The 144179-nt window shown below is 39.5% G+C and overlaps 4 protein-coding genes and 2 long non-coding RNA genes across 9 annotated transcripts; 2 read left to right on the top strand and 4 right to left on the bottom strand.

Moving 5' to 3' along the window:
• Nucleotides 1-38113: 38113 nt before the first annotated feature.
• On the bottom strand, nucleotides 38114-46099 carry LOC144034169 (uncharacterized). 3 transcript variants are annotated; one of them, XR_013288171.1, is made up of 8 exons: nucleotides 43623-46099; nucleotides 43383-43531; nucleotides 42918-42980; nucleotides 41784-41837; nucleotides 40713-40766; nucleotides 39687-39752; nucleotides 38424-38477; nucleotides 38114-38319 (listed from the first exon to the last, which is right to left on the bottom strand). It is a non-coding gene; the product is annotated as an uncharacterized LOC144034169 (long non-coding RNA). The 3 variants fall into 3 exon arrangements; XR_013288172.1 differs by lacking the exon at nucleotides 38424-38477 and having other exon boundaries at nucleotides 43623-43766; nucleotides 44372-46099; XR_013288170.1 differs by lacking the exon at nucleotides 38424-38477.
• A 13430-nt stretch (nucleotides 46100-59529) lies between these two features.
• On the bottom strand, nucleotides 59530-62488 carry thap1 (THAP domain containing, apoptosis associated protein 1). The gene is made up of 3 exons (XM_077542293.1): nucleotides 62281-62488; nucleotides 61295-61496; nucleotides 59530-60474 (listed from the first exon to the last, which is right to left on the bottom strand). Exons 1-3 carry the CDS (start codon nucleotides 62349-62351, stop codon nucleotides 60076-60078), a joined length of 672 nt encoding a protein of 223 aa, XP_077398419.1. The 5' UTR covers nucleotides 62352-62488; the 3' UTR covers nucleotides 59530-60075.
• A 678-nt stretch (nucleotides 62489-63166) lies between these two features.
• Nucleotides 63167-67456, bottom strand: ccdc82 (coiled-coil domain containing 82). The gene is made up of 2 exons (XM_077585478.1): nucleotides 66642-67456; nucleotides 63167-65324 (listed from the first exon to the last, which is right to left on the bottom strand). Exons 1-2 carry the CDS (start codon nucleotides 67194-67196, stop codon nucleotides 65178-65180), a joined length of 702 nt encoding a protein of 233 aa, XP_077441604.1. The 5' UTR covers nucleotides 67197-67456; the 3' UTR covers nucleotides 63167-65177.
• A 145-nt stretch (nucleotides 67457-67601) lies between these two features.
• On the bottom strand, nucleotides 67602-99181 carry wdr91 (WD repeat domain 91). 2 transcript variants are annotated; one of them, XM_077585475.1, is made up of 19 exons: nucleotides 99033-99181; nucleotides 97851-97987; nucleotides 97578-97757; nucleotides 97302-97508; nucleotides 96876-96959; nucleotides 93727-93836; nucleotides 92315-92489; nucleotides 91979-92173; nucleotides 91687-91877; nucleotides 88753-88807; nucleotides 88560-88655; nucleotides 88315-88409; nucleotides 87900-88053; nucleotides 83950-84058; nucleotides 82908-83020; nucleotides 82678-82785; nucleotides 70790-70879; nucleotides 70441-70635; nucleotides 67602-69334 (listed from the first exon to the last, which is right to left on the bottom strand). In XM_077585475.1, exons 2-18 carry the CDS (start codon nucleotides 97971-97973, stop codon nucleotides 70471-70473), a joined length of 2250 nt encoding a protein of 749 aa, XP_077441601.1. In that variant the 5' UTR covers nucleotides 97974-97987; nucleotides 99033-99181; the 3' UTR covers nucleotides 67602-69334; nucleotides 70441-70470. The 2 variants fall into 2 exon arrangements, with proteins under 2 accessions (XP_077441601.1, XP_077441600.1); XM_077585474.1 differs by lacking the exon at nucleotides 67602-69334 and having other exon boundaries at nucleotides 70270-70635.
• LOC144063700 (uncharacterized) lies at nucleotides 82704-88119 on the top strand. Its single transcript, XR_013296622.1, has 3 exons — nucleotides 82704-82799; nucleotides 87631-87735; nucleotides 87933-88119. It is a non-coding gene; the product is annotated as an uncharacterized LOC144063700 (long non-coding RNA).
• spag16 (sperm associated antigen 16) lies at nucleotides 97197-125467 on the top strand. The gene is made up of 4 exons (XM_077585476.1): nucleotides 97197-98009; nucleotides 99969-100989; nucleotides 110975-111079; nucleotides 112070-125467. Exons 2-4 carry the CDS (start codon nucleotides 100072-100074, stop codon nucleotides 112715-112717), a joined length of 1671 nt encoding a protein of 556 aa, XP_077441602.1. The 5' UTR covers nucleotides 97197-98009; nucleotides 99969-100071; the 3' UTR covers nucleotides 112718-125467.
• The last annotated feature ends 18712 nt before the right edge of the window (nucleotides 125468-144179 follow it).

Raw genomic sequence — 144179 nt, 5'->3', positions numbered from 1 at the left:
GACGCATGTCAAGATGCTAATTATCTAAGTCATGTAGCTTGGTGCATTTAAGGAGGGCGCTGCTGCTAATATAGTTACATAAAAATGTGGGTTCACACTTATTGTTATATCTACAAAATACCCCAGTTTTTGTGATGCTCGTATCATTCATAAGCATAAGCAAGGCTACTATAGTGACCTCACCATATTAAATGTCTCATATTATTCAACTTTTCAACATACTTAAATAGTTCTCAAATGTGTAAAAGACATGTCTGTGACATGCATTCGTCAAAATTGACTTTGGATCTTAAATTTTTGCTGTTTCTAAATCGCTCAGTTCAAAACAGCCTGTTTTAGGGGTGTGTCAATTTTATGTAAATTAGGCCACACCTAGGCCATAACCATCTCTCTTGAAAGGGCAGTGAAGAAAAATATATATGTCTTTTACACATTGGAGAACTATTTTAATATGTGGTAAAGTGGTATAACGTTTTACCAAAAGAAAAAGTAGCATAACGTTACTGCAGAGACTATGTTGTAGCGTTAGTTTGTGATTGTTTAGGCAATGGTTATTTTGCCGTAATCGGCAAATCTCCCGCGAATATTATTTTGCCGTGAATGCTTGTAGACATTTACAAGCAGTTATGAATAACACAAATGTGCACATTTAGGCCACTGCGCGGTCGCAACGTGCAAGCCGTCTCGTCGAGACCACTTAGCGGCCGGTTAGCACCACAAAGTCATGTCAAATAGGTGGCGAGTTGGCAGTCACGGCAAATTAACCACCGTGGATTGTATCTTGACAAAACAATACACAACCGCTTCATATTATCCAACCACCGTCTGGTTTATCATATGTGACCTCTTGTAACCAAACAACCTCCACACGACAAATGTAGCTTCCACTTAAGGCACTAAAAATACTACAGTAATATGGTAGAAGATGCACATTTCTTGTTAGAAAGGATAGGAAGGAAGGCTAAATCAAAAATGTTAAACTTACATCTTTCCCATTTGGAGTCGTGTCACACTGTTGGGACCGATCCATTATGTTTAAACGTGTTGCAAATCCAGCTCTGAAAGGCTTTCATTAACAAAACAGTCCTTTGAGAAATGATGTCGGTACACGTCCTTCAAAAATAAAATGAATCCACTGTCTTCTCAAAGACTTGGGACGATGAAGCAACCACTTGTTCCTGATAATTTTTTTCCCACTCTCCACGGAGCATTTGCGAGCAGGGAGAGAAAAAGAAAGGTGCAGCCAGCTTCTCGAATTTCAATGGGCGTGACAAACCTTTAGCAGAGGTGGCGCCACTAACCCGAGGGGGCTGGGTCGAGTGCACTTCGGTGTCTTTTTGACGACACTAAGTCACGGAAGTTTAATCTGCCCGTTTGAAGCACACATTTTAGAAAGGAGGAGAAAGCTAAAGAAGTCGCCGGCTGACTTTTTCCATACCTGGTTGGATTGCAGACAGGCTGGGGATGCTTATTATTGATAGAAAACCCCACTAAGGTGCATTTTCTTACTATGTGACCTTTAAAGCGTTGTTGTTACCCTTGTTATGGTGTTTGTGCTGCTAATACAGGTACATAAAAATACATAGTGGATTTGTGTTTGTTGTTGTAGCCATTTATTAAACAGCCGGCAAACAGCCAAATCTGACAAAATAATGTATACTGATTCTAATACAGTTTTAACATAAACCAACATCCATAGTTTGTGCATAAATACCAAAATTAAGTAGTTGGCAGCTATTGTAAACATGTCTTGTAAACCACCCATCCAGGCAAGATAGGCACTGCCTACCCCAGACTGAAATGAAAGTTGAAACCGTTTGGCTTTATCAATTTATTTTAATTATTTCTTTCATTTCAGAAAGCCTACACTACCTACAGGTTTAAAAGTGACAACGTGGTGATTTTCATACCTCAATTAAAAATGATTCATTACCTCGTCTGGCCTGCAGGCAAAAATGCTGCAAAAATTATCCTCCTGAAGGCACACCGCTACTGTGTTTTTCCCAGCCCTGTCCGCGTAGCGATGTGTGTTCGCGCATGCGTAGTTAGTTTCCCAGTAGAAAAGTCATTTACGCAAATAGGCAGATCGCTACGCAACCTTTTTACGTCGCTGTATTATTCCTATGCGAACGTATGTTCGCACAGTGCATTCGTGAATTCAAAACACACACTCAAAGCAAAGCGGTAAGATGACGCCACTCTGGAGAATATAAAACTATTTTCATGCCTTTCTTTTGAGGCAGAACACCATCTTTTGAAGGATGGGAGACCAACGCCTTAGCTTCATCAAAGTAAGGGACAAAGAATTATTCATACTTTTCACAAAGAATGGTACAAAAGGAAAGATTGGCTTTGTGGATGTGCTGTGATTAACTGACTGTTTCACTTTACATGTTGTTTGGCATTGCTATTGCTAGCTTGATTTCGTGGGGAATTAGGCTGTTTTACAGGGAGATATTCACTTTATTACATTCTTTCCGGGCGTCTGGGCGGGTTTGAAATTGTCAGTTTTTTGTTGGGTGGCAAATGGGCGGCAGAGTGCACTGCAGCGTTTACTGTAGCTTGCAGACTGTGCACTGGCTGACGGTGGCCCAGAACTGAGTGGCACGTGTTGAGTTGCTGCACCGGAGGTGATGGGTACGAACCCTGCTTGAAGTAAAAAATAAAACAAAACATTGCGATGCAAAAAATGTAAGACTTCAAAAGAGAGTAATGCTTTTTTGTTTTATTTTCTACCCACACAGGGGAGGCATATGTTAAAATAGTTTGAATGTATGGCTTCTTGTATCTTAGAATCAAGTATCTCGAGGTCAGGCTGAGTGTCGTCTTTTTTTGGAAATGAAAATGTGGTCACTCTAGTATACGTCGTGCACTCGCCTGCCGACACACAAATTTGTAATTGTTGTGTGCGTCTCAATTTGCGACTACCTGCCTACCCAAACCTAGAGCTCACTGCACGTCACTGATAACAACAACAACTTTTAATAATCCAGAAAACAAAACTCGATTTCACAATTGAGCAAATTTTCAACGATTCAATTTTTAAAATGGCAATGTATCTAAATAATTTGATGTATTGCCCAGCCCTAATTTATGGTAATTTGACCCACATACTGTATCTCACCCTGGAATATGTAATTTGTGGACAGTCTCTAAGTCAATATTGAATGTTCGGCAACTTTTACTGGCTGTCTGAGCGGCGGGTCGTCTAAAAAAGCTGTAATGTCACGAAACGTTTGAAAACTGCGACCAATCGTCACTAAAATTCATATGCACATCTATGCTTTTGTTCACTTCACCCTGTAAAAATATAAAAAACATTTAGCACAATATTTCGATTTTGTGGCAGTGGTATTGGCGTTTCCTCCTCAGAGCTGTCATTTAATGTCAATAAAATCCAAAATATTGTGCCAATTAGTTTTAGGTTTTGACAGGTTGAAGAGGACATGAGTAGGGCTGTGCATAAGAATTGTGGTGATAATTGGTCACGGTTTTTGGACACTAGGCCACAACTAGATGCAGACAAAACAATCCAGGAAACTAGACAACGTGCAATTTCTGCAGAAATTGCGTGGGAATGCTGAAAAGCTGAATGCTAATAGCTGAATGATAAGATTTGAATGCATCTGCTTAAATCCTTTTAGTGAAATTATAATAAATTTCCTCATATGATAGTCAGTTGGAATCATACCATCTAATGTACTAAAATATGGTCCAAGAAGGGTTTAAACCCATGTCCTTGGTGGAAGGTCTAAGCACTGAGCTAACTTGACTTCAAATTCATGTCTAATGGTGTATTTATTTTGAAAAGTGTCATCTGATGCTGAAAGCTAGCATGCATTTAATCATTTCAGTGTAATTATAATGCATTTCTTGATATGGTAGCCAATTGGTATACATGTATATTACTTAGCATAATGGCCATGTATATATTTGCAATGTACAGTCAAAGGTGGGATTTGAACCTGTGACCTCCTGGTTACTGGACAACTTACAACTTGCACCACTAAACAGTATCAGTTGTATGTATGGAAGTGGGCGTGGTAAGTGGGACTTGGAAAAATTTAAATGTCTGTCCCAATGAAAATGAATGGGGAATAGTTGATATTTAATGTTAAATTGTGCAATTACTGCAATTAATGTGAAATCAGATGATATATACCCCAGGAGGCGTGAATTTTTTAAGCAAGTTGAAATTTGAATGGTATCGGAAGTATCTTGTGGGAGTTGTTACACGGCAAAAAAGTGTGGATAATAAAAATCACAATAACATATGTGGGAATACTGATGGAGGCTGCTGACGGGTACCGGCTGGCCAAGCGGAATGCGGCTTTGGCGGTCGCTGAGGCAAAAACTCGGACATGGGAGGAGTTCGGTGAGGCCATGGAAAACGACTTCCGGACGGCTTCGAGGAAATTCTGGTCCACCATCCGGCGTCTCAGGAGAGGAAAGCAGTGCACCGTTAACACTGTGTATAGTGGAGACTGGGTGCTGTTGACCGCGACTCGGGACGTCGTGAACCGGTGGGGAGAGTACTTCGAAGACCTCCTCAATTCCACCAACACGCCTTCCTTTGAGGAAGCAGGGTCTGGGGACTCTGAGGTGGGCTCCCCTATCTCTGGGGTCGAAGTCGCCGAGGTGGTTGGAAAGCTTCTCGGTGGCAGGGCCTCGGGGGTGGATGAGATCCGCCCGGAGTTCCTAAAGGCTCTGGATGTTATGGGGCTGTCGTGGTTGACACGTCTCTGCAGCATCGCGTGGACATCGGGGACGGTGCCTCTGGATTGGCAGACCGGGGTGGTGGTTCCCCTTTTTAAGAAGGGGGACCGGAGGGTGTGTTCCAACTTTAGAGGGATCACACTCCTCAGCCTCCCAGGTAAGGTCTATTCAGGGGTGCTGGAGAGGAGGGTCCGTCGGGAGGTCGAATCTCGGATCCAGGAGGAGCAGTGTGGTTTTCGTCCCGACCGTGGAACAGTGGACCAGCTCTACACCCTCAGCAGGGTCCTCGAGGGTGCGTGGGAATTCGCCCAACCAGTCCACATGTGCTTTGTGGACTTGGAGAAGGCGTTTGACCGTGTCCCTTGGGGAGTTCTGTGGGGGGTGCTTCGGGAGTATGGGTTACCGAGCCCCCTGATACGGGCTATCCGGTCCCTGTACGACCGATGTCAGAGTCTGGTCCGCATTGCCGGCAGTAAGTCGAATTTGTTTCCTGTGAGGGTTGGACTCCGCCAAGGTTGCCCTTTGTCACCGATTCTGTTCATAACTTTTATGGACAGAATTTCTAGGCGTAGCCGAGGCGTTGAGGGGGTCCGGTTTGGTGGCCTCAGTATTGCATCTCTGCTTTTTGCAGATGATGTGGTGCTGTTGGCTTCTTCAAGCCGTGACCTCCAGCTCTCACTGGAGCGGTTCACAGCCGAGTGTGAAGCGGTTGGGATGAGGATCAGCACCTCCAAATCCGAGACCATGGTCCTCAGTCGGAAAAGGGTGGAGTGTCCTCTCCAGGTCGGGGAGGAGGTCCTGCCCCAAGTGGAGGAGTTCAAGTATCTTGGGGTCTTGTTCACGAGTGAGGGTAGGTTAGAGCGGGAGATCGACAGGCGGATCGGTGCAGCGTCTGCAGTGATGCGGACGCTGTATCGGTCCGTTGTGGTGAAGAAGGAGCTGAGCCGAAAGGCAAAGCTCTCGATTTACCGGTCGATCTACGTTCCTGCCCTCACCTATGGTCACGAGCTGTGGGTCGTGACCGAAAGAACAAGATCCCGGATACAAGCGGCCGAAATGAGTTTCCTCCGCAGGGTAGCCGGGCTCTCCCTTAGAGATAGGGTGAGAAGCTCGGTCATCCGAGAGGGACTCAGCGTCGAGTCGCTGCTCCTCCACGTTGAGAGGAACCAGTTGAGGTGGCTCGGGCATCTGGTTCGGATGCCTCCTGGACGCCTCCCTGGGGAGGTGTTCCGGGCATGTCCTACCGGCAGGAGGCCCCGGGGACGACCCAGGACATGCTGGAGAGACTATGTCTCTCGGCTGTCCTGGGAACGCCTTGGGGTCCCGTCGGATGAGCTGGCTGTAGTGGCTGGGGAGAGGGAAGTCTGGGCTTCCCTCCTAAAGCTGCTGCCCCCGCGACCCGACCCCGGATAAGCGGAAGAAGACGGACGGACGGACGGACGGGAATACTGATTCCCACACCAATAGAAAGGCTTCCAGTCTCCCTTTCAATGACGAGCAGTAACAAGCAGACCGGTACATAAATAAATAAATGGACGTTACAATTTGTGCTGAAAGTAGTCACCAAAAAACCTTCAGGGCGGTGAATTATACCGCTGACATCATTTTTTCATACAGACCTATTTAATAAGTGCCATTGTTCAGGCCATTCAACACTCCCTTTAAATCCACATTTACAGCATGTGCCATGTAGTGTGTCTAAGGCTGCATTCACACTCAATTCCGATTTTTTCACAAGTATCTTGATTTTTTTCATGCAGTGTGAACAGTACAATTACAATTTTTTCATACTCGACCTGGGCCTCTTTCGTCTGTGGATATAAATCGGATATGTATGTGATGCGTCTGCACTGTGAACGCTCATCCGCACGCATCCAATTCATACGTCATCAAAAGCTTGATAGGCGTTCTGCATGGGCGGGAGAGAGCGCTTGGAATATATATACTATATATATATAATATATATAATATATACTGTAATATATAATATATATATATACAAAGCTGTTTTGATTAACAGTGTTAACTTTTTATTTGTCTTTAATTTAATCACACTTGAAAAATGAAGCATAAAGTTGACATGTGTGGCGAAATTTCATTCCTGCAGATGGTTCATCACGAATGGTGATGACACGATGTCATCTTCGGTAGACTTCTCAATGAAATGAGGAGGTCGAGGAGTGTCCCCTCATTTCCCCCAAATTACCTCTTCCAACCTCATTACTCTGGCGACATGAAATGAAAAAATCAAGTCAGACGGATTTCTGTTGATGTTAGCAAACAGCAGATTCCAAAGTGACGCACGAGGAAGCCGAGGACAGCAGCCAACCAGGAGCGAGCGTGAAACAGTCCACCAACCAGGAGCACGGGCGTTCGCACAGCTGAATTTGCATAATGTGTGCAGACAAAACATATGAATTGAACTCCTAAGACGTCCGCGAAACAAGTCCACCAGACCACCAATCTGTAGCGTGCATTGGCACAGCTAAATTTGCATATGAAACTAATAAAATTCGCTTGCCTCAGTGGCTTGGCTGGCAGGGAAACGTTATTTAAAGTAAACGATATTTAACACTTCAATGTGACGTCGTTGTTTTGGGTGTACGTCACTCGACGTGTGCTCTTTGCGCATGTAAGTCGCATCACGGGCGTGCTGCGTTCACATTAGATGTTGCATTTGTTTTTGTAATGTCAACGGCACATAAAAAGATCGGATTTAACAAAAATCACGCATCATGCCCTGCAGTGTGAACGTAGCCTATGTCACACGCAGCAACCCAAACGCACAATAGAATGCGGCTAACGGATTACAAGTTATTTATATAAGAGTTTAGATTGTACGTGTCGTTGCCAGAGGGGGAGACTCAGCTGACGCAGATTGGCGGGGGTTGGGGGGTGAGTGGGGACTGACATTATCTGTCATGCGAAGAGCCTTGACAATCTTCAGTTGATTGGAGACTGGGTTGGGACCTTGGATACAGGAAACGGATCAGTACGACCAATCTGAGCTCCAATTCTGGACGACACTACAGAAGTGCAGGGGAGCAGCGATGATTGGCCCAGTAGATGTAGGATACTAAAGTCTTGAAACGACTGACTTGAGGAGGACGGCAGCCGACATTTGTCGTTTGTCGACGGGGGAAGGGAGTGCACATGGCAGCCGGTGGCATGTGGCGATTACTATTCATTGGTGGAGGAGAGGGGGGTAGAAGTCTGCCCCAAAATGGACCAACCATACGGGAAACTCCCAAAATTCCTGATGGCCAAACTGCCCCTCTTCAGCCCCCACTCTTACGCCAAACACATGAAAACAAGAGATGTCTGCAAATCATGGCAGTCTGAAACTTTTATACTTGGCAATTTTGACAATTTCATAGTAACCTAAGGAGTGCTGACTAATGCTGCTTTTGAAATCATTTTCAAGTGAAAGCGTCCGCTGGAGTTTTCCTGCAACACGTTAATGACATCCTTGCTGATGATTAGCTCAGTATGACTCACAAGTGAAACTGTGTTTGACCAAGTGTTGACGTGCTACTGCCTCTACTGATGATGATGATTATGATGATGACGATAGTTGTTGCCATGTGTCAAGCATCAGTGCAAAGAATTCCCACTTATCATTGGATTGTGCCGGACTGCACAACCTTCATTAACATGTGAGTTTTAATACTTAAGAAAAGGAGCAGTATATCAAATAACTTATGTAGAAAAAAATTTAATCCTTGCAGCCGGACTTAACAGGTGACAGTTGGAATTTTTGGGGTGGAGTCAAATTGAGTCACTAATGACTATGTTTGACAGGCAATAACCCTTTTAAAACCAGAATATTGCCAATATTCGGGTTTTGTAAGGCCATGTAAACATGCGTAGTAACCTGAAGATGTTCTTATTCGGGCTTTTGAAAACCTGAATAAAAGCCATGGGTTTCTCCTTTCACAACCGTAATTCTCTAAACGCGTTCAGAATACCTCAATCAAAAAAAAAAAAAACCTCAATCGATCGGGGCAATGTTTTTCGCTGTGCACATGCTCACTATTTTCCCCTTCATCTTCTATTCTTCTTCTTCGCTTATTCGATTCGCAAGGAATCTTGGTCTATGTAGTCACGACTTGTATGTGCAGCTCCGTCCAACTTGCTAACGGAGCCTCCCTTGAATGCATTGACTTCTCTACTGCGTCTTCACGTTATTTTGTGTCTCTATGATGAAGCGGGGGCTGTGGGCCGGTGGGGTTCCTGGCGGGCCTGCAGTGCCCCGTCCTGCTGCGTTGGGTTGGGGGCGCGGGCCGCGTTGGGGTGCGCTCCTGCTCCTGGGTTTGCTCTCCGGCCGGTGGCCCCGGGTGTCGTCCTTTGGCGCTGCCGCGGCCTGGGGGGCCCTGAGGTGTTGCGCTTGCTCTGTCCTGGCGGGGGTCGACGGCTCCCCTCTTTGGTGGAGATTTTCATGCACGCCAGATCCACCACACCAGCATCTATCGAAACTCAGACACAATCTTCCTCAGGTCATTGAATCGGTGGAGGCTGGTGTCTGTGGATCTCACTCCGCTTCGTCTGTCGTTCCTTCCTTTCCTCAGTCTCTCCTTTGGTCTCTTGAGGTCTCCCTGATTTGTTGAAATTTAGATGTCTCTGGGGTTGGTGAAGGACTCTGGTTGGTGGCCTGGTGGGTGGTGTCTGGTCGGTGCTGGATTTCACTTTCCTTTCTTTTCTTTGGTCCTTTCTTGGGTTTCCTGACGGCCTCACGACTCTGGCTGAAAGTGTTCGGTTTAGGGAAATGGTATGGGATTTTTTTTTTTATAGGTTTTAGGTGAACTAATGAATGCACGCACGCACGCACATACACATATTCACCCACATACAAAAAAAATAAAAAATACCCCCAAAAAAAAAAATATAAAAAAAATTAAAAAAGGAGAGCAATGATGATGACATGTCAAATCGGTAAAATTACCGAATGATCAATACTGAGCTCTCCAGAAAAAGAAGGAAAAAAAAAAAGAATAAGGGTGTACCCCACTTACTGCCCGAAGCCAGCTGGGATAGGTTCCAGCGCCCTCCGCGACCCTTGTGAGGACAAGCGGTTAAGAAAATGGATGGATGGATGGATGAATAATAATAAATAATAAATAATAAATAATAAATAATAAATAATAAATAATAAATAATAAATAATAAATAATAAATAATAAATAATAAATAATAAATAATAATACTACTAATAATAATAATATTTTAGACCAGAATTCAGTATTTATTTAGTTCTTGTTACTTTTGTCAGTTTCAAGTTACTTCAGTGACCAAAGTGTTTTCTTATTTATTTATTTTTTAATGGAAGGGTATCGACAATGGTGTTCATGTGTGTATGCAGTCAACTTACAACAACAAGAAGTTGTTTTGCAATCTCCAAACTGTATCCAAAATTTGGGAGAGCAGTCAAAATGTTTTTTTGTTCTAACAGTTGGGTTGAGATTGTTTTGCAGTTTTTCCATATTCTGCTCCAGATGGAGTGACCCACTTACTGAAAGCGAGGCTATGTGCCATTTCTGGTGACTAATACCCCCTCCACCCACACCTCAACACACACGCGCACAAATACACACGCGCACGCACACACGCCGGTGCGTAAGCTCAAACAAACAAACACAGAACTTTGGCAATTTTGTCAGTAAAAATAATGACATTTTTGAATAAATGTGTTGACAGTGAACATCAGTGTGTGTTGTTCTTTAATATGTTTGCAGTTAAAAAGCCTTCAGTTAGACACTCACTACTGTGTTGGGGCCCCTAAAAATGGACATCTTAACCCAATAAAATCAAGTTTTTCATTATTATTATTATTGTTGTATGATATGTTAAGGCATTTGTGTGACATAAATAATCACAAAAATAAACGAAAACACCCTTTAAAGCCTGGACATTATTTGAATTCCTTAAAAAAATATAAATAATAATAATAATATAAAAAAAATAATGAAAAACATCTTTTTTTTTAATAAAACCTTTTTTTAAAGTAGTAAAAATAGTTACTTTGCCTGGTAACGAGTTACTTTTATTTTGAAGTAATTCAATTACTAACTCAGTTACTTTTTTAAGCAAGTAATGAGTAACTATAACTAATTACATATTTTTAAAGTAACGTTCCCAACACTGGTTTTCAGCTGAGAAGAAAGCTAAAATCATCATTCAAGCCATGAACCCTGTTTTCTCAATCACTTTGCTTTGGTCAAATGGCATGCAGCTGTATGTGAAATGTGATTTTGGTAGATTTATTTTTCCATTTTGTTAATAACCAACCTTTTAACCTTCACTCTTCACTTACTGCATTTCAGCACACCTATCTTTCCCTCTAATAGCCTATACCGCCCACACACAACAGAAAGTATCTCAGGTTTGGGAGGAGAGGAAGGGCTGAGGGACAATTATGCAAATCTGATTAATTTCAGCCCCTGATCTGCTGCTGACCTCAGGTCAGGTCTCTGGAACACACCAGCGCCGTACTCCCGCACTCTTACCTAAAGGGGAGTCTGCATCTTCCTTCATTCTATCTTTCTGCCACATGAAATATTCATGAGACTCACCTGAGGCGTCACCGAGCCCCCACCCACTGCCACCGCCTAAAGCTGTGATGTCACACTGAGGTGATAGTGGTTATCTTGATGGGAGTTGGTCTCGGGGGAGAAGCGATACAACATGGTGGATGTCAGCGAGGATCTGATGGAAGAGGAGACTTGAGTGTCTGACAGCTGCTGACTGGCAGCAGAGTCACATTCACCTCCTTTGTCAAAGATGATAGAGTCTCCATCCGTCTCCACAACTTCCAATGCACATGCATGAGAGGACACGGCAAAGTTTTACGTTGAGGGGAATTGGGAACAAGATATGTTAATGAAAAAAAAGGGATGTAAGACTGAAGGTATACTGCGTTTATACAGTTGTCACTTCACTCTTGACACTATTATCACTATTGTGATATTTTATGAACAAAAGTATCAGGACAGTATACAAACAAGAAATCCACCTCTCCTTTGCAGATGTAACACAGTGATGGGTAACTGGCAGCCTGTGGGCTGCATGTGCCTCTGACCACGAGTGGCCCCTTGATTAACTAAAAATAACCAAATAAATAAATAAATAAGAAAACATTTTGGGAATATATATATATATATATATATTTTTTTTAACAAACCCAAGAAATTCTTCCAAAAAAGATGCAGATTTGCATGGAAAATGGGGGAAACAAATCTTGGAAAAATCGGAAAATACCCCATACATAAAAAAATTAATACAAATCTTTGGGTGCCAAACTGCGAGTATGCAGGGATCGACTGTAGTTTTAAGTGGTATTATCACTATTCACCACTAGATGGCAGACATAGCTCAGTTGTACTTGCACTGAGTCTTTTTTCTGTACGAAATAATAAATAAATAATGTTTTGCAGATTAGGGAATTATATGCAGGAAAACATTATAAAATTATTGGTAACACAATGATATTATAATTTTGAGTAGAGAAGCTCTATACCACTGTTTTTCAGACCTGCACCAATATGAGTACTTAACTATTGAGTAGTCACCAATACTGATACCAAGTACCGATACCAGTAGTACTTTTGATACATAAAAATACCCCCCCCCCCCCCCCCCAAAAAAAAAAAAAAAACACACAACAACAACAAAACAAAAACAAAACCAATGTCAGATACATTTAAAGAAAGACCTACCGGTATATATATCCCATTATAGCAGTTTTTCTTAAAATTGCATGAAATTAATGGCGATTTTCTGTTCTTCAAATTTTTAGTTCCTGATTGTAAAATGGCCACAAGAAGGCGGCCAATACTGGTATCGTGAATACTAACAACTTGAAATAAGGCCGGTATTCGGCCATCCCTGATTTTGAGTAAGTTGATGTTTGTGAAAAATGCACAAAATGAGTTGGTTTGCTGTTGAGCATTTATATGCCATCCTTGATTGGTACTTTTTATGCTTGGACTGCAATGTGTGTGTGTGTGTGTATGTGTGTGTGTGTGTGTGTGTGTGTGTGGGGGGGGGGGGGTTATGGGCGTATAATCCTTTTTTGTTGGGTTAGTGCTCTCAAAAATGTAGTCTGAAAAATGAAATGCATGAAGTGCACATATTTTCCACGTACGCTTGTTTTGTTCATACTTAAAATGGGATTTTTGGCATACATCTGGATAGGAAGTGTGTGATCCTACTGTATGTATGGAGGACCATATCTGCCCAAAAAATAAATAAATAAACTGATAATGAATTATATTTATTTATGTATTTTTGTATTTAGTTCCACATATATTTTAATATTTATATTTATTTTTTGAATCGTGTTTTGTTGTTGTTTTTTTGTGTCTGCGTGCGTATGTGTGTGTGTGTGTGTGGGGGGGGGGGGACGCTCACGGGGGATGTTGGAGGGAGGGGTGTTTTTTTCTTTTTATTGTACTATGAATGTTTCCATTACTCAGCACTTTGAGTTACATTTTAATGTTTGAAAGGTGCTGCACTCCCTTAGAGATAGGGTGAGAAGCTCGGTCATCCGGGAGGGACTCAGCGTCGAGCCGCTACTCCTCCACGTTGAGAGGAACCAGTTGAGGTGGCTCGGGCATCTGGTTCGGATGCCCCCTGGACGCCTCCCTGGGGAGGTGTTCCGGGCATGTCCTACCGGCGGGAGGCCCAGGGGACGACCCAGGACACGCTGGAGAGACTACGTCTCTCGGCTGGCCTGGGAACGCCTTGGGATCCCGTCGGAGGAGCTGGCTGAAGTGGCTGGGGAGAGGGAAGTCTGGGCTTCCCTGCTAAAGCTGCTGCCCCCGCGACCCGACCCCGGATAAGCGGAAGAAGACGGACGGACGGACGAGGTGCTGTATAAATATTGTTTGATTCGATTTTATTTGGTATTTTTGTATTCATTTATTACTTTTATTTACTTATTTATAAATATGCCTATGCACATTTATACTATTATTTTTTATTTAAAGTTTGAATTATATTATATATTTATTTATTCATTTATATTATTTTTTATTTAAAGTTTGAATTATATTTTATTTATTTAATTATTAATATTATTTTTAATTTATATATTTTTTTAATTTAAAGTTTAAATTATAATATATTTTATTTATTTATTTATTGGCCCTCCAATTATATACCATTAACCCCCCCAAACCCCGAGTAGCACTGATGAAAAATTATGGCCCTCTCCATGGGGTGGCCTCCATGTAACAGATTCTGCTCGAAATAATAATTGAAAACTCATGAATGCTCAAAAAGTCTTACACTTACTATTACGAAGGTCCAAGTGCACGACACTTAATTTCCAGTGGAGATGAGCAGCACAAGCAGTTGTCAGTGTCAGTGCTCAAAGATCTACCAGCAGCATGACAGATGATCGAATGAAACCTGGTCAACCTTTTATCTTTTATCTTCCCGTCACTCTTTCTATGCCTCACTCGTGAGGTTGTTGGCTTACTAAAAGACTGACTGCTTATTGCATAAGCACACACAGAGTAAATGTTTTCAGCTGTGTTTGGATTTGACGTTGCTACGGTGAAGCAAAAAGCAAAGAGACAAAACAGTGACATTGCAATGAAAACAAGCAGGTGTCACAAGGATATAAAGCTGAAAATGTTCTCAAGATGAATTAATTAGTTACTCAAACAGAGATTTATTTTTATATCCACATTTAACAATATTTTATTTGTGGCTCAACAAATGGTTTTAAAATATAGTAACTGTGAAGAAGATGACGGTTTCCTCACTATTCAATAATAATAATATTACACTAGATTATGTGGAGACCACTGAAGTTATGTTTTTAAAACCACACTCCATGCATACTAAAATAAATAAATAAATAAAAAAGACAAAAAAACAACCCTGAAGCACGTTGATGGTCTTCTGAACTTGATGGAGAAATGATGAAGGTGTTCAGGGATGGAGGAATGTTATACTGGCGTGGTAGTTGCTGAAGAGTGACTCAGATGCTCCGCCCACACACGTACTGAGTCATCATAAACTGCCAAGCATTCAGTTGGGGGGTGTGTGTGTGTGTGTGTGTGTGTGTGTGTGTGTGTGTGTGTGTGTGTGCGTGTGTGTGTGCGTGTGCGTGTGCGTGTGTGTGTACCTGATTTAAATGTCAGGAAAGTGAGAATCTGACTCAGTGTTTTTTCTTCTTCTGATTGGATGATTGTAACTTTGAGAGGTTAGAGCAGGAACCCACACTCCAGTCATATTCAACCTAATCGTGAACAAACGTATGTTTAATGGCCGGAACGGTTCAAAGTGTGTCTTTATTATAAAAAACAAAAAATCTTCTCAGACCCTTTGCCGGTTTACTGCTACAGTAAATCTTTATTATTGTTATTACTAAGCATTTGCTCTTGCAAGTAGGATCATAAAATGGTCCTCGGATTGTTTTAGGGTGAAGTACTCATTTAAGTAACTGTGATGTCATAAAACACATTTAGTTACTTCTTTCAGTACATAAAATGTTTTATCAATTGAGGAAAATAATAGTGTGATAAATTAAACATTAAACTCGCGAGTAATCGTTAATTAATCTAGAGCAGTCAAAATTAATTAATTAATCGACAAGTAATCGATTCTCAAAGTAATCGACAACTTTTTTTATTTAATTAAAATAATCGATTAATTGTTTGGAGCATCATTTAATTTAAAATTGTCGAAATCCTCTGATTTCAGTATATCAACACTAATTGTTATGATGACTGATTTCTGTAGTCCTTCATGAAAGGAGAAATGTGTTTAATCAATATAAGACATTTGCAAACATCTGTTTTTACTTTGGAAAACAATGACCCAACCAGTGACATAGTACAACATCAATCCCCCCCCTTTTTTATTTTGAATTACTATACGAATACGAAGCACGAAATAAACACCAATCATTGGTTAATAAACAGTAATCAGGGGGAAAAATGCTTTTGTAATACACTTTAATGCAAAATTAAAATGAATCAGATTAGTGGATTAGTCGATTGACTCAATAAATTAATCAATTTTAAAAATATTATATAATGACAGCACTAAATTAATCCCATATTTTGTATCTGTTCTTGACTCTCCTGGGAACTGAGTTCACCAGAGCTTCACAGGTTGCCGCTTAAATTCTCTTCCACTCCTCCATGATCATGTTGGAATAGTGCCCTACAGCTGCCCAATTAATGCAGAGAGGGCATCATGCTCTGCTTCAGTATGTCACAGTTTATGTTGGCATTAATGGTTCCCTCAATGAACTGGAGATCCCTAATGTCAGCAGCACTCATGCAGCCCCAGACCGTGACACTCCCACCACCACGCTTGACTGTAGACAAAACACATTTTATCTTTGTACTCCTCATCTGGTTGCCGCCACACACACTTGACACAATCTGAATCAAATAAATTTATCTTGGTCTCATCTGACCGCAGTCCTCAGTCTGCTTGTCTTCCACAAACTGCTTCCTCATACATTCTGGGATGATAGCCATGCAGCCCAAGTTGATGCAATGTGCGGCGTCAGTTGTGTCCAAACTATGACCCGGGGGCCATTTGCGGACCGCCATACATTTTCAGTGGCCTGCGGCATATACTAAAAACTACATTTGTATAATTGATGGAGACTACCAATACTACTAATACAGTAAATTAATTTTATTTTCTGTAGAGCTTTTCTATATGAAAAGATACAATTTAAAAATTTACAAGGGATAGCCTTTCTCTTCATAACACTGGGGTGAGCAATGGTTAATTATTTTTTAAAAGCAAAAAAAGTTTCTGTCCTAATTGTGAACCCGCCACATTTATGATCTCCACTCAGCAAATCGGTCAGTGTTAAATTTCCAAATGTTTGATCAAATATGCAGTAAACAGTGTTATTTTAACACTCTCAGGATAAAAAGTTACACTGTCAGAGTACATTTCCTGAATAGCACTACCTTGAGTGTTAAATTGACCACACCCTCATTTTGGTGAAGGAGAAACTTTCCATTTTCCAGCACGCTGTCAACATTTCAATAATAATATAGAGTGGTCGTCTCCCGACCCTGATAGCGTGAGTTTGATCCCTGGCTAGTTGGACTATATTGAAGATTCCTTTAACAAGATACTCAACCCCCAGTTGCTTCTGATGCCGTGTCATCAGTAGTCAAAATATAAAGTGCTTTGAGGGCCTTGTAAGGAGGAAAAACGCTCTATACCAGAGTAAAGTGTAGTTTGAGTTTCATTTTTAACACTGACGCCAGTGCAATACACTCATAAGTGTAAACACCAAAGTTAAGTGCAGATTGGCAAAATTAATGTTTACCACTGGCACTACGCACTAGTGTAGAGTACTTCAACAGTACGCAGTGTTTACAAGTGTTGATTTTTAACACGATACAGTGCTGAAGTAACACTGGTTAAGTGTGAAAAAAGTAACACTTTGAAAAGTGTAAAATTTACATTAATTGGTGTGGACACATATACACTTTTATAGTGTTAGATTTAACACTCTCAGTGTTAATCTAACACTGGTGATTTTGCTGTGCAGGTAACTGTTTTAAAATGGTCAGATTACTACAGATTGCTCTTGTTTTGGCTCATGGTATTCAGATGGGATTCGGCTGCTGTTTAGTGCAGAGGCGGCTCTATTCTAATGGGATACAGGGTTGGGCCACCCCAAATTTCTGGAAAAAAAAATCATGAACTATTTGGCTTATCAGATTTTACAATACAATATTGTTGAAAGTATATGTAATATAAACATAGTATAAAATTGCTTGATTGACAGATTTTGGAGTGTTTAATAAGTTAAAGTCGATACATTTCTAAGTGGCCCTTGCATCCCTCGATTTTTCTGTATGTGGCCCTCGGAGAAAAAAGTCTGGAAATCCCTGACTTATAGGCCATCTTTACGTAGAGCAACAATTCGGATATTCAGAAAGTTCCTTGTTATGTTAAACTTTCAGTGACCAAGAGGAGAGAGTGTGAGAGCTGTAATGCCAAATTTAACACACCTGCTTCCTATTTTCGCCTGAGATATTTGAACATTAAGGAGTCACATGACACTGGGGAGAGAAAATGACTAACTGCGCTCAATTTAGGAATTTTCTTTCATGTGAGACGTGAGTGGATGGGGGATGGTGGACCCAAATGCAAGAGAATAAGACGGCAAAACAGGAATCAAGTGCAACATGTGGCGCTTTAATGAATCATAGGGAAAACGGTGAGCAGACAACCTTGACTTGATGAAACGTGACCGGGCTCGTCGCCATGAATGGACAGAGCATGACCCGGCTGGCCGCCATGACTGGACAGGACATGACTGGACCTGGTTTGACTTGGTTTACTGTGGAGTGGCTATGACTAGGCTGGGGCTACAGCTTGGCTGTGACGAAGACGTCTTTGCAGTGACAAAGACGACTTGACAGTGACGAGGATGACTTGGTTGGTAGTGATTTATGATGTTTTAATTTGTTAAACATCAGACATTTTACAACTTGCCTTAAATACATGTATAAATTATTCCTAATGATGTTTACAGGAGGAAACTTGTTTATATATTTTTTTAAATTAAAGAATTATAACTGTAATTCATCAAAAGATGACTCTTTCAAATCTAATATTGGGGTCTAAGGCACTGAGTGATAAAAGAAAAAGGGGGTCTTCAAAGTCTTATAGTTTATACAATAGTCTGCTCACAAGATGGGAGGAGTAAGATGGCCGCCCTGTCGCTTCAACGGAAACACACAGGAGAAGTGACAATGGCGGGTGATTGAAATACAACATCACACAAAATATTTTGCTGTAAAAGGAGGTTGCGCAAAACGACTATCATTGTTGTTGATAGACTAGTAGTTCACGCGCAGTCACGCGAGAATGGGAGCATACGTCATCAAACTATGACAATGTCTCGTCTTCGAGCTGCGACCACTACGTCATCACTGGAGGAGTATCCAGGATATGGTGTCCACATTGGAATGTGCTTTTTGGAATCTTTCCACTCTGGAGCCCGGTTACAAAAGTGATCGTTTCAAGCTCCGAAATGGCACCACCGTCTGGACAAACTGCCCAAATGGTAAGAAACTTGTGCGGACACATTGAAACGGGCTTTCGAGTGCACGGGGCCTAAATACAACAACACTAAAGGAGATGCACTTGGGGAAGGGAAGACACACTGGTGGACGCGGTTAGACATAACGAGTCAAGGGAAGAAACCAGGAACACAAAACAAAAAACACCAACCACTGACAAAAACAAAAAGAACACCCATCAAATTAAAAACAACACGGAACCAAAACATAACATTTTCACTTACAGGTGTACCAGTACCCACTTTTATTGCCAGGGGTTTAGCTATTGTCTGTATTTTGAGTTATTTAGAGGGAACAATACATTTCCACTTTCATTTTGTCAGTGTCATTTCTCCAGTCTCATTTAAAGTTATAATTAGATATCTGCCGTAATATGAGGGGTGTACTCACTTTTGTGAGAAACTGCATAATGCACATGTCTAAGAGGTTGTTTCCAAAATGCTATTAAACAAACAAAAACACACCAGTGAACAAGACCATGCGCTGCTTTTCGAAGTGTCATGTCTTCATACTGAGACCAAGAAGGAGGTGAGGAGGTTACTTGACTGGAACACTGTTGCCCCAACTCCTCATCTTCAGCTATTCCTTCCTCACTCTGTCTATATGAATCACATCCTGCAGGCATTTCGCTTTAGTTCTTTCTTCCCCAACCAACAACGGCAGCTCGTTCTTTTGTCTGGGAAGCATATTTGTCCGCCGGGACGTCAGCCTGGATTATACTGAGTTGTGGTCCAATCTTGTTTTAGCTCTGACCTCCGGGCACCTGCACGAATCAGACATGCTGCTTCCAAAACGCTGGGCATCCATGTTGGAGAATGTTAGTAGACTTCAGCCTCAGGCAAACATAATTGTCTCTGTCCTCCAATTCTATGAAAAACTAATGAGATATAAAGTGACATTTTATTTCAAGCCACTGCCTCAGAGAATCTCACCTGCAGACAACAAAAAATGACTGGAAAAAAAATGCAGAATTAAGTGCATTTATATATACTAAGGGGGAAATAATTACTTTAAACATGCTCACTTACAAATAAATTAAAGTCTCACTTTTTATGGTTATTGATGATGAGACAACGTATCAGTCAAAATGCATAAAAGCACAACGTAAAATTTATCAAATGTGCATTTTATAAAGTAAAAAGCCTACTTGGTGGAGAACCCCTCTTGGCACTGTTCTCGATCATCCTTCAAGTTTCTTAGCTGCCATTTGTAAGATCAAAATTTCCGATGCCTGCTCAAATTTCTTATTGGGTTGAGGTCTGGAGACTACCAGGCCATTCTATTACCTGGATGTACTTCTTCTTGAGACACTTTTTTGCTCCTCTGTTGTGATAATTTTCACAGTGAAAGACCCATCTGTGACCGTGAGACTTTACGGGACATGCCTCTGTTTTTTGGCCCTTTACCATGGAGAAGTCACCCTTTACATTTTGGGAATAATGAGCCTCAAAACAAACTGTTTCCACCTCTATGCTTGACGGTGGGGATTTATTGGGCCTAAGTCAGATTTTTTTCATCCTACAAAACAAATTCGGTAGTATGATGCTCAAGAGCTCAAGTATTATTTTGCCTGCCCTGACCTTAGCAATTCCTTGTCAGGCGATGGTGGTGGTTGCGGAGCCAAGTGCAGGGAAGCAGGGCGAGGAGTCAGAGGTGTAGTCAAAAGAGGGATTTGATTAAACCAAAATCAAGGAGGTAAACGAGGTACTGTCCAGAAACAAAAACAACAAACTCCAAAAAGGCAAACAATGCAAAACGTGGGTGGAACAACAGGGCAAAAATCCAGCAGCATGACAGGGGGAAACAATGGATCGACGCAGACAGAGGACACACACACGAGACTCTGGGGCAAGACACAACTGGCTGAGGGCACTGATTGGTTGACATGAGGAAAGGCAGGATTACACTTAACACCAAGGGAGACACACAAGGATAAACAGAACACAACCGATCATGACAGAAACATGACCAAATAAAACAGAACCCAAACTAAACCTGAACCATGACAAGAAAAAAGAAAAAAAAATAACCAAGACCTAACCCAAACTATGACAGTACCCCTCCCTCAAGGGACGGCTCCCAGACATCCTAAAAATAAAAGCAGCCCAAAACAAAAGAGTCTAAAAACAGGGCAGGCAGAAGGGGGCACAGAGGCGGGAACCTGATCCACCCAGCAGTCCGGACGCCAGTCAGGAGGGCGTCCAGGAGGCCAGAAGAGAGGGACCCGGCGGGGCGTCCCTGGCACCACACAGTGGCAGAGAGTCTTGCACCACCAGAGGTGGAACCGATGGCACCGCGGGGCTTGCGCCACTGGCGGAGCAAAGGAGCGCCGTGGGTCTTGCGCCGCCGGACCATGGGCTTGAGGCGAAGAAGCTTGGCACGGCAGCGGCAGAGGATCAGGGACTTGAAGCTGCCGTGCAGCAGCGACACGGGGACTTGAGGCTGCCGTGGAGTAGCGGGACGGGGACTTGAGGCTGCCGTGGAGTCGCGGCACGGGGACTTGAGGCTGCCGTGGAGTCGCGGCACGGGGACTTGAGGCTGCCGTGGAGTCGCGGCACGGGGACTTAAGGCTGCTGTGGGCTGCAGCAACACAGGCGAAAGGGCCGGGTGCTGCAGCTTGGCTCTCCGTTGCCTAGTCCTTTGCCTTCTTTGAGCTAGGGGCTTGTGCTTGGCGGTGCTTGGCAGTAGCTTGGTGGATGTGGCTAGCTGTGGCTTGGTTCGACGTGGCTTGTGGTGGCGTGGCTTGCGGTGGCGTGGCTTAGGCAGACTTGGCTTGGCTGAGGTATGCCTTGGGGTGGCGTGGCTGAGCAACAGGGATACTAGAAACCAAGGATACAGAGACTGAAGGAACGTGACAAGAAGAAACGGGATTAGGTAAGGAACCAGGTGAAGTGGCGGTAATGTGGGGCTATGAGGTGCACAAGATGGGACCGGAGTGATGAACATGGCGGGGACCGAAGTGACGGGGGGTGACATGACCCTCAGTTAAAATAATCCGCAAAAGAAAACCGTGATGAAAACATGTAAGGGTCTATGCTGGTGAAAAAATCCAAATCAGTGTCTAAATCGGAACTGGAATCAGTAAGTGCATTAACCAAAAAAGAGCCTTCATCATAATCTGTGTCTATAAAACAATGGGGTGACAAAATGGTGTCATACGGCAGGGACTTAAGTGAACTAAGGAGATCGGGTGAATGGGCAACAGAGGACAAGGTGGAACCAGCCAGAGAAAAAGAACCTACATTGTGGGAATGGGGTTGGGTGGCTAACGGCGCTTTCGAGCCGACCGGCACCGTGCCGGTCGGCGACGGGAGCTTCCCGCTGGGTCCGATTGTGGTCGATCCACTATGTCAGGTGATAGTGGTGGTTGCGGACCCAAGTGCAGCGAAGCACGGCGAGGAGGCAGAGGTGTAGTCAAAAGAGGGAATAAATTAAACCAAAAACAAGGAGGTAAACAAGGTACTGTCTAGAAACAAAAACATCAAACTCCAAGAAGGCAAACAATGCAAAACGTGGGTGGACCAACAGGGCAACACTCTGGCAGCATGACAGGGGAAAACAACAATAGATCGACGCAGACAGAGGGGAGACAGGAGACTAAATACATACACACACTAACGACAAAATGAGACACACCTGGGGCAAGACACAAGTGGCTGAGGGCACTGATTGGTTGACACGAGGAAGGGCAGGATTACATTGAACAAGACCAAGGGAGACACACAAGGAAAAACAGAACACAACAGATCATGACAGAAACTTAAAGAAACATGACAAAATCAAACAGAACCCAAACTAAACCTGAATCTGGACCACGCAGATCTCATATCTGTCTGTACAGGCCTACAGTCCTGTACAACAGTACAGCCATTTTTACTGGTTTTCTGATTTTTATGGTGGTAAATAGTCATATGTTCAATAAACACAAAAGTAGAAACATGGACACAGAAACAGAGAACATGTACTATGACACTATTATTTGAAAGATTGGACATTTTGGTCATGGCACAACATTTTACAGCTTGACAAGTGGAGTCCAAAACACTGCCATTCTATAGCATAAATCATCAGGTTCAAATGACTGCCATATTTTAGCAGGCTGGTGCATTTTGACCTTTTCCTCTGATGGAGAGGTGCCAATAAGATCACACTGCAGGGAAGAATTAACCTCTCTCAGAGGGAATTTATACAGGGTATGCGCATTAGGCGGAGGTCATTTCAATTGCACCCACTCATTATTCCGATTGTAGGAAAGTTTTTTTTGTTTGTTAGTTTTTAATCAAATGTTATTTAAACAACCCAGTTATATGCATAATGTTATGTTCTTGGACTAAGCTAAGCTTTACTCCATAAATGAGTTTCCTGGAGCTAGAAGTCCATGAATCACATCTTTCTGAAACACAGGCCACATTTGCACAGAAAGCAATATTTTCAATATAGATTAGTCTTTGTCAAAAAGAAAATAAAGTCAATGATATCCAATAAGATTACTCTTTGTTTGTCATTAGCCTTCAATAAGTTTTGAAAAAAAAAAAATCATAGGGACACTTTTTTTCCTCGGACTAACACGAAACTCGAGACTCCTTCAAAGTTTTCCTCTCCAGCTCAATGCACTTGTTGTTTCACTCCCACAATTTCTGGAAGGCCCCCTGGAAGTCCTCCAGTGTGAACATGCTCACGTTCCTCATCCTAGCCTCTTTCATCTCCTCAAATAGTCTCAAAATGGCTGCGTCTGAGGTTTTCCTTGAGATTGGGGAACAATCAAAAGTCACAGGGAGCAAGGTCTGGACTTAGGAACTGTCTTGATGACCATCTCAGTCAGAGAGTTGGAAACACAGATGGAGTTGCGGACTAGTGCATTGATAGTTGCTGTGGAAAAAACACCACCCAATTTGAAGAGAACTGGCCTTTTGCAGCAAAATCTCTTTCGGAACATTGACTTCACCAAACTGACTTCAAATTAAACACTTAAAATCTCTATTATTGTCTTTATTGACATAATACATCCATAAAAAGCACAAATTTTACCCACCAGCTTCAGTGTTCTGACTTCCCTCACTCTCATTGTCTCTCACAGACTCTGCCGTCCAAACAAAGGAAGCATTAAAAACAAAAACAGTAGTAGACCAAACTTATGTGAGTTTTTTGTTGTTTGTTTGTTTAAAGAAATTTGTTTCAAATCCATATTGCGCATAAATACTGTTAGTCAGAGGTGTGGAGTCTGGGGGGCTCAGTGGGCATGCACAACCAACAAAGAGGGAAACCATGCTTAAAACATAAATATACATTGCTTTGATGGGTTGCTACATGTAATTTTGTCCCAGAGAAGCTACATATTATGGTGCTAATTGCAGTATCCATCAGTGCTGATGTCACTGAGAGACGTCCGTTTTGCTGGTGAATGACAGGAAACTTAAAAAGAAACTGACGAACAAGTCCCCCCACAAAAAACGAAAAGAAAGAAAAAAAATCACTCAGTAACGCCGCCTGATTTGTTTGAAAATTACTACTCACTACTCTACACAAAATTTGTGAGGCCTGGACCCATACCGAAAAACTGAACAGCAATTCAGCCATTTTGTTTTGAATCAGCGTTTTTAGCCAAATTCCAGTCCTTGTACTTGATGAACTTCAAGTGGATAGTTTGCCCAACTGAGCCCCAAACAAATGTAGCTATTTGTGATAAATGAGTGATGCTCACATTGACCTTCTGAGTCGGTCACTGATGTGATTAACTCTGATGACTGAGGGAAACGTGCCTTTGTCTCACATGTGTTTGTTTTCAGGGGTGAACACACCCGGTTTGATTTTAGTGTTATCTTTGATTGGTTGCCATGACAACAGCAATCTACAATCCGGGATGGTTATGGTTTTCTGTTAAATTTTGGTGAAATGATTTAGTTCGAGAACATTTTGTGAATAAACACTTGCGGTTTGAGCCACGTATGCCCGATGGTGCGATAGCGGCAGACTAAGATTGATCGCTGGACATACGATATGTTATATTTGTTTAGTCAAAGAGATGAGTGTAAATATTGATAATAATGGACGGGCACGATTGTGGTCATCAATACAAGGCGTGGTTCTTGCCCGGATTAAATGCAATGCTTGTGCTGTGAATGCGTAGCACGATCTTGAAGATGATGATGATGATGAGGATGATGAAGAAGTAGTAGTAGAAGAAGAAGAAGAAGCAGAAGAAGAAGAAGAAGATCTGACAGTCCTAAAACAGTGGTGACAATCTGTAATTTAGCGATAACTGAGGCACGGCTAAAATAACAATGACAGATTGACGGAGTGGCGATAATAGATTTGGTCAGCTAGAAATAATGACAAACTGACGATGACGATGCTGCAAGCGAATAATGGACTGGCACATTTGACTGATATGCCCACCTCTGCTGATTACTCGCATGAGGAAAAGAAGGCACCGTTAGTAGAGAAGGCAGCACGCTAGCATCTAACGCAACTGCTAAGTAGCCGGGTAACTCTTACTGATACAACCAACATCAATGTGATGAAAAGAGCAACGTTGTACATTCGTATATTTCATTCACATGATTATTACTTTTAACATGGAAAATTTACACAGAATACAATTTATGGCATAAAATACTGAATTTTAACCATGATAAAAGAGTACTCTCTTTGCCCTTTACTCAAATCCTGCTTGAAAATCCTAACTGGTATCTTGTTGAGGGGGAAATTTGACAGAATTGCGGCGAAACTGGTCACCATCCCAACTGTTGCAATGATGATTGACTAACGCTGCTTTCTGGTCAGATAAAATCAAATCCCTGCAGGAAAACTGAAACTATTTTGAGACTCTCCTGTATGGATATCCAGGGTTTCTATAAGTCTGTCATGAGCATTAGTGTCGGTCTGAGTGCAGCATATTAACTACAGGTTTTACTGCGCTATAATTAATCCTTGTCATGCTCATCTATAATTCATGGAGGTGTTTTTTTCATGGATTTGGAGGAGAGAGGAGCTTATTTGAATTGTACACTATATTAAGGACGTGGTAGTTGCAAGAGGGAGACTCAGTAATTAAACACAAATGTTGAACTTTTTTCTTATCGCAGTATTTTGCATACTGCTGTTCTCTGGCAGAGATTTGCACACAACCATACAATACAAAATAATAAAGACATAAAAAGGCACAAACAACATTGTGCCATTTAGATCTGATTCTGATTAACGTTACAAAACAGCTAAAACTCCTTTCGGGCTTTTTCATTGAGTTTTCATAAATTCTAAACAGCTATGTTTAAAGATATCCACAGCTTTGTTATGAGTTAAATTAGAAAAGCACTTTGTTCCACATAAATCTGATATGTACAAATCTACTATTTCATCTGCAACTACAAAAAATATGTCAATTGAATATTAAGGCTGCTAACTTTTCATATGTAATAGCTTTTCTAAAAAGATAACTCATTTGACCTATGATTTTTTTATTTTTTATTGACTAATTTAACTATATATGTGCATTTCTTTGTTTAAATCTAACGCTGGTCAATTGACAATACAGATCGAGTCATTGGTTAGATGTTCAAATATCTCAATTAGCTTTCTTTCTTACTTTTCTTGTTTGTATACATGATGCATTTTGTAGCAAGCACAACATGCTTTGTGCACACTATAGCAATGGCGTGAGGCCTTTGGAGGGACAAGTGCTCAAAAGTGAAAAGGGTGCACATGGACTTTATTATTATTATTATTATTATTATTATTATTATTATTATTATTATTATTATTATTATTATTATTGTTATTATTATTGTTATTATTATTGTTATTATTATTATTATTATACAAACAATATAAATATAACATGTGCACAAAATGTTGGTTAAGCAAACTGTGAGCTCCTTTTATGGAAATGGTCGGACAATTGATGGAGATCTCCCAGTCAGATTGCATTTTCTTTTAGGCTGGGAATAAGATATAAAAACATAATACATTGCAGGCAAATGATAATGAGACTTGTGTTTGAGGACACTGGTCAGTGCAGTTTCAACAAAGGTCTTCTTCAAAGGTGCAAAGCCTCCAACCGCACTTTCTCTATCCACGGCACAGCTTTGCTTCTCTGCCCTTAATTACTTTGTGATTATGTTTTTGTTTTTTTTAATATATAACATTCCTGATCTTGACTTATTTTCCTTAACCATTCTCATAGGGAAACACAAACAGTGAAGCATAATTCAAGATAATTTAATGCCCAGTGGCTAAAATCAAAAACAAAATCAGTGAAACATTGCTGCCAAAGCTTATTGCACACAAAACATAAAGGAAGAAAGGGTTTTGAACAATTCCTTGACTATAAATCTAAACAGTCCAGATGTTTTGACTTTCATTTCAATGTGAATACTTTCCTGAGTCATCCATGAAAGCAATCAAATTATTGTTATTTTTTAATCAACATGTGTAGTAAGCTAATTCTAATTGCTATACTTTGCTTTAAGTTTTAAATGTTTTTAACACTGTTTGTAAATGCTTTCTGAGCTCCTCCACACTTACGCACCTGCCCGGTGCCTCAGGTCAATAATGGACGCTACCGGAGGTACTAAGCGGAGACTCAGGCGGAATCGAACCTTTTCTGTTGCTGGTTCCAATTTGGAATGGCCTCCCTCTAAATGTTCCATCTTTAAAACTTGTCTTGAAACTAATTTTTATCCTTTGGCTTTTACTCAGCATGAGACTCGGTATTATTTTAGTGTTTTGATTTAGATTGACTGTTTTTATGTTATTTTATTGTCTTAACTATCTTGTTGTATGTTGTTGTATTTTGGCCCCATGTACAGCCGTTGTTTTAAACGTCTCTTTCCGCGAAAAATAGGGGGGAAATGGTGAAAGAATTGTGGAAAAAATGAAAATACCCCCCAAAATATTTAAAATAATTTTGAAAACATTTTTGAAAAGAAAAACATCAGGGAAAACTGTATGTGGGGTCGACTGTACTATAAGGCCACAGCTGGACTTTCACAGAATTTAATTTTTTTTTAAATTTATTTTATTTTTTTTTTTTTTAGTAGGGGGAATGTATCCAGGCACCCTTAAGTATTTGGCCCTTCTTAAAAAAAAAGTTATTTCTTTTTTGGGCAGTTTCTAATGTCTAAGTCAAACAAATGTCAATATCAGACAAAGATAACCAAATTAACATAAAATGCATTTTCGAAAAATGGGGATCTTATTTATTAAGGAATAAAAATCCTCATTCTAAGCTATTGGCCGGAAAAAGTAATTGCTCACCTTGGTAAGCCCACCTAAGGCTGATTACCTCCAGACTGTTCAATGAAGAAATCATTTAAATAGCTGTCTTACAAAACAAAGTTGGCCCAAAGATTAAGCTTCCGCCAGGGTTCGTTCAAGGTTGCAAACGTTCACCAAACATTATCCAGATATAAAAAAAAACATAAATGAATGTGTGAATGAATGATTTTGAGTGGCCAAGTTAAAGTCCAGGCTTGAATCGAAATGTTGTGCCATGAGCCTAAAAAGACCGTTCTTGGTCAAAACCGCTCCATGTTTTTGGAGAATTCAATCATTAATTTAACAACTTAAACCATTAGTTAGCAGATTCTAGGCTATTAAGGCTAATAAAATTTGTCTTTAAGTAATCAAATACAGTAATACTGTATCGAGAGGTCGACCTGAGATTGATTGCCTTTTCCTCCATTATTGTATTTGTATCACCCCCTGCTGATTTGTTTTCTTCCTTAAGGCACTGGGAGCAGATCAGACTTTAATCAGCATGGATGTTTTAAAGAATCACTCTCAGAAACTCTCCAACATCCTCCTGTTCGGCGTTACAGAGCCGTGAGTCACTCCAGTGAAGGAACCCAGTGAGGGATGAAAGCGGTATTAGTGCCGGTTAATTCGTCCTGACAGTTGGAAATGTTAAATCCTGCAGGGGGCTCAGCTTAGCTCGTTCACTCCCTGCCTAAGTAGGTTAAATACAAACCAGTGTGATCAATCTGTAGACACTAACTAAATCCACACAGCGTTGCCAAACACCAGCTGCATGTTCTTGGGAGGAGGCAACAGAAGAAAGTTAAACATGTCAAAGCACCAAGAATACTTTCGAGGGCGTTGGAGCAACTAAGACACACAACGATGCACAGTCAGACAGCTGTAGTGAAATGGGGACGAAGCAGGACACCTGACGACTGGGATTGTCTAAACCAGGGCTGGGCAAATTTAAAAAAAAAAATTTTTGTGAGCTCCTCAAGAGACCAGAGGAAAGAATAAAGGGAGGAAGGATAGATGAAGCAGAATGAGATGGGCAAATTAAATGCTGGTTGGAGGCCACAATTTTCATCAGTGCAACTGAAGGGCCAAATATGACCACGTGCTTCCAAGCCAGATGTATTACAAAAATGCAATTTTTAAGGGCCTATCTCATGCAAAATCAACTTTTTTGAGGTTTTAGCCATATCAAAATGATATTTCCTTACTAAAAACACCGCCAAAGTGGTGCTTTCCTTTATTCACTCATCTCTTGAGAGAGCAATCTTGCACTCTACTAGCTCCTCCCAATCCAAGAAAAAGACTGGATCCTCACTTATCTACTTATCTATGTAGATAGACCCAGCCCTATATATATAGACCCTGCAAACTAAACACATGTCCACTTTCTCCAAGCAGCCTGCAGGACGTCCTACAAGCACATCCAAGAAAGAGGCAATATTAAGGCGGCCACCTCGGCCGAGGCATTGGCCTCCCTAGATGGAGCTCCGCTCTTTCAAATTTGTTCTAAGTCAGGTGGGACGCCCGGGAAGCGTAAACAGGAAAGAGGCACTTTTACACGGCTTACTTGGCGACAGACCATCCAGCAGCTGTTTGTCTGTGATCGTCATTTTTCTGAGGACTGCCTGGTTAACCTTGGCCAGTACCAAAATGGATTGACCGGGAGATTAAACCTTAAAGGGGAAGTCAACCTTAAATATTTCTTGACAATATTATGTGACCTCACTAGTCTGAACATGACATTCTGATTAATATTACATTTGTGGAAAATCCAGCCGTTTTTATTCATCTCAGGGTGCGGCCATCTTGCCACTTGCTGTCGACTGAAGATGACATCACAGTTTGTCAGGGCTCAGGCAACGACCAATCACAGCTCACCTGTTTTCTGAAGCTGAGCTGTGATAGGTTGTTAACTGAGACCTGACCAAATGTGATGTAATTTTCACTCGACGGCAACTTGGCAAAATGGCCGCCTTCTGACATTGATAAAAACTGCTGGATTTTGCTGCTTAACTCATATTCCACTAACTCAATATTAACCAGAATACCAATTTTAGACTAGTGGGGCTACATAGAACATATTACGGTCAATTATTTTTTGGGGTGTTGACTTCCCCTTTAAAACTTGTGCGATTGCAATAATCAAACCTGATGAAGAGGCCAGAGCTGTAAGTAAATCAAACTGCTGACTAAATGATGATATAATACTAGCATAAGCACTAACTTCATTGTCAAGCACGTCAGACAAAATGTGTTTTATAAAAATAAACTTACTTGCTCCACATTACCATATGCATGGATGAATAGTATATCAATGCTTTATAAAGATTGCCACTTGGCTCCACAATATTGTAGCAACCCTTGTGTGTGGTTCACAGGTTCTGTTGTTTCCAATGGTCTAAAGGAACCATGAAGGTAGTAACATGAGACTTTTTCGTAAGCTACGCAAAGTGTGTTGTTGTGGTTACGGCCGACGGTAACTGTTCCAAATTGACATTAAAGAGTTGTTGCTAGCTCACGGCTTGGCCTGATCCTTTCTTAAACACTACAATATGTTCGTCCATATTTACCACTTCATGGGCGGTGCAGGTAGCAGCCGGAAAGGACGACATCATGAACGGTGTGCGGCAACCACACAAGGAGAGGCTGGGTTGCAGTGAACCAGGAGTCTTATTTCCGGGTTAGAAAAATAGCCACCAAAATAACTCATATTTCATAAGAAACTAAATCACCATTGTGCCAAAGGTAAGATATATAGAAGAGTTTCAAATGTTGTGAAACGGACAGAATATCAACAACGTATGTGCATACATGCAAAATACATGCTCTTAATGTATTTCACTTTTAATAAATGTATAAAAGATCCTAACCCAACAGCAAGGTGTTTGAAGCCAACAACAAAATAACCACTTTTGTTTATAGTGCAAAGGGCCGTTTTGCGTAAAAATTACAATTCAAGAACAGCACAAAAGTGCTGAACAACAAACCTGGATATTTTCCCCCACAAAAATTAACTATTTCAAAATTCTAATATTTTTGATAATTTAAGATACTATGTTTGTCCTGCAAATTATTCCAAATGCGCAAAAAAATTATTGGCCTAGGCAAGGGCAATATAAGACATAAGCACAACAAAAACCATGTTTGCAATCTTGTGGTGAATGGTGACATGACAAAAAAAATAAACAAAAAACTACAGTCGACCCCTGGATACTCGTTGCTTGGCACCTGCACCTTTGGATGTTCACAGATTGTTTTGTTTTTTGAAGTAATAAAATATATATATATATTTTGGGTATGTTCTGTTGTTGTTGTTTTTTCAGGAACAAGACTGTTGATATCCACTCTTGATTTCATGCACCAGCAGGACTTGGCATTTGTCCCCACTACCAAAAACTACCAAAATGTGGTTAAAATAACCATTATGCTACTGTGCTTAGTTGGCCAGCAAACTCACCAGACCTGAACACAGAACAAAATCGATGAATTAGAATGGTACAGATTAGTGAAACCAGACCCAGACGAGGTGAAGATCATCATTATCAAGCCAAAAATTTGTATGATAAAGTATAAGCAAATAATCAGCTCTAACGACAGTTAGCATGAATTTATCTGCCACTAACAGCAGTTATTACAAAATAATAATAATAAAATAATGTTCTTGTACGTTTCACTAGACATGCAGTCACTATGGGTGTGGTACTTAAGCTCAATTAAATTGTTTAAATCATTTTTGTCCCTACTGATTATTGAAGTTAGGAAAACAGGATTGTGTTTTTGGCACGCTTCCTTTCAAGTTTGTCCAGTAAGTTAAGTTAGACAATCAAAAGGCAAATGACAGAGGCTTTAGACAGAAAGAAAGCCCTGCCAGTGAAACACTACACTAACGCCGCACTTACGTAGCACAAGCAGAGTGTAGAAGTAACCGTTAAAGAGTCTGTTATTTATTTGAGCAATTCAGTGATGTCAGTTTGGGTTGGCTTAAGCTTCATTTTGGAAACAGCTCATGATGTTGGTCTTGCGACCTGCTCAACTTGGACTGTGAGCATGGTCAGATATTCGGACGGAGCGACGGCGGAAGAAAGCCCCCGCAGCTGCTCTGCTGCATGAAATTACAGAGAAAAGCACGACGAGGAAATTTATGCTGCTGCCTCTTTGCGTTCACGCTGTGCGAGAGCAAGCTGAGCGGAAACTGATCACATCTGATCAGAGTCATGTTCAGGACGAGGCCAGCGGTGCATGACTGTGTGTGTGTGTGTGTGTGTGTGTGTGTGTGTGTGTGTGTGCGTGTGTGTGTGTGTGTGTGTGTGTGTGTGTGTGTGTGTGTGTGTGTGTAGTGGCCCATTCACAGAGCCATGAACTAATTTTATCCAGTTGTGGTCGCAGCTCATTTTTGAATAATGTCTGGCATGTTTTATCATCAGAATCTACAGAAGCTTTTCAGTTTTTAATATTGTTCTCTCAGTTTTTGTCACATTTAATCAAGGAATATCTTTCCTATTTCATTGTATTCTATTTTTACAGTTTATTTTCCCCATTATGTCAATTCACTTAATAAGAGAAGATCACACTGTGACAAAGAAATCTAATGTCATCATATGTCTGCTTGGACTGCTGGGCAGCAATTACTCAGGCCAGGCAGAAAATGGTATTTAGCAAAAACCATCAGGCTAAATGCCCAAAACGACTGGCTGCTCAAATTGATGGAGACATATTAAGGAACTCAAGCAAACTAAAGCGGACCACACAGAAATAGGAGGAATGGTGGTCCTGTGGTTCTTGCTGTTGCTATACGACGACAACGACTAATACTACAAACACACTTCCAATGAAGTTGGGATGTACTTTTAAACATAAACAAGAAGAGAATACAATCATTTGCAAATCATGTTCAACTTATTTTTTAATTAAATACACTACAAAGAGAAGATATCCAATGTTCAAACTGATAAACTTGATTGTTTTTAGCTAATAATCACAAACATAGAATTTTTGGGCTGCAACACATCCCATAAAAGCTGGGACAGGGTCATGTTTACCACTGTGTACATCAACTTTTCTTTTAACAACATTCAATAAACATTTGGGACGTGAGGACACTAATTGTTGAAGCTTTGTAGTTGGAATTCTTTCCCATTTTTGCTTGATGTACATTTTCAGCTATTTAACGGTGCGGCGTCTCCGCTGACATATTTTACGCTTCATAATGTGTCACACATTTTCAATGGGAGACAGGTCTGGACTGCAGGCAGGCCAATCTAGTACCTGTGCTCTTTTACTACGAAGCTGCAAAAACTGAAATCTTAAATAAGATATAATTTATTAAATTTAACCTAAATTTGCTTATTTTGCTCTGACAAGTTATTTTTTACTTAAAATAAGATTGTCAGACAAGATCATTGTGCTTATTTTAAGATTTTCATTTAGTGTTAACAGCCATTATTAATTATTGTGAGGCTTAAAACAAACATTTTCCACATTTGATATGATGAGCCTAGTATTATTTTCTTATTTTTCAAAATCTTGCTGGTAAATTTAAGTAAAATTTTCTTTTTCTGTTGGCAGATAATTTTGTTTATTTGGCGTAATAATTTTCTCAATTTACTATATTTTTTTCTTAAATTTTCAACTGTTGTAACACGTGCTGAATGCGGTTTGGCATTGTCTTTCTGAAACAAGCAGAGGCGTCCATGAAAAACATGTTGCTTGAGTGGCAGCATATATTTCTCCAAAACCTTGTGTGTACCAGCATTAATGGTGGCTTCAAAGATGTGTAAATTACCCATGCCCCATACCATCACAGATGCTGCCTCTTGAACTTTCCGGGTGGTTCTTTTCCCCTTTGGCCTGGTGGACGAGATGTCCACAATTTCCTTTTTTTTCTTCTTTCTTTTTTGGGGGGAGAGAGCTCAGTATTGTTCATTCGGTAATCTTACCGATTCGACATGTCATCATCATTGCTCTCTCTTATTTTTTTTCTTATTTTTTTTGTATGTGCATGTGCGGGTGTGTATGTGTGCATAAGTGCGTGCGTGTGAGTGTGTGCTCATTATTTCACCTAAAACCTATTTAGAATCCCATACTGTTTACCTAAACCGAATACTTCAGAATCCCGCTAGAGTCGTGAAGTTGTCAGGAGACCCGAGGAAGGATCAAAGAAAAGAAAGAAAAGTGAAATCCAGCACCGACCAGACATCACCTACTACCAGAATCTTTCACCAACCCCAGAAACATCTAAATTCCAACCAATTAGAGAGACCTCAAGAGACCAAATAAGAGACTGAGGAAAGGAGTTTGCAGTTAGGGATGTAGCGCCGAATTATACTTACTGACATTGTTTTTCTGAATTGTTCCTGAGCCCATGTGGTTATATCCATTAGATATTGATATCAGTTTTTAATGCAGTGCCACCTGAAGGATCGAAGGTCACGGCAATCAATGTTGGTTTTCGGTCTTTTTGCTGACATGCAGTGATTTCTCCAGATTCTCTGAACCTTTTGACCGTACTATGGACTGTAGATAATGAAATCCATAAATTACTTGCAATTGTCTGTTGAGGAAAACTGTCCTTAAACTGTTAGACCATGTTCTTTCGCACTTGTTCACAAAGAGGTGAACCTCGCCCCATCTTCGCTTGTGAATGACTGAGCAATCATGGCACTCACCTGTTCCCAATTAGCCTGTTCACCTGTGGGATGTTCCAAACAGGTGTTTGATCAGCATTTCTCAACTTTCGCAGTCTTTTTTGCCACCTGTCCCACGTGTTGCAGCCATACAATTCTAAGTTAATGATTATTTGCTAAAAACAAAGTCTGAATCTGAAATATCCTGTTTTTGTAGTATATTCAATTAAATCTAGGTGGAAAATTATTTGTAAATCCTGGTATTCTGTTTACCCAAATTAATTGGAATTGGGTTTATACTACTACTATTACTGATGATGATATAATAATAATAATAATAATAATAATAATAATAATAATAATAATAATAATAATAATAATAATAATAATAATAATAATAATAATAATAATAATAATAATAATAATAATAATAATAATAATAATAGGGCAGCACGGTGGCTGACTGGTTAGCACGTCCGCCTCCCAGTGCAGAGGACGTGAGATCGAGTCCGGGCTTCGGCCTTCCTGGGTGGAGTTTGCATGTTCTCCCCGTGCTTGCGTGGGTTTTCACCGGGTACTCCGGTTTCCTCCCACATTCCAAAAACATGCATGGCAGCTTAATTGAACACTCCAAATTGTCCCTAGGTGTGAATGTGAGTGTGGTTGTTCGTCTCTGTGTGCCCTGCGATTGGCTGGCAACCAGTTCAGGGTGTACCCCGCCTACTGCCCGAAGCCAGCTGGGATAGGCTCCAGCACCCCCGCGACCCTAGTGAGGAAAAGCGGCCAAGAAAATGGATGGATGGATAATAATAATAATAATGATAATAATAATTAATAATGATAGCCCTGACCCAAATTTCAAACTTTTCACTGAGGTAGAAGAGCTTTTTATTTGAATAACACTGGAGAACACAATTTTTTTGTTGAGTTAAGTTTTACAGCTGTTTTTAACTAATCTTTGGGTGCGGGATCCAAAACTGATCTTTAAAAAAAAAAAAAATTTTTAGCTATAGGACCCTCGTTTTCTTAAGATAATATGAAATAAATGTGTATGTATGCAGGGCTGGACTGGCACAAAAAAATTGGCCCAGGCATTTGACTTAAGCCTGCCAGCCCGGCCCAGCCCTTGGCCCTGACTCCTGACCACCCCTGACAAGCTCATAGTTCTGACACTGATATTAACTGATATTGGTTCAGTTTTCTGTCTATATTCGAAATGGATTAATGGATTAGCCCATCTAAATTGTGCATGGGCCAGTCTCTTGGGGTAAAAATGGAGGAAAATAATCATTAAAAAGCACTGCATTTGCCCCAAAAGATGCTGGCCCACCAAGTATCTGCCCGGTATGTCAGATGTCCAGTCCAGCCCTGCATGTATGTAAATAAATTACTAAGATTTGAATAGCACTAATCCTCTTAATTCCAACTAATGTACTATTCTGTTTGCAGATATTGATAGTACGAATTATTGGGAGCTGCACACCTCTCACCATCTCAATTGTGACGGCAGAAACAAATTGCCATGTAGCAGTAGATGAGTCCAATCGTAATCAGCTCTTTTTATTAGTCCTACTACAGAAAATCAGTGGAATTTAGTTTTTCTGGAGGGTAAGTTGTGGAGAAAAAAACTTGCAATTTTTGAATCAGCATGCCAATTTTAATTTTAAATCAACACAAAAATCTACCGGTAACTCAAATTGATCAAATTACTCACCAATATAATTAGCTTGACCAATTATTCTCAATTTAATTATGTACTTCAGCATTTCACTTTACACATATACACAAAAATACTTTAGGTATGACTCAATATAATTGTAGAAATGTTGCAATTTTTGTGAAGTATTAAATTGAATAAAATAAAAAATATGTGTGAGTATGATGATATAATGATTTATAAATAAGTTTGCCGTTCGTGTGTGTGTTTGCACATGTCAAATTGCAGTTGTATATATGAGCAGGTTCATGTTTTCTTTTCTTATATATGATATATATGAGATATATGAATAACATTCTTGTATTAATATGAAACAACTTCAAACATACAAAGAACAAGGGGTAGGACTAGATAAGTTTTTTACTTCCTCCTACTCTCTTTGAATATGTGAACTGAGCCAAATGATGATCATTAACAGTATACGGCTTTTCTTCTTTTACATTTTTCTTACTTCCTTTTACGGTGCATTGTTCTGTGACTTGTTTATATGTTCAGTAAACAAACAAACAACAGTTTACCTGGTGCTATCAGTATGAGGACAACCAAAAACTTTACAACGGAAGGTCATTTTTGTAAATACAATATTAAATGGATACTCATGTAATCCACAAACTGTATTTTGGGCATTCAACTGGTCGAGCTGTACTTTGGTCAAGTTACTGAAGATGCTTTTTGCCAGGCCTTCTGTGGTGTCAGGTAGGACTTGAAGAGATATGAAAGCTACGGTTCACCTCGATGCCGTGGCCTCTTGCCTCCCCTCTACCCGACCCACCTGTCTCCCATTGTTTTAACCACACCACATTCATACTTTTGGAGGGCAGACTGGTACTACTATTTTATGCTGTGAATTTCTGCAAGTGTTAAAAACATATATGACTTTTGGCTTGTTGAGGACCCTTTTCTTAACCAGCTTGCAATCACTACAATCACAACAGACAACTGTACCAGTAGTTTTCAGTCTATTGCGCTTGTATTTTAGTCTCTCATTTCAATGTGACAAATCCAAAACGACAGACTGACTGACATCCATGAGTGTGTGTGATGGTGACATACTCTCAATGTTGATTTGTTCCACTGTCTGTACCTTCAGATTATTATTAGCCAGAAGGCTTACACACACACACACACACACACACACGCAGGTTTGCCTCTGTGTATTATGAGGACATTTTTTCCAAACCTGTTTAATTGTGTATTACGGGGACACCCCTTTCCGCTAATGCCAGAGAGATGGGACTTGCACCCCAAAAATTTTTTGGGGGTCATCCAGGGAAATTTCACTTCAAAACTTTAAAAAACTCAACGCACAAAAAAAAGAAAAACCTGAAAAAACAGTAATTATGAGGACATAGATAATGAGCTAAATAAGCCACGCCCATGGCAAAAATGGTAATTATGAGGACCAACTCACATTACAAGGACAAAGTTTACACAACACACAGCAACCATGTCACTGAAGTGACTTGAAAGTTCTGGCATTCTGACGTTACACAAACTGAAATGACATTGATGTGTAATGACTTACCTGATATAAGGTCGCATTGTTGTGCATAACAATACTGTGAAATGCAAAGTCATACCTGATCCTTGAGCACCATGTTACAACTTTAGGACAGACTGAAACTGGTATGTTAATAAAACAATGCTTCTTATGTGACCAGGTTATCTAGGTCAAGCACATCTTTGTAATGGATAAGCTAGACATGAAACCAGATGCAAAAGAGTGAACATTGAACATTTTATTCTTTAAAACATGACTACCTCTCATCTTAAAGATGAGCAGTTTTCTAATAGCTCATTACTGGAATACCTTCGGATTTCAGAATTTCTGAAAAACAGGTTCAATGTAGGAAGTGTCTGAAGTACTGTGAGAATCTGGAACATATTCCTCTGCTGATGAATCCTCACTTGAACTGGATACATCAGCAACCTAATTTTTTAAACAAAAACAATTATTACATACATACAGACATACATATTGTCGCTGTCCTGTGAAAAACACTTCCACCATATTTTCCAGACTATAAAGCGCACCGTGATACAAGCCGTGCCGCCAAGAAGGATCGCTACCGGAGAGCAGCCCGCGACCTAAAAATGGAAACATGTTTTTCACAGGACAGCAATGATATCCATATATACAGTAGACGCACACATACATGTGCATATATACAGCGGCTCTAAAATTGACACCTGCCGGATGCGGGTTAAAGTTCCTTTTGGCGGGTGGTCATAAATATTTACTAGCTTTACTTCGCTGCTACTTAGTGATGCACTCGAAGTAGAAGCTTGAGACAAGTGTTGAGCGCTCGCGGAAGAAGTAGCTCCCGCCATTGATGGGCTAATGTGCTAAAGTTCATTTACCAAAGATAGGTGGTCTTCATCATCAAGCAGTTTTGCATTTTTTTTTTTTTTTGCAATCAACGGGATATGTGCCAGATGCTGGAGCAAACTAGAAAAGCATTTAGAACCTAAAGTTTGTGCATATACTAAAGATTATTATAAATCTAGTCACCACATTTATTCGAAAGATGAGATGAAGCATTTAACAAGAGGGATAGTTAATATGCTTAATCTATGGCATTGCCCCTAAAACGGGTCTTGTGTGATACAGTCCTTCAGTTACAGTAGACGTTTTCTATTTTACCGAGTCAGACAGTCGTTAAGATTGAGACAATTGCTCAACATTTTGCTGCTTGCAACTAAAGACAGCGGTATAAACATGGGTCATAATTTATCCTCTTGACTAAATTATATTCATTCAATGAAAATGCCTGCACTATTAATCCTGGTTGCGTGAAACAAAGATCCATTGCAGATACAAATAACACACAAGATAAAATACCCATCATGCCAGTCCATTCTAGTGCAGCGAAAGGTCCAAAACATAAAGCACATTTATCCAAGCTTGATACAAGTGAATAAACTACCTGATGTTTACACTTCTGTTTAAAAAAAAAATAAAAAAATTATAGCGAGTTCACCTCTAAAATCCACCATAAATAAATTAATGGGAAAAAAAGATCACTACAGTGCATAATCTAAATCACCAAACTGCCAACAAATCTTGAATTTGAGATATTTTTAATGTTGACTTGTAGAAATTTTAGTCCCATACAAGCGTATTGTTGGATACAGTATTTTTAACGTCTTGGCAATACACATTGCATAAACAATTGTTGTGATTATATTTGTTAGTTATATAGTTTAGCCCTAGCATCTACTCTACACTCTTCACTCCTAACGTCTTGCTTCTGAAAACTGATTTCAACATCAATATTCAAAAAGAAATCTCGTCACCTGGTCAACTTTGTCTGTGACAGCTACGTCTTCAGCTATGTCTTCAGGTTGTGCGTCAGTTCAAACCTGGTACACATGAAGAGAAAAATACATATAAAATTCAATTCTTAGTAACACACAAGACTGTACCTGTGCATGTACACAGTTACAGTACATACAGAACAATGAATAGGTTAAAGTATTGTGAATGCAAACTCATTTTATTTGCCATTACAAAAATAAATAAATAAATCCTTCTGCACTACAGGTTTGTGTACATTGGTGACGTCTATTTTTCACAATGAAACAAAAACAAGAAAATACACAGTCCTCAGAGAATCCATACCTGACCAGAGTATGAATTGTGAGGACTGTATGTGTAACTCCAAGCCCTGAAAACTTATTTTACACTCACAGTGTATAAATACACTGTCCTCAGAGTGTCAGTTATTCACAACTACGACATTGTGAGGACAATGTATCTGCGAGGGCTGCTCAGTATTGACAAAACATGCGACATGGGTGTTTTATACAGTGATGGAGATTATTTAAACATTTAACACATACCTAAAAAAAAAGATCTATCCATATACATATATATATACACATACATATAGATATATATACTGTATACATAGCGAGACGGACAGACAGACATAGCGAGATGGACTGAGCAAGACAGATAGATATAGAAAATAAAGATAGAGATAAAGATAAAGAGATCTTTATAATCCAAAGAAAGAAATGCATGTTAATGCGGAAAAATAAGCATGCTCATTGTGATCTAATCTTATCCAATTAAGTTATTTTTTGTTAGTAATGCCCCTCGATACGGTTCTCTCGTATGGCGATGCGCAATTCAGGTAGTCTCTGATTGGTCAAAGTCAGACTAAAGTATACAATGCAATATTCATTTGTTGCTTGTCTTTGCAATACACATATTGCATGAGCCATTCGTGCGACAAGATATTTTTTTATATATTGTGCCAACGTCTTGCTTCTGAAAAATGTATTTCAACATCAACATTCAAAAACAAATCTAGTCACCTGGTCAACTTGGTCTGTGACAGCTATGTCTTCAGGTTGTGCGTCAGTTGAAACCTGGTACACATGAAGAGAAAAATACATATAAAATTCAATTCTTAGTAACACGACTGTACCTGTGCATTTACACAGTTACAGTACATAAAGAACAATGAATAGGTTAAAGTATTGTGAATGCAAACACATTTTATTTGCCATTACAAAAATAAATAATCCGTCAGCACTAGTGGTTTGTGTAAATTGGTGACGTCTATTTTTCACAATGAAACAATTAATAGAAAATACACAGTCCTCAAAGTGTCCATACCTGACCAGAGTATGAATTGTGAGGACTGTATCTGTAACTCCAAACCCCTGAAAACTTATTTTACATTCGCAGTGTATAAATACACTGTCCTCAGAGTGTCAGTTATTCACAACTACGACATTGTGAGGACTGTGTATCTGCGAGGGCTACACAGTATTGACATGCGACATGGGTGTTTTATACTGTGATGGAGATTAAACATTTAACACGGACCTAAAAAAAAGATCTATACATATACTGTATACATACATACTCTATATATACAGTATATATATATATACACAAATATATATATATATATATATATATATATATATATATACACACACACAAATATATATATATATATATATATATATATATATATACACAAATATACATATATATATAGATAGAGAGACAGATATATAGATATATAGACATAAAGATAAAGATAGAGAGATCTTTATAATCCAAAGAAAGAAATACACGTTAATGCGGAAAAATAATCATGCTTATTGTGATCTAGTCTTATACAAATAAGTTAGTTTTTTTTAGTAATGCCCCTCGATACGGTTCTCTTGTATGGCGATGCGCAATTAAGGTAGTCTCTGATTGGTCAAAGTCAGACTAAAGTATACAATACAATATTCATTTGTTGCATGTCTTTGCAACAGACATATTGCATGAGCCATTCGTGCGACAAGATCTTTTTTTTATATACTGTGCAACGTCTTGCTTCTGAAAAACGTATTTCAACATCAACATTCAAAAAGAAATCTAGTCACCTGGTCAACTTGGTCTGTGACAGCTATGTCTTCAGGTTGTGCGTCAGTTGAAACCTGGTACACATGAAGAGAAAAATACATATAAAATTCAATTCTTAGTAACATGACTGTACCTGTGCATTTACACAGTTACAGTACATACAGAACAATGAATAGGTTAAAGTAATGTGAATGCAAACTCATTTTATTTGCCATTACAAAAATGAATAAATAAATCTGTCTGCACTACAGGTTTGTGTAAATTGCTGACGTCTATTTTTCACAATGACACATAAATAAGAAAATACACAGTCCTCAGAGTGTCCATACCTGACCAGAGTATGAATTGTGAGGACTGTATGTGTAACTCCAAGCCCTCAAAACGTATTTTAAACTCACAGTGTATAAATACACTGTCCTCAGAGTGTCAGTTATTCACAACTACGACATTGTGAGGACTGTGTATCTTGCGAGGGCTGCACAGTATTGACAAAACATGTGACATGGGTGTTTTATACAGTGATGGAGATTATTTTGACATTAAACATGGACCGAATATATATATCTTCATAATCTAATTAAAGAAATACACGTACGTGCGGAAAAATAATCATGCTCATTTTGATCTAGTCTTATCCAAATAAGTTTTTTTTTTGTTAGTAATGCTCCTCGATACAATTCTCTTGTATGGCGATGCGCAATTAAGGTTGTCTCTGATTGGTCAAAATCAGACTCAAGTAGGGCCTGGCAATAAATCAAATTAATTGAATAAATTAAATTCAAATTGAATCGTTGAAAATTTGCTAAATCGTGAAATGTATTTTGTCTTCTGGATTATTAAAAGCTGTTATAATGTTCTGTTACATCCAGATGTTATTGTGAGTTGTAATTTTGCACAAGTGGTGGCAGAATGCTGGATGGTTGGTTTAAAAGACTTTTTATTTTATTTTTTGGCCATATCGCTTAGCCTCAGACTAAAGTATACAAACAATCCAATATTCATTTGTTGCACGTCTTTGCAATACACATATTGCATGAGCCATTCGTGCGCCAAGATATTTTCCACATATTGTGCAGCCCTAGTATCTCCACCCTCCACTAATGTCTTGCTTCTGAAAACTGATTTCAACAACATTCAAAAAGAAATCTAGTCACCTGGTCAACTTTGGCGCAGTCTGTGATAGCGGTGTCTTCATCAGGTTGTGCTTCAGTGGAAACCTGGGGTAGATGAATAGAAAAATACCAATACAATTAAATTCTTACTAAGACTAGACTGCTAAACTGTAATTTCATGTAATCATGAATGTGCGACCAGTAATTCTAGTATGTCACATGTATGAAGCAATATCCAAATGTCATGATAAGCAATCACGATATGATAATCAACATGATATTGTGAGGTTAGCGATACTCACGATAACTGTAAAAGTAAAATAAAAAAATAAGTCACAATATTGTAAAAAAAATGAAATAAAAACAAAAAAAATTATATTGAGAAAAGAATGTACTTTTGCTTTTGAGTTATAATTAATCTTTTATGTTTTGTCAAACCTTGCACGATAACCCCCCCACCCCCAAAAAAAACAAAATTAAGTGTGACAACACACCATATAAACATACCATAGTGTTTTTCCATTGTAGTGAAATTCAAACATGAAAACCTTCTGGGCATCATGATACACTCTCAGCCTGTTTTCACATAACTACTCCTCGATATTCAGTAGGAAAGACTCCCTTCTGAAAGGAGCAGGAACTGAACACTCCTCAACCTTACAAAGAAAAAGGGATACAACGGAAATATTTCATTATAACAGTAATGAAAACTAGGCCCATACTAAAGAATCTTTTACCAATACTCACCTTTGAATGAATTAATATATTTTATGGTGAAGCCATCCTTGTCTTTACCTAAGGATGAAAAATATGCTACCTCTTCTTTGGGTTTAACTTTTGCCCTCTGTGGCCTCATGACTGACATATCTCACTGAAGATAATGATCTAAAGCTATAGAAAAAAATTAGTTTCAATCAGTTTGATAGGTAACTTGGTGCAGATGTTTTGAAGTTGACTTTCTGTGGACCATAATATCCTGTGCAGTGTGCAGTAAATGTGCCAACGAAAATAAAATACAGTGGATAGCACAGCTCTGCTAAATATTTGCATAAATTAAATGTAATGAACACTAACAGACTTTACTTAAATATTTCTATTTAAAGAACAAATTTAAGTAAACACAAATGCAGCAATTTACCAATACTTCATTTATACTGTACTGGTAATACTAAACCATTGTATATTTTCACATCATAAACCAGCCTATCAAACCAGCCTGTTATTGCTTTCCTCTTAAAAATTTCAATTAGCATTTATCTTACTCAACAGACGGTTAGCTCTGCTATGCTAACTGAGCTAACCGTCACTAACAAAAGCGTAGCAATTATAAATAATTTGCTGCAACCATCATAATCAACAGATGGTTAGGTATGCTAACGTTAGCTTAGCTGCACTTACACTGGACTTGCATTATAAATCATTTTCAGCAATGTACACAAGCGACCAACATTAAAATAAACAAGTTTCTGGAGGAAAAATTCAAGCTTCAAACCTACCTCATTAGCACAGCTACACTGCCATCACGTCTCGTGAAGTAATTAGAGCCGGGGCGGTTCTCTATCGGGGCTGCTAGATGACGTCACTTCCGTACTCCGGGCAATATAATAAATCACATTTAAATCAACAAATTGGTTCAGTGTTGGATTATGAACTTTGTTGATAAGAGTGGCTATTGTTCTATGATTTACAGTGTCAATTAAAAAAAAATAGATCACATTTAAAATTAACCCGAAAGGCTCATATACTAAATTAATTACCACAGACGAAAACAAAGGATATTATTGCTAGAATTATAGATAATTTTGTAATCGTTTAATGTGATTTCAGTTTGTTTTTTTAAAAAGTTATTATTATTTTTTTCATTAACGAAAATGTTTTTTTGCTTTAGTAAATAAAATAACCTTGCTGCTGTCACACAGTTGCTGTCCGAGGATGTTTTGGTACTATACTTTAGTAATGGATGCATGTGTTTTTTGGCAAAATTGTGAGCGAGCCCAGTAACTTGGCTTAGAATTAACCCTGCAAATGAATGGTCACATGATGCTTTACTGTTGGCATGAAGCAGGACTGATGGTAGCGCTCACCTTTTCTTCTCCAGACAAGCATTTTTCCGGATGCCCCAAACAGTTGGAAAGGGGGTTAATCAGAGAAAATAACTTTAACTCTTTTTTCCTTATTTTGGTCTGTGTTTATGGAATCCCTTTTTCACTGGTCACACCAGGCCATCCTCCAAAAGTCTTACTCCCTCACCATGGGTGTAGATGGACTCATACCTGCTTACTGCCATTCCTGAGCAAGCTCTACACTGGTGGTGATGTCCTTATCCCCGCAGCTGAATCAACTTTGGGAGATAGTCCTGGCATTTGCTGGATTTTCTTGGGTGCCCTGAAGCCTTCTTCACTTAAAGTTTGTAAGGTCACTAAAGGAAATTACTTTAATTTTCATGGCAAATAGGGACTTTGCAATTCATCTAATCACTATAACATTCTGGAGTACATGTACATGCAAATTGCCATCATAAAAAAACAATAATAAGTCAGCACTGCAGATTTTTAGAAAATCAATGTAATTCTCAAAACATTTGGCCACTGGTGTACAGAAAGATGTTATACTGTAAAGGTAGGGTGGGATGTTAAATGATGAATCAATGTACTGCACTGACAGTTTCTCTGTCTCTGCTGTTAACCATTGTACATTTTTAAATAAACAACCACTGAAATAATTAAATACTGAAATATATAATTAAATGTCATAGGGTATTTCATTATTTAATTATTTACTTAGGAATTGGTGGCTGCAAAAAAAATAAGGCTCTGTGTCTACAGACAAACATTCACAATACACAGCATTTTGAGAAAAAACTGAATTATGGAGACGTGCGTAATTGTGGGGACAGGTGATGGTCAGCCAATCAAATGCTGTGAAATATACACTGGTGTGAATTATTCATGAAGTGGTGCATTACAAGGACCTTCCTACAGGGGGCGCCATCAAATACACAAAAATACACAAATTCACGTAATTGTGCTTTACAAGGACATTGGCTAAAACTTTGGATTTAAGCCTTCTACAGCCCTAGAAGCACTTCTGCATTGAAATAATTATGAGGACATGGGCTGTGTCCTCATAATTCAAAATGTCCTCGCAGCACGGCATGTATTCAGGTGAAATGTCCTCATAATACACAAAGGCAAACACACACACACACACACACACACACACACACACACACACACGCACACACACGCGCACGCACACGCGCACGCACACGCACACGCACACGCACACGCACACATACACACACATGAATAATTCATGAATTTGGTAGGTACAAATTTACATTAATCCTGATATTAGGAGACAGGGGGGAAATACATATGTTAAACTTCACTTTTGGGGGTTCTTGGTGTTTTAACCATTTTAACCATTTCTTGTTTAATAATTGCAAAATGAATGTACGATGGGTTCCCCTTGATTTCAATTATTTTTTGCTGTTTTGAAATTAGGGTACTGATTAAAATGAAAAAGATTTCAATTTTGCTTTTACGCAAATGACCACTTACGTTAATTGGAGCATGACCAAACTAACAGTCTGATGGTCCACAGAGAAAACACAAAATGGTTTCAGTTTTTTTTTTTAAGCAGCTGCAGATACAAAAAAAAATACTTTTGTTTTTATTGTGGTTTTAGAAATGTCTTTATAAAAGTGTACTCCATTATGTTACCAATTTATTCAATGGTGGTTTAAAAAAAAAAGTGTGTGTGTGTATGGTGGTGCTTGAAAAGACTAAACAATGTATCCCATAAGAGACATTAAAAATAACATCCAGAGTAAAATTGTCGAAACCTTAATTAACGGTATAGACAAAAGAAAACTTCAAGCATAAACTGAAATATGTATAATATAACCGGTCTCATCTTATGTTCAATAGCATACAGGGGCGTGCAGAGGGTAGGGCCAATGGGTGGTGGCATGTTTGATCCCAGATTAATGCTTATTTACAATAGGCATCCTGCTGGGAGAGATAAACTTTCATGTGCACATCCATAGAAGAGAGCGAAGATCACTGATTGTCATCCACCAGCACCTTATTTTCATACTCATGGAATCCGCATGCAGATTTATGAAGACTGTTTTGCCAGTTGTTGATCAGAAATGTTGCGCTTCCCTTAGCATTTTAATCTGGTGACACGAGCAGACAAGTAAATTGAAAGCAAATCCAGATCCAGAAAGTATAAACCCTGCCACAGTTTGGCTTTCGCCCCTCGTGCTAACTAGCTAGCTCCCTAGCTGGTAAACAAGCACCAGGGGAGCTAGCTAGCTAGCACTTGGGGCGAAAGCCAAACTGTTGCAGGGTTTTTACTTTCTGGACATGGATTTGCCACCTCTGGTTGAAAGTCCTCTGTAAATTGTCCGATTGAAAGACGAGATGCCAAAAACACGTTATTAGACGTCAATATCAAGAAGTAAAGTCAAGTCATTGACTAATTGTTTCAGACCCTAGCTGATACCCAATTAATGAGTTTGAATGTGTGGTTAATTCGGAACACAGTCACATTCCAAATATAAGAAAGTGTCCACACATTATTTTAGTTGTTTATCTTTACTTCCTTCTTGAAAAAAAAAAGAAATAAATGCAATAGAGGTGTACAGGTTATATAGGTCACATTAATTGAGGAAAACGTTTTTTTGTTTTTTTTTACATCAGAAAAAACAGTAGTTGTACACGGGTGTGTAGACTTTTACAGACATAAAACAGAATGTTTTTTAAAAAAACTTTTGGGGCAGAATTTCCTGAAATTATGCTTGTTTAACAAATTATATGACTGGATGGCTGGATATTCTTCCTTCAGATTAATCACACAGAGTAGTACACAAAAGGGTATGCTTAGAGCTGATTGGATAATCGACAAACAGGAAGTAAGTACAAATAAGGGAAACTATTCAAATATTGAATAACAAAACATAAGCCCAAATAGAACTGCCACATCGTGTTTAATTAACAGTAGCCAAGTAAACAAACTTGCCTCTAAAGGAGTGAATATTTTAATCAACGTATGTCCAAAAGGAAGCTAATATTTTAACTAATCTACAAATTGACATTTGAGATGCAGGCTGTTTGTTTGGTGGCTTGTTCAACAAATAAAGTTGTTTAACAGGAAGCATTTTATTGTTTATGTTAGAAGTGATAGACACTTAGGCTGCTACAATTGGTCTTTTCACATAATGCAGTTTGAAAAATTTAATTATCCAAGTTTGCGGTCAAAACTATGACGGCGTATTAGGGTCACGTATAAATATCTTTTTTTAGAGCGTGGGGGCAATATTCCAAGAAAAAAAACTCGTAAATTTGCGACTTTATTAAGTGGCACACTTGCGACTTTGTAAAGAGGCAGATTGGCGAGAAAAAAAACTCAAACATTTATGAGAAGCGTACTACTCGGATGTTTGTGCCAATACTTTCTGGTCAGGTTTTCAAATAAGGAGATAGTAATTACTTTAGCAGCTATTAACCATATAATGTTAAGTATTCGCTCTTTGAAGCGTTGACTACTGCCAGCACACCACCACCACACTATGAGGATCAAGCATTTAGGTTAACTTATTCACTCCCAGCCATTTTCACTGAAGCAATCCCCTTCACTCCTGTTTTACTGGATTTTGACTGATTTTGCAAGGCCAATAGAATATTGTGTTCTATTGCTATAAAAACATGGAACCTACCAAAAGAAAGATTTGAGTCTCTGCCATCAGAGGGAAAAAAAAGTATATTTCTAAGTTTCATCATTATTCACAAATTTATTTAGGACTGTGAGTAAGTTTTTTTTAACAAGGCCCTGGTTGATCTTTTTTGCTTTGCTGCCACCTGCTGGCCTTTTGTGTAATAACTACAATTTCTTCAACCGTTCTTTGCAGTTGAGAGGCTGCATCAAAGCATCAAAAAAACATTAAAAAACGTATGAATACGTCTTTGGGACACTTAAACATTAAAAATAGAATATATGCATACATTTTCTGAGCAAATTAGTTAATTTGTTAAAATTTACAGGTGCTTGTCAAAAAATTTGAATATCCTCAAAAAGTTGAATAATTTCCGTAATTCCATTCAAAAAGTCAAACTTTCATAGATTATAGATTCAAGGCCCACAACTTTCAAGCATTTATTTGTTTAATTTTACGTTATTTGGGCTTCCAGCACATAAAACCCACTAAAACAGGATGTCAAGAAATTTGAATAATGCAAAGAAATCACCATGTATGCTTCCCAGTGTTTAGCATTAAAAAAAAAAAGATGGATGGATGGTATTTTCAAAACGATGTCAATCTTCATTAGTTGGTTAGATTCCCTTTGCTTTAACAACTTCCTTGATGCGCCATGGCATTTGCCTGGACGTCCTAGAAGCTCAGGCTTTTTTTATGCCTGCTGTCAGCTCTTTGTTTTTGGGTCTGGTGGCCCTCATTTTCCTCTTGATAGTACCGTATTACAAGAGGAAAACGAGGACCACACTACAGTACTATCAAGAGGAAAATGAGGACCATCAGCTGGAAGCCCAAATAATGCAAAAATAAACTAATAAATACTTGAAATTACTAAGGTTGTGGGCCCTGAATCTATAATTTATGAAAGCTTGACTTTCGTGAATAGAATTACAGAAATGATTCAACTTTTCGAGGATATTCTAATTTTTCAACAAGCACTTGTATATTTACTTGTACATTTATGTTTCCAGAATTATTATTTAGACATTCATACATTTTGGTATTTTTTTTGTACAAGTAGCTAAGTTAATCGAATCTCACTCAGTCGAATCTGCTGCTCTCTGTCATTCACTTGTATTTACCTAAAGTATGCTAGTTTCTGATTGGTTAGTGAGTGAGCTGATAGGGGATCAGTAAGTGTCGCTCTAGTTGGCGTATATGACGAGTAAAGTTTAAATCAAGAATGAATCCGTCTCCATCCTGCTTTTTTATTTTATAACCACCAACGAATCCTCACATTAGACTATAATTACGCTACGTGAATTTCTCGTAAGTTTCTGAGTTTTTTTTCTCTCAAATTTGCCACTTAATAAAGTCACAAATTTGCCACTTTATAAAGTCGCACATTTATTACCCCTGCAAACTTGCCACTTAATAAAGTGGCAAATTTGTGAGTTGTTCTCAGAATATTGCCTCCACCCTCTAAAAAATATATGTATTTATACGTTACCTTAATACACCGTCGTACAAAACATTTTCGAGACTTAAAAAAAAAAGTCTCTTTCAAGATAACTTTTTAATCTCTTGTTCATGTAAAACCTGAAAGTGATTATCTCAAGATGGAGGGAATGTGAACTTGTTACTATTCACACATAATGCAAACATGCAAGTCCATTCAAATTACATACCAGTACATATCCACCATATCGTACCTATTTAGTAATGAACCCACGAATGCATCCTTTCGTGCTCAGTAAACGTGATCCTCTGTGACCGTATGTCAAAGTCAGACTGCCTGCTTTCTTACAAGCTTTCGGCACAGGAAAGGAAGGAATTAAAGTGTCAGACATGACTCAAACCAACAACACACACCTCAGCTGTGTAAATGCAGAAAAAACATGTTGTTATGGTTACAGCGTGTCACAGTGACGCTCTTTAACCCCAAAGGAGTGATGTCACATGGCCTCCACCCTGTGTGTGTCAGGATGATGTCAGCACTCAGAAATTTGTTTACAGAGCTCATGAAATACTCCAAAGTCATTTGCTTTATTCACATTGAATGTTTATTGTTCAGTTCGAGTTAGTTTTAGAGATTTCTCAAGACAAAGGTTTGCACGAATTCCAAACATATCAATGCTGTGAGTGAGCTCAATCCCTGTTAACTGTTGCAGACTTCTCTTGAACATCAAGAACCATAGATGCTTTACCAATAAATAACAATGTGGAGAGAACAGGTACTGTAGATTGCGATTGAACAAATAAGGTAACAAACTCTTTGGGCACTAATTTAATGCCCAGCGCAAGTCTACCACAAAGCAAAGCCTACCTGTGTGTCAGATGTAAAAAAATAAAAATAAATAAATAAATAAATAAATAAATAAATAAATAAATAAATAAATAAATAAATAAATAAATAATTAGTTTTCTCTTCCGTGTCGCTTTGGTTTCCACAGCCTTAAAGTAAAAAGGACATGAGACTAAATCACTTTAAAAGCACTTTTAAGCAAGAGTACAAGTACAAATAATATGATTCAGTGGTTGCTTTGGTGAAAACGCAATGAAACGGCCTTGTAAAAATGAAATTTTCATGAATTTTGCAAGCCGTGACAGCTCACTGACATGCCCCCCTTTTTTTTACTTTATGCGTGAAATACTTATTTTGCCGTGCACATTATATTGTTTAAAATAGCACTAAGGAACTTTTCAACCTTAATAAAATATTTTCATAACTCTTCTGATGAAACATTGATTTAAAACTAGTTGAATGGTACCTTTGCCATGGTCTGAAGGGGTCTGTATAATTTTTACTGGCACAAAGCAACTTTGAGGAGGATGGTAGGAACACTGCCACACAAAAATCTACAAATGTGCTGACTGCTTTATGGCATACGTCAAAAGCTACCCCGGACGAAAGGACAGTCAAGGATCAACATTAGCCCGGATTTCACGCTTACCCTCATAGGAAATGTGGTCTTCCTTCAGATATAACAATACCACTTTTGTCCTTATGGCGCCGCTGTAATCAACGTAAACTGAAAGTTCCTCAGTGTTGCTTCAATAATAACATATTCAATTTTAACTTAAAGCATCCCAGACACTTTAAAACATACAGTACTTTGCAGCAGCTGCAGTTTGTTTTGTTGCTCATTCCCTGATTTCTCACTCCCAAACCAATTCCAAATGGCGGACGAAAGGTGCCTCTTTAAGTTAACTAGCTTCTCTTTGTTCCGCCATGTCATCAGTGTTAACAGTGAAATGTGGAGTAGAAGTTTGTCAGCAAGAAAAAATATTCTGAATTGGCTCATTTACCGGTTGCACATGTGCCAGTAGATGCAGCTGTGTTAAGTGGTGGGCCACTGATGTTTTTAGCTAGCCACCACTGTTAAACCCAACAACAGCACAAATAACAATGCAGCCTTTCTCATTTATTTCAGCAAATGATGGTTGTCACCCACCTCATCTTTGAACATTTTCATGAATCCTACAAGTCTAAACATAAAACTAACAAAACTGTCCTACCTTCACAATAGTAAGTGTCAATGCTTTGTTCTCTCCCACAACGGTGCAAATGCAGTCTTCTATGGGCGCTAGTCTAGCAAAAAACAGAAAACTCCACCCATGCACCCAGTTAAAGCTTTGCACTAGACTTACGCTGGAAATGAAAATAGGTCCTTAGTGTAACAGTAACACTCCATTATGTATCAGGGTTACGGTCAAACCTTGATAGGCGTTTTAACACGTTACATGCATGTTTTTCCAAATTGAACTGTTTTATGAATATATTTTGAAACTCAATCATGTATGACACATTCTAGCTCCGGTTTTGTGCAAATTTAGGGGGATATTTTACCTCTATTCTCAAATTTGCATGTGTACAATCTTCAGGGCGTTTCTGAGGTTCCACCAAAGACAACATTCAAGCTTAATCTTGTGTAAGATGCTGTATTTGTGCAAATCTATCCAAAAGATACTGTGAGCGGTAATAGAGCCAAGAGATCATTACAGTTGTTCATCCTTATGGCAGAATTTCTAGGAAGCTCAGCAAAATGGTTTTGATAATTTAGTCAGTGACAAAACAACCAGTACATTGGGTTGACTATACTGACATAACATTTTTGCAAGCAGTTAATACACTGTGTTGATAAAATGAGCAGTTTCCACATGAATTGCTATTTAGTGCACATGAATGATGCATCTGAACAACTTAATTCACAAATCAGTACACATTTACTATCAAGCAAAACAATAACATTTGCCCATACCAGGAATTGAGTTGTTTGCAAGGATCAGCAGTATTATGCACATAGATTAAATACGTATATTGATTTAAGGATGTAGGTTTCAAACATTAGAAATTATTAAAGGAACAGATGAAAGCTTCTAAATGAGGTCCTTTCAGGTACATTGCTCAGTAGCACCTCGGCAGTAACCGTTAGTACTTCATTCACCCTCTGAACTCTCTTTTGCTGCCTGAGGTTGGAACCGACATCTCAAGTGTGTTTCCTCCCCCCTTCTTTTCTTCCCCACTCTTTAACACACACACACACACACCCCTTCTCGCCCCAGGCATGTTGCTGCTGTTTCTGTGGAAGTAGCCGATTATTGGCAGAGAGATCAGACAGTGTTATAGATCTGATAAACGCTGCCAGGCTGATTTTAGATAATGGCTGCGTTTTTATTTATATACATCGTCATTTGTTTGCTAACCTCCACTTACTAGCAATCCTCGCCTCTGTGCTTCAGGCTGAATACTGTGAGTCCAAAGTGAAGAGAATGAAAAGTGAAGCTGTGTGGTTCCTATCTGGGTCAGAGGATGAACAGATTCATCAGCATCCGATTTACATCAGCAGCGTATGAATAGAAGAAAATATGTGATAGAAGTGATATTATGCATAATGTGTGAGCATTGCTTTCCCCTTTAAAAGTACTATTTAGTGGTGTTAAGTGGCTTGTCAAAAAAAATGCTATGAGATTATTTACACAGCATAAACAGTCATTATGACTTGCATGTGAATAAGCAAAACCATTTATTCATTTATTGTAAGGAGTTTATGATCGCACACTATTTGTAGCAGAATATTTAACATTAATCTATTTATCTAAATATTGTTATATGAGGTATGATATGACACAATCTTTGAATACACTCACCAGCCTAAGTATGTACACCTACACAATCTAATAATACTTGTATTATAATAATGAAATAATAATAATCCTAATAATAATAATAATTATTATATTAATAATAATAACAACAACATAATAATAATTATTATTATTATTATCAATTATTAGTATTATTAATATTATTTTATATACATAGCACATTTAAAACATGGTGCTATGTAAATAAAATACTACTACTAATAATAATAATTATCATTATTATTACTACATTGTACCTCCCTTATTATTATTATTATTATTATTATTATTATTATTATTATTAGTGTGAGGATCGAACCCACAACCTCACAGATGGGACACGATCACTCAACCACTGAGCCATGCCACCCCCAATGCTACTAGCGAATGCTAACCCAGCCAATGGTATTGCGAAGTTAGTCCGCCAGCATCCACGTTTGCAAACTCCCTTGCGTCTGTTAAGTGCATTATGTGGCCAACTGGGTCAATTTGGCTCGGTTATTGCACATTTGGTGGCTTAAAACCGTAGTAATATTGCTTATGGAAAATGCTAGATGTCTACTCTGCACGTTACTTGGAGGAGTGAAAAGATTATAATTGGAGAAGTCACCGTATCTGGATGAGTGAGTCTTGCTCTATGCTATAGTACCTAGGTTCTCAATCCCGGTCCTCAAGTACCCCTATCCAGCCTATTTTCCATGCCTCTCTCAGACAACACACCTGTACATCGTTATCAGGCTTCATGCAGAGCTGGCTGATTAGCTAATCCTTTGAAACACCTGTGTTGGGTGTGGGAGACATGGGAAAATGGCTCGATAGGGGTACTTGAGGACCGCGGTTGAGAACCACTGCTATAGTAGATACCGCTTTCCTGTTGCTGACGCAGGTAGGGCCGCCATCTTACGTGGGTTTGGCTAAAAATACATTCATTAGAACTCCTTTATTTATGTTGCGATTTATTTATTTATTTTGCCTTTTAATTGATTGGACAGCTGAAGATTTGACAGGAAATGGGGGAGAGCGAGGGAATGACCTGCAGGAAAGGGCTGCTCAGTCCGGGAATCGAACCGGGGTCGCCTGAACGCCATTTTGACGTGGACTGGTTTTGTTACAAACATCATATGTAGCGATGCAAATTTTCTCCCTTTTCAGAGACCACAAACAAACCCTAAGAAGCATTTTAGCTAGTAGTGGTGAATACCGGTCGGAGTCCATCAGCAATAAGTGCCTGCGGAAACACGAATTATTGGTTCCGGCATCTTCCAGGTGCTGCAAATATATATATATTTTTATTATTAAAATAGCTTTGAAGCGTGCATTTTTGCGTTGACCAATTTTTGTGGTCAACCCAACTGACTTGGTCGGCTTTTTTTTACAACCATAATATTAGGCTGATAAAGATAATCATTTGTTCAATGAATTAATTTCTACAATGACTGAGAGGCATTGTCCCACACTGATGTCATATTTATGAATGGAATCTGATGACATCCACCACACATGTCCGTGGAGCACCAAATCTGTCTGCCAGCGCCTCGAACAAATCCATCAAAATCATGTTACACCACCAGCGGCACTTGTTAGACATGGTTTTACCAAGTCCAACATCTCATCTACATTTTGTCACTAAATTGGAGACGCGCTGAGTAATTCTCTTAATAAAAAAAATGAAACTTAAGGTATGAGGGCCAGATTATATTATATGAACCACAAAGGCAAACCATGTGTTTCGACTTGATGTTTCTTGCTACAGTATCAAAATTGCTAATTCTCTTCATTTTTAATATTGCAAGTATTTTTTTTTTACAATCTCCCTTTTAAATTAAATTCAAAAACAGCAGAACAAGACTGGACTTTATTGGATTCTGTTGTGCATATTTGATAATATAACAAGGGTCATACAGTATTTATTTATTTATTATTTATTCATATATATGCATTCAAAGTCATAATGGCACTGAGGGAAACCATAACTACAATGTGGAATGAATTTGACACCCCTGTTATATGGCATATTTTTTTTATCATTTAGTTTAGTTTTTTTTTTGAAAGGGATATGCCTAAATGAAATTACAAAAACAAAAATAAATTTTCATGTTTATAGAAAAAATATATTTGTAATGATTTGAGATGTATTTCAGTCTATCGTGCCATAATTAATTCAGTCTAGTGAGAGCGTAGACGCTGGGAGCATCACGTCTACCAGGTGTTCTCTCATCTGTACAGTCAGCCTGCAGCCTGCAGTTACGACACCATAACCTTGATGTTACACCGTCGGGGTGGTGGAGTTCGGGGAGGGCAGGCGAATCAGCGTATTGTGTTTTGACTAGACCAGTTCACCTGGATCAGATTCATCTCATGAAAGGTCAGTTCACCTGAGGGGAGGTCACAGAGGAGGTGAAGTCTGCCATCTAAACTGCAGCTCTAGTGAAAAAAACAACAGAGAGGAACTTTTCACTTGAGGCTATGGATTATGTCAATACACCAAATTACAAAAGCATCAGAAAATGATGTCTAATGTACAGTAGCTTCTCCTGTTAAATATGAATATGTTATTGTGTTTCCGGTATAAACCGGGTGAAAAATAGTGATTGAAAAATGAAGATTCATGAAGCATTTGCGATATTTTTTTCAGATGGTGCTCTTGGTTTGTTTGTTTATTTACACACAATTGTAAAGAAAAATTATGAGCTTATCAAGGACCTCACCTAAGAAAAATAAACGAACATTTTAATAACAAAAATATACTACCAATATAGCCTCAACAAACATATCATCAAACATAACTGAATTATTACTGTAGAAAAAACTATTCCATAGCAGCAGACATATTAAATACTGTATATATCAGTCAAGCCTCTGCAACACCAGATGTTTTTGACATTAAAGCTTCCTTAAGTTTAATTTTGTATTTAGATCGAGACATAGAATCGGTTAATAATTGTGAATTTGTATTCTATAATTGAGCCCCACGGTATCGCAATGAAAACTGACCTCGAGATGTGTGATACATAGGAAGTACAAATTGTTGACTTGTCTGGTTAAATAAGAATTTAATTGAAAATTACAAATAAAAAATGTTTGAAAACTTTGAGGCGAGTCTGAACCCATGTAATTCTATTTGAAAATAAATATACATATTTGAAGAATATTTACATCAAAAATTGTCAATACAATACTTTTTTTTTTTAAGTAGAGTGGTTGGGGCATATGACTTAGAAGAAGTAGCCAATCTGACAAAACACATTTGTAGCAGGAAAATTTTATGAAGACATGTAGGAAAAGTACTTTAAAGTTTAAGGATACAGGTAAGTGATAAAGATAAATGTAAGTGCAATGAAAATTGATTACATTTCCATTACATATTTAAACCAAATGCAGAATGCAGTCTGCAAGGGGGGAAAAACACATGAGGAAAAATATTCTATCATATTAATGAAGATGCTAGTGTCTCTAATGCAAGTGTTGCTGCTTAAAGCTGGACCGAGACAGTACACTGAAGCAATGTCACCCTCTCCTGAAAGAATCTTCTTCAAAACTAGAACAGAAGAAGATAACTAAAACAGTCCTGTTGTGATTGATTCAATGCCCTGAGAATGGACACTACCTTCCACCCAACATCATTTCTCATTTGTTTCAAGCACATATTCTGTTTTAGATTGTATACCCCAATTTATATAAAATTCCTATTTAGTGACTTGAGAGTTTGGCATGTTAAAATTCTAGGTGGCGAGACAAAATTTGCTCACCTAGTCTGCACCGCCACCTGCTGTCCACGTATGTCATTGCAATTGAAAGGGCTGTTTCTTTCTTTTTTTTCTCCACAGTTTTTTTTTCAACTGTCTACCCACATTTTTGAAAGCAGGGCTAATTTTTTCAAAATATTGCCACAATTATCCAAACTAATCCGCACTAAATTTGTAGAACTCCTACACTGGTTGAAAAAATGACACACTTCAGTCACAACGTACTTATATTAAAAGCATACATATATTAACAAAAATGCTGTTTTGTTGTCATCTCATGAATACAGTCTGAAGTGATGAGACACTGTTGCAGTCAGTTAAACACCAAGGTGACCAATCTAAAACACATTTGTAAAAAACCCTATTTTAGGGACTTAGCATGTGCTAGACTTTTTTTTGACTGGTATTATTTTTATGTAAGGGGTAATTTAGACGACAAAAGATATTGACAAACTCACAAACTGTTTTTTTTTCTTCAGAATTTTTTTTTTGTCTTTCTTGTAAGGTTGAATTAGATTAAGCACATGTGTGCTTCCACACTTAGTGAATGTGATTATCCAATGTGTTTATTGGTGTGGTCATTGACAAGTCAGTGATTTGTAATGACCAGGAAGTAACCTCAAAATCCTTATCTGTGTCTAAGGTATGAAAATGTGTGTAGAGGTGTGTAGTGTGCATGTGCAAATCACTGTGTGTAATGTTTTGCAAAAAGTGTGAAGCTGAGTCTGTGCCTATTGTTATGCAACTTCGGACAAGTGTGTAAACATCGGCAATTGTGTGAACATTTTCATTTTTGTGTGTAAACGACTATAAAAAATTGTAATAAAGTACCTTAACAAATACCTACTATGCTTGCGCTGTCACACATTTGACAGAAACATTTTCCTTTTTTTCCCAGCTAAGGGAGAGGAACAAGATGTAATGGATGAAACAAATGAAAATAATATCTCTCCATCTCTTCTAAAGTGCTGGTTCCAGGTGAGTTGGCGCCTATCCCAGATGAGAGACAACATGCTAGGTAGCTAAATCCTGGACTGGTTGCCACCCAACCACAGATGAAATAAAATAAACAATTGTTTAAATTGGTATTATTTGATATTTTAAAATACATATTTCCCCCTTTCTTTAGATGTGCATGGAGATTTTGCTTTGCTATGAATGCAACAGGGCTGCATGAAAAATTCAAAGATATGTGGATTTCATAGCCAATTACCAGGCCATAATGACAGAGGACATACGAAAGCGCAAAAATTTTGGGTTGATTTATTATTAAGAGAAATATGAAAAAGATGAGTTCAAGGAACATCTTTTTTTCAGTGATGAGGCAATTTTTCAGTCAATAAATTCATATTTGGGGTAAAGAAAATCTGGAGAATGAATTGACGTGTACCCTGAAGAGCACATATTGAACATTTTTTAAATCGGCTAAGAAATCCACCCATCTTTGAATGTTTCATTCAAATTTGGAGGAATAAATTCACCATTAAGCCTATAGAATTTATGTCATATTTACATCTAAAATTAAATCAAATTTTATCGAGCACCTTAACTCATTCACTCCCAGCCATTGTCACTGAAGCAACCCCCATCGCTCCCGGCTGTTTTACTGGATTTTGACAGATTTTGCAAGGTCCACAGCATATTGTGTTCTATTGCTATAAAACATGGAACCTACCAAAAGAAAGATTAGTCTGTTTCATCAGAAAAAAAAGAAGTAAATTTCCATGTTTCCATTTTGCAACAATTAGCATGAGAATATAGCAAGTTTCATCATTATTCACAAATCTGTTTAAAACAGTGGGGAAAAGAGCTTTTTCCAACATGGCCCTGGTTGATCTCTAATACTCTGCTGCCATCTGCTGGCCGTTTTTGTAATAAATGCCATTGCTTCAAGTATTATTTTCAGTTCAGAGGCTACATCAAAGCATAAAAAACAAAAAAAAGCTCTAGCATAAAAAACGCATAAATACGTCTTTGGGAGCATGGTGATATTTACAATAGAACGTATTTATACATTTTTGGGAGCAAATGAGTAAATAAAAAAACAACAACTGGGAAATACTGAATTCTTGTTCATTTTATTCTCAGTTACATTTTGTAAAATGAGGTTAACCTATTTTCTGTTATAGAAATACAAAAACAATCAAACACAAAACAAGTAAAGGTAGCACCAAAATCCACACTCTAATATTAGCAGACTAGCAGGCACTGAATTGTGCAATTGGAGGCTTCTCAAACGTATGTTGAGTACAAAACATGGCATGATGACTGAAAGGCAAGCCTGACTCTGTCCAGTGTTCCAACAGACCTTCCATACCAGTAATAAACACACTAAATGGCATGTTGTCAACCTTAACAAAATACATAAGTTGACCGAAGCTGACTTTAACTGACAAACTTCTCTGTATGTGCAACACTGCATGTTATCACACATTGACACTTTGCCATTAACAGTCACTCTGAAACCTGTTTGGAAAAACTGAATCATGTTGTCCATTTTTGTTCCATGTTCCTTCTGCTGACAGCATGGAGCATCACTGCTTTGCTCAACTCAACAGCTCCACCAAGTGTTCAAGATCAGCAGTACATTTTAGTCAACTTCCTGTTACTCGATGCCTTTGAGAGTGTGGTAGATGTGTTTGGGTAAAATGACATAACCGTCGCTGAAAGCAGTCGGTGCGTCGCGTGCCATCCTGACTGTCTTGCACGAGACCCTCAGGCTCTTGAGCTGCCTCTCCTGACGGCGACACTTTTGCTGTGTTGTTTTCAGCTTCTTCCTCAGTAGCTCCAACTGCTCCTCCAACTGCTGGATGCGCTTCTTCTGCCGTGCAGAGTCTTCTGCAGTGTAGTTATGGTCGCACGAAACAACCACAGTGTCACTGGGGATGTCAGGTGGATTCCTTACAGGCTCAGACTCCACCTCCTCTATGACAGTGTCAGAGGTCAGAGGAAAGGAGAGGGGGAAGTGGATCTCGGAGGGGAAGGGATCCTCCAGACACTCTGGCTGTCAGATAGAAAAAGGAAAATCTGGATTTTTGTTTTGGTGAAGTATGATGTAACAGACGCTTGCTCTCAATACTGAAGACATCTTAATGCGGTGACTGTTTATTTAATATTATTGAGTCCAAATCTAAAATGTTTTTTATTTTTTTAATAAGTTTCAGTGTTGAGAAGCTGCACTCACAAAATAGATGTATTTTATTTTTTTTGTAATCTGAAAGAATAAATAAATCAAATGTCAGACTTGCATGTGTTCATAGCAAATGCATTAAAAACAATATTGGAGCAAACATCATAAATGGCTAAAATCAAAAGACAGAACCGTCATGTTATTAGTTAAGAAGAGATAAAAGAAAAGTTAGCGATAAGACAGGTGAGCGATCAGTCTCATAATTTTATTTTTTCTTGACAATTGTCTCCAGACATGTTATTATAATTGTTTATGTAAATTGTTATTGCTGTAAACACATTTTAATAATAGGAGACAATTTAGAGAAAAAGACATAGAGAGGTAGATGGAGCTAATGAACCAGAATGAAGACCACTTGAGACTCAAAACGTTTTCCAGTTAATTAGAGCGCCATACAATTAGTTTATAATATTTGAACTTTTAAAAAAATATATTAAGATATACTGAATTTAAGTTTCTTTTAGTAGCTGTAATCCATCATAATTACAATTAAAAGTAATAAATACACTACTAAAGAAAAATAATTAAAAGAAAAACACTTTTTCATGTCACCCTAATGTACTGGCACATCTGCACCTGTATACATAAACGAAAAAAGCAAGATAGAGACAAACACACTTGGAATTTTCCTGACCTGCTTTATCTTGATATCGAGGTTAAAGTCAAAAAGCGAAGGCACAGCATTCTCCTTTAGCACGCGGTTGTTGCACTCTCTCTTGAAGCAGTCTTTAGTGAAGTGGTGCGAACAAATATTACTGTACTTGGTTGGCTTGAAATTGTTCCTCCTCATTGCTGCCACCCATTTACCACAGATGTCCGGACGCGCTAGGGGAAACCTGAGTGAACAATGACAATTGCATAATGGATGAGATACAACTCTACTCTGACGTTTTTTTTTCTGTACAAAATTGTATTATATTGTTTAGAGGGAAGTCTGGGCTTCCCTCCTAAAGCAGCTGCGACCCGAGCCCAGATAAGCTGTAGTAAATGGATGGATGGGTTATATTGTTTAGTTTGACACATTCATGAGATGGATATACAGTATTCATAATTTCAAATATTGCAGAACTTCACAGCATGTTAAGAGGATTTTCTAATATATTGTCTGCCTTATATGTGAGTAAAAATGCAAACAGCTAATTGACCTATTCAGTTTTATATTGCGTGACCCACTAAGCACTAGTGAAGTAAATCTTTAATTGAACAACTTGGCATCAAAGACGTCTCTACTATAACGAAAGATTTGTAACTTTAGTGGACACCATACTGACTTGGTGTTAATGGCTTATCAACTATATCCATGTTCTATACTGCACAGCAATTTACCTTCATGACAATGACGGTATATTAATTTTAGAGGATACATTTACAAGATTGCTATTAATTTAAATAACTCTAATTAAGTGAAGTCAGACAACAAACTACAGAAGAGTTACGAAAACGACATATACTTGTATTTATCTGAAGCCACGTGAGAAACAAATGGCCATGACGTTAAAATAAAATAAAGTGAATTGTGAACAAATTATGACGCTCGTCAATATGTCCACTTCACAAGGCTTATCCATCATGTCTGAAAAGCTAATGCTAATGATCAACACACAGTTCAAGTGAACTCACTTGTGGAAGGAGATCTCTTTATCTTTGTGATAACGGTTTTTACAGCCGTAAGCTGAGCAAGTCTGAACCATAGCTGCTGTCCCGGCAACTCTCACTCGGACTGCGTGTACACGATTCACAAAACTATGCTACAGTGCCAGCTTCCCACCCCGACGAGCTTCAGTGCCACTAACAATGATGGCGGCCACAGCGTGATTACGTTTTAGTCACGTGAAATGTTCCAGGAGTCGATTGGCTACTACCTTGAATGTCTGTCACCCAATGAATTACCTTGAAACTCAGTACTGTACAGTAAACAGTGACGTCACAACGGGGTGTGCTTTTATTGTTTCTGCGTCAACTCGACGCTAACGTAATTAAAATTAGTTTATTGAGGAAAAGGGATCGGGTTCATGAATGAATGTACAAATTGTAAAATACTATGACTCTGTATAATATACATAACGGTATTTATGCGAAGCCCTGGCAATAGTCCTGTGAGTCTTCCCTGTTAAAAGTGCTGTATGAATAAAATGTATACGTATAGCTTATACGTACTTTTTTGGGTCAAGTTTATTAATTAGGCCTTGGTGTAAAAACATACACTCAGATCTTTATTATTATTTTTATTACTGATACGTATACTTTATTATGTGTGAGAATGTGAAACACTACAAACTTGTTTGGTCATGAACCAGAATTTTTTTTTATTAATTATGAAGCTGTTTTTAGAAAGCAAGCTGGTTTACAAAGATTTATACAAAAGAAAAGCCACCAGAAATACTCAGAAAATATATACACACCACTGACAGTAGATGTGACATAATGAATAAAATACTCAAGGCCTCAAAATTGTATGACTGAAAAACATTAACGCTGCTGATGGAACAAAAACATTTAGTCCATCTTATCTCAAACTAATATATTTTGACATTGTTCAGAAAAATCAATCACGCATTTGCACAGTGGGTTAAATAAAGCAAAGCAATGTCAAACTAAAATGTCATGAATGTAAAAAAGAAAAGAAAAGAAAAGAAAAACACCAAACATTTGTTTTATTCAAGAAAGAATTTGTTCTTTGCAGGGCAGGAGGGAAAAATAGGGGCAGCAGTAGAAAACTAAATTTCGCAGTAACAGTTTTGTTACATGAATATTTAAAACAATAATGCTAAAGGTTATTATTTTTACATGAAAGAAAGCAAATACATTTTGTGGCTTTTTTTAAATACTGGATGTGTGTCTCACAGTTGAGTCATGGGTCGTCTTTTTATTTTTGACAAGGTAATTTTTTATGAATTAATAATTCTCATCAAGAACAAAAATTTTAAGTATCTGTGACAAGTAACATTATCTGTTGAAGGATTTGTTGTCAAATAACTACTTTTGTCAGAAAAATTCTGATTGTTTCAAACAGATGAAAAGCATGTTCAAAAAGGATGCCCCTTTAAGATTCTGCAAAAAAACAACAAAGCCAAAAGTAAAATTATGATTTATATGCCTGTGGAAAAATACACATGTACATTGCAGGCGTAGTTTTTTTTTTTTTTTTTTACACAATACTTAATACTGCAGATTCATCGCTCACGCACGCACGCACAAATATAATTTACAGAGCTCAGGTGACTGACTTCTTCAGTATCATGATCATGGACACGTAGTCGATCATCTTAGTTTTCACCAAGTAAAACAACTCGTCTTTTTGTTTACACAGATGGACGTTTAACTTTTAGGCAAGCTTCAGCCCTTAAGTCACAGAGACATAAAACTCAGCAAACCTCATGGTGGCATTTTTGATGCAACACACAATACAAGTGCAGGGATTCATTTAAATGAAGTTGTGTCTTAAAAGAGGTTAATATGATAGCAAAATAAGAATAGCCCATTATTGACAAGCAGTTAAGTGTAAAGCTGCTCAAATCAATTGAATGTCGAATCGCTACTGCCATGTAGCCAAAAAATGAAACTGCACACTCCCTTCTTCACATACACAATTCACCCATGAGGAAATTCAAACCCGAATCCAGCCTGAAAACTGTTGGCCAGAGGCTTGCAGGAGTACCCAATGTGAACAGCTAAGGAGTTAATCTGCTAATTAGAAGATGTTTGAGTCATAAATGGTCAAATAAAAAGCCTATTGTAAAGATATTTTTGAGAAAAATTCAACATTGAGCAGCTTTAAGCATTTCAAAACCTGTATCTCACTCTCTACAAAAAGTTCAGCTTATTTTAATTATAAATAAAAATAAAAATAACTGAGAATCGCTAAATATGATTAATGCCAAATTCAAATTTTCACAAAGCTCTGAAATGCAATTGCGGTGCAGTTCTGGAAGTCTCGGGTGGTAAAATCAGACAATACAAAATAATAGTATGCACTTGAACATTTGCATTAAAACATCCACTTTAACTTGACTTCAGATATCTTTAAGCAATAACTTCTATATTTTATCACCCTTTTTAGTCTTTTAAATTGGGCAAAAGGAGCACTAAAAAATGAGATTGCTTTTATTTACAGAACAATGCAAATTTGGCTTTTTGATATTAACTTGTAAAAGATTGAAGAAAAAACACACGGACACCCCTCTCGTGTCTTCACTTTGTGAGTGCGATAGGTCTGATCTATGAGGAAGCAACACATCCATGCTCTTGCAGTCCCATTTCAGGATCCACTGCAATTGCAGGATGAGCCGTGTTAGGACTGTAAGGTTCTCCCGTACCTCTATGCGCCTTACTGATGCCCTATTACTAATGCCAGTCTTAATATCAACAAAGCATTCATCATGAAAACCTACTGTTCACGTGTGACTTGTTTTACAAGTGCTGCAGGAGAAGACAAAACACTGTACAGAGTTCCATTTCAAATGGAAAACAAGACTGGAGTATTTCCACATTCTGTACCCGTCGTTGCATGATTGAAACTATTCTTTCACCACTTCTTCCTCTTTCCCCTCCTCTTCTCCTTCCTTCTCTTCTCCATCTCCACCTGATGCCTCAACCTTGCCATTATTTCCTCCATCTTCATCCCCATGAGCCGCGTCATCCCCTCCTTTTGATTCTTCCTCATCCTGGAAAATAAATAAACATGATCATCTTGGTTTGTCCGTTGTCTTAACATGAAAAGCCATTTGGCCATTTATTCAATGTACCTATCCAACAAGAAGCTGAGGCAAGCTGGCTGTTCATATACGGTCGTGATGTCACGTCCCCAGTTTACAAAAGGGGCTCCAAACAAGGGATAGATCGAATATCGGCTGGGCCGATTAGGTAACTTTACATTTATGTATTTATTTAAAATACTAAATTGTGTTGAAATTTTGGAAAACATTTTTTACAGTAGAAAACTTTAGGGGGCTATTTACTTGCTTAGTTTTTAATTTAGTTTAACACATGCTGATGACCCTGGAAGCTCCCGGCAATTTTTGTTATAATGTTTAAACAAAGCTATTCCTTATATGTTTAAAATTAAAAGAAAAACCTTCAAAGTGTTGAAAATTTGAAAAGTTGTTTTAACAAACATGCTTAATGGCATTTCAACAAAGTTTGTTTTTATTTTGACAAATATTTTCTCTTTCACTGCAAATGAATATCGGCTAGAAATATCGGTTATCACCTCCTTTACTATTAATAATCGGTATAAGTATTATAGTTAAGATTACAAACAACTTTCTCATCCTCCTAAAAATTTATTATAGATAATTCTGTGGGCTGTGGCACTTCTGGGGGGCAATTTCATGACAAAACTTTTCGTTTCTTCTTTTATTGGTAAGACATGCATTATTTATTCCAAACATATTTGTTTCCGCTTCTCAGACAAGTACCTCAATCGGCCCCTGAGATTCTCTCTAGTCTCTACCCTCTTTGTCATGATTTTGGATTTTTTAAAGGGATTGCTGCTGCTATAAATAGTCAATAGGAGGTATTTCTCAATGCAAATGAGGCTAGAAGTGAACAAGCATAGGATTTATCAACTCACATTATTTACAGGTGTACGAGAGTTCGCACGTTCGATAAAGGTGATTTTTGTGTGTGTACAGTTTAAATTTCAGTTGTATACACAAATTTAAAACCTGTTCTAGCAGTTTTTGATAAATGAGCCCCATTGTACCTACCACCCAACTAGTAGACATGTCACACACGAGCCTCCTGCACAATAGCAAAAAAAAGTTTTGCCTCAGTACTTGCATGTTGAGTTGTCCTACTCGTGTTCAGATATGTCATACAGTAGTGAAAGGCAGGGGACGAGACTACAAAAACAAACTGCACAACATAGGAGGGCTAAAACGGCTTTCTACGGTGTTAAAACAGCCAATAGCAACAATGTTTTGTATTAAAGCAACCTCAAAAATGTCTCAGTATGTAAGGACGTTCCACAGGTGTAATACCTGCATGACGCGGCTCCTCCTCCTGCTCGGAACGCGGGCCTTCATCCTTCGCGACAGCGCCAGCAGCTTGTTGTGTCTCTGTCTCCTCTTCGCCTTCTCCTCCTCCTCTCTCCGCTTCTTATCTGCACGGTCCGAGTCCGAATCATCCTGTCGCTGAACCCTGCACCTCTTCCTGGGCTGCACAATCTTCTTCGGCTTATTATTATCATTATCATCGTCATCATCATCATCATCATCCCGCTCCTTCGCAGTGCTCGAAGACGAGGATGTCTCGTCGCCTCCCAGAAAAGAGCGCTTTCTGCGGGTGACGGAGCGGCTGTCGTCGCTGGATGTGGCTCCGGAATCACTCCTTTGCCACTCCTCCTGGTCACTGTCCTCCTCCGAGGAGCTATGGAAGTCGGACTGGGAGCCGGACGACGACGACGACGAGGAGAAGGAGCCCTCGTCACTGTCGTCCAGGATAGAGGCAGGCAGACCAATTTGCCTCTTCTTGGACAGGTCCGTCTTGGTTTTGCGCATCGAAGCGAACATTTTGCGCTTGTACAAGCTCTCCATGTTTGCACACGGGGCCGAAGACCAGTGACATTAAACAAAAAGACGAGTACGCCAGAGTTGTAACAGGCTAACCTATCACCCGTGCATCTATATATAAGTATTGCCGTGTTGAGAAGCAATACTACATCTGAATTCTTAAAGCTGCACAATAATTCGTATTACGTTACTTGCGAAAAGCAGCTGTCATTCGGTATGATTTACAGCTGGATTAAGTCTCAAAGCGTCACATTCCCTTGCTGCTAGCACTGTTTTTGTTGTGGGTCCCACTTCTTCGCTAAATAATATAGAAGAGCGTTAGAGCGCTAGAGCGCCCCCACGCGGAAGATCAACAAATAACCGTTCGTTTGATTAGAAGCGATCGCTTTTATTAATGTAAATTGAAAAACTTATTCTGTATCCATCTAAACAATGATTTAGGAGATGAGGATTAAAGCCTCTTAGTTTTATATATGTGACCAGCACGTTTCCATCTAATGTAGGGCATAAATGGCTTTTAATATTATGTATAGTTTGCTTCCATTAGCAGTGTAACATACGCATACCACTACTGCACTTTGAAATACACAATTAAAAAAAAAAAAATACAATGTCTTGGTCTCCTGATGTCACATTGTAAACAGTATGATGAAGAGGACTGTAAAAATACCAATTCTTATTGAACAAGGAAACATATTGGTCGATTGATTGACCAAACACTAGCTGTTCTGCAACTCGTTAGAGAACAGTGTGCTAAAAGTAGTGAAACATAACAGTTAGAGATGTGCCTTCAAAGGTTTAGAGAAGCTTAGGCTAACCTATAAAAATAATAGTGCATTTAAAGCAGGGTTCACCAATTATGGTCCTCGAGGCCCGGAGTCCTGCATGTTTTAGATTTTTCCGCCCACCAGCACACCTAATTCATATAATCAGCTCATCAGCATGCCTGAGAACGATCCTGATCTTTAGTATCAGTTGTGTTGTTAGGCGTTAACATCTAAAACCTGCAGGACTCCAGACCTCAAGGACCGGAATTGGTGAACCCTGATTTAAAGGTTCATCCTGAAATTGTCACCACCAAGTCAAATGTCCCTAACTTTTTGTGACTACACTGAGTATTAATGTGAGTAATTGAGTACAATATGGACAAAACACTTAAAGGGACAGTGTGTATTATTTAGTGTCATCAAATGGTGAACCAATAGAATGCAACTATGAGGGAAGCGCACATCTTGGCCGCACAGTGCATTGTGGGTAGTGCAGCCAATGTATAGTCGGCTACCAAACATTTATTTAACACTAGTGGGAACCAACGTAGGAAGCTATGGAACATTTCACCTGCTGGAAAAGTCTCTCTATATTTTTTTAATTTAGGCCTAATCTATTTTAACTATGCATAGCATAATATTTGTCTGAATGTGTGAACTTTACCGGGAGTCGGGACTGAGGAGCGACACCGGGACGTGAGGAAGAGAGGCAGGTAGGATTTTTATCACTGAGAATGTCAATGGGCTAGAAGCAGGTTCAGTTCTAAAGGACCGGCTGCGGTTTATCCTGTGTGACCCAAGGCACCTAGCGTGTTGGTTTGTCCCAGCTGGGTATTGGGGATATTTAGTGCTGATAGTGCGTAACGTAATGAGATGTGACGTCTTTAAGCGCACTGTAGTAAATAATATGTTGCATTACTTAATTGCTGAGAAATTTAATGTTTCTGTAAATCGCTAGTTTTGTTAGTCCAAACTCACTTAAAACTTAGCCTTTAAAAAAAATCCCTGCTAACCTTGAGGTGTACAGTTATACATACACTTTCAACACTTTATTTTCTCCCATTCAAATGACGGCTACTTTGGTATAGTCTAACCAATTTTTTTAAACTTGATTTTCTCGCATGCGCAAACACAATGCGCACTTCACTTATTTTGAAGCATGCGCACTACGGTGCCTTAGAGACTACACTTCGCAAAGCTAACACAAATTACTACCAATTATTATTTGGAGTGTGCGAGCGAGCGAGCAACCCGGCAAACAATAGCAGCAGGAAAATAACTAGCTGGAGCGGCTAACAAGAGTGGTTAGCGGGAGAAGCTAGCAAAAGCTAGTGAGAGCAAAGCAGAGGAGGACCTAATCACGGGACTCAGCAACGACCACCTGTGGAAGGTACACTGTAAAAAGAAAGAAAGAAAGAAAATTAAAAAAAAAAGAAGTAATTTTTACTTGAACATCTTTTCACTGAGAAATTCAAAGTAAATTTTACAGGAAAAGTACATTTTACGAGTTTATAAAAAAAAAAAAAAGGTTTCTTGGAGGTACAAGGATTACACCTGACTCCAGCAATATACTAACACACAGCAGGAATGGCATAGCTCAGGTGGTAGAGTGGCTGTCTCCCAAGCTGAAGGTCATATGTTAGTTCCTCAACGCTTAAGTGACTTCTTTTTTTTCTTAAATAAACTGGTAAAATGTCCTCAAAACTCTCCTTGTAAAATTTACTAAAAATTTCGGAGTGAAAAAACTTCACTAGGTTTTTCAAGTAAATATTACAATTTTTTTTTTTACAGTGTAAGCGGTGGTCGACCCATTGGTTCCAACACTAGCTACATGCACAATCAGAGGCTAACTACGTTCGCAAAGTTCTTTTGGGCATTCATAGCAGAAAGATGGTGACATCAGGCTCCTGTAAGGCGTGGCATGACATATCTCATATAGTTAGCGATTACTAGACCATCGAATGTATTTAAAAAAAATGTACGTTGATGTAATAGAACATATTTAGATCATTTTATTGAAATAAATAGTGTTTTTTAGAACTTTCTTTTTGCATATTATTGAAATTAATAGTTTATATATATATATATATATATATATATATATATATATATATATATATATATATATATATTAGTTCACCACTAGATGGTGCTAAATAATACACATTGTTCCTTTAAATGTAATCACTAATCACGACCAAAGTGTGGGCAGATTGTTCTACCATAGTGCTTCGCCAAACCCAGCCAAGGCAGGGCACACCCTGCATTTAGTTGTTGCAATAGACACAAGCAGACATTCACACCTATAGACAATTTCAAGACAAGTGTCCTCATTGTCCATTTGGACTTTAATATTCTACTTCTATGAACGTTGAACAGGTTTGCTATTGCATCATGAAACTGCAAATACTGTATTGACATCTGACTCTGCAATAATGTCTATTAGCAAATGAGCAATCTATTAAGTCTATTCCTCCTAATGTATGCTGTATAACCCGTACCCCTAAAATATGTAGTTCTCAAGTTTTGAGTCAGGACTTCTGTGCAAGAAGTGTGCTTAATTTGATCTTTCCGTCCATAGAGGCAGTCAGACAGGTACCACAGTCCAACGCAGAGCACCAGTCAACTGTCACCACTGGTGCTTTGTGTCCACCCAGGGACAGCAAGTTTTCCAGAGCAGGTTCACCATTAGTAAGCTGGAAATGGAGGAGGTTGATGTTTAGCATCAGTTTTCCAAACTCAGTTCAACAATCAAATACATGCAAAGAAAAACACCAACTAATTAATACAAAACAAAAACAAGGAGCACAGTGTAAAATATTGTTTGCACATAAAAGTAGATGTCTTTACTTTGTAAATGATCCCTCCAGAGCTTGAACAGGTCAGGACATGTTGTCCTTCTGAGTCAAAAGTGAAGAGGCGACCTCGGGGAACCTGGACCTAAAAAAAAGTTATTTGATATTTATTGTGTTCCCCCTGTGTAGGGTTATTTTAGTTAACGAAAACTAACACAAAAAAACCCCCTAAAAAAATATATAATAATTGTTAAACTAAAATAAAGATGAAAATGCTTTTTAAAAAACAAAACAAAATTTTGTTTACAAAATTGACTAAAACTAAAATTATAGCGAAAATGTCCTTCGTTTTACTCTTTGGTTATTCATTTAATACACGAGCCTTTGGGGATGGTTTTAAAGACGTTTGAAAGTGTGTCACACAGAAGTGATGTCAACTAGTAGCAGCCAAAAGAAAAGCACCTTCAGATGATGTCGCTCCAAGGCAACACATTTGCCAGCCTGCTTGACTTTTGGCCCCAATGGCTTGGTTCGCCTGCTTTTTCATTTAACTCAGCCGAAATGCAAGCAACACACATTAAAAAAAGAAAAAGAAAAAAAGAAAACTAGTACTTAAACTAAAACTATGCATTTTTTAATTAACTAAAACTAATAAAAACTAACAACTACCCTGAAAACTTATTAAAACTAACAAAAAAAACAACAACTGAAAACGAAATAAAAACTAACTAAAATGAAAATTCCAAAACTATAATAACCATGCCCGGTCGGTGTATGTTTTTCTTTACAAAAGAATGACTTGGCCTCACAGTTCCAAAACACCTGAGGGGAATGACACACTTGAGTTGAGAGAGATAGAAATTGAAATTTAATATTAACTGTTGTTCCACACTCTTAAATGTACAAATCCCAATTTCAATGAAGTTGTGATGTTGTGTAAAATGTAAATAAAAACAGAATACAACTATTTTCAAATAATTTTCATCCTACATTACAAATACAAGATAATTAATGTTTAAACTGGATAATTTATTATTTATTTTTTATTTTTTTGCAAATAGTCTCACACTTGAGTTGAGAGAGATAGAAATTTAAATTTAATATTAACTGTTGTTCCACACTCTTAATTGTACAAATCCCAATTTCAATGAAGTTGGAATGTTGTGTAAAATGTAAATAAAAACAGAATACAAATATTTTCAAATCATTTCATCCTACATTGCAAATACAAGTTAATTCCTGTTTAAACTGGAGAATTTATTGTTATTTTGCAAATAGTCTCACATTTTAAATTTGATGTCTACAATATGCTCCCAAAAAGCTGGGACATGGGCAAAAAAAAACCAACTGGTAAACTTGAAGAATGCTCAAAACACACTTGCTTGTAACTTAGGTGAACAGGTTAATCGAAAACAGGTGAATGTCATGATTGGGTATAAAATAGGGCTGGGTTTAAAAAAATAAATAAATTGAATAATCGATATTGAATCAATTTTTTATTTTCGAGCCTGATATCAATTCATAAAACCATGAATCGATTATTTTAATAATAATTTTTTCTTACAAATTAACACGAAAATAGAATTTTAAAGGCCATTTTTTGTATATTACTGTTTTCTTGAAATTTACTGTTCACATGAATTCAAAAATGTTTTCTTACATTTATGAAAGACCTGAGTTATTGCTGTATAGTTTTTTTTTATCATGTCCTTGATATTTAAGCATTTATGTTCCATAATTAATCAATATCGGATTGAACTGAAATGAATCGAATCGGAAAAAATCTAAATCAAACTGAACTCTTGTGAATCAAAATCGAATCAGTTGAGGGAATTTGAATCGATACCCTGCCCTAGTATAAAAGGAGCTTCCGCGAGAGGCAGTTGTTCACAAGCAAGGATGCGGCGAGGCTCACCACTTTGTGAACAACTGTGTGAGCAAATAGTCAATTGAAAAACGGTTCTCAATGTACTATTTCAATGAATTTAGGGATTTCATGATCTAGAATAAAAGTCATCAAAAGATTAAGTGAATCTAGAAACATCTCTGCACAGAGACCAAAAACAATATTTAAGTGCCTATGACCTTTTGGGATAGCGTTAAAAAATAGCATCATTGCGTAAAGGATATTGTCACATGGGGATTATCCAATAAAAAATAAATTAAAATAAAAATCCGACCCAAAAATATCAAAACAGATTTTTTTTCTTCCTTTTAACAATACTTTTAACAGGACTTCAGAAAAAACATTGTCACTTAACACAGTTTGTGGCAACATATAGCATCAACACCGAGAAATGTTGCAAGCTTCTCTCGGCCCACTGTATATGAAATACACTGACACAAAGTGGAAAAGTATGCTGCGGTCTGACAAGTCCACATTTTAAATTGTTTCTGGAAATCATGGACGCTGTGACCAAAGAGGAAAAGAACCATTCGGATTGTTATAAGTGCAAAGTCCAAAAGCTATCATCTATGATGGTATTGGGGTGTGCCTCTGGCACGGGTAACTTGCACATCTGTGAAGGCACCTTCAATGCTGAAAGGTACATACAGGTTTTGGAGAAATATATGCTGCCATCCAAGCAAGCAATGTCTTTTTTAGGGATGTCCGTGCTTATTTGAGTGAGACAATGCCAAGGCACATTCTGCATGTACAACATCACAACAGTGTGGCTTTGTTGTAAAAGAGCGTGAGTACGCGACTGGCCTGCCAGCAGTCCAGACCTGTCTCCAATTGAAAATGTATGACACAATGTGAAGCGCAAAATATCCTGGACTCTTGAGCAACTAGAGTTGTACATCTAGCAAGAATGGAAAATAATCCACCTACAATTTGTTTCCTCAGTTCCTAAACTTTTATTGAGCATTGTTATAAGGGAAGGTGAAGTAACACAAGACCATGTCCCAGTTTTTTTTTTTAATGCATTTTAATGCATTGCAGGCATCAAATTAAACGTTTGTGAATATTTGCAAATAAATAAACTAGTTTATCAGTTTGAACATCAAATATAATGTATTTGTAGTGTATTTGCTAGACTATAGGTTGAAAACCATATGGAAATCATTGTATTCTGTTTTATTTACATTTTACACAATGTCCCAACTTCATTGCAATTTGGTGTATGGGTTAATAAGTATGCAATTGTTTTACTCTATTTATAGAGTGTGTTTTATGCTATTAAGTAAGTAGGATACTGGTATTTCTTTATTTTCTTTCATTGGTGTGTTTAGAGTTCTCATATTATGTATGTAGTTGCGTACTGTGTCCAGCAGAGGACCTTTTTTTTTTTTATCTTGGTTACTGCAGGGAAAAGGCTCAGTTGAGTTGTGTTGAGCTGCAGAGAAACAAGCGAACCATTCTCCTGGCCGACTCCTTGGAACTGAAAATGTATTTTGGAACTGAAAATGTATTTTGGAACCTAGAATTTGGAGCGTAAGAAAGGGATTTGGACCAACGTGAGTACAAAGTAATGTGTGGACTGATAACAGGACTAGCCTATCATGTTAATTAGCAATTAATTAGTGAAACCTAGAGCTAAAACTATGGAAGACTAATTTAAGGATAATGAGTTGAACACCTGTGTTAAAGGGCTGTTGCAAGAAATATGGTCAGAAGAGGACACAAACCATGATCAACAGTTTTGGTTTTAAACAAGGGTTAAATTTTTTCAGAGTTTTTACTGAACAAGTTAATGCTGGCCATAGTAAATTGAATGCATTGAAATGGTGCAGACTTTGAAGGAACAGGAAGCTAAAGTTAAAGCAGAAAAGGAAGTGCTTGCTATTCAGACTTCCCTAGCTACTGTTGACACAAAGCTTATCATGTTACATTTTTCTGAGGGATCCAATGCTTCACAAATTGATGACAAAAGTGTTGTGTTACATTTGAGTCAGTCAAATGTGGCGAATGAGCCTAACATCCATCCATCCATCCATTTTCTTGGCCGCTTTTCCTCACTAGGGTCGCGGGGGTGCTGGAGCCTATCCCAGCTGGCTTCGGGCAGTAGGCGGGGTACACCCTGAACTGGTTGCCAGCCAATCGCAGGGCACACAGAGACGAACAACCACACTCACATTCACACCTAGGGACAATTTGGAGTGTTCAATTAACCTGCCATGCATGTTTTTGGAATGTGGGAGGAAACCGGAGTACCCGGTGAAAACCCACGCAAGCACGGGGAGAACATGCAAACTCCACCCAGGAAGGCCGAAGCCCGGACTCGATCTCACGTCCTCTGCACTGGGAGGCGGACGTGCTAACCAGTCAGCCACCGTGCTGCCCATGAGCCTAACAATCCCTGATAAATTGTCCCAATTGTAATCCAAAATAAGGATGCCAAGATCCAGGACAATGCAAGTAATCAACAGCCAAACTGCCCGGTTACTCATTAAACAGAAAATCTGGTACATCACAGACTTTTTACAGTTACAGTATGCAACGTCAAAATGATATTGTAGTGATGGGACGAACAACACTGGCGCGCCAGCACTGTGCCGAGTGCGCAAGTGTGAAACCCCGTATCGGCGCGTGTATCGCTTTAATAAAAAATCACGTGACCGAAACAGGAAGTGTGTCGTTTGGATGTGCCGGGCCAAATTGTATTTATAGGTAGACAAACTGCATCAACATGTTGCGTGTTTGTTGGATGGAGATTCAACTGTTTGCTGTTGCTGTAAATTTACCTGTACCTGTGCCTGTTGGATTTTTGTTTGCTTCCACTCATGGATCGTTCTAGAAAATTTTCACAAGTCTGGAATCATTTTGATCAAAGAAAGTATCCACACCTTTATCAACTGGCACTTATATATTTATGCACGCCAGCTTCCTCTGTTCCCTGTGAACGAGTGTTCTCTAAGGCAGGGGAACTGGTGTCCAAGAGGAGACATCGCCTTGGAGCAATCACACTTCAAAAACTTTTGTTTTTCAATAAAAATGTATGACAGAATCAGTTTTTTGTGTGTTATTACATATGGTTTAAAACTTTTAACAAAATCCCATAAAGAAGTTAAAAAATTGAACTTTTATTATTTATTTTATTTTATTTATTATATTAATATTATTTTATTACATACAAATTTGCTATATTTTACAAGCCAACTCATATGAGCATCTAATAAACAACTTAACTCAGCAAGCAAATGGACCAACTGAAATTATACAAAGATGGGATCATATTTTAAGTAAAAGACTAGCAAGTGAATAAATAAAATGTATTAAATTTATTTTATAAATATAAATTCATAAGCTAATATTAAGGTTTACAGCATGCACGTTTTACCATCTTATTTTCATTTTGTTTATCTGCAATGATTTTAGATCTACAGCAGAGGTCACTATTGAGTGACCAACACAGTGTCAATACAGTTTGTGTAATGTGTCAATACACTCCTTGAGGTACTGTATCATCGTCCCGTTAAAGGTGAAACGTTTGACATCATAAAACATTCCTGTCTTCAAAGAAAACACTTTGGAATGTAGGCTCTTTATGATGGGGTTTGAGCATGGTGTGTTGAGTAAAACTGATGCAGGACTGTCTGTACTTCATGCAGCAATACACATTCAGACAGCCCAGAGAGTCAATAAGATGTCTACACATGGAAATTGACCAAAGAAAAAGGCTGTTGGAAGAACATTTCAAAAATGCTTCCACTTTCACTGTACTATACATTACTAGGGCTTTGAACTGGTCTTCATCAAGGCAGGTAGGCGATGGATGCTGAACTGCAATTTTCCTGTTTCTTACCACTTATAGCAATGCAATGGCAGGTGCAGAGGAGGGCATTACATATTGCGTCAGGTAAATTCAAATGATTCATTTGATCTCAATTATTTTCTTGATGTCCTTTCCAACTGTCATTTGCTGCAATGTTCGGTCTAAACCGAGTTCAAACTAGGGGTGTGCCCCAAAAATCAATTCTCATAGGAATCGCGATTCTCATTTAGTACCAGTCAGAATCAATTTTAAATGTCCCAAAATCGATTTTATTTAAATCATTTTATACTGTCTTGCCCTTGTTTGTGTGTGCCTTTATTGAGAGTGCTGTTCATGTTGTACACGATTTGGCCACTTAGGGGCAGTGTGGTTCCGCGCGTTCTGATACATTGTTGTAGCCCAATTAGAGAGTAGAAGGAAAAAAGTCATGATGAAGTTATTCCAATAAAAGTTGTTTTTTGCCGCATAGGAAGAGCATATGCCGGGAAGTAATGTTAAGATGCTTCTCTGTATATTTTCCTGAAGCATTTTGTATGAATAGCCGTTCTTTTGAGTGATAAAAGTGCCGCGAGTAGCACGCTAATTAGCATAAGCGAGTCAGACTGGAGTAGATCATGACGATTCTTTGCACATCTATAAAGTGAAGCAGAAATCATTATGCCTTATGTTCTTCAACAATAACTGCAGGAGTAAGGAAGATAAATAAACAATTATTCATCCTCATTCTTTGCATTACTGTTTAATGCGTCATCCCTAATGCAGTTCATTGCAACAAACGTTGCTTCTCACTTGGTATTCTGTAAGAATTTATATTTGTATTCCTTATTCATTACTACTGGTAAATTATTATACCTTTACCTTCACTCCATCCTCTTAGGCTCATTTGTTTTAAATTCATAATGTTCTTATTTGTCAATGTTTATCTTTTTAGATTTTATTATTAAATAAATTAACATTACCATAAACACACACACAAATGTACTGAAAATTGATCAAGTTAAGGTATAGATTCCCTGGTACCGGAAAGCAAGAGGAAAGATACCTATCCCTAATTACAGACTTCACATTACTTTGGCAACCAAGGCTGATATTTTTAAATTTGATATATTTTTCAAATTACATTATGGACTCATATATTATGTCAAAGCTTGAATAGCTTAGCTTCATTATTTTCCATTTGGAAAAAAATACATTCTATCCCAGCGGTGTCAAACTCATTATTTCAGGGACACATGGAGGAAAATATATTAGCAAGTGGGCCGGACCGGTAAAAATGATGGTATATACAGCGGTACCTCGAAGTTTGAACATAATTTGTTCCTGCAAAGTGTTCAAAGTCCGAATTGTTCAACCTCCGAAACATTTTTTCCTATAGGAAATAATGTAAATGCAATTAATCCGTTCCCAATATCCACAAACAGAAAATTCCTATTTTAATTTCTATTTAAGTTTTTTATATTTACCGTACAGTACAGTATTTAAACAATAAAAAAATACCTTACCTTTTTTTGTTGTGGTGTGATGGCATCAGTGGATGATAAATGCTATGTTAATGCTAGCTTTAGTTCAGTGCTGAGCTTGTGTATTTTACATTGGGCATATTGATTGTTAAACTACTAAGCGGTCCTTGCGTGCGTTGTTTAACGTCAGGCACGTTGAACAGCTAAGGGGGGTCCTTGTGCCAGTATTTACAGAAGTAGTCACGGTAGTTACAACGGTGCGATAATCTCCTTCCTAATTTCACTGTGGTTCGTAGCACTGTATGTTTTTCTTTGCTGCCACTGGCACTGTTGTCTTTCTTTGGGCCCATGGCGAAGAAAATTGTCATGGAAAAATCTAAATGCACTCGCGAGTATGGAGCACCTCCAGGAGTATTCACGATGGAAATGATCAGTGCATCGTCTCAACTACCGCAACGTGAGCATTCAGCATTGCTCGGCTTCACTCGGCTACCCATTTTCAAGGTACATTCAGCTTAGCTTGCTTTGCTTGGGTGTTCAAACTCCGAAAATGAGTTCAAACTCTGAGGCAATTTTTACTCAGACTTTTTGGTTGAAGTCCGATTTGTACGAGTTCCGAGACGTTCAAACTCCAAGGTTCCACTGTAACTTAAAAACAAGTAGCATCTGTTATACACAGTTGTTCACTATTTGCAAGCCAGTGGGGCTCAACTGTAAATATATTGTTCCAAAAAATAATACAAATGCAAATGGAAGGGGCAACACTTTGCACATATGAGTTCCTTCCGGCATGTTATATCTACCTGTTTTGCATATTGTTCCCAGAATTGTGTGGCGCAGTTAATGAAGTCATAGGACGTTAATCCATGTCATATGTGTTTGTGTTACAATTTACCAGTTAAGTAGCTGAATGTGTGTGTGTTTTATTTATGTCAGTCTATATTTTTATTTTTTTCAATTGCATTTTTTTCAACAAACTGTAACTTAAGGTTGTGTGTAAAATAATGACACCCAGGTCAATTGCGTGTACAAATTGCATTGTTCATCAGAGGATTGCTTGTGAAATTATTGATTTTGGCTGTGATTAATTGGTCCGGCATTACTCATTTTTACTTTACAAGAACATCTCGCAGGCCGGATTAAACCCCTTTGTTTGAAGCCCCTTGTCTATCCCTTCAACAAAAAAAACTTTTCTTGTCAATTCATGCTAATTAGGGCCTTTTAAATTAGCATTAGCATTTTCCATTCATCCATTTAGCATTGTCAAGTATATTAATGTGTGAAATTTTGTCAAGATATGTTGAGAAATAATGAAGTTTGCTTCCCCCGCCCCCCCACTATTAGCATTTTCCATTCATCCATTTAGCATGGTCAAGTATATTAATGTGTGAAATTTTGTCGAGATATGTTGAGAAATAATGAAGTTTGCTTTCCCCCCCACACACATTTTCATGTTGTAGGGTATAATCCTGTCACATTGCTAATTGTACCTTTGTCACTGAAATGGCCGGGGGCCCCTTACAGAAGACCATTCCATAGCGAGCAGCCATGCCAAAGGAGTTGACACACGGGCCCTCCGACCACCACCAAACATTTGCACCTTCTATACACCAGTGTGAGTAGCACAGGAGGCAATGTGTGTGAAGTGCCTTGCCCAAGGACACAACACATGACTTGGGGAGAGCAGGGATCGAACAGCCGACCTTCTGGTTACTGAACGTTTCAACCGTCTCTACACCCTGAGCCACTGCCGGCACTTTGGACCCCAGCAGTTTCAATAATTACTGACCTGTATCCAACTTAACATTTTTAAGTACGATTTTAGAAAAACATTTTTTATCCAATTAAATTATTTTTTAAATACAAATTATATTTTAGAGAAATATCAGAACCATAGTACTGAGACTGCCCTTCTAAAGATTTTAAATTATATCAGGTGTGATGGAGACCTGACAAAACTTACAGTCTTGGTGCTAGTGGATTTAAGCGCTGCTTTTGATACGGTAGATCACCACATTTTATTAAACTGACTTAGAAGCCTGGTGGGCATCTCTGGTACTGCTTTTAACTGGTCTTATTCCTATCTCACAGATCGATATTTCTTTGTAAGAATGGATATATGTTCCTCTTGAACCCATTGAATTAAATGTGGGGTTCCCCAAAGTTCAATTTTAGGCCCATTACTTTTTAATCTTTACATGCATTGCTTCCCCTTGGGGAAGTCATCAGGAGACACGGCATCAACTTTCACAGTTACGCTGAAGAATCACAGCTGTACATCGCCGTGTCTCCTGATGACTTGAGGCCTATTGATACCCTTTTAAATTGTATTTTAGATATTTAAGGTCCCATAGTATGAAAATGCACTTTAGTGGGGTTTTCTATCAATAATATGCATCCCCGGCCTGTCTACAATCCAACCAGGTATGAAAAAAGTCAGTCTGCGACTTTTCTAGCTTCCTCCTCCTTTCTAAAATGTGTGCTTCAAACGGGCAGATTAAACTTCCGTGACTTGGTGACGTCAAAAAGACACCGAAGTGCACTCGACATAGCCCCCTCGGGTTAGTGGCACCACCTCTGGTAAAGGTTTGTCATGCCCACTGAAATTCGAGAAGCTGTCTGTTCCTTTCTTTTTCTCCCCCTGCTCGCAAATGCTCCGTGGAGAGGGGAAACAATGATCAGGAAAAAGTGGTTGCTTCCTTCGTCCCAAGTCTTTGAGAAGAAAGTGGATTAATTTTATTTTTGAACGACGTGTACCGACATCATTTCTCAAAGGACTGTTTTGTTAGTGAAAGCCTGTTCAGAGCTGGATTTGCAACACGTTTAAACATAATGGATCGGTCCCGACAGTGTGACAAACTGCAAACGGGAAAGATGTAAGTTTTAACATTTTTGATTTAGCCTTCCTTCCTATCTAATAAGAGATGTGCACCTTCTACCATATTACGGGTGTATTTTTAGTGCCTAAAGTGGGAACTACATTTGTCGTGTGGAGGTTGTTTGGTTACAAGAGGTCACATATGATAAAGCAGACAGTGGTTGGATAATATGAAGCGGTTGCGTATTGTTTTGTCAAGATACAATCCTCGGTGGTCAATTTGCCGTGACTGCCAACTCGCCACCTAGTTGACATAACTTTGTGATGCTAACCGGCCGCTAATGTGCACATTTGTGTTATTCATAACCGCTTGTAAATGTCTACAAGCATTCACGGCAAATGAGAGACATTCACGGCAAAATAACGTTTGCGGGAGATTTGCCGGTTTCGGCAAAAATAACCATTGCCTAAACACTCACAAACTAATGCTACAACATAGTCTCTTTAGTAACGTTATGCTACTTTTTCTTATGGTAAAACGTTATGCCACTTTTCCACATATTAAAATAGTTCTCAAATGTGTAAAAGAGATACTACATACAACTATTTACATAAAAGTGACACACCCCTAAAACAGGCTGTTTAGAACAGCGTTTTTTGGCTGACAGCAACAATATTAGATCCAAAGTCAATTTTGACAAATGCATGTCAAAGACACATTTACATTTACAAATTTGAGAACTATTTTAGTATGTTGAAAAGTTGAATAATATGAGACCTATCAGTCATGGATGGCAGAAAATTTCCTGCAGCTCAAGCAGGACAAAACAGAGGTTTTAGTCATCGGTTCTGAAGGTCAGAGAGAGAAACTTTTACCAAAACTACAAGATTTTAAACCCTCAAAATGTGTGTTTTATTCATCATATTAAAAATGTAGCCAAGATCGGTTTTTACCATCTTAAGAATATTGCCAAAGTCTCTCGCAGGCCAACACGGAGGTGCTAATGCATGCTTTTATTTTCTGTCGCTTAGATTACTGTAATGCCCCGCTCTCTGGTCTACCCCAAAATAATATTTCAAGTCTACAGCTACTTCAGAATTCAGCTGCACGTGTGCTGATGGGGACCAGAGGGCGGGAGCACATTACACCAGTTTTAAAATCACTGCATTGGCTCCCCGTGTGCTTCAGGATTGATTTTATGGTGTTTTTATTAGTTTTTAAATGTCTTAACAGTCTTGGGCCATCTTATTTATCTGACCTGCTTTTACCATATCACCCCTCGTGGCTCTTGAGATCCTTTGGCAGCGGCCTTTTAACTGTTCCTAGGGTGAGGACCAAAACAATGAGGCTGCATTCAGCCACTATGGTCCTCATCTATGGAAAAGCCTGCCGGAGGGCATCAGGTCCGCAGAGACTATTGATGTTTTTAAGAGGCGGCTCAATACACACCTTTTTAGTTTGGCATTTAAATGATTTCTTTACCCCATTTATTTATTTTTAATAATAATGTCGTTTAGCTTTGTTTTTGTTTTTATTCTGTTTTCTTCTAGTGTTTAACTGTTTCCTTTTAGTGTTTAACTGTTTTTATTTAGTTGTTACTAAGTTTTTAGCTCCAGCGTTTCCTCATGGTTTTCGCATCCGCACTGGGAGGGATGGCTAACTGTGGAAGGGCTTAAAATATCATAATATTTTTAATATATATCAGCGGGTTTTTTTCAAATGATTTTTGAGGTTTAAATTATGACTTTTTCCAATGTATTTTCATTATGGCTGGGTTGACCGCAGACTAAATATACAAGTTGTTAAAAATGTGTAGATATATTGTGCCATCTTCTGATCAAATCGGTGATTGTGCACAGTTTTTTTCCTTCAGACCTTCTAAGCACTGATTGCTGCTTGACCCCAAAAACCCTGATCGCGTAAAGTGTAGTACATATTACTGTTTACCTGTTTATATCCGCTGTATCCGGACAGGACAAACGGCCCAGTGGCGTCCTGAGGTAAAACCTGCTCTGACTGTTTTACTCCACATCGATGGATGTTCCACTGGATGAACTGAAGATACAAAAGTAAACCCCTATGATTACACTTAATTCTAAAGCAGAACTTTTTTTTTTTTAAACAAAATGCACATTTAGGGTCATAAACAAGATTTGAAGATATGAACAGAGTTGCACCTTGCCATCTTCTCCAACGCTAAAGACGGTGTTTTCATCATAGCTGAACTCAACACTGTAAACCTCTCCATCATGTGCCCTCCAGCTCATAGCACTCTCATACTGTTGCATGTCTACAGAGAAAGGAAGAGAATTCAGACAGTTAAGTGTTAATTTCGTCAACGAAAACTAAACAAAAGTAATTTGTCAACACACATTTCACTGGACTAAAACTAGACTAGACTAAAACCCACATTAATAAACAATAACTGGGACAAAATCAGTACGCATTTTTCGTTAACTAATGAAGACGAAACGAAAATGTACTTCACTTAATAAAAACTGGACTAAAATCTATGGACATTTTAGTTCATGAACAAAAACGAGACAAAAATTATGATTTTGTAAAATCTTGTCTGCTAATCTGTCACTGTGACACTGTCATGTGACACACAGTGACTCACCCCCTTTCAAAAATGCAACTAGCAAGTGCAACATGCACCATGGGACAGACAGATCACGTTGAAAGTTTTAAAGAAAAGTAAATTATAGTTGTAACGTAACATTAACCCGACCGCTAACCTGATGCTTGCTAACTAGCTCATAGCATGGAGCACAGTAGCCATTTGTTGACATACTGTAATTGTGTGTCAAGTTGTTTTTTATCAAAAAGAAGAGAGGAAATTTTATTGTTGTTTATGTGAAATAGTTTTAAATGTGAAATGTTCAACACTATCTGCGGACAAAAAAAAATATACATGGTAAGATGATTGTTCTGACTAAAACTAGACTCAAATGTTATCATATTATGGATGTTTTATATACTCAGCACTTTGAGTTGTATTTTAATGTATAAAAGTGCTGTATAAATAAAGTTTGAAGCTTGATTGTACAAACTACTCAGCTATTCACCACGCCAGTCACATGTAAAAAATAAAATAAAAAATAGAGCAGAGTGAGTCAGTAAGAATGACCAGAGAATTTCATTTGATCGTTTTCACGGATGACAGATTTAGCATTGTACAGTGCTAATCACCAAAATGTGCAAATGCAAAATACTAACCAAAGAGTCTGATGACTCCATCTGCAGCTCCGGTTACCAACAAATTCCCATTGTGGTTAAAGGCTGTGCAGTTAATGGCTACGGGTTCAGGTTCTAAAGAGAACTGGAGCTAAGTGAAAGAAAACAATGATTAAAAAATGCTAAAGATAAAGAAAACTTCTCTAGTACTTTGCTCAAGGGTTAGACATGGTTCAGCTTCAAGTGTAGTCTCTATGCATTAATTAAAAGTACCATTGAATCGCCAAAATATTACCACTTATGTACAGTATGTATGTATATGTATGTTTGTATGTACAGTGCTGCTCAAAAGTTTGTGAACCTCTTGAGCAATTTGGATTTTCCAATTGTTTCAACCTGATTTTGTTGTTCAATCTGAACCATTACATTTTATATGAAATAACAGGTGTAGGTGTAACATTTCAATGCATTGTTCTTTTTTTTTTTTAATCAATTGTGTAGTCAAAACTAAAATTTGGTCAATTAATGTAGGTGCAAAAGTAAGTGGGTTAACCCTGAGCTGCATTGCTTAAAACAAGCTGTCAAGTAGGACCAAGTAGGACAAAGTGGTAGCTAAACTAACCACTGAAATGGGCCAATGATGAGAGGTTTAGCATAGAAATTGTGCATCACTGACTGAAACAGAGACAAAACCACGTCATTTTAGTCTTACCCAGGTGAACCCATACAGGTCAGTCATGCTGAAAGGAAGAGAAATCCCAGGGGACCTCAGGAAGTGGGTAGTGACAGCAAAACTGTATGGGGAAAGCTATAAAGTCATCTAAAAAAAAAATTGCTTCATCATTCCACTGTGAAGCAGATCATCTGCAACTAGAGAACACTGAAAATTACTACAAGCCTAGAAGTGGACGACCTTCTAAAATGTCAGCAAGACCCACAAGACAAATGATAATTCAGGTGAAAGCCAACCTGTGCGTCACATCGAGGGATTTACAGACCTCTTTTGCTGTATCTGGGACACATGTGCATTCTTCAACAATCAGAAGAAAAGTCAATCGACAAGGCTTTCATGGAAGGCTTGCTAGGTAGAAGCCTCTGCTCACAAAAAAAGATCAAAGCTGCCCATCTCAACTTTGTCAGCAAGTACCTGGACAACACTGAAGCGTTTTGGATGTCCCTTCTGTGGACAGATGAGTCCAAAATTAAACTGTTTGGTCACAACTAAAATGTCATGTTTAGTGAAACGTCAACACTGCATACCAGCTAAAGAACCTTCTCCCTACGGTGAAGCAGGGTGGTGAGAATGTTAAGTTCTGGGCTGGCTTTTCATCCTCAGGAGCTGGACAACTCCACATAGTCCAAGGGAATCATGAATTCAGAGGAATATTGTGAAATCCTGGATCATAACCTGAAGCCGTTCTTTGTAAAGTTACAGCCTGGTAGAAGATGGATCATGCAACATGACAATAATCCAAAGCATTCACGCAATACAACCAAGGAATGTCTGAAGAACAACAGATTTGCCCAGTCAAAATCCTGACTTAAATTATTTTAAAATACTGTGGCGGGATCTGAAGCGGGCAGTTTATGCTAGACGCCCATCCAACCTCCCTCAACTGGCTGCATTTTGCAAGGAAGAGTGGCAAAAATCCCCCAAAGTAGATGTGAAAGACTGATAAGTCACTAAAGGAAGTGTTTGGATGAAGTTATCATTGCAAAAGGAGATGCAATGTCTGATTAAGTGAAAGGTTCACATATTTTTGCACTTATGAAATCTGAGTTTTTCTTAAATCAACAACTTTTGCTCAATAATTAATGACAATATTATTATTTTTGTTCAAGTCCATTAGTTTTAATGTCAGCATTGTAGATTTGGGTATGACTAACATTTAATAAGGTTATTTTAATATATTATACCCAAAAATCTGACCATGCCTGCAGGGTTCACAAACTTTTGAGCAACACAGTATGTGTGTGTGTGTGTGTGTGTGTGTGTGTGTGTGTGTGTGTGTGTGTATGTATGCATGGATGCATGGATGTATGTATGTATGCATGCGTGCATGCGTGTATGTGTGTGTGTGTGCATGTATATATGTATGTATGCATGAATGTATGTATGTATGCATGAATGTATGTACGTATGCATGAATGTATGCATGAATGGCTGGATTGGCACAAAAAATTGGCCCTAGCATTTTGACATAGGCCCACCGGCCTAGGCCGAGTCCTGAGCACCTCTGCCACAGCTTTTGATGTTTGCTGTCTATATTGTAAATTGAATAATGGACCGCTCCTTCTAAATTGTAGGCGAGTCTTTTGGGGTAAAATGGAGGAAAATAATGATATAGCATACCATATACCAGCTCTGTGCCCTTGTGGAAGAGTGTCCGCACTGAGACTGTGGGTTCAATCCCCGGCCAGGTCATACCAAAGACTATAAAAATGGGACCCATTTGCCTCCCTGCTTGACACTCAGCATTGTGAGTTGGAATTGGGGGGGGTTAAATCACCAAATGATTCCCGAGCGCGGCCTCTGCTGCTGCTCCCCGCTCCCTCGGGATGGGTCAAATGCGAAGAAAGAATTTCGTCCCACTTAGGTGGGTGTGACAAGCAGTGGTACTTTAACTTTAATATAGCACTGCTTCTGCCCCCAAAAGGTGCGGGCCCACCGGGCATCTGCCTGTAGGCCAGATGGCTAGTATGTATGTATAAATGATGTCAGCAATAAAATTCTCCCCCCTGAAAAACTCAAACATGATCTAAGGGCTTTCAGAATCATCTAACATTTTTGCACTGACTTCACTTCATTTGCTAAAATATTTCTTTAAAATAATAATAATACGGTATCGGTGTCAAACAGTCAAAAGTTAAGACTCATGAAATATATAAATTCTGTTTCCATAATTTCTAGGCAAAACCAAGGTCAAACAACAACCTCTTGGTACAGATTGTGTTCAAATTCCTGCATTGTAAATGAGTGTTTATTTGTGTGCAAGTCTGCACATAAACAAAATGTTCCGAGCTGTAAACACTGATAGACTTCTGATGTAAGAAATTATGACTTATTGTCTAATACTAGGATTCCATGGTTTATATAATGTATCAGTCTGCCTTTATTGACATTACAGTTTATTTTTGATCCGACAAAGATAAGCTGGAAGTGTGACAAGTGAGATAGTTATGACATACTGTATTGCAAAGCTAAAACGTGGGATGTTCGATAAATTATTTTTAGACCGATAACAGTATGAGCATGCAAGTAATTTAATTTAACACAATGATAAAAAATTGTGATCAAAGGCCTTTCTGACGCATATGATTCGCAGATAATGTCAAACTGCTGCAGTATATAAGGAGGACCTACTTGATTTCAGATTTTTTTTGTTTTTGTCTTAACTCATTCAAACCCAAAAATATATAAAGGTTTTTTTAATACTTTGTCCTTCACTCACTTCACTTATTTTTTTTGATGCAGCTTCTGAACTAAAGAGGTTGCTTAGAGCAATGGTAATTATTACAATAACAGCCAGCACAGTATAAGAAATAAGCCAGGGCCATGTTGCAACAAGCTCTTTATCCCAGTGTTTTCAACAGGTTTTAAATGATGATGAAATCTAGCTATATTCTAATGCTTATTGCAGCAAAACATAAACAGATAAAAAATTTTTTTTTTTTTTTCTTGATGAAAGAAGTGACTCTAATCTTTCATTTTGTGTTTTATAGCAATAGAACACAATATTCTGTGGGCATTGCAAGATCAGTCGAAATCCAGTGAAACAGCCGGGAGCGACGGGTGTTGGGTCAGTGAAAATGGCTGGGAGTGAATGAGTTAAGTATTGGTGGTTGGTAATGACAGCCTCCACGAATACCCGCTACCTTAAAATAAGGCCAGTGTTAACCTGATCTCGCCCATCCTTAGTACTGCATTATAACTGAGATGTTTAATGTAAATTAGCTTTTTCTTAAATTATTAGCTTTCTCTTAGCTCATACCTGTTGTTTCACTGTCTTGGTGTCCCAAAGCAGCAGCTGTCCAGACACCTGCATGGGGAGACGATGAGCAGATTCAGCATGTCCAATTCGGTTGACAGCTGCGGCTGAACAGACAAATGACGAACCACTGGGACTGCAGGCCAAGGATAAGATACTGACAGGAATTAAAAAACACAAAAAGTTACAATGTGTATCTGGTATCACAGAGACAACACTGCTATTCAACTAGGCATTCACAAATTTAAAAAAAATAAAAAAAATAATGAGCCTCTTGAATTAATTAAAACCAAAAATATATTTCAATCACATCTTGATATTTCAAATCATTATGGTAATGTATAAAGACAAAATCCTAAAAGTTATGTCACCGTTTATTGACCTAATGATACTACAGTGGCAAAAGACAAAAGCTTACCGTGGATGAGTTTCGTCAATGTTCATCTCATACAGATTCTTCTTCGCTTCAGTATCATATAGCCGGACTGTGCCAACACCACTGCCTAGTAACAACTAAACACACATACGAATGCCAATTAGTTTATTTCATTTAATTACACAAATTTCATTTAGGCAACAGGATACTTCTAAACGATAGTCACATATTTGAAATGTTTGTAAAAAAATAAAATAAAATAAATATGTTTCTATGTCTTTTCATACCAATCTGTCAGGTTTGGTGGCCCACTCTAAAGACAGCAAAGGAGACTTGGACATGATGGTGGCTTTGGTCTGCATGATGGGATTGAATGACCACACCTGAAATGTGCACATAGTGCATGAAAGCTTGATCATGAGTTCAATGATTTTGTGTCCATTATTTGATATGCTCTGAAGACGAATGACCCGGATTTACCTTAATAACACCATCTACATCCAAACTGGCGACTCTGCGACCAGAGCAATCAACCCTAAATGAAAGAAGGGATTTGGAAGACAGATGAAACAAATGTTGGGGACATCCATCCATATATCAATTTTCAATTATACCATCTGACTTCAAGCAAAAGACAGACTACACGCTAAACTGTTTGACAGTCCATCGCAGGGTACATAGAAACAACTATTCAAACTAGAGACGGCCTAAGGCACAAGTGGAAAAAGCACCTGCTTGGCGCCCGATTAGCCCGTCAACAGCTTGCAGGGGGGGCTCTCGCCTGTCATATTGGACATAGGGGCGCTATGGGGCGGCCTCCCTGACCACATGTGCCCCCTCCTCAGCCTGGTTCTCAAATGTTTTCTAAGTCAGCCAATCTTCAAAATATTTTCAAAGTGCTAAGTAGACAGTGTAAAATTAACTAATTTGTTCCCCAAAACGTCCTATTTTAAATATTACCATGGTCCCAGAAAGTATATATATACGTTTTGTGTTTTTTCATGCTAGAGCATACAGAAGGCTTTGATGCAGCCTTTGAACTCAAGAGAATGCGCGAAGCAATGGTAGCCAGCAGATGGCAACAGAGCAAACCAGGGCCATGTTGCAAAAAGCTCTTTCCCCCCACCGTTTTAAACAGATTTGTGAATAATGATGAAACTTAGCTATATTCTAATGCTAATTGCTACAAAACTGAAACAGATAGAAATATATTATTTTTGATGAAAGAAGAAAAATCTTTCTTTTGGTAGGTTCCATGTTTTTATAGCAATAGAAGACACTATTCTGTGGGCCTTGCAAAATCAGTCAAAATCCTGTAAAACTGCGGGGAGCCAAGGGGGTTGCTTCAGTGAAAATGGCTGGGAGTGAATGAGTTAAAATGTACTTTTTTTTTTCACATATTTACATACAGTTAAGCCATTAAGGCCTAAAGCGCCTGGAAAAACATGCCTCTAAAACCTATGGGTGACTTTTGAGTCACCCCCGAAGACCTGAAGTTTTCCTAGAAATTCAATAATATTAAAAATTATTGATATATCAGCTCCTGAAACATAATTCTAAAAACATTTTAGAGCTTAGACATGTGGTGTTCACGCAAGCCTTAAAAATTATTGATATATCAGCTCCTGAAACAGAATTCTAAAAACATTTTAGAGCTTAGACATGTGGTGTTCACGCAAGCCTGAGTTTATTATTATAAACCTTCAATATATATTTATAAAAAAAATCAAACAAATGTCGCATCTGCGGGTGTATAACTCCAAATATATTTACCTTCAACACTGGAGAGCAGTTGTAATAACCTCGGGGGATCGGGGTAATTATTCGTCGTCTATTCCGTTACAAAGCCGTCAAAATTTTCAATATCCTCATTGTCTACAAACATGTCTTAACATTATGTCACTGTCGAATTGAATTCCTCCTGCGTCGTCAATCGCGTCATTTAATAACTCCCGCGAATCTGCGTCAACCATAAACGCTCAAATAAAATTCCAGGACATGCTATGAGGCCCATGTTACCCCATCGTGCATATTCTGATGCATTTCATCGGCTAAGAAACCAAGAATTGGTCGAAACACAACAAAATGGCATATCCGCTCTCCCGGCTTTAATGGTAGAAGGGCGGTCACGGGTAAAAATGAAAGTCAATCAAAAAAGATTTTTTTTTTACAATACCCCACTAATCTAAACACGGCTTTATGAAGAATATTGTGTTTGTAGAATATAGCAAAATCCAGCAGTTTTTTTTTTTTTTGCCATTTTAGGGGGTGGCCATGTTGTCACTGCTGTCGACTGAAAATGACATGGCAGTTGCTCAGGGCTCACGACCAAATCACGGCTCACCTGTTTGAGTTTGGTCATGTGACATTCGCTAACTGAGCCGCGATTGATCGATACCTCATCTGAGACCTGAGCAACTGACGTAATTTTCAGTCAACAGCAAGTGACAAAATGGCCGCCCCTTGAGATAGAGAAAAACGGGTTGATTTTGCTGCTTAATTCATATTCCACAAAGGCAACATGAATCAGAATACTGTGTTTAGACTAGTGGGGCTGCATATGACACATAACTAAATAACATTTTTGGGTTGACTTACACTTTAGGTGCCTCTGGTTAGTTACACGATTACGTATTTTCTTCTTTTTATCTATTATTCTTTTTTTATTTTTTTTACAATCAAGTGATCACTTGGATAAATAAATTCAAGTGATTTTATTTGTAATTGCACTCCACGTAATTGTTGATCTTTGAAACCATAAATAAGACACTTTTATTACACTAGCCAATACAGTATAGTGGAACCTCAGGTTACGAATGACCTGGTTTATGAACAAATTGGTTTACACTAATTTTTTTTAGAAAAACCCTAGATATACAGTACATCCAATTAATGATTTGCTAACCATCTTGGCATGAATATGCAGAAGGACAGTTGTGCTTTGGCTCTGTGCATCCCTTATTACTGGTAACCTAATGAATATTACTCTTAACTAACCCTCAAAATAGCTCCTCACAGACAAACAGATGGACAGAATCCGTCTAGGGGAAATTCAACATGCACTGATCAATAAGCAAAGTGAATTCTACTGGCAGAATTAAAAGGCCTTAAAATCACATTTTGCTTAGGGTCCAATAGAGCCATAAGCTGGCTCTAATTTACATTCACTTAAGTTGTTTTGAAGCATTAGGGTCCTCATTGATTTCACTTTTGTCAGTAAACAAAGTCACAATTAAATCAGACTGTTAGCATTTGTAGCACTTCAATGGCTATAATTACATTTGAAAGACAAAGTTTAATTTAGTGTGGGATAAATAAAGGCAATACTGTAAATGCTATTTCATGCTATGTTATTGGAGTGAGGTCATCACTGTCCAAAATCCATTTGAAGCCTGTGTTTTGCTGAATCCCAACCTGCAATGCATGATGGAGGAATGATGTTCTCCATATTCCTCTTGGCTGAGTTTGATAAATGGCAGGTCTGCCGATAGGCCGACGCTTTCTGCTGCTGCTCCATTTCTGCTGTTTGAGGAGGAAGAGTAAGGAACTTCGCCAGAGGTCTCATTTGGAGGCTCCAGCTCCCCTACTTCCTTTTTTTCTTGTAACTAGAGAGGAACATTAAGACAGTGTAAATTGGTTGCCCTGTAATTATGTATATAGCATATGTTTCTTTGTGACTCTAGCAAGAATTTTAACTGTTAGGCACCTGTGACGATGGTTTTGAGAAAAGCTCCTTCCGCTCTTTTTCATGAGCTTGGATTTTCTTATGCCGTGAATGTGTTGGCTGGTTTGTCTGCTGGTTTGAATGTTGGGATTGAGAAATAGACAGTTCGCTGGTTGACGCTTGACTGAAGGTTGATTTGGCTTCTTTCACTTGGGCTGCATCCTTTGACTTTAAAGACTAGAAAAGAAGGTGGTACAGATGATAAAGATACAATTTCAGAGTAATTCACTGGCACGGTGACATCTAGAATTCAAATTCTGCATATGGTAGCACCTATAAAATTGCGGCACCAGTGTTGAACCTATTTGGCACTTTTACCTGACTAGTCGGTTGGTCCTTCCTGCCGACTGCTGTCTGGCTTGGTGAAGACACAGAAGTTACCTGCTGCGCTTTCCCTCCAGGAGTGCGCCGACCTTGTGGTAGGAATGTTGAAAAGAAGTTCCTGGATGGTGTGGTGGCAACACTGACAGCCCGCTGGCTTGACACTAAGTCACTGAGAGCAGAAGAATACGTCACCATTTGTTTGTAGGGAAATGGGATTGTTTCACCTGGCAGAGGTCTGTGCTCTCAAGTCTGACTTAAATTTGTATGTACCGTGTGTACATTTGTATGTACTGTGTTTGCCTAACTCTTTTATTTTCAACTGACTTGATTCCAGATATAACAAGTTTTTGTAAAAATGTGCAAACATGCTGAGGTATCAACCCATTGTCCTTAATTTGTTTTGACTATTCTAAAAAGCGTTGAATAAATGAATTTGTTTGTGTTGCTTTGTAGTAGACATCCAGTGGTGTTTCCGAAGAAAGTTGTTCTTTCTTAAAAAAAACAATTCACTTTGTTGTATCAAGTTACACCTCTCGGGATTAGGTGGTGGCTATTCTTTCATGCTGCTTTGTGATTTGAAAATTGAAATTTGTTACCGGTAATTTAGTGTCAGAACATGGCAATGGTAGTTGCAAGCACATTGTCACCAGTTTTTATTTGACAAATAATTTACATGACATGTATTTAAAAAAGTCACTTTAGTGATTCGTCAATGATTTTAAGATTTACTGACAAAAAAAAAATAAACCCAATGATCCATCAGGTGAAATGTTTATTTTGCAACATCAACTCCATCACAGCACAGTGTAAACACAGCACGTGACTTGTATTGGTAATTTAACTTCGTAAATAACTTAGTTGATTAAAACATTTTTATAAGTATTTCTGATGTAAACAGAAAATAAAGCAGTTTGCATCTGCTGTAAAGTGCCTGAAAAATATTGTAAAACTGATTCAGAAGTACACTTATTTCTGAAAGAAATTCTTTGACAAAAAGTCAAATTTAACTCAACATGTTTTTTTGGAGTGAATAGTGTTAATACAGATTTGGTACCGCTGATTTGCAAATTCCGCTCTGTTGTGCTAACAAATCAATCACTTCAAATAAGTTACAACATCATACAATTAATATGTTAAACTACGCATAAAAAATATAAACATACTAAGCATTTGTTAAAACTACTCAGGTAAATTTCATGTTTGGTTGTAAAAAGCAAAAAGTTGACAATTAGCATGTATGTAAAAGATGGCTGCCATTTAACCATTTGAGTACTTCATTATCTACTACTTATTCAGCTCAATAAGAAATTTTATGGCAACGTATCAAAAAAAAAATGAAAATGTCAAAAAATGGCTGCCAGTTTCGAAGTCATACATTAGAAAAGACAGTGATGTTAGTGCCTCACAGCTCAGTATCTCCCAGACGGTCCATGTTCTGAACATATAGCGGCAGCTTGTGATGGACCACCTCATCGCCATCTCTCTGGTCTCGACTTTCTGTTTGCAAAGCGAACACCTGGACAAAGTGAGGTGAGACAATAAGAATTTTTTAAACATTGATTATATAATAAGTCTATATTTCAAAGGAAACTTGCATGTTCCTCAATCAATTATTTACCGTGTGTCATAATAAAGGTTTTCTCACTTTAACCCTTTCACGGATAGTGGCTACTACAGTACACAACTATTAAAACGTTTTCTCCTACATAAATGAATCTTTTTGCCACAGTTGACCATTAGCCACACCAGCGGACACTAGTGTAGTCTTGACATACACTGCCATCCAGTGGTCAACGTTTGTAAGTGCAAAAAAAGAGACGACAACACGATGGCTGATAGAAGTTCAGATGTGACGTGCAAGGAAGGAATAAGTGTCTATTCCTTCTATTCCAGGAGGCCCTTGCAAGTAAAAATATACTGGGACATCAAGCAACAACTAAACAGTAATATAATTGTATTGCTTTTGTAATTTGAGGAAATGGCGACTGATCATAAGTCCACAAAATTGGACTTTGGGCATCATTAGCTGTATTGTGACTACAACTTAGTGTTGCTGTAACTAACTTTTGAAAATACTTCATCTGCAGTGTGTGTATATATAAATCATTTCATTTTTACTATAGCAATATTTTATGGATTTTAGTCCTCATAAGAGTAAGGATCCTTGGCCTTATGTTTTATAGTGGTCAGGTGCAGAACATGCTAGCAAAACCTACAATACAGTGCTGCTCAAAAGTTTGTGAACCATGCAAGCATGGTCAGACTTTTTTGCATAAAATATTAAAATAACCTTACTAAATGTTTAGTCATACCCCAATCTACAATGCTGACGACATTGAAAATAATGGACGTGAACAAAAAGAATGATAATATTGCCATTCATTCTTGAACAAAAGTTGTTGATTTAAGAAAAACTCAGATTTCATGGGTGCAAAGGTATGTGAACCTCTCACTTAATCCGACATTACACCTTTTGCAATGAGAACTTCATCCAAACACTTTAGTAATTTATTAGTCTTTCACATCTACTTTATGGGATTTTTGCCACTCTTCCTTGCAAAATGCAGCCAATTGAGAGAGGTTGGACGTCAAGGATAAACTGCCCGCTTCAGGTCCTGCCTCTGTATTTTGAAAGAAGTTAAGTCAGGATTTTAACTGAGCACATTCAGAAGATGAATCTTGTTGTTCTTCAGACATTCCTTGGTTGTATTGCTGGAATGTTTTGGATTATTGTCATGTTGCATGATCCATCTTCTACCAGGCTGTAACATTCTCACCCCCGTTCACTTTAGGGTGAAGGTTCTTTTGCTGGTATGCAGTGTTGACTTTTCACCAAACATGACTGTTTTAGTTGTGTCCAAACAGTTCATTTTTGGACTCATCTGTCCACAGATGGGACTTCCAAAAAGCTCCAGTGTTGTCCAGGTACTCGCTGGCAAAGTTGAGATGGGCAGCTTTGATATTTTTTGTGAATTCAGTGGTTAGTTTAGCTACCAATTTGTCCTACCTGATTTTACTTGACTGCTTGTTTTAAGCAATGCAGCTCAGGGTTTACTTACTTTTGCACCTACATGAATTGACCAAAAACGATTTTTAATTTAATTTTGACTACTCAATTAATTGATTTAAAAATAAAAAAAATAAAAAAGAACAATGCATTGAATTGATAAACCTACACCTGTTGTTTCATATAAAATGTAATGGTTCAGATTGAACAACAAAATCAGATTGAAATAATTGGAAAGTCCGAATTGCTCAAGAGGTTCACAAACTTTTGAGCACCACTGTATATACCATCCTTATACCATATACCATCTGACTGCGATGACAGCAGCGTTGATGATGAATGGTTGCCAGAAAAAAAGAAAATTATTATGTAGTAGTTTTGAAAGATGTTAAAATATGTGAACACAATATTAAAAATCAAACATTTTCTATAGTATTTACATTAGGGGTGTGAATTGCCTAGTACCTGGCGATTCGATTCGTATCACGATTCATAGGTCACGATTCGATTCGATTAATCCTGATACAAATCTATTGATTGTGGGGGTTTTTTAAACTGAAATTTAGAAAATACTAATCAGTAAACATGTACACTGTAAGATTTGTATGAAAATTATTTATTTATCTGAAAATTCAGGCTTATAACTGAGCCACTGCATTTAACAAACAGGTTGCAGTCTGTTTCATGTTTGAACAGCACTGAAATAAAATATTAAGGCTTAATGTTCCATTAATATAACATTCTTCCATGCTTAATGTGTGAATCTTAACCTTAAATAAGACGTTTTGTTGAATATTTCCATAAAAAAATTATGTTTAAAATCGATTCGGCCGCATATTGAATCGATTCGAGAATTGCGCGCTGTAACATCGCGATATATTGCCGAATCGATTTTTTCTAGCACCCCTAATTACAGGTCATTCAATATAATTTCACATCATTCAATATCATTCCAAATCATTCCACAGGTTTTCATTCAGCCTCACCCCTAATTTACATTATATATTTCATCAGTCGTTCATATGCACGTTAACCACCCTAGTAGACATGTCACCAACTCCTTGAAAAATGTATGTTTAAAAAAAAAAACATGCTGATTACTTTTTTTCATGCCGAAAGAGTAATAAAAACAGTTGAGAAAAAAAGTCCTAATGTAGGTTGTCATAATTTGTGCATGACAGGGTTAATAATACACAATAAAATAAAAACACAAAGAAAAAAATACAGGACATTATTAAACTTTTCTCGAGCAGCTCTAAAACTGGCCTGTTTTAAGGGAGCAGTCCTGTCACATGTAAATGCCTCCCTTCCACTGTGTGGTTTGCCAATGATGATGATGATGAGACAAGAAATCAACCTTTCAGCTATTATGTCCATATATTTACATCTGGAGCTGATGCACAACACAAGAAAGTGTCATATGTAATGGAATCCTCCTCACCTACAAAACCTCTTTATCCTGCAAAAAAAAATCTGCAGTATTGCTACTTACATTAACTTTTTTCTTTGGTGATTACTGAAAAGAGGGAAGCATGCCCACATTCTTACCAGCTGACGAAGCTGCTCATTCTCCTCAGTGAGGCTTGTTGTCTTCTGGACTTCCGCATCAAAACTCAGCAGCACTGGTTGGGGTGAACCCCAGTTAAGGAAGAACCCCCCCAATATAAACAGCTTAAACCGGTCAATCACAAAGACTGCCTGGTTACCCAATCGTGAGTCCGACACATGCTGGTCAACAATAGTGTTGTAATAATACTACAGTATGTTTCCTGATTATATACAATTATTCAGAGTACAGGGGCAGTTGATCTACATTTTTGTGCTAACTACAGACTAGCTAACATTCTCTTTTTTAAACATATAATTAACAGACTGCTGCTTTTGGTGGTTAAATACACATCAGTTACAGAAGTACTATTAGCAGCAATTTATTTAATGCAAAAGTGAAATGACTGGATTTGACTGAAGGATATGCATACACTGGAAGAGCACAGAAAGGAAGTTGTGCAGTGAAACCAGGAAGGTGTCAGACCACTGGCGGGAGAAAAATGGAGCGAAAGCCGGGTTCTGTTCGGGTGCAGGAATAAACGGTAAAATGAACCAATCCCGCCACTCAGGCTGACCCTGCAGCTCCACAGCCTGCTTCTGGAAAAACTCCTGAGTCTTCTCCAAGTTTCCTCTCTGGCAGGTTAAAAGAGCAGAGAAACTTAAATACAGTCGAAACCTACTGTATTTTTTAAATTGTCTTACCTGGATGGTATTTACAACGTAGTATCTGTACAGGCTTGCTCTTAGCTTGTTGACAGTGGTTCGGTAAACATCCTCCAGTCTGCAAAAAAGGCGTCGGTCCAAGTAGAGCCAGTAGTCTTTCAAGGCAGACAGTTCATAACAGTGGATAAACTGCAGCAGCTGATCAATGATCTTATCCACCTGAAGGCAAGGATTTTGTACAATAAAAACACACTACTACAACAATAATGATGATCAATGATACATATGCATAGTTGTATTAATCAGTCCTACCCTGAAGCCTTTCTCCTTGTCAGCTTTTATCTCACTGTCCAGTTGTTTCAGAGTGTTAGTGAAGCCACGATATATCAGATATTCCCTCACATGTTCATCTGTTCTCTCCACCGCAGAACCCATGGTGATCTCTGACCCTGGTTGGAATACAATAAACAAGTAAATATATCTTTCTTTACTGATTGTTTTCATTTGCGTCACAAGTAAATGGAATCACAAGAGGCGGTTGGCTTGAACTGGTCACCAGTCAATCATAGGGCACTCACATTCAGACAAATGAGCAATTTACAGTCTTTAATTAACTTGAGTTTTTTGCAATGTCTGTGCATAAAACTAAGTCAGAGTTGTAGGAGGATACTTGTGGCTGCTTCACCATGACAATGTACTGAGCAAAGTCACCTGATCCGTCAGTGTGATTTAAAAAAAAATGGCCATATTTTTCAAGCTCAAGGCAGTAAGTGGATGAGATCGGAGCTGCAGAGTATCCCAGCCAAATCCTTCTATGGGTGCATGAAGCTGGAGCATAGAAGGCTGGAAAGTTCACTAAACTGTAGGAGGATTACTTCGAAAGGAAAAACTTTTAAATTGGATTTGAAATATATTTTTGTTACACCACCCTGGCACTTTTCTTACAAGACTCGTATATATGGGATATACTGTAGGCTACATATTCCCAGATTATATAGCTATTGTCCACTGAATGGGCAATAGCGCTATTGTTCATACTGTATTTGAAATCATGATTGTCACTCCTCTGTGAAGCTATCCAAACAAAATTTTCAATTAGGGGTTGCTTGGAGCTTCAATGTTTATTTTTTCTTGTATCATGCTGAGATCTAGACTTGAACATTGATTGGGATGGGAATGTCGCTACAAATTGCAGAGTAAAAAAAACATTGAATAAGTGACTTTCGGCTTTCCCTGTCGGGGTCGCCACAGTGCGCCCCTCGCTTGATTTCTTTGGCACATTATTTTTATTATTACATACGATTCAAACATCAACTCACATTTTGACACGGTCATATTGTGAATCTGAAATTAGCAAACACATCGTTCAAGTGTTGTCCTTGTTCTGACGATAAAGATGCTCAAAGTCACATTTAGTTTGTACGCCTAGCTGAGTGTAAATTTGGAATACAGTAATTCTGAAAGATATACGGCAGTTGCAAAATATCAACGTACCTTTAGCACAAACAACTTTTCCAGTAGTTCTTCTTGGACACGAGCAAAACGTAGATCACCGTGGGTACAAATGTTGAAACACGTGAATGTATAAGAGTTACGTGCAATTAACGTCTACTACAAACAATCTTGTATTCACATATTGTAAATTTAAACTCCTCACACTTATCGCACCAACAGAGCAAACGCTTCCTGTTTTTGTCTCTCGACAGTCATGTGACTGGTATCGTGACTCTGTAGTGTTTAAAACAAAGTCGCCCCCTCGTGGTACACATGGAAAGCTATTCAGTCCACTCAAATAAAAATAAGAGTACAATTACTTTTTAAAATATGACAGTTACTGGTAGCTACACAAATAAGGGAAAATAACACAGTTGGTGGTTATATTTCTTTCTGTCTTGTTTTGACCCCCCCACCCCGCAAACAAATTAACGTTAGCCAAAACGAATCTGTGTGTATTACTTTAATTTCACCTTCTTTCAAGCATTGGTACGGCAGTCCAACTTGATACTGATAATACTGTTCGCCGAATGTCGATACATTAATCAGATACCTCATTTTTGTATGTTTATAAATATGTGTGCACTTTTATATTTTTGTAGTAGGCTTATAGTTTTTTTTGTCCGTGTCCCCATGTTTGTTGTTTTTGTATATTTTGTATTATTAAACAAAGTTATAATAATGATAATAATAATAATAATAATAATAATCATAATAATAATAATATTAAACTTGCGCGAATGGGGCTTGTACCCACAATGCATCGTGAGGTGACGTCACTAACAAGCGCTCTTTTACATCGCCAAGTAGCGACGTCAGGAATCAAAACAAATGTGCGTTTATTATACCTTATATGTATACATCAATACAAATTGCTTATTGAATGGAATATTCAACAATTTAAATGATGCTATAAGGTGCACTATGTATTTGCAGGATGTACTAGCGCTCCGTCCAATCAGTTGCTGAGGGTACAGTTACTATAGCAACCACAAAACAACAAGGCGCCAGAAGCGAGCAAAGGCCTAAAGAAAAAGAAATGGAGAGGACCAGTGAGCTTTCTCCTTTCAAGAGCAATAAGAGCAATGCTGAAGTGAACTTTTTGGAGGCGTCTGCTGCCTCCACTACTGCTACTCTTTTTGGAACGTCCAAAGAAGAACACATCAACAACATCCCAGAGGCGGTAGACGACTTTGTCAGGAACTTTCTCCAGAAAGTTGGCTTGAGCCGGACCCTGCACTGTTTTGAGGTAGAGTGGTACAGCTCAGCTCAGAAACTCCTGACAGACCCCTTGTTGACGGCTCCTCCAACACCAGGCGCCCTTGTCCTCCCTGATGCCCTCACACACAAGCAGCTCCTTCAGTCTGAATTGCAGAAGGTCTACAGAGAGACGGACCAATTCAAACAGGAGGTGTTGTCTGCAGGGGCTAGCCTTGTAAAACTGCAGAGGGACAGAGATCTGCACCGGCTGCATTGCCAGCGACTTTTTGCTGACAAAAGCCGTCTGATGGAGGACATTAAAAGGCTGAAGAAACACCTGGCGGCCTATGAGCCAGCGTTGAGGCAACTAGATGACAAATATGAGGCAGCCCTGAGGCAGAAGATGCTTCTTACTTTGGAAGGTGAACGGATACAGAACAATTTGAATGCAAGTTTAATTCCGGAGAAAGCCCAAACCAAGACCGAGAAACGCACAAAGAAGAGCACAGCCCAATTGCGAAGCACCGCCAGACATCCAAAGGACACAGACTTTCCTGTCTACAGCAGGCTTGTGAGCCTTCACCACACTCAGGGAAATCCTGGAGAACAGAAAAGTTCATTCAGTCTGTTCTATTCCATCAAAGCCCACACACTTCCCATAAGTTGCATCAGCCTCCATCCAGGGAAAAAAATCCTCGCTAGTGCCAGTGACGACTGCAGCTGGAAGCTGTGGGCACTACCAGCCAGCAGGGAGAAGGTAATAACATTTCTTCATGGACACAGCATGGATCTTGTGCAGGGGCTCGTAAACTTTTATACTTGACTCAAGTCTTACTGTAATTACAGTAGTAGTAGGCCAGAGACTTGGGCCCCAACTGTTTAGAAGAAACAAGGCAGGGGATGTATTCCAAAATTTCAAATTACTGTAATTTTATTCACAGTCTGAACATTAACACTAGAACATAAGACAACTGTACATTGCTTGAATTCTGACTCATTTATTACACACAAAGGTAAATAAAAATTGGTCATTCAGTGATTCTCTCGTGTACCAGTAGAGGAAGCCCATGTACCACTAGTAGTACACATTGAGATGCATCAAGTGTATGCAAATGACATGTATGGGAAAGTGCAGATAGCTTTCTCAGTCAAATTACAGCAGCGTGTGCTATTACCCTTTTAAGCCAGTTGGTGTAATTTTTTTGTTAAAAAAAAAAGTTTATTGACATTGGTGTCTACCAAGCCCAAATTGGGCAAGTTGAGAGATTGTTTGTCATTTCTTGATAACTGAGTCAAAGAGAATGAAGATAGTTTGCAATTTTGCAAACACAACAGTCATACTTTTTGTAGAGGGGAGTTATATAGTTGAGAAAGCCCATTAAATATTAAATATAATACAAAACCAAATAGATTTGGATCACGGTTTTTCTTTTTTTTTTGGGACAATTTCAGACAATATTGTGAGAATGGAACCTATGGAGCCGTCTACAACCAGAAACAAAATCCTAATTTGTAGCACCTGATGTCATCCTCCAATGAACCAGGAAAGCCTACTAAATATTAACGCCACAAATTTGCCCTCGTTCTCCTCCCCTTAGTTAAACGTGACTGTTCATCTTATGCAGCGGGAAAAACATAAATGGCTTATTCAGGGCTTTTTTCTTGTACTTAATGTGCAACCATCCATTTTTATACCATATGCCCTTACTAGTAGTGTTCTGTCGTTCACGTACGTTTCGTTCAAAATGAACAAATCTTTTCAGTGAACGTGAGTGAACGGATCACTTTCTGAAGTGATTTGTTCTTTTCTCAGTTCATTTGAGCTCAGCCACGCTCATGTTGTCAATCTTCGCGAATGACCATTCAGCAACCAGCGTCAGACACGGGCGAACGTACTACCATTCTATTGGCGTTAGCCAACGTGGATCAGCGAGTGAACAAGTCAGTGAGTGAACGTGTTGCCATTTCCGGTTCACGAACATATTAGCGAGTGAACGAGTCAGTGAGTGAACGTGTTGCCATTTCCGGTTCAGGAATGAGTCAGTGAGTTAACATACTTTTGTTTTTGATAGAAACACACTCATGGCAACAATATAGCAACATAACATTAACTGCGTCGGAGGGGGGTTGCATAGACGAACTATTCGATAAACAAATCTTTTGAACGGGTCTTTTTAATGAACTGATTCATGAACAGATTTGAAAGATTCTGTTCATTTAAAAGAACTGTCATGCCCATCATTACTTATTAGAGTCGTAGGTGAGCTAGAGCTCTTGTGCAAAAAGTGGGGTACACCCCTTGTATTTCACAAAGCCGGTGTAACAAATATTGCCCGTCATCCTCAATTTTTGGGGGGAATTTCTTTGAATTTCCCTCCAGCAGGGACTGGATTTCGTTTTTACAACCCACAGGAAACACATACTTCAGCGTCTACCGAGATCTAAAAGCCTGTTTAGCAAGCAGACTAGCGATAAGACTGCTTATCAGTCCCCAGACCACTTTTATAGTCTGGGCTATCCACAGGAATCAGCCATGTGTTTTTGGAAACAACGCCCCGTGGAAGTTATATAGTACAACAGTGCCCTCCTGCGGTCACTATCGGTATTATACTCAAGAATCCTGCCGCTCGTAATTAATCTGAAGTCTACATAATTCGGGACATAAACGGACTCTATGTACTTGACTGACATCAAGTGACTTCTGTTGTTTATCTTTGTACACAACCCGTATGTTTATCTCAATTGTATGATGTGTGTAACTTCTGCAGCCATCTAAGTTCAGCTAATTAGTAAGCTTAGTGGGTTCAATAACTTTATGATCGCAGTAATGTTTGAAATGTGTTCAGAATGATAAATAAAGCATCTGGCTTGTCAATTCTGATAAAAAAAAATATTGAATGCTATCCCAAATGCTTGGTCTCAGTCGACCAAGTCTGCTTCAAGTGTACGTAAGAGGCGGGACCGCTTGACCCCCCGGGACACAAGCTTAAAAGCCAGCGCGCGAAGGAACTTCCCCCTCTTCTTCGCTCTTCTCCCTCTTCACTCTTCTTGCCCCATGAACTTTTCCTGACCATCACGAGAGACGTGGTCGCCGAATACGCTGAGAGCGACCACGTGGCTTCCTTCTTTGAGCCCCGGACTTGAGCCACGCCGCGCGCCCCAAGGTACGCATCACGCAAGGACTCGCAACTACACTGCGCGTCCCAAAACACGCGTGTCTGTTCCTGCCGAGAGCCGACCCACCTACCTTCCGCTCTCTGAATCACGCAGCACCCTGCCGACCAAATTCCACGATGCCTGTTAGGCATTTCTGCTCCAGCCGTGCGCCCGAGACGCCCCGCGGCACCCAAACCAACTGACTGAGTCAATAAACCCTGAATTGTGGGAAACTCTGCGTCTTCCGTTTCTGAAAAGGGAAGTAACTGAAACAAGAGGAAAAGAAGTAAATCTAGCCTTTTTCATAAAAAAGAGGTCATTTAAGCTCTCGGTCAGTTACTGTAGTAACATAGTCCATAAACCTAACCTGGTTGGTCGCTGGTTTTTCACAATGAACCTCAAGGTTTACTCTGTCCCCGCCTCCTTTCAACCACACACGACATTTCATTTCCTTATTCATAAAGTCCGCTGCGGCGACTTTTTGCGTAAATACGCCTATAGTCTATAGCGTAAAGTACACTTTTGTCACAAACATGGCAGGTCCTTTTGGCAATGACCCTATTTATGAAGGTGCCGCAATATTGTGCAGGGAATTAAATATTCGTCGTGAGATTTGTTATCAGACTGTGCATAAATATCCTGTCGTTTCCGGACAGTTATCTTTTTGAGCGGCACCTTTTCATATCACAGTCCATCATCTACATACACAACATAATCAGTCCTTACATTTACAACATTACCAGCCGTAGTCATGTGCTTACATTGCAGCATATATTGTGTGTTGCGCTGTTGTGTTTCTTATAACCGTTTGAACAATGTTTTTATATTTCATCTTAAGTCAAGTGCGCTTCTCCCCCGCAGGATTGCACCTAAATTAAATGAATTAATGCGTTACCATCAACAGGTTTCCCCAGTAATATTATTGTGATTGCAAAGGACTGCATTCAAATTTACGCAATGACCCGACACCCAAGCATCAACATTCTTCCACGCCGCCGCCTTCTTTTTTTTCTGGAGAGCTCAGTATTGTTCATTCGGTAATTTTACCGATTTGACATGTCATCATCATTGCTCTCTCTCTCTTTTTTTATGTATATATATATTTTAAATTAATTTTTATTTTGTATGTGGGTGAGTATGCGTATGTGCATGTGTGTGTGTGCGTGCGTGTGAGTGTGTATTCATTAGTTCACCTAAAACCCATTAAAAAATCCCATACCGTTCACCTAAACCAACACTTCAGAACCCAGCCAGAGCCGAAAGGCCGTCAGGAGACCCGAGGAAGGACCAAAGAAAAAAAAGGAAAGTGAAATCCAGCACCGACCAGACACCACCCACCACCCACCGGGCCACCAACCAGAGTCCTTCACCAACCCCAGAAACATCGAAATTCCAACAAATTAGGGAGACCTCAAGAGACCAAAGGAGAGACTGAGGAAAGGAAGGAGGGACAGACGAAGCAGAGTGAGATCCACAGACACCAGCCTCCACCGATTCAACAACCAGAGGAAGAAGCAGATTGTGTCTGAGTTTTGATAGATGCTGGTGTGGTGGATCTGGCATGCATGAAAATCTCCACCAAAGAGGGGAGCCATCGACCCCGGCCAGGACAGAGCAAGCGCAACACCTCAGGGCCCCCCAGGCCACGGCAGCGCCAAGACGCAGCCGACACCCAGCAGCCAACAGAGGGGCAGAGCTGCCCACGCCCAGCCAGGGGGGACAGCACCTATAGAATTAACACACTGGCATGCAGTGAATCCGAATATTAACCCTTAGTGCCCATTGGAGGTGAATCTTGAGGAGTTGGTGATTAAGGTGTCGCTTGATGTAGTCTGCTCGATCCTGTTGGCAGCAACTGGGTCCCTGACCATAAAAACACAACCATTAGTTACAAATTGCCAAATACAGAAAAAGCAATGTAAGTTATCGCGATGTGGTGGCTCTCGCTAACAGGCAGAATTAAGTAACCAGATTTAGGTTAAAATAAATTTCTATCAATTTTGATATTTGTTTTTTATTTGAGGCAGATATTTTTTCCATTAAAATGTGATTGATTTATGAGGAGGTTAGACCGCCTTCTTCTTATGGGGAGCCGTTAGATTTCCAGTTGAGAGAGGTAAAAAAAACACAGAAGCAGAGGGCGGTGCCGCACTCTGCTTCCCCGTTGCCATGGTGACTCGACGAATCGGGGCTCCATTGATGTGGTCTTTTTAGTGTAGCGGTAACACCAGGTGAAACTACTCTGCGTTGATATAACTACCTCAAATCAGGTGTCCTGCAACCGAAAACACAGTTTCCTATCTGAGAGTCTGTCAACTTGCTGTTCAGGGTTAGTCTCGGTGTTTGTTGAACATGCTTTGTGAAATGGACCTCTGGTCACCAGACAATCCATCTTTCCATTATCCGATGTATTGGCAATTTATGGTCTTCGATTGTCAAACATGCATGATTTTGGATATGAGATGAAGCTGGGGAACCCAGGACCTCTCAGCTTGCAAACATCAAATGACCAAACTCAGAAACCGGTGAACCGTGATTGGTAACCAATTCCGCCTGAGGGATCGAAGGTCACGGGCTTTCAATGTTTATTTTTCCGGCCTTGCCGCTTACATGCAGTGATTTCTCCATATTATGGACCGTAAATGATGAATTCCCTAAATTCCTTGCAATTGTACGTTGAAAAACATTGTCTTTAAACTGTTCGACTATTTTCCTCACACACTTGTTAACAAAAAGGTGAACCTCGTCACATCTTTGCTTGTGACTGACTGAGCAATTCAGGGGAGCTCTTTTTATATCCAATCATGGCACCCACCCAATTAGCCTGAACAGTGTTCACCTGTGGGATGTTTCAAACATGTGTTTGTCAGTTTGATGAGCATCGCTCAACATTTTCCGTCTTTTTTGCCACCTGTCCCATCTTTTTTGGAACGTGTTGCAGCCATCAAATTCTAAGTTAATTATTATTTGCTGAAAACAATAAATTTGATCAATTTGAACATTAAATATCTAGACTTTGTAGTGTATTCAATTAAATGTAGGTTGAACATGATTTGCAAATCATTGTATTCTTTTTTATGTTTCACACAACGTCCCAACTTAATTGTATGATGGAAGCATTCCCACCTATGTTATTGCGATTTTTATTCTCGTCACTTTTTTTTCCGAGAAACAACTTCCACATAACGCCGGGTATTTATAATCTGATTCCACATTACTTACAGTATTCACACAATTTAACATTAAATATAAACTTTTCCTCATTTATTTTCAATGGGACTGACACAGAACTTTTTTAGGTCCCACTTTCCACGCCCACTTCCATACACACAATTGATCATTACCAGCTCTCTCATATTGCTGAGTGGTGCACTTGGTGAAATGCATTGTTCAGTAACCAGGAGGTCACAGGTTCAAATCCCACCTCCGATTGCACATTGCAAATGTATCCATGGCAATTATGCTAAGTGATTGCATGCTAACCAACTCACTTTCATAGTTTCACTTCTCAATCTAAATTAATGGAGGGTACTGCATGCCTAAGTGGCGCTATTGAGTGATTTTTGTTGTTGTTGCATTTTTCCATTGGTTATCATTAGTTCCACTTTTCAATCTAAATGAATGGAGGGTACTGCATACCTAGGTGGCGCTATTGAGTGATTTTGTTGTTGTTGCATTTGTCCAATGGATATCATTAGATCCAATTTTCCATCTAAATAAATAGGGTACTGCATACCTAGGTGGCGCTATTGAGTGACTTTTTGTTGTTGTTGCATTTTTTCATTGGATATCTGTCAGGTTCAGATGTAGACATTTATCAAATAAAGAGAGAGAAAGCATCTGGTTTCAAATTTATTGCTCATGAGGAAGAGAAAACTGCAGCCTTAGTTTGATCGGTACAGAGTCTCTCAGTTCACCACTCAAACAGTCCCCATATATATACCAATCGGGGCATCTGATTACATGACAGAAAGAGAAAAACAACTCCTATCTCACTTCACACTCTCTAGGTACGGCATGCAAGTCCAGGGGGCCCTGGCGTTCACGTGCGTCACGTCTTCTTATCAGTTGTCCCCACTCGGCAGCTGAGTCGTCCACTTGCAACTTCACCAAATACAATAACACTCCTTTGCAATACATAGCAATCATAAACAGAAATTACTAGACCATTACGTTGACTTGTATTTCCCAAGAGGCAATTCACTTCAACACGGCAAATGTATAATAATCCTCCAAAATAATTCTTACATTTCCCTCCTGTTTATTCTACATTTGCCTCCAAAAATTTTGTCATCAAAAGAACTTTCATAAAGGCTTTATTCAGTTGAATCATTTACTGGATGACAAACTTAAACATTCCATCATGTCCCCTTTTTATGTTTTAAGTTTTAAGGTGTGTAAAATAGGACGGCAGGAGAAATTATCTCATCATTGGTTTGGTCATTAGTGTCCCCTCCATCACCATAATTTGCAGAAATAAGCAAAGGGTACATCTCTTGTAATTTAGAATTTGTGGGAGCGACGACGGTTGAGACAAGTCGGACGAGTAATGCGCGAATGCAGGGAATACAACAACATCCACACAGCACAAGAATTGAGGTGAACAGAGTCATAGAAATCATGACAGAAAATACCAAACTTTTATATTTTCCAAACGTTTTTTCCCACCACTCGTCCCATGCTGAGGTGGACACACCTGAGTGTTCTTTCATCTTTCAATTCAGGGTGCGCAGGCCTTCAATGGCTCTCGTGAGGGACCCATCCGGAGATGTGTTGTTTGGTATAAATGTACAACACTGGTCCCCAAACATAGCGCAAACGCCACCTCTCTCTGCCAGTAGCATGTCGACCGCAATGCGGTTCTGGAACGCCATGAGTGATGTTGCAGCCAATTGTTCTCTGACAGCTATAAATCCTTCTTCAGTATAATTCCCCAATTTTTGTACATTGTAATGGATGTAGTTGATTCGGTCTACATTTTTATTGGGTGTTACCCATATGAAAATAGATTCCCACCCCGCTGCAATTTGATTTGCCAACTTATACTCATCCGGAACGCCGCGAGGAACTCCAATTGCATCCAAATAGGTTGGTCCACCGTCCCACCAGGAAGCACGTCGCTTTCTTGAGAGATGGTGGAGGGGATCATGAGCTGAAACTGCTCTCTGAATATCCCCCAGTGTGGATGGAAAAATAAACACCGGTAACAGCAGAGACACCAATGCACAAACACCAGTTGCATCTTTCAAAGAATCAAACAATTTGGTGAATGAATAGCCTTCACGGTCACAAAGACCACACAACATAGCACCGCAAATCTTATCCACGCAATAGCCATGTCGACCGAGAACCCCTAATTAGGTTAGGCGTCTTGGAAAACTTCACTGACCGCAGGTATTTTCAGATTCTATATATCTGCTCCCACCTTTGAATCTGACTTTCGCTCACCCTCCCTGTTGGGTTTGTCGGTTGAGATGACCTTTTTACAATGCGTAAGATGTATCCAAGTGCTCCTTGCTTCAATCTTTATGGCCGTCGGCGTGATCAGCAGCACTTGATGAGGGCCTTCCCACTTTGGAGAATTCCAGTGCTTCTTTTTGAGGCTTCGGATCAGTACCCAGTCCCCTGGAGCTACTAGTTCTTCCTGTTGGAGAGAAGCACAATCGCCTTCTGGTAGTTTCAATTCATCTCTTTTCTCTAATGTTTTTCGCATGTAATCGGCCAAACTGGCTTCGTTGCCACTGTTAATGATAATAAATAATAATAATAATAAAAAAAAATTTGAGAACAAATTAAAGCCATATGTCATATATATTTTGTGTATCTGTCCTACCATTCCCCCTGTTGACACATGGGTCACACCATGTGTCAATATAGCGGCCCACTTATAAAGATTTTTTATTTAATTTAATGTCACATTTTCTTCGATGGCTTTTTGTTTGTCATCCTGTTGGGAAGCTGATTTTTCTAGTCGTGCATCATTCCTATTGTGGGGACAGTGCCTCAAAAAATGCCCTGTCTCCCCACAACACCAACAGGCGACTTCTTTTGGGCCTGTGGCGTAGCCGCGCCCCTTGCCGGCGGGTCCTATTTTAAATTGAGGTCTACCCCTTCCTCGGCCCCTGTTCCTATTGTGGGGACAGTGCCTCGAAAAATGCCCTGTCTCCCCACAACACCAACAGGCGACTTCTTTTCTTTGAAACATGACTGTGTTTTCCCCCATCTCTTTCTCTTTTTCACATCTTTTATTTTTGGACTCTTTCTCGATTTTATCATTACTTTTATCTTCCCTCCTTTTTTGTGCCATTACCATCCAAAATTCTGTATCCTCGTATCCGTCTTTGCTCATTTTCTTATTATTTTTTCGTGTGGTTTTTATTTTATCTTGCAAGTTAAATATTTTTTGTGTATTAAGCTGGCCAGCAAATTCATATTTCGTTATCCACAAATTTAAATGTTTTGTTTTAGAAGGACATTGGTTTTCTACAAACTTGCAGTCCTTACATGTTAACTGTTGTTTCGGGTCTTTCTTGTTGGCTTTTTTGCTATTTGTTTTCTCCATGTTGGAGTCAGCGATTCTCTTAAGGAGATTAAACTGACTTTAAATCCCCGAACAAACAATAATGAGGTAGCGAACCTCCACTCACACCGAGGTAGCGAACCTCCACTCACACCCCCTCTTTATTTACGCGCGTAGGACACCGTCGCCCTCTTTTATAGACTCTCTCTGTCTCTTCACGCAACATTGACTAGTATTCTTACGGTTTTGATTCACCCCACTTTTATAGACTCCCTCTGTCTATTTCTCAGTCCCCTCTTCCCAGTTTCATAGACTCCCTCTGTCTATTTTTCAGTCCCCTCTTCCCAGTTTCATAGACTCCCTCTGTCTATTTTTCAGTCCCCTCTTCCCAGTTTCCCCTCTTTCTTTTCCTCAGTTTTATAGACTCACTCTGTCTTTTTTAGTTTTAAGTACGTACAGGACACCGTCGCCCTTAACTTTAAACGGACACTTATTTACCAAAAATCCGAAATGAAAATATAAGTGTCCTACCAGTGTTGCCTTCTCTCTTCCTGGCTTGCTTCAACCTTTAGTCCCCAGAAACAGGGCCGAGGTCCAGTCCCCTAAAAAGGGACAGCTGCCGTGGCCACGGTCTTTCTTGGTCGTCGGCTCTGCCTCTGGGCACCTCCGGTATGTTGCAATCCGGTTAGTTCCACTTGGAGGGTACTTTCAGATAACAGTTTTCCATATAAATTAGGTTAAAAAATTCACACCTCCTGGGTTAAGTGTTCCTTTTAGTCATTTATCTTTCAACTACAATTAACACTTTGTAATTTTCACATAATGTATCTTTCAATTTAATTCATAAGCATTCAGCTACTAGCATTCAGCTTAGCATTCAGCTAATAAAATTCAGCTTAGCACTCAGCTATTAGCATTCAGCTTTCTGCATTCCCACAAAAAAAATCCAGAAATTGTCTAGTCTAGTTGGAATGTAATGAATGAATTAAGCATGTTATGATAAAATCATAATCTAATCAATTTTGTTTAGTCTACTCTCATTGGCTGTTTCACTATTTCTCACCAGGTGGGTCAGATGGTCCTGACAGGCGAAGGACACTCTGATTGGCTGTCCAGCTGCAGTTTTCACCCAGAAGGAACTAAACTGGCAACAACCAGCGGAGACACTACTGTCAGTTCACATTCACTTGTCTTATCATGACCCTCATTAGTCTTCCTGCTAAAATAACCAGACACGGCAGGACAGGATTCAAGCATGTCTGTCTTATTTAACTCTCTTCTCGAACAAGGCTGGCTCGGTTACACCTCTCTCTTCTCTCTCTGCGCTCATGGCATGCACAGTACACAAAACACTTCAACATGTAAAACTAAAATATATACAAAACCAAAAGTAATAATTTACAAAACATATATGTCAATTGCAAGTAAATTAAAAAAAAATACACATTTGCAAACGTGTTACACTATGATAAATGGCCACACAAGACAATAAAAATAAACCGTACCCACTCTTACAGCAAACTATAATTACAGTATGTGTCAAAATCTATTCTATTCGTACAAGATATGCTTGGGTACAGAACTGCTTTGCTTAAATAAAAAAAAAAACGAACGTCCCCGAACGGCGACGATACTTGATGACGCTCGTGTCTTTAAATGAAAATAAATGTCGCACAATAGCCTACGTGCGATGCCTTCCCCATTATTGTGCGAGTTCCAGCGGCAGCGGGGTAAAATATTTTCGTGTTGCACCTGTCTGGATCGACTATCCCCAGAGCAGAAAAAATAAAAAGGGAGCCAGCGTGCTACGATTGACGTTTCGTTCCCTCTCGCTGTTGTTCAATGCTGCGGAACCAAATGGACAACGACGTAGGTATGTCACATTGTGCGACAAGACGAGCAAAAATTGAATTTATGCTAGAGTTTCGTCATGATGGTCGTGAACCTGTCCCGGCCAACAGTCGACTAATCGTTGAACGTGTCACACTACACGGGCGACGCTACGTCAAGACAACCCACAATCTTTTACGACATGCCCCGTTTGTCCGCGACACGTCGGTCGGGCCAAAATCGGGCTATTTTCTTGTAGTCTGACCCAGGCATAACCTTTCCGTGCTTATTCCACCTTTCCCGTTTAACCTTTACATTGTTCTTCTTGCAGGTAAAATTCTGGGATTTATTTTGTGGACGCTGTGTGTTGACATTCACCGGTCACAGCCAGCCCACCTGGGGCTGCTCCTTCCACTCATGTGGTCACTTCCTGGTGTCCTGTTCCTCTGATAAAACCGCCAAGCTGTGGGACCTGAACAGCCAGCGGTGCCGGCTGACAATGCGTCGCCACACCGCCCCTGTCAACAGCGTCTGCTTCCAGTCCTTCTCCAACACTCTCCTAACGTCTTCGGCAGATAAAACTCTTGCCCTGTGGGACGTTAGGCTTGGAGTGTGCACCGCATCCTTTATCGGACACCAGCATCCCTGCAACCATGCTACCATAAGCCTTTCTGACGAAGTCATTGCTTCCTGTGACACCCACGGCTTGATCAATCTGTGGGACATCAGGAGGCCTGCTTCGGCTCTGCGCACGATAGATGCAGGGCCCCTAAGTGCCAATCACGTGGCGTTCTGTCCATTCGGGAAGATGCTGGCAATTGCAAGCAGCGACAGTTTGGTCAGACTGGTGGATGTGGATTCCTGCAAAATCAGCAGCCTGTCAGGACAAAGAGATAGTGCACAGAGTGTCACGTTTGACCACACGGGCAATACTGTCATTTCTGCAGGGAGTAATGGGCTCATTAATGTATGGACGTAGACATTACATTACTGAATTTTTTATTTCTCCTCTGTAGTGGTGCAACGGATCATCATTGATCGGTGATTGGTACGGCTGAGGCCCCACGGTTCGGATAGCGCACGATCCGCGGATCGGTTGGTGGAATAAGAAAACAAAAAACTGTGCATTCACAAGAAAGCCACATAATCAGTCCACATTCACTAGCAGCAGAGGAAGTTGAATGGGAGCATTTTGGCAACTTGGGGTGAAATTAGTCCTCAAACTAATGATACAGGATTTTTTTCTTTTTTTGCCTCTTATTCGTTTGTCCTGACACAGTCATTTAGACATGTCAAGGAAGCAGGTAAAACATACCATAACACACCACCCACACTAAGACTAACTTCAAAATAAAGTGCTCCAAATAATAAATTGACGCCAATGCAAATAGCTTCAGTGAGCTTTTACTTTGAAGTCGGCCTACATGTCGACTTACATTACTGAAGTTTTTTATTTATTTATTTAGAAACATTTTCAATGAACAACATACAACAAACAGTGACTATCAATTTCTGTCAATTGTTGGCTTTCTACTAAGTGCCACCTTGACACACAGGAGATAAGATATACAGTACACACACATAAAAAAAAAAACCTACAACAACAAAACACACCTAAAGAAAAATAAAGACATAAAAAAATCACAACATGAAGAAATGTATATCAAATACTGCATGTGTACATTTCCGCAAAAATGTGCGCTATATATATTGCAATACATACACACAAAAACACAAACACCTTGAAGTACTTATCCCATTTTTTTAACCAAAGTCCAGGTATACATCAAATGATGACAGAAGGAAAGGAGTAGGGGTCTTGTGTTCTAAATTTGGCTGCCATACAATACAAAACTTTTGAGGGTTGCCTGATACCTCGTATTTTAGTTTTTTTTTAATATGTAACACTCCTATAAATTCCCTAATCCAGGTTTCAAAGTGGGGTGGGACATCAGACTTCCATTATTTTAAGACGCACCTTTTAGCTTTGATCATGCCATAAGCGACCACAAAAGTCTTGTCTCATGACCCAATTTTTGCACTGCATCTGAGAAAACAAACAGAGCAATTATGGGGTCAGGATCAATTGGTATTTTGAATACTGTTCTTGAGAGTATCATTTAAAAATTGAAGACCAAAAATCTCGAATCCTTGGGCAGAGCCAAAATTGATGTGCTAACACTGGATTATGTACAGCCGTGCTAGGGTGATTGCAAAATTTTCAAATCTGCAAGCAGATTTTCTGGGTGTGCAGTATGATAAAATGTTCTCCTCTCTGAGAGGACGATGGCCTAAGCGAGGAAAAAAGAATTACCCTGAGAAAAGTTTTTGGGAATAAACTATGTTCTATTGTCAACCAAGAAGGAACATTCGCTAACGACACCAAGTCTTGATTAATTTGCCAATACACCACAACTCTTACATTGCCTGCCCAATAATAGTGCAAGAAACACGATAGGCCAAGACCGCCACCTTCCTTGGCTTGTTGGAGGTATTGTTTTGCAATTCTATGCGCCTTATACCTCCAAATGAAAGGCAAAATAACAGAGTTAATCAACTTAAAATACTTTTTGGGGATATATACAGGAATATTCTGAAATAAATAGAGAAATCTTGGTAGGGAGACCATCTTAATTGTATTTATTCTACCAATCATCGATAAAGGTAGCGTTCTCCACTTTTCTATGTTCTCTTTTAGTGCATTGAATCTTTCTGTAAAATTTTGTTTAAATAGAGAATTTTGATTTTTTTTTGTAACTGAATCGAAGCTGCAAATACATGATCTAGATCTGTTGTAAGGGTCATCAGGTCACTCTTCTGCCAGTTGATGGTATACCCAGATACTGCACCTAAACTATTAATCAAATCTAACAAATTGGGAATAGAGTGCTCAGGATCTGAAGTTAAAATGGCAATGTCATCAGCATAAAGTGATATTTTATGATCAACTCCCCCGATCACTATGGGTTTGATGAGTTTATTTTCTCTTATGCTGATGGCCATGGGTTCACTCGCCAAAGCGAATAACAGTGGTGAGAGCGGGCACCCCTGGCGAGTGCCCCTCTCTAGTAAAAACATACATGATCTATCTTGGTTCATAACAATTCAAGCGGAGGGGCGTAAATAAGCTAACTGAACCCAGGATTCACCAAGACCAAATCTTTCCAGAACCTTAAACAGATATCCCCACTCAACCTGATCAAATGCTTTTTCAGCATTAAATATAAAATAGCTTGTTTTGAATGGAAATTTGTAGTATGTTATATTTAACACCCTTCTAGAAGGAATATTTGTAAGGGATGAACCCAGTCTGATCTTTGTGCACAATGGACTCAATGCATACATTTAATCTACTAGCAAGTATTTTAGTAAAAATCTTACAAACAAGATTTAACATGGACTGGACGATAAAATGCAGGATTAGAATCATCTCTGTCAGTTTTTAGAAGGAGGGTTATATTTGCATCATATAAAGTGGCAGGAAGTGCTTTTGCTTTCATAAAGTGTAAGAACATTCTAAGCAGGAGTGGGGATATCTGTACAGCAAACGTTTGATAGAATTCTGATCTAATGATTAATCAAATATAATGATTTAATGGCTTCCCAAACCTCTCTTATGGTCAGAGGTTGATTTAAGGCCTGACGTGAGGCACCGTCCAAGCTTCGAATGGGGACATCCTTAAACCGGGAGTCTGCCTTGTGCCTTTGACCAATACAACTCCTTATAAAAAACAGCAAAATGTTCATTGATTGACTTTGGGAGTGTGAGTATGTCTCCAGTATCGGATTTAATTCTATGTATGGCCCTAATATTTTGTTGATCTCCAAGTTGTCGAACCAAGAGGGTATGCAGCTTGTCTCCAAGCTCATGCAAACGAGAAATTTGGGCGCTTACTTGTTTTGTTAAAATTGTATTGTATTCATATTTAAGAGTAATGATTTCTTGTAGTGTAAGATTGCAATTGTTTATCGTCTATAAAGTGTTTCTAATTCTGATACATTGTCGTCAATCTCCCGCTGCCGAAAATTTCTCATTTTCCTTTGTGAGGCCTGATATAAAATTATATGTCTCCTCAAAACCACTTTAAGGTTTCCCATAAAATATAAATAAATAAAATAAATAAAAAATGAATAATCTCTATCTGTGGGATGTTGTGGGCGCCAGACATCCACTAAATTGGTGGAAGAAATAAGACGATTTAAGGCTACCGAAGCGTTTGAAGGTGCAGATTGTTTTCTAGAGGATCTATCCAAGTGCCAATCTAAAACCACATTATAATCCCCAGCGATTGCTAGAGTGGTGTCTGCAAAATCTGGAATTTTGTCAAAAACTTGAAAAAAACCTGTATCATCTACATTCGGACCATAAATGTTCACTAGTGTAAAATGCACAGAATACAATTTTCCAGTTACAATCAAGAACCTTCCATTAACATCACTAAGAACAGACGCTCAAAAGGAATGTTCTTCTTTATTGTATTAGCTACCCCTCGTGCTTTACTTGAAAAAGTTGAGTGAAATAATGGCCCCGCCCAGTTACATTTCAAACGTCTCTGATCATGTGATCGAATATGGGTTTCTTGTAAAAAAAAAATATCTTTTAAGTGTGCAAAAACTTTAGCCCTCTTAATATGGTTACCCAAACCCCTCACATACCAGCTAACCATATTGAACCCCCCCCCACCCACTATTTTTCTTATTAGCCATTGTCATAAAAACAATTATGGTTCCTATCCTATACTTTGGGAAGTAGTACAAATCAGTACTCCAAGTGAACACAAAAAAACAAACATACAAATATACAAAGCATACCTAGAGTCCCTCCCACCACCCTACCCTACTTTCCAAAACAAAGCAGGGCAAAAAAAAAAACATCTGTCTAAGGGGTACTTCTAACAGTACTTAGTAATTAAACCACTAAGGTGTTAAAACACAAATAACTACTTGTACTACTCCGAATGGGGTAAAAAAACAACTATCAATAAAATAAAACACCTAACGTTTATTTACCTTAAAAATATAAGGCACCAATGTGGCTTTGAAATCAGCAAGGAGGATTCATCCAACTATACTCAAAAACAGGATGTATTTCGTTTAACTAAAAAAATGTAATCCTTACACAATGTTACCTGAAATTATCATTCAATATGACCAGAGAAATGCAGTGTCCATGGACCAAATGTGGATTGCATGAGATCATCAGTGTCCAGTACCAAAGTTCTCTTCAATCTTCCTAGTTGGTGCTCAAGTTGTACGCGAAGATCTTCGCCTCCTCGGGTGCATTGAACATAGTTGTCACGTTGCCAATGGTAACCCGAAGACGAGCACAGTAGATGAAACCCGTGCAATGATTTTTTCCTTGTGTCCTCGAAAAGTTGACATCTCACGATCTCAACAGGGAAATCCGGAAAAATGTGAATTTGGTGCCCCCATTGCCATCCGCATAATGAGCTTGACGCGGTAGCTGTAGATCCTCGCAATCAAAATACGGGGCTTGTTAGCAGACTTAGTTCGCTGGCTACTGTTAGATGACGATATAATTTGTCATCATTTGCGTGTTCCAAAAATTTGGAGATGAGACTTCTTTGTGACAAAAGCTCCTTCGAAGGATGATTTATTACAGAGATCTCCGGTCACCATCTTGAATATCACGTAAAGAGTGTGTCAATCCAAGAGTGCGCGTCCCCTCTTTTGCGGAATCCAGCTTTTAAAGAATCCAAATCAGTAAGAGAACACCTATTCTCCTCCCATCATGAATAAGTAAAACAGATTGGTTCTCACACAATATGTTACATAATATTATTTTCGTACACAGTCCGCAGCTGTGTTCATCTTTTTAGACAAAATATACTCTCAGGGTACTTTTCGTACTTTTTTCCCAAAACAATATCTCACAAACAAATTGAACTGGATTTAGAGTGGCCATGAGTGATGGTGCTCTCAGGGTATGTGTGTGGCAAAATCTGTTCTTACGAAGAGAATGTGTGTGCGCAAAACACTGAGAAGGAATTTTTAGACCAAACAATGTACCAGCTTAGGTTAAGGTCATATTATACTGAGTTCAACACTATTTCACCTACTTTACACATCTATCAATCATTTCAACATGGTTAATATATTAAATAAAGAATTAAAAATGTTAATAATGTCTAACAGTCCTCCCTTTGGGCTATTAAAAAGCCCAATAACTAAACATTTAAACATTTTTACCAAAGGATTCCAGCGGGATCTTCATCGTTGCAATGGCAGGTGCAACAGTAAGAGAAATAAGAAATAAGAGAAAATGAAAACATTCTTTTTAGCAGGAGAGGAGGTCAGTCATATGTTAAAAACGATGTGATTCATTAAAAGATTTTTTCAGTAAAATAAGCATATCATATATGAAGACGATGTGTTGTGATTATGTTTAAAAATTGTGGTGGGGGATCCCAGAAATAGCAGATTGGCATGACAGTCAGTATGAGAAAGAGTGTCATTATGTACGCAATTGAAGACGCATTTGAAGACGCGATTGAAGACTTGTTGTCGTTTTGAGCGATGGAAGTTCTCTGTTCAAAAAGGACGTTTGTCAGTTCCATTTTCGTTCTTGCGTTTGTTTTTTGTTTTTTTAAACAGAGTCCTTCAGCTCTGCGATTGGCTGGCAACCCGTAGGTTGTACCCCGCCTACTGCCCGAAGCCAGTTGGGATAGGCTCCAGTACCCTCACAAACCTTGTGAGGACAAGCGGTCAAGGAAATGGATGAATGGATGGATGGGTCCTTCAGCTCTTTTAGAACCCACGTCAACTGGCCAGAGATGCAGGGATTGATCACCGGGATTTGTGTGATTCGATCCTTGTGGAATGATGCCCGGAAAAGGACACGTGCCTCCAATCTCCATTGAGTGATGTCTTCAGCGAGAGCAGCTCCATTGAATGATGTCCTCAGCTCGTCAGGTGGACACTGGAAGCAGTTGGCTGGTAACCCATTTGGCTCGTCAGATGGACACTGGAAGCAGGCCTCAGGTAGTTCCTGTTGGTGGGGGTTGAGTAGAAGGCGGACCCGGCAGGTCTGATAGGCAAGATGTGGAACCATGTGCCCCCCGTGAACTGGACCAGATTGACCTTTCCATCACCTCATCTGGGTGCAGAACATTTTCATTTAGTCACTAATAAACATACATATTCACATCCCTTCTTTTTGAAAGAGCATCTGGTAGTTTATTAGTTTGGAGTTAGTAAATGTTAGTGAAGTTCTGTAGGGGGAAAAATTCTGCTTGTTGTGATATTCAATCAAAATCCAGCCTTTGGCTGAGTTTAATGACCTAAGCACATTCATTAATGCAACAATGAAAATCTTATAGCCAATTCATCATTCATTATTCCACTGGCCGCATCCATCTTTATTAGTTCTTCAATTCACGAGTGTTTACTGGGCAAAACTATGAGAGCAACTGCGCATGCGCTCTCAACTTTTTCATAGCGTCATCATATTCTCGCTTAACGGAAACTGATTTGGGTCAAACAATTCTGTTTCGCGTTCAAAAAGAGCGTCCTTAATTTCTATTAATTATTGATTCCCGTATTTTATAACTTATTATATTATATTATATTATATTATATTATATTATATTGTAGTTAAGTCGTATTAACATTTATAAATGAAGTGACGTCTCACTTATAACAGAATTAGTCAACAACATATCTCATCGCGGTCCCTTTAACGTCTGACTATTCTACCAAATACCAAACATACAAATAACACACAACAAATATCATGGTTCCCCTCAAAATAATAAATACTGCTTTTAATCAATCACGAAGCAGTGTTGTTCTGTTCTGTTCACAATTATTCGATTCAATTGTGCAGAAACCCCTCGTAACGTTACGTACCAATCTCTGGCAATATATCCTCATCTGCGCATTCATATTTCTGTTGTCTTTCAGCTGAACAGACTTGTCCATGAATATTCATATCTAATCATCCAAGGACCTCGCGGTTGATCTCAAAACGGCGTATCAACTCCGCTTTCTGTCAACTTGACTACCAACGCTGAATAAATAAATGTTCAAGGATCTTTACGATGTCAATCAGGGCAGTACTATTCCGCTGTCTCAGTCGTAGTATCTCCGAAATTTTATCCAAGAACCTCTCGTTTGCGTAAACAAACTGTTTTCCTTGCACAAGGACCTTTAAGAACAAATCATCCAAGTGCCTCTCGTCTGCGTTTTCCTATTCAGCTTTTATTATACAAGGAATTTAATCAATTCAATTCAATTCAATTCAATCTTCCATGTATCTCTCATCTTGTAAAAACATAGAAATGTTTCTCAAAACTGACTACAAAACGATCGCGTACAATTCAATGTGACAGCATTTTATAAATAATGCTACGCCACCACATGTATATACTTCAAATACCGTGGTAAAATCCGAAATCTGGGACCTCGTGTCCAACCAAACGACTTCAAAATTTATCACAATTTTTCTTACATAAATTCCATCTTCAATATAATTTTGCAAGACGAATTTACTAGCCGCAGCGTTCCCAAACAGATAGAACTCCTAAAACGTGGATAAAGTGTCCACTTACCGTGATTAATGTGGCCGGGAGCTCTATTCGTCTGTGAACGCCCCGCTGCAAAACGTCGCTCTTAGTCGGGGTCACCAATTTGAAAGAGGAATAAAATTATTTGTCCTCTTTGCGTGTTCTAAAACTTGAAGACAGATTTAATGTAAGAAAAAACACCTTTGCAAAAATGAATTTAATCTAACAGAGATCTCTGGACATCGTGACAGTCTCCAATTCATCACTTAACAGGTGGAATTCAGAGCGCCGAATGTGTCTCTTCCGCGTGTAAAATGGCTTCTTATAGTTAAAACCGACCGCCTCTCTTTCATTTGTAGACAAAACATACTCTCTGGGTACTTTTCCATGAGCGATGGCGGAAACAGAGTCAGGGGTGCGTGTTCAAAACAGATTCTGTCCTCAAGGACCAAATGTGTTTTCGCACAAAACGCTGAGAAGGAATTTTTTTAGACTAAATAATATGTCCCAGCTTAAGGTCAAATTATACTGAGATCAACACCACCTGCTATCCACGTCCACAAAACATTTCGACAAGGTTAATATAAAGAATTAAAATGTTAACAATGGTTAATATATGAAATGAAGTATTAAAAATGTTAATAATATCTAACGATAGATAGATAGATAGATAGACAGATAGATAGATAGATAGATAGATAGATAGATAGATAGATAGATAGATAGATAGATAGATAGATAGATAGTGAAGTGTGTCTTCTGCCCAGATTTAGTCATAACTGTTTTAATTTCCTCATTTCCTCAGTAGAGCTTTGTTCTGCGGATATATCCTTGTGAGTGTTATAGCTATCTCTGCCAGGTGTAGTCATGACTGAATAACTTCCTCTATTCCTCAAATGGGCTTTGTTCTGTGTCTGAATAGTGTCCTTGAGTGTTATCGCACGTCCGGTTAACTTTGAACTGTTTACTGGAAACTTTGTGGTACCGCCCTTCAAGATAGTATAAGAATGTTGTAAGTTCTCTGTAACTTCACACTTGTGAGATGCTACAGCCATTGTCTGTAACTCACTTGTGTCCGGAATACTCAGTAGAAATAAAAGCTTTGAAGGAACTGTTCATCGATCTCCAGCCTGTATTCAGATAACCAACATTCTCACTACCCGAAAGAAAACGAACATGCGGAGGAAAAAGCTTATCCTCTAACAATAGATAGTGTTGTCAGAAGGATTCTTACTTTTTTCGTGGTTATAGATAGATAGATAGATAGATAGATAGATAGATAGATAGATAGATAGATAGATAGATAGATAGATAGATAGATAGATAGATAGATAGATAGAAACACGGGAAGTGAATCCAGTTAATCGCAGAAGCACAATAAGTTTGTGCGAAAGTAAATCTGCACCTGCATAAATTTGTGTGTACTAGTAAAGAAGTCTTAAACAACATTCCAGAGATTGAGCGTGCTACCCTAGTGAACGAGGTATACCTGAACTATAGCGAGCTTCCAATGCAGAGTGTGCTAGGAGTCAAGTGGATTGTAAAAACTGACGCGTTGACATGCAATGTAACCCTCACTGAGAAGATTGCCACACGACGTGGAATACTGTCCACAGTTGCAAGTATATATGATCCTCTTGGATTTCTCTCCGCCTACATCCTTACTGGGAAAAAGGTGCTCCAAGAAATTTGTACAAGCTAGGAATCGGATGGGATGATCCTCTTCCCCCAGAATTACAGCCAAGGTGGGGAGCATGGTGTCGGGTTTTGGAGAATCTGTGCAAAATCCAAATACCAAGATGCTTCATTCCTGGGAACATTGGCAAAATCCATAAAATTTAATTACAACGCAAGTTACAGTGGTTATGGACAGTGTTCGTACATCAGGGTTGTTGCTTAGAAACAGGTGTATTGCGCTCATAGGTAAAGCTCGAGTGGCACCCATTAACGTTGTGACCATCCCACGTCTCAAACTCACCACAGCTGCAGTCTCTGCTGCTATAAGCAATCTTCTGAAAGAAGAGCTAGATTTAAAAATAGACTAAACATTCTTCTGGTCGGACTCACAAGTGGTGCTCGGATATATCAAGAACGAAGCCCGGCGCTTCCACGTGTTCGTTGCAATTAGAGTGCAGAAAATAAGGGACACTACAGACCCAAACCAGTGGTTCTACATTGAAACAAGTCAAAATCCAGCTGACCATGCATCTAGGGCATAGTTGTTAAACTCCGGTCCTCAAGGGCTGGTGTACTGCAGGTTTTGGATGTTTCCCTTCTCCAACACAGCTGATATATGATCAGCTCATCAGCAAGCTCTGCATAAGCCTGATAACGAGTCTGCTGATTGGAATCAGTTTGTGTTGGAGGAGGGAAACCTCCAAAACGTGCAGGACTGCGGCCCTCAAGGACCGGATTTTGACACCTATGATCTAGGGGACTCAAAGTTTCAAATATGTGTAACTCAAACTGGCTGTCAGGTCCTAAGTTCCTCTGGGATTGGGAGATAAAAATGAACCAAGGATCCCCAAAGCTTCTTGTTGGTGATCCAGAAGTAAAGGTCCTTAAAACCGATGTGTCTGAAAGTGAAAGCTTCCTTTAAAGACTCAAAATTCTCGGACTTGAATAAAGCTCTCAACACCATTGTTCGGATTCAAAGGCTGGCTAACAAAGACCAGTCAGTGCTAATAAATGTAGAGGAGAGAAAAAAGGCTACAGCTACACTCGTTAAAATAGCAGAGAGAACAGCCTTCTAAGAAGAACGGAAATGGTTTAGTCAGAAAGCAGGAAAACTTCCAAAAGTAAACTATACCAGCTTGATCCTATTTTTGAAAATGGACTGCTTAGGGTCGAAGGGCAATTGAAAAGATCTTCTGCATCCCTCGAGTTAAAGCATCCAGTGATTCTACCTCGGGAAAGTATTGTCACGCAACTTATACTGGACGAGTGTCACAAAAGAATTCAACATCAGGGCCGTGGCCAAACGTTGAATGAAGTCAGGGCTAGTGGATTCTGGATCATTGGCGCCAGCAAAGTTGTAGCCAAGCATATCAAGAACTGTGTCACTTGCAGAAGGATACGGGGGCGGATCGAAGAGCAACGGTATGGCAGACCTGCCGGTTGATTTAGTAGAACCCTCAAATCCTTTCTCATTTACGATAATTGACTGTTTTGGCCCCTTCTACACAAAAACAAGACGGAAGGAAAACAAAAGATATGGTCTGTTGTTCACATGTTTAAGCTCTAGAGCGATTCACATCGAGATGCTCGAGGTTCTCACAACTGATACATTCCTAAATGCTCTAAGAAGTTTTATTGCAATCAGAGGAGCGGTGAGACAGACCAGATGTGACCGAGGTACACATTTTGTTGGGGCAAGGAATGAGTTACAAAAATGTCTGACGGAACTGGACAAGGATAGGATTGCAACCTACCTGTCAAAGAAACGCGACTTCCTGATGAATGAAGCAAGCCACATGGGAGGCGTGTGGCAACGCCAAATTCGAACGGTCAGAAATGTGATGAGCTCTGTCCTGGTACATGCAACACGAAGACTGGATGACTGAGGACCTTCTTTTACGAGGCCATGTCTTATTTTTTAATTTATTTTATTTTATTTTATTTTTTTCCTGGAGAGCTCAGTATTGTTCATTCGGTAATTTTACCGATTTGACATGCCATCATCATTGCTCTCCTTTTTTTTTTTTCTAATATATATATATATTTTGTATTTTTTTTTTTGTATGTGGGTGAATATGTGTATGTGCGTGCGTGCTTGCATTCATTAGTTCACCTAAAACCTATAAAAAAAATAAAAAATCCCATACCGTTTCCCTAAACTGAACACTTCCAGTCAGAGTCGTGAGGGCGTCAGGAAACCCGAGAAAGGACCAGAGAAAAGAAAGGAAAGTGAAATCCAGCACCGACCAGACACCACCCACCAGGCCACCAACCAGAGTCTTTCACCAACCCATCTAAATTTCAACAAATCAAGGAGACCTCAAGAGACCAAAGGAGAGACTGAGGAAAGGAAGGAAGGACAGACGAAGCGGAGTGAGATCCACAGACACCAGCCTCCACCGATTCAATGACCTGAGGAAGATTGTGTCTGAGTTTTGAAAGATGCTGGTGTGGTGGATCTGGCGTGTATGAAAATCTCCACCAAAGAGGGGAGCCGTCGACCCCCGCCAGGACAGGGCAAGCGCAACACCTCAGGGCCCCCCCGGCCGCGGCAGCGCCAAAGGACGACCCCCGGGCCCCGAGGCCATGTCAATTGTGTCAAATCAACAATTGCCCACTCACAACAGATAATATCAATCAACCTAAGAGCATGGAACCACTAACATCAAATAATTTCCTCACTATGAAAGCTTCTGTTCCCCTTCCGCCTCCTAAAAATTTTGTTGAGGAAGACCTGTATGTAAGAAAAAGATAGTGGAGGGTGCAATATCTAACAGAGCAATTTTGGAGTGGATGGCGCAAAGAATAGCTGTCCAACATAAGCCGTAGACAGCGATCACTTGCACCCAGAAGAAATGCTCAAGTAGGAGATGTGGTGATTGTCAAGGAGGATAGTGTATCCAGAAACCTGTGGAAGCTGGCCAGAGTAGTTGAGACCAGTTCAGATAAAGATGGGTTAGTGAAAAAGGTCAAAGTTCAAATAGGTCGGAGTAGCTTGGACACGAAAGGTCAGCGTTTAACACAGCCATCTAGTCTTGAGCGTTGAAGACATTTAACATTTTCTATGCATATTTTTACTGTTTATGAATTTACTTATAGTATATAGATGCCATATAACTGTGATAATGTTTGTGTGAAATATATTGGACATATTAACTGTATTGTAATGAATAACACTTTTCACTCCCTTCCAGCTGGTGAGATAGGAATGCACATGGGAGTCATGTTCTCAAGTTCTCATGGTGATAACACTGTGGGTCTGAGGGAGTCTAGGTCGCATGGTAGTACCTGTCTAATCATATATTTCCGGCTTTGGACGGAACTGGAGTAAACATGTCAGTAAATCACTTGTCTGTCTATTATAATTACTAACCCTTTGTCCAGCCTCAGAGGAGGAGTATGCTTTTTTCATCTATAAAGCGACTGTGTGTTTTCATATTGACACACTCGAGGCTTAACATCACCTTTGAATGTAAGCATGTCTTGTGTCTTTTAGGAGCTCCTAAAATAAATCTTTTGCAAAAGAAGCTTCTTCATCAGATCTCATCTGCAATTATTTCGAACACGCAAAGATTACATTTAATATAGTAATCAAATAATACCTTCAGCGTCCAGTACAAAAACTAGTGCTACTAGTGGAGAGCGAACCTTAATTAAAGTATTGGGAAACAAAACTATCTAAGGATTAAGAAGGGAATATTAATCGACAGTTTATAAAGAAAATTACATGATTAGTTATCATTTTCAATAATATGATTACATAATTCATTGTAATTTTGGGGGCAGTGTAACTGTTGGAATTTTAGGGTTATGATTGTATTAAAATTAATATATTCTCTACACTGTTGTAAAATGAAAAAATATGTGATTTGCTGATGACTGTTTCTTTTGATTACTGTGCTCTCTGCTGGTATATTTTAGACTTACATTTTGTGACAGGAAGAGGTTATTTTAATCGAGAGTGACGTCAGTCAGTTGAAGGAAAGAGACGGAAGTGTGAGGCTCGTACAGTACGTGCAACGATATTCCTAATTACCCCTAAATTCCAGTTTAGAAGGCGAAACGGTACGTGGTTAAATTTGATGTGTTTTATGTTGTTGAGACACGTTGCATTGTATTGTTCACTGTGTAATAAAGTGTACTTTTGTCACAGCTTTTTACCCCCCAATAAAATGGTGTTCCTCAGCGGACATGTGGGCAATAATTGCTGTTGAACATTGGTCGACTCGTCAAGTCTTTCTGAACTCTGAAGAAAACCATTGGGGACAGTTACGGTGAAAAACATTCACCATGAAGACAATGGAATCAGATTTGTGCCAAAAAGAATCGAGCAACACTTCTTGAACCGTAAACAAAACTAAAAAGAATCATGGAAAACTTGTTGAAGTGTAAACAAATGTTTTTGCTTCAAGCTACATTTTTTGAAGAGAAAAACGTTTGCTCTCGATGACATAATTTTTCACTTGTTTTCCTGTTTATGCTTTCTCATTTTTCGTTTACGTTCCTTCATTTGCGCTTCCTCATTTTGCGTTGAGGCTCAGACTTTTGCTTCTGACTTTTGGCACAAACGTCACGGGTGGGTGGGCTTAATAGGGAATGCATTTTCATTGACTGATTGTTTTTGAGTGACAGCTCAGATGACCCAAGGCCATGTACACAAATTAGCAAATGCTGTCCTCCGCTGGTTGGCGTTAGTAATTACTTCTTTCTAGAATACCACATTTTCAGTTCAGTTCAGCTATTGTTGACATATTGTTACTTATAAGTATATAGATTCCATATAACTGTGTAGTTAAAGGAATAACACTGTGATAATGTTGTTGTGAAATATATTGGAACTTTTTACTCCCTTCCAGCTCTTGAGATAAGAATGTGTATGGGAGTCAAGTTCTCATGAAGATAAGAATGTGTATGTTTTAAAGGGAGTCAAGTTCTCATGCCATTACTCATTATGTCGTAAAAACTGAAGGTCCAAGGTCAAAACCTGTCTACATCATATTTCCGGGCTGGTAGGGGAGCTGGAGTAAACATGTCGGTATATCACATGTCTGCTTATTATAATTACTAACCCTTTGTCCAGCCTGAGAGGGGGAGAGAAACCTTTTTCATGTATAAAAAGAGTGGGTGTTTTCTATTTGGTACACACTTGGGGCTGGACATTGCTTTCAAATGTAAGCTTTCTTTTGGGTCTTAAGAGCTCTTAATAAATCCTTGCAAGGGAAACTTCTTCATGAGATCTCAATGCAATTATTTTGAACACGCAAAGATTACACTTAATAAAGTAATTAAATAATAAAGCCTACACTATCTAGCTATCTATCATCTATCTATCTATCTATCTATCTATCTATCTATCTATCTATCTATCTATCTATCTATCTATCTATCTATCTATCTATCTATCTATCTATCTATCTATCATCTATCTATGCCTATCCATCCTTCAATCTATCTAGCAATTACAAATGTATCGCATAACTTTGGCATCGTGTAGGAACGCATTTGGACCTAGTGCCATAGTAGCGTCCAAATACCTGTCAGCCATTGTGGCATCTGGCTGAGCTGTGTCACAATGGCCGACAGGTTATCCTATTTCTGGATTTTTATAAAGCGTTTGATTCAGTGGAACACAAGTTTATTTTCAAATCTTTAAATAAATTTGGTTTTGGTTATTTTTTTCGTAAAGCTATTCGCACACTATATGCTAATAATAACAGCTCTATTAAATTGAGTACTGGTACCAATCCTCGTTTTGACATTAAACGGGGAATCCGACAAGGATGTCCGATTTCTCCTTACCTCTTCCTCATTGTTACTTACGCAACTTTTAGTTAACCATATTAAGTGAAGCACTTTAAAAGGAATTAAAGTTGCAGAGCGAGAAATATTTATTTGTCAATTAGCCGATGATACCACTCCAAATACCGGTAAGTATTTGCTTACACATAAGGTGAAGGAAGTGACCTTTAAAATTTTACCTAAATATTATCCAGCCAACCATTATATGACCAAGTTCAAAAGGGACAATTGACACAAGTTTTTTTTTTTGTGGAAACCATCCAGACACAATTCAACATCGCTTCTGGATCTGTCCACTCACTCGGACTTTCTGGAAAGATTTTTGTATGGTTGTTATTGGGCATTTTTACAGAGACTTTGTTGAAAGGGGAAAAATAAATAAATAAATAAATAAATATATAAATAAATATATAAATATATAAATAAATAAATAAATAAATAAATATATATATATATATATATATATATATATATATATATATATATATATATATATATATATATATATATATATATATATGTACGTTAATGAAGATTTTTTTATTATTATTATTAATTTGTTAATGGGGTATATGCCACAGAGGAGGCGGGACTTCCGACTTCCGGGTTTCACACATCAGCTTTGTTTCCGGTTCCGGTTTGCGACGTGTGGGCCGCGTTCCTTTATCTGCGCTTCTGCCCTTGAACGTACCTTGAAAACGGGTAGCTGAGTGAAGCCAAGCGGAGAACCGAGCAATACCGAATGCTCACGTTGCGGTAGTTGAGACGATGCACTGCTCATTTACAGTCAGATCGTGAATGCTCCAGGAGGTGCTCTACACTCGCGAGTGCATTTTGATTTTTCCACGACAATTTTCTTCGCCATGGGCCCAAAGAAAGACAACAGTACCAGTGGCAGCAAAGAAAAACATACAGTGCTACGAACCACAATGGAATTAGGAAGGAGATTATCGCGCCATGACTACTTCTGTAAATACTGGCATGAGGACCTCCCTTAGCTGTTCAACAACGTGCCTGATGTTAAACAACGCACGCAAGGACCGCTTAGTAGTCTAACAACATGCCTAATGTAAAATACACAAACTCAGCACTGAACTAAAGCTACGATTAACATAGCATTTATCTTCCACTGATGCCATCAGACCACAACCAAAAAGATAAGGTTGTTTTTTTTAAATACTGTACTGTACTGTAAATATAAAAAATATAATAGAAATTAAAATAGGAATTTTCAGTTTTTGGAGCTTGGGAACGGATTAATTGCATTTACATTATTTCCCATTGGAAAAAATGTTTCGGAGGTTGAACAATTGGGACTTTGAACACTTCGCAGGAACCAATTATTTTCAAACTCCGAGGTACCACTGTATTTGGATGTGCCGGTATATGAAACCCCTGGCAATATTGTGGTTTTTTTGTGGTACTGATTTTCTTTTCTTTATGTTGTACACTAGTATACTAATATATAATGTTTCATTTTGTTTATTTCGGGTATACTGTTCTGTACTTATTCTATGATTCAATAAAGCTGATTTAATGCCGCTGCCGCTAATTGCGCTAGCCCTTACTTGGTTTCTATGCCTCCTTATCAGGCTTCTCCAGAGCTTGCTGATTAACTGATCATTTGAATCACTTGTGTTAGCTGAGGGAGACATGGAAAATGGGCTCGATAGGTGTCCCCAAGGGCTGGGTTGTGGACCACTGCTTTACACGGAGTAAAAATCAGTCATGGAATAAATACAGGTAAAACAAAATAAGTTAATACATGTCATAAGTGGGTAAGTGAATAAGTAAGTAAATAAAATGATTAAGAAAACACAAGTAGGTAGGTAAATAAGTAAATAAAATAAATATCAATAAACTAATGGACTATATGCACAAATCACTTCCGTATTCAACATATGAGTGCACCCAACCTCCTGGTGCGGGGAGACTTCAGCGGAAAGGCAAAAATCTAAGTCTAAATCTTAAACCCACTGAAAAAGAACAGGAGTCGCTCTTTGCTTTAACACTATCTTCTTCTTTTCCTTTCAGCTTTTCCCTGCAGGGGTCGCCACAGCAAATCAGTTGCCTACATCTAACCCTGTCCTCTGCATCCTCTGCTCTCACACCAACTACCTTCATTTCCTCTTTAACTACATCCATAAACCTCCTCTTTGGTCTTCCTCTAGACCGCCTGCCTGGCATTTGGAAACTCAGCATCCTTCTGCCAATATACTCACTATCTTTCCTCTGGACATGTCCAAACCATCTCAGTCTGGCCTCTCTGACTTTATCTCCAAAGCCTCTAACATGTACTGTCCCTCTGATGTACTCATTCCTGATTCTATCCATCCTGGTCAATCCCAAAGAGAACCTCAGCATCTTCACCTCTGCCACCTCCAGCTCTGTCTCCTGTCTTTTCCTCAGTGGCACTGTCTCCAGACCAAACAACATGGCTGCACCACTTAAACATACTCTACTACTGCTACTCCAGACTTCCTCATACAAAACCACAGTTTCTCTCTGGGCACCCTGTAGTAAGATTTCTCCAGATCTACAAAGACACAGTGCAGCTCCTTCTGACCTTCTTTGCACTTCTCATCAACATCCTCAAAGCAAATACTGCATCTGTGGTACTCTTTTTTTTTTGGCATGAAACCATACTGCTGCTCACAAATGTTCACCTCTACCCTCAGTCTAGCTTCAACTACTCTTTCCCATAGCATCATTGTGTGGCTCATTAGCTTTATTCTTCTGTAGTTGCCACAACTCTGCATGTCTCCCTTGTTCTTAAAAATGGGCACCAGCACACTTCTCATCCATTCCTCTTCTCACTATCTAAGATCCTGTTGAACAACCCAGTCAGAAATTCTACTGCTACCTTTCCTAGACACCTCCATACCTCCACAGGTATATCATCAGGACCAAGTGCCTTTCCACACTTCATCCTCTACAACGCCCTTCTCACTTCATCCTTACTAATCTTTGCTACTTCCTGGTCCACAACAGTCACTTCTTCTACTTTTCGTTCGCTCTCATTTTCCTCATTTATCAACTCTTCAAAGTACTCTTTCCATCTTCACATCACACTACTGGCATCTGTCAACACACTTCCATCCCTATCCTTATATTTATTTATGAATATTTTGTACTAGTATAAAGCAACTGTGTGTTTCCATATTCGACACACTGGAAGCTTAACATCACCTAACGTATGTAAGCTTTTTTCCTGTGTCTTAAGAGCTCTTAATAAAATCCTTGCAAGGAACTTTTTCATACGATCTCAATTCTGATTTATTTGAACACGCAAAAGATTACACTTAATAAAGTAATCAAATAATGCCTTCAGTCGTCACCCTATGTTCCTGCCTCTTCTGAAAGAAAGTATTTACAACAGCCATTTCCATTCTTTTTGCAAAGTCAACCACCATCTGTCCTTCTGCGTTCCTCTCCTGGATACTAAACTTGCCCATCACTTCCTCATCACCTCTGTTTCCTGTACCAACGTGTCCATTGAAGTCTGCACCAATGACAACTTTCTCACTTCTAGGGCTGTTCTGCATCATTTCATCAAGGTCCAACCAAAAGTTCTCCTTCTCCTTCAGCTAATATCCTACCTGTGGCATATACCCACTAACAACATTGATCATCACACCTTTGATTCCAAGCGTCAGGCTTATCACTCTATCTGACACTCTTTTTACCTCCAGGACGTTCTTAACAAACTCCTCCTTCACGATAACTCCTACTCCATTTCTCTTTCTATCTACACCATGATAGAACAACTTGAACCCTGCTCCTAAACTTCTAGCTTTACTCCCTTTCCACCTGGTCTACTGAACACACAATATGTCCACCTTGCTCCTCTGCATCATGTTAACCAGCTCTCTACCTTTTCCTGTCATAGTACCAACATTCAAAGTCCCTACTCTCAGTCCTAGACTCTTGGTGTTCCTCTTCTCTTTCCTCATACGAACACACCTTCCTCCTCTCCTTCTTCGACTAACAGTAGTTAGTAGTAGTCCACCGGCACCCTGTAGGTCAACAGCACCGATGGCGGTCGTTGTTAACCCAGGCCTCGACCGATCCGGTATGGAAGTCATATATTTGATTCGCATGTTTGATTTGGCCGAAGTTTTTACGTCAAATGCCCTTCCTGGCACAACCTTCTGTATTTGTCCGGGCTTGGGACAAGAAGACACTGGCTTGTGCCCCCTTGCGGCTACATTCTTGCTTTAACACTATGTCTATCAGAATTTTAAAACTACTAATTAGATCACCCAGAGCCGTAATTTTAACGGCTTGAGCTCTGGTAATGATGTCATTGCTTAAAATTATTATTACACATAAATACAAGTTGTTTGAGTAGCTACTAAAGCTATTTTGTTTATTATTTTTTTTATGTAAATGTAAATTAAATTATGTAATGTTGCTCCTCTCACGGACTACTGGAATCCACACAGTACCCCCCTACCAGTCAGACGGTAAGATTGAGGTGTTGGATCTTTCAGATGGAATTTGCCAGCTAACTGTTGATAACTTGTTCATTTTCCTTTTTAATTTTTAATTTTTTATTTTTTTATTTTAATGATACGTTATTGGATAAGAATATATATAAGTTATTGTGCTTCCTACTCATTTTGAACATGTAAATTATTACATTGGTTAATTATTTTCTTTCTTCAAAATTGTATTTTAACTTCAACTTATATTTGTTATGTTTTGGTTTTCTGCTGTTTCCGGTTTCTTATTTATTCCTTGCAGTTGCTGGGGAAACAGCTGGAGGGCGGATCCTGCCGACACACCTGCTGCCCATTAGGTCATTAGGCCGAAATAAAAGCCTGGCAGCAACAGAGAGGAGTGTCGGGTTATTGCTCCATGATGCTACGCAATATACCTGACGTTTCGATATTGCTTTTTTTTTTTTTTTTCTTTTCTGGGAGATCTCAGTATTGATCATTTGAAATGTCATCATCATTGTTCTCCCTTTTTTTTTTTTTTTTTTTTTGTATGTGTGTTTGTGCGTGTGTGCGTGCGTGTGTGTGTGCGTGCGTGCGTGCGTGCGTGCGTGAGAAAAAAAATAAAATAAATAAATAAGAATTCCCATACCGTTCACCTAAACCGAACACTTCAAAATCCAGCCAGAGTCGTGGGGCCGCCAGGAGACCCAAAGGGGGACCAAAGAAAAGAAAGAAAAGCGAAGCCCAGCACCGACCAGACACCACCCACCGGGCCACTAACCTTCACCAACCCCAAAGACATCCAAACTCCAACAAATCAGGGAAACCTCAAGGGCCCAAAGGAGAAACTGAGGAAAGGTAGAAAGGACAGACGAAGCAGAGTGAGATCCACAGACACCAGCCTCCACCGAATCAATGACCTGAGGGAGAAACAAATTGTGTCTGAGACTCGATAGATGCTGGTGTGGTGGATCTAGCATGCATGAAAATCTCCACCAAAGAGGGGAGCCGTCGACCCCCGCCAGGACAGAGCAAGCGCAACACCTCAGGGCCCCCCAGGCCGCGGCCGCGCCAAAGGACGACCCCCGGGCCCCGCAGGGGCCACCGGCCGGAGAGCAAACCCCGGAGCAGGAGCGCCCCCCACCCCAACGCGGCCCGCGCCCCCAACCCAACGCAGCAGGACGGGGCACTGCAGGCCCACCAGGCACCCCACCGGCCCACAACCCCCGCTCCCCCCCGCCCCCGCCACCCACCCCAACCCAGCCCCAACCGCCCCCAGGTCCCCAAATCCCCAGACACCCTCCCCACCCCAGCACCCCCCACCCCGGCACCCCCACCACCACCCCCCCACCAACCAAGCCGCCCCCGCCCCCACCCCCACCAACCGACAGCCCCCCAGCCCCCGACCCCAGACCCCGGGGACACACCGCACCCAGGCATCCGCGCCGAAGAGGGGGCCGGGCAGCGGAGCGGAGAGGGCACCCGCGCCCACCCCACCACGCGGAGGGACGGAACACCAGGGGCAGAAGGGGAGATGGGGGCACCGGAGGACGGGCGGCATCCCCGAACCCCAGGCCCAGCGGGGAGAGGCCCCGGTCGTCACCCCAACGATCTAAGTGAAAAACTAACCCTGTTACTAAGTTCGCCAGCTCGCCGACTGGCGAACTCTACCCCTAAACCGTGTGTGTGACCCCACCCAGTGTATATACATAAGTGTGTGTGTGTGGTGCATTAAAATTGGGGGCAGGTGAACCGGAGCAGAGGGAAATGATATCCCCCCCTGCTCCGATCCACCCGCCCCCCAGGCATGTCAATGAGCGTATGTGGTGCATTAAAATAAATTAATGGGGGGGGGGGGTGTACACGGACAGGCGACCGCAGCACTGCTTCATACCGCGTCCGCCCCAACCGATGCCCCCCCCCCCCCCCAGTTGTGTGGTGCATTAAAATTTGGAGGGGAGCTGCAGGGCGGAGATGGTGTCTCCACCCCACCCCACTCCCTCCCAAAGTGTGTTATGTGCCCTAAAATGTATTGTGCAAAACTAGTGCAGTGAGTTAAGAGGAGCGACCAGCTGGGCCCCCCCCAACCGGGCGGGGGGGGGGAGGCGCACCCTCCCACCAAAACCCCCACCCACCCCACCGGGACCCCGGCGGGGCTTGCCCCCCGGATACCGGGGCCCGCCCGAAGTGCCCGGAGGCCCACCGGAGCGGGGCGGGCACAACACCAATCCCGCCCACTCCCCCGGCCCCCGGAGCGCCGAGACCCGGGCCACGGACGGAACCCCCGGCCTAGGGGAGGGGGAGGAGGGCGGACAGGGGAGGGGGAGGGGACGGGGGAAGGAGACGACAGGAAGGGCAGGAGGCAGCAGCAGGGCCGCAGAGAGAGGGGGAGAGGAGGAGGAAGGGCGACGAGGGAGAAGGGACAGGGAGGCGGAGGACGGGCGGGGAGAGGTGAAGAGGGAGAGGAAGCAAGGGGGAGGAAGGGGGAGGGGAGAGGGAACCACGGGGCACCCCGGCGGCCCACAGGCCCCGACCCGCGTTGCCGGACCCAGAGCGACGGACCGCGCCGGGGCGGCGCCGCCCCGGACACCAGGGAGAGCCCCGCAACACAGCACCCACCACGAGACCCAGGGAACGACCAAGACGCAGCCGCCACCCAGCAGCCAACAGAGGGGCAGACCCGCCCACGCCCACGCCCAGCCAGGGGGGACAGCACCTGTAGAGTTAGTCCCCTGGCATGCAGTGAATCCGAATATTAGCCTTTAGTGCCCATTGGAGGTGAATCTGTTCGATCCTGTTGGCAGCAACTGGGTTCCTGACTATAAAAACACAACCATTAGTAACAAACTGCCAAATGCAGAGACATCAATGTAAGTTATCACGATGTGGTGGCTCTCGCTAACAGGCAGAATTAAATAACCAGAATTAGGTTAAAATATTCTATATACGTAGACCATATTTCTATGAATTTTGATATTTGTTTTTTATTTGAGGCCGATATTTTTTCCATTAAAATGTGATTTATGAGGAGGTTAGACCATTGGTCGATATTCAGAGTTTGTTTATTTTTCCAGTTAACAAGAATTGTTTTTTTAGCGATAGTAAGGGCTACAAGTGTAGATTGAAATTGTTTATGTGGTAGGTCAGTTGTTGTTAGGTCACCTAGCAAACACAAGTTTGGAGATAAAGGTATCCTATAGTCCAAGATAGCGGAAAGTTTTTCTAAGACTTTAGTCCAGAAATACATAACCGGGGTGCATAACCATAAAGCATGAAAATAAGTGTCTGTAGTGTTTTGTAAACACTGGAGACAAATGTCGGAGTCGGAGAGGCCCATTTTCTTCATCATATATTGAGTAATGTATGTTCTATGGATTATTTTGTATTGGATAAGTTGTAAATTTGTGTGTTTTGTCATTTTAAATGCATTTTCACAAACTTGAATCCAAAAGTCAGATTCCTGAGCTATAGACAAGTCTGTCTCCCATTTTAAGATGGGTAAAGACATTTTATCCGTATATGAAAGTGTAGGAATTATTTTGGAGGATTATTATACATTTGCCGTGTTGAAGTGAATTGCCTCTTGGGAAACACAAGTCAACGTAATAGTGTAGTAATTTCTGTTTAGGATTGCTATGTATTGCAAAGGAGTGTTATTGTATTTGGTGAAGTTGCAAGTGGACGACTCAGCTGCCGAGTGGGGACAACTGATAAGAAGACGTGACGCACGTCAACGCCAGGGCCCCCTGGACTTGCATGCCGCATTAGAGAGTGTGAAGTGAGATAGGAGTTGTTTTTCTCTTTCTGTCATGTAATCAGATGCCCCGATTAGTACTATTTGAGTGATGAACCAAGAGAGACTCTGTACCGATCAAACTAAGGCTGCAGTTTTCTCTTCCTCATGAGCAATAAATTTGGAACCAGATGCTTCTTCTCTCTTTATTTGATAAATGTCTACATCTGAACCTGACATTTAAATTGGTCCTTCATAGCCGGATTGCAACATACCGGAGGTGCCCAGAGGCAGAGCCGACGACCAAGAAAGACCGTGGCCACGGCAGCTGTCCCATTTTAGGGGACTGGACCTCGGCCCTGTTTCTGGGGACTAAAGGTTGAAGCAAGCCAGGAAGAGAGAAGGCAACACTGGTAGGACACTTATATTTTCATTGGCGGATTTTTGGTAAATAAGTGTCCGTTTAAGGTTAAGGGCGACGGTGTCCTACGCGCGTTTAAACTCCGTGGAGAAGAGGGCAACGGTGTCCTGTACGTACTTAAAACTAAAAAAGACAGAGTGAGTCTATAAAACAGAAAAGACAGCGAGAGAGTCTATAAAACAGGGAAGTAGACAGAGTGAGTCTATAAAACTGAGGAAAAGAAAGAGGGGAAACTGGGAAGAGGGGACTGAAAAATAGACAGAGGGAGTCTATGAAACTGGGAAGAGGGGACTGAAAAATAGACAGAGGGAGTCTATGAAACTGGGAAGAGGGGACTGAGAAATAGACAGAGGGAGTCTATAAAAGTGTGGTGAATCAAAACCGTAAGAATACTAGTCAATGTTGCGTAAAGAGACAGAGAGTCTATAAAAGAGAGACAGAGAGAGTCTATAAAAGAGGGCGACGGTGTCCTACGCGCGTTTACACTCCGTAGAGAGGGAGTGAGTGGAGGTTCGCTACCTTGGTGTGAGTGGAGGTTCGCTACCTCATTATTGTTTGTTCGGGGATTTAAAGTCAGTTTAATCTCCTTAAGAGAATCGCTGACTCCAACATGGAGAAAACAAATAGCAAAAAAGCCAACAAGAAAGACCCGAAACAACAGTTAACATGTAAGGACTGCAAGTTTGTAGAAAACCAATGTCCTTCTAAAACAAAACATTTAAATTTGTGGATAACGAAATATGAATTTGCTGGCCAGCTTAATACACAAAAAATATTTAACTTGCAAGATAAAATAAAAAACACACGAAAAAATAATAAGAAAATGAGCAAAGACGGATACGAGGATACAGAATTTTGGATGGTAATGGCACAAAAAAGGAGGGAAGATAAAGGTAATGATAAAATCGAGAAAGAGTCCAAAAATAAAAGATGGGAAAAAGAAAAAGAGATGGGGGAAAACACAGTCATGTTTCAAAGAAAAGAAGTCGCCTGTTGGTGTTGTGGGGAGACAGGGCATTTTTCGAGGCACTGTCCCCACAATAGGAACAGGGGCCGAGGAAGGGGTAGACCTCAATTTAAGATAGGACCCGCCGGCAAGGGGCGCGGCTACGCCACAGGCCCAAAAGAAGTCACCTGTTGGTGTTGTGGGGAGACAGGGCATTTTTTGAGGCACTGTCCCCACAATAGAAAAAATACACGACTAGAAAAATCAGCTTCCCAACAGGATGACAAACAAAAAGCCATCGAAGAAAATGTGACATTAAATTAAATAAAAATCTTTATAAGTGGGCCGCTATATTGACACATGGTGTGACCCATGTGTCAACAGGGGGAATGGTAGGACGGATACACAGAATGTATACGACATATGGCTTTAATTTATTCTCAATTTTTTTATTATCATTATTATTTATTATCATTAACAGTGGCAACGAAGCCAGTTTGGCCGATTACATGCGAAAAACATTAGAGAAAAGAGATGAATTGAAACTACCAGAAGGCGATTGTGCTTCTCTCCAACAGGAAGAACTAGTAGCTCCAGGAGACTGGGTACTGATCCAAAGCCTCAAAAAGAAGCACTGGAATTCTCCAAAGTGGGAAGGCCCTCATCAAGTGCTGCTGACCACGCCGACGGCCATAGAGATTGAAGCAAGGAGCACTTGGATACATCTTACGCATTGTAAAAAGGTCATCTCAACCGACAAACCCAACAGGGAGGGTGAGCGAAAGTCTGATTCAAAGGTGGGAGCAGATATATAGAATCTGAAAATACCTGCGGTCAGTGAAGTTTTCCAAGACGCCTAACCTAATTAGGGGTTCTCGGTCGACATGGCTATTGCGTGGATAAGATTTGCGGTACTATGTTGTGTGGTCTTTGTGACCGTGAAGGCTATTCATTCACCAAATTGTTTGATTCTTTGATAGATGCAACTGGTGGTTGTGCATTGGTGTCTCTGCAGTTACCGGTGCTTATTTTTCCATCCACACTGGGGGATATTCAGAGAGCAATTTCAGCTCATGGTCCCCTCCACCATCTCTCAAGAAAGCGACGTGCTTCCTGGTGGGACGGTGGACCAATCTATTTGGATGGAATTGGAGTTCCTCGCGGCGTTCCGGATGAGTATAAGTTGGCAAATCAAATTGCAGCGGGGTGGGAATCTATTTTCATATGGGTCACACCCAATAAAAATGTAGACCGAATCAACTACATCCATTACAATGTACAAAAATTGGGGAATTATACTGAAGAAGGATTTATAGCTGTCAGAGAACAATTGGCTGCAACATCACTCATGGCGTTCCAGAACCGCATTGCGGTCGACATGCTACTGGCAGAGAGAGGTGGCGTTTGCGCTATGTTTGGGGACCAGTGTTGTACATTTATACCAAACAACACATCATCTCCGGATGGGTCCTTCACGAGAGCCATTGAAGGCCTGCGCACCCTGAATCGAAAGATGAAAGAACACTCAGGTGTGTCCACCTCAGCATGGGACGAGTGGTGGGAAAAAACGTTTGGCAAATATAAAAGTTTGGTATTTTCTGTCATGATTTCTATGACTCTGTTCACCTCAATTCTTGTGCTGTGTGGATGTTGTTGTATTCCCTGCATTCGCGCATTACTCGTCCGACTTATCTCAACCGTCATCGCTCCCACAAATTCTAAATTACAAGAGATGTACCCTTTGCTTATTTCTGAAAATAATGGTGATGGAGGGGACACTAATGACCAAACCAATGATGAGATAATTTCTCCTGCCGTCCTATTTTACACACCTTAAAACTTAAAACAGAGAAAGGGGACATGATGGAATGTTTAAGTTTGTCATCCAGTAAATGATTCAACTAAATAAAACCTTTAAATCAAAGTTCTTTTGATGACAAAATTTTCGGAGGCAAATGTAGAATAAACAGGAGGGAAATGTAGGAATTATTTTGGAGGATTATTATACATTTGCCGTGTTGAAGTGAATTGCCTCTTGGGAAACACAAGTCAACGTAATAGTGTAGTAATTTCTGTTTAGGATTGCTATGTATTGCAAAGGAGTGTTATTGTATTTGGTGAAGTTGCAAGTGGACGACTCAGCTGCCGAGTGGGGACAACTGATAAGAAGACGTGACGCACGTCAACGCCAGGGCCCCCTGGACTTGCATGCCGCATTAGAGAGTGTGAAGTGAGATAGGAGTTGTTTTTCTCTTTCTGTCATGTAATCAGATGCCCCGATTAGTACATATAAGGGGACTATTTGAGTGATGAACCAAGAGAGACTCTGTACCGATCAAACTAAGGCTGCAGTTTTCTCTTCCTCATGAGCAATAAATTTGGAACCAGATGCTTCTTCTCTCTTTATTTGATAAATGTCTACATCTGAACCTGACAGAAAGTAACTTATATATTTTTGAAAGTTTTTTTGTTGTTGTCGGAGAAAGCTTGGTAATATCTTTAGCTAAGCCAGGCGGTTGGAGCGTACCCTGAAGTGTTGGAATTTGTTTCTTTATCATATTTTTAACTTGCAGATAATGTAAAAAATTTCCGTTTGTTATTTTGTATTTTTGGAGCAAAGATGTATATGATATAAACATATTATCTGAGAAGAGATGGTGAAGATGTGTGATTCCTTTCTGCTCCCACACACCTAAATAAAACGTTTGGTTGTTAATTCGAAAGTCAGGGTTATGCCATAGGGGAGAAAGCCCACAGGGCTCCACTTGGGCTTTTGTAATTTCTAATGCCTTCCACCAAGCAGTCAGGGTGGCGGAGATCATTGGGTTTTTAAAACAATTATGTCGCTTAATCGATGTTGTAATAAAGAGTAAATCTAGAAGTCTGAGGTTATTACAATCCTTCTGTTCTAGTTCCAGCCAACAGTTAGTATCTCTGTTGGGTTGTGCCCATAGAACGATATATTGTAGCTGGTTAGCTATATAGTAGTACATAAAATTTGGTGCCTCTAGGCCACCTTTGGATTTACTTTTCTGAAGAGTAGATAGACTAATCTTTGCTTTTTTTTTTTTCCAGTAAAATTTTGTAACGGCTGAGTCCAACAACTGGAACCATTTAGCCGTAGGTTTAAATGGAATCATTGAGAAAAAATAGTTTATTTTAGGTAAAACTTTCATTTTAACGGTGGCTATTCGTCCTATTAAAGAAATAGGAAGATTATTCCAGCGTTCCAAGTCACTATGAATGTTATCCAGAAGTGGAGAAAAATTTAAATGAATTAAATCAGTTAATTTAGGTGAGATTTTTATGCCTAAGTATTTTAAATTACCTATAGGAAATGAGTAATGTGGGTCCTGGCTTGCAGGGTTCCATGAATTTTCTGTAATAGGTAGAAGTGTTGATTTTGTCCAGTTAATAGAATAATCTGACAACTGTGAGAATTTAGTTATTAAGTTAAATACTTCCCCTAACGAAATCGCCGGGTTTTCTAGATAAAGTAAAATATCATCGGCATATAGATTAATTTTATGTTCTGTTACCCCAGAGTGAATTCCTTGAATCCTTCTTTCCTGGCGTATGGCTATTGCAAGTGGCTCGATAAATATTGCAAATAATAAAGGGGATAGTGGGCATCCCTGTCTTGTGCCTCTCTGTAAAATAAAGCTCTTAGATATAATCCCGTTAGTAGTAACTGTAGCTTTGGGAGAATCATATAATACTGACACCCAGTGGATAAATGATTTCCCAAAGCCAAATTTATTTAAAACAGCAAAGAGGAAGGACCAGTTAACTTTGTCAAAAGCTTTTTCTGCATCCAACGATATAATAACTGCCTTCTTATCATGCCGCTGTGACATGCTAATAAGGTTAAAGAGCCTCCTAATATTATTAGTAGAGTGACGATCTTTAATAAAGCCTGTTTGGTCGCTATGAATAATTGTCGAGATTACTGTTTCTAATCTAGATGTGAAAGCCTTAGTAATAATTTTGATATCAGTGTTAATTAGTGAAATCGGACGGTAACTTGATGGAAGGGTGGGGTCTTTTTCTGGCTTTAATAAAAGTTTAATTGCTGCTGTATTCATGTGTGGACGTATGTAACCATTAGTTTTAATTTCTGTTACTACTCTTAAGAATAGCGGAGCAAGCATTAACCAGTAGTGCTTAAAAAATATAGCCGGATAACCATCTGGGCCAGGTGCCTTGCCATTAGGCATACTATCTAGAGCACTGTACAACTCGTTTATAGTAAGTGGCGCTTCTAACATATCTTTATATTCAGTAGTTAACTGAGGCATATTTAAGCTACTGAGGAATGCCTCAATATGCTCAGGGTTAGGTTTGTTAGTTTCTGAGTATAGGTTGCGATAATAGTTATAAAAAATTTGATTAATTTCTTCTGGTGATTGTGTACATTCACCAGTTGTCCCTTTAATAGCCGTTATAAGAGATTTTTCCCGATTGCGTTGAAGTTGGTTTGCAAGAAATTTACCTGATTTGTTATATATATACGTATTATACGTTTCGATATTGCTACCGGTCTAGCGGCAATCTTTCTTGGTGTTGTGGACACCACTAGTAATTAGACTAGTAGCGTTTTTCGTTAATCAACTTTGTGTGCTACACTCTCTGTTTTATCCGCCCTCTGGCGTGATTTTGTGTTTTCTTGTTTTTACCCATGACGTACACCTTTTGGTTGTCGTCGCTTTTTGTTAAGCAACCTTTTGTCCATGTGTTGTCCGCTTTTTGTTGTTTCATTAAAATTGAGTCACTTTCGCCCTGGCTGCATCTGCCATTTTCTTTTGGGGTCCAACAAACACAACCCAAACGTGACAGAATAACCTGACCAGAATGGACCCCAACAGCTTTGGCCAGGCATTGGCCAGCCATGGGCGCTATCGTAATGAGCCTACTTTCCGGCCAGGCGGCATTATGGACGATGGCAATAAGTAAAGCCAATCCGGAGCTCCGAGCTTCATTACCTGCTTTCCTGTTGGAACTCAGCAACGTCTTCGACCACCCGATAAAAGGAAAGGAAGCTGGCAGCCTCTTGCTAGAACTGAAGCAAGCCGAATTCGTCAGTTGCCAAATACTCTATCTCGTTCCGGGTTTTGGCCGCCGAGAGTCGTTACGGCGAAGCGGCGCTGTGTGGGATTTTCCGGCGGGGCCTCAGCCCATGAATCAAAGATGAGTTGGCTGCACGGGACGAGACATCAGGTCTGGAGGAACTCCTCATCAACCTGGCCATTCGATTGGACAACAGATTGCGGCAGCGGAAGGAGAAGCGACGACCTGCGGCAGCAGACACGGCTGCTCAGCCGTCTTCAACCACGTCCGCGGGGCGCTCCATCGGCGCCCGGCCTCATGGCGCTTCGTGGCGACGCCCTCCTGCGGGAGATGACATTGAGCCTATGCAGCTGGGAGGAGGACGGCTCTCTGCGGCGGAGCTCAGGAAACGGATGAGGAATCGGGCGTGCCTATATTGCGGACAGCCCGGACACCAAATGGCCACATGTCGAAGGCTGCCTGATAGACGTCTGGACGTTGCACCCGCTCCAGTCCGCGGGATCATGTGACACAAATAGCAACTTAGACATTAAAAGAATACAATTGTTAGGAGATATGACATGGGGTGGTGGGAGCATAAAGATGGTGGACTCTGGGGCGGATGATTGTATTGTCGACCCGAAAATTGTTAACACCTTGAAATGTCCCATGGTTAGACTTGATAAAACCAAGGAAATGTATTACCTCATTGGGCGCCTCTTGGGGGGGATTACGCATAGAACGGAGAATCTACACATGCGTTTGTCGGGAAATCACGTTGAAACGAGACAATTTTTCCTTATCCCTTCCCAGTCAGCCCTGGTAGTCCTGGGTCTGACTTGGCTGGCTAGGCACAACCCTGACATAAACTGGGACATACCTAGGAGTTTGTTTTGTCACTCACATTGCCTGCAGTCAGCGGTAAACTCCCACTATGGCCCAGTTAAAGCAACAATGGAATCCATTAACCTTGAAAATGTGCCAGCGGAATACCACGACCTACGGGAAGTTTTTAGCAAAGACCGGGCCTTGTCTCTTCCTCCACATCAGCCATATAATTGCGCTATAGAATTGGTTCCTGGCGCACCGCTGCCTAGTACACGCCTGTACCAAATATCCAAGCCAGAACTTCAAGCCCTTAAGGAATATATTACGACATCGCTAGCTGCCGGACTTATTCTGCCTCCCAAATCGCCGTTTCGGGCAGGATTTTTCTTTACTGAGAAAAAAGACAAGACTCTACGTTCTTGCATCGATTTCAGAGGTCTATATGACATAACGATTAAAAACAAATACCCATTGCCACTAATGGAGTCCGCATTTGCACCATTACATTCCGCTACGGTATTTACCAAATTAGACCTTCGCAGTGCCTACCATATGATTAGGCTAAGGGAGGGCGACAAATGGAAAACAGCGTTTAAAACACCCATTGGCCATTTCGAGTATTTGGTTATGCCTTTCAAACGCTCCCGCAGTATTTCAGTGTTTTATTAAAGACGTCTTGCGTGACATGCTTAACCACTTTTGGTTTGTTTAACTTGATGACATTTTGATTTTCTACAGAAAACTCGCAGAACATCAGCAACACGTTCAGCTGGTTTTGGAGCGACTGCTGGAAAACCGGCTATACGTGAAGGCAGAAAAGTGTGCATTCACACCAGTTTGGTGCAGTTTCTCGGATATATTGTGGAGGAGGGCCAATTGAGAGCTGACCCAGCCAAGATCCAGGCCGTGGTCGAGTGGCCAACTCCTACATCAAAAAAGCACTTGCAGAGGTTCCTGGGGTTTGCTAATTTCTACCGTCGGTTTATCCGCAACTACAGTATGAAAGCGGAACCTCTGACAAGGC

This window comes from Vanacampus margaritifer, chromosome 14, assembly GCF_051991255.1.
Source record: "Vanacampus margaritifer isolate UIUO_Vmar chromosome 14, RoL_Vmar_1.0, whole genome shotgun sequence".
Classification (NCBI taxonomy): Eukaryota; Metazoa; Chordata; class Actinopteri; order Syngnathiformes; family Syngnathidae; genus Vanacampus; species Vanacampus margaritifer.
This window is presented reverse-complemented; position numbering and strand designations above follow the sequence as displayed.

Coding starts and splice junctions, on each gene's coding strand:
- thap1 (XM_077542293.1), bottom strand. CDS start 62,351: ATGGTTCAGACTTGCTCAGCTTACGGCTGTAAAAACCGTTATCACAAA. Junction 61,497..62,280: donor AAAGAGATCTCCTTCCACAA/GTGAGTTCACTT, acceptor TTGTTCACTCAG/GTTTCCCCTAGCGCGTCCGG. Junction 60,475..61,294: donor TCGATATCAAGATAAAGCAG/GTCAGGAAAATT, acceptor TCTATCTGACAG/CCAGAGTGTCTGGAGGATCC.
- ccdc82 (XM_077585478.1), bottom strand. CDS start 67,196: ATGGAGAGCTTGTACAAGCGCAAAATGTTCGCTTCGATGCGCAAAACC. Junction 65,325..66,641: donor GGAGGAGCCGCGTCATGCAG/GTATTACACCTG, acceptor TTTATTTTCCAG/GATGAGGAAGAATCAAAAGG.
- spag16 (XM_077585476.1), top strand. CDS start 100,072: ATGGAGAGGACCAGTGAGCTTTCTCCTTTCAAGAGCAATAAGAGCAAT. Junction 100,990..110,974: donor TACCAGCCAGCAGGGAGAAG/GTAATAACATTT, acceptor ATTTCTCACCAG/GTGGGTCAGATGGTCCTGAC. Junction 111,080..112,069: donor CAACCAGCGGAGACACTACT/GTCAGTTCACAT, acceptor TTCTTCTTGCAG/GTAAAATTCTGGGATTTATT.
- wdr91 (XM_077585475.1), bottom strand. CDS start 97,973: ATGGGTTCTGCGGTGGAGAGAACAGATGAACATGTGAGGGAATATCTG. Junction 88,808..91,686: donor TCCTCCATCATGCATTGCAG/GTTGGGATTCAG, acceptor TCTTTCATTTAG/GGTTGATTGCTCTGGTCGCA. Junction 83,021..83,949: donor TGGAGTCATCAGACTCTTTG/GTTAGTATTTTG, acceptor CTTTCTCTGTAG/ACATGCAACAGTATGAGAGT.